At 46.7% G+C, this 143,172-nt stretch overlaps 1 protein-coding gene across 1 annotated transcript; it reads left to right on the top strand.

Annotated features, from left to right (window-relative positions):
* Nucleotides 1-35,682: 35,682 nt before the first annotated feature.
* B4GALT5 (beta-1,4-galactosyltransferase 5) lies at nucleotides 35,683-110,408 on the top strand. The gene is made up of 9 exons (XM_045980695.1): nucleotides 35,683-36,018; nucleotides 92,728-92,862; nucleotides 102,989-103,102; nucleotides 104,037-104,161; nucleotides 105,149-105,265; nucleotides 105,887-106,074; nucleotides 106,784-106,906; nucleotides 109,094-109,195; nucleotides 110,133-110,408. The coding sequence occupies exons 1-9, from the start codon at nucleotides 35,904-35,906 to the stop codon at nucleotides 110,278-110,280; spliced, it is 1,167 nt and encodes a 388-aa protein (XP_045836651.1). The 5' UTR covers nucleotides 35,683-35,903; the 3' UTR covers nucleotides 110,281-110,408.
* The last annotated feature ends 32,764 nt before the right edge of the window (nucleotides 110,409-143,172 follow it).

Below are 143,172 nucleotides of genomic sequence, written 5' to 3'. Positions count from 1 at the left end.
GAGCCTGCTTCCCTCTCTCTCTCTGCCTGCCTCTCTGTCTACTTGCGATCTCTCTCTGTCAAATTAAAAAAAAAAAAAAAATTAAAAAAAAAAGATTTGTTTATTAATATATTATTTTATTTATTTTTTAAAAATATTTTATTTATTTATTTGACAGACAGAGATCACAAGTAGGCAGAGAGGCAGGCAGAGAGAGAGGGGAAAGCAAGCTCCCTGCTGAGCAGAGAGCCCGATGCGTGGCTCGATCCTAGGACCCTGGGATCATGACCTGAGCCAAAGGCAGAGGCCTTAACCCACTGAGCCACCCAGGTGCCCCTAATATATTATTTTAGAGGTGGGAGAGGGGCAGAGGGAGAGGGATACAGAGAATCTCAAGCAGACTCCCAGTTGAGCACAGAGCCCGCCCAACATGGGGCTTAATCTCATGATCCTGAACTCATGACCTGAGCTGAAATCCAGAGCCGGACTCTTAACCGACTAAGCCATCCAAACACTCTGTGAATCATTCGGTATGGACATTAACACTAATCCCTGCCTTTGCCTTTTACCATTTAAACAAGTCCTCCTGTTTCCATACCCTGGTTTCCTCATCTGTAAGACAATGGCGATATTATCAGCCTTGGTGGCTTGTAGGACAGATTAACAATGGTTCTCAACTGGGGTGATTTTGGACCCCAAGGACGTGCTGCGATGTCTGGAAACACTGTTGGTTGTCACAGTGGGGGGAGGGTGCTACTGACACCTGGTGGGTAACAGGCCAGGGACGTTGCCAGGCATCCTTCAGTGTGCAGGATGGCCCCCCATGACAGAGAATTATCCAGCCCTAAGTATTAATAGGACCAAGGTCAAGAAACTCAGGGGAAATGTTTTTTTTTTTTTTTAAAGATTTTATTTATCCATTTGACAGAGATCACAAGTAGGCAGAGAGGCAGGCAGAGAGAGAGAGGAGGAAGCAGGCTCCCTGCTGAGCAGAGAGCCTGATGCGGGGCTCGATCCCAGGACCCTGAGATCATGACCTGAGCTGAAGACAGAGGCTTTAACCCACTGAGCACCCAGGCGCCCCAGGGGAAATGTATTAATGTGCCATGAGGTTGGAGGCCAAGGAAATCATATTCTATTGCTTTAGCATAAACACAGTTGCCCACACATCAAGGCCTTTTCCAGTGCAGGGAGACAGAGTTAAGTGGGTGTGTGGAGAAGGTTGGAGAGCCAAAGAGAGCGCCATTGTTCTGTGTTGCGGGGTGAGGGGGGTGGGTTAGTGGCAGCGGTGCCAGAGTCCGGGTGTGACTCACTGGGAGAAGCCAGCGGGCTGGCAGGGGCTGCGGTATGTGTGTGATGAGCTTGAGTCCCTGTGTAAACAGTATCCACAGCTCCGTGCCAACGACTACATTTTCTAAGTTGCTTATTGCTATGCTTTATATAATATTAAGGAAACATCAGTGGTCTACCTCAGTGGTCCCGAACCAGGGGTCGTTTTGTCTCCTAGGGGACATCCGGCAATGTCAAAAACATTTGTGATTGTCCCAACGGTGGGGGCCGCTGCTGGCATCGAGTGGGTGAGGGCCAAAGGATGCTCCTGAACATTCTACAGTACAAAGGACAGGACCTACCCAGTATGATTTGGCCTCAAATGTCAGTAGTGTAGATGTTGAGAAACCCCAGTTTATACTAGGATACTATTGCCGTTGGGGTCTAAAACCACCCCCCAAGCTGTCAGGGGATGATGGGGGACAGGTTTGGGGGATGGAAGTGATAACTTACGTTCGGACAGGTTGAGCAGTCCCTGAGATCATCTGGGAGCTAGAAGGCGGCCCTAGAGGTATTTCACAGTGTTTCTTGAGACCACACGACATGACATGCCTTCCGCCCTCTGCTGACCACAAGGGCATATTAGAGGGAGTTCATCTCAGCTCTGAAGAAATGTCCAGTTAGCCAAATGACAGACACTAAGGATTCTGGGGGTTACAGAGTCCTGATTGTGGTTCTGTGAGAGCAGCAAGTGCCTTTTCTGCTCTGGCCTTTCATTTCTAGCTCCACAAGTCCTGGAATCCCAGGGCTGAGATGATCCAGAAACAAGGTGGTAGGGCATGTGGGATTCTGGAAGCTGGACAGAGGTTCTGGCATCGCTGGGGTTCCCAGTGGAGGACTGAGGAGGTCCAACAATGAGGACAGAGAGCAGGCAGAAGGCTTGGCTACCTTTTAGTCAAACAGGAACTGATGAAGGGAAAAAGAAGCTTGTTCGGAGGAGGAGAGAGCACAGAGGTCACACTTCTCCAACTGGAGTTAGGGTCTCAAGTGACATGGGGACGACGGCATTGACCAGAAAGAACCCTCTTGTCCCAAATGGGGATGGTCGGTCCCCCTGCTCCAACTGCCCATTTCCAATCTCTTGGCCTGGCCATTGTCAGAACCTTCTATGAGCGCTGGCCTAGACTTCATCTCTTTGAGGACTTTCTTAGGTCTCCAGGGATCGGTTTGTACTCGCACGCTTAAAATTACGGGCAATTAACGCTCCCAGGAGTAGCTCTCAGACAAGGATTAACAGGAGTTGGTAGTTAAGCTCCTCAGTGCCCTCGATCCTACAATGGGAAAGCTCCGAGATGCATGTTCTACACTGGCTCCCAGAGTTCCCCGATGGGATTAAGCTCCAATTACCCACAGTGGTAACTTGTTCAAAAACATCTTGACCGCCTCCCTTTCCCTGTCTCATTCCCTCAAGCCCCTAAGGGTGCTACCTGGGATCATCTCCCAAAGAATGTAGTTGCACTTGAAATCCTTGTCTTGGGGTCTCCTTGTAGGGAAGCCCAAGCTAAGGGATGCAACGATCTTCCCTGTTCCCAGGTCTCCGTCCCTATATGCTGGAAGTGAAACTGACCCCACCCTGCAACTTCACAGTTGCATCTGCCCATTCACATCCCATATGTCTTTGGCTACCACGATTGGTTCAGGGATCACTATGTGACCCCCACCCCAGGCCAACGGCAGCTTCTTCTTCCTGGACTTCTGGTGAAACAATTGAGAACAAGAACATCTTTCAACTGTTCGGTTACTGACTTGGGGGTTGGCGTTCTCTGCCAATGAAGCCACCTCAGAGGACAGTGGTGCTGAGATGAGGAAGAGAGGTCAGATCCCGGTGGCCATCTGTGCATCCCTGGTTCCAGCACGGTGTAGACATAATTTTACATATCATTTATTAGCGTGGGATGTCCTGAGCGCTCCTGTTCCCCCACAGACAGACCAATTTCCCGTTGCTTCAGAAGCGTGCTCTTCCCCCTATCTGGCCCCTCAAGTGACAAGGTTTGCAGTCCCTGGGTTTGTCTGGGAAATAGTTCTTGCCTGACTGTTCCGAGTTGCTTTAGCAACACTGTGGAGCAAGGGGCGTTACCAAAGCCTACGATGGTGGAATAACCTGATTGAGAAACTAACTACTTTTCATTTCCTCCACTTTGGAGTCACTGGGAAAGAATGAAAGGTATTTCCCCTCCTCTTTGCCAAGAAGGTAGCTGGACTTTGTGATCAAAAGGTCTGGATTTCTTTTACCCCCAGTTAGGATAACAGACCATCCTTCCCCAAGGTCCTAGAGGCTCCGATCGGGGTGGGCAGGACCACCTAGATGTTAGGGGACTTGGAGGAGCTGGTTCCAAAGTAGAGTTTCAGGCCCCAGCCCTAGGGGGGACTCAGTCTTTGGGGACCAGACCAGGGATTTGACCTTTCAAACACGCTTCTCTGAAGGTTGAGAAACTCAGGATTCTTTTATTTGTAAGTGACAGAAAACCCATTTGAAACCCTCTTTCTGCAAAAGAGGCAATGTATTAGCTTAAGGACCTGAAAAAGGACTGGCTGAAGCAGCCCCAGAGTTCTGGCTTTAGGGCTGGCTGGATCCACGAAATCAAATGGGTTCGCCAGACAGTCTCTTGCCATCTCTTGCCTTGCTGTCTTGCCATCTTGACATCTCTTGCCGTCTCCAGTGTCTTGGCTCCATCCTCAGACTCTACCTGACAAGATGGCAACCAGGAGCTCCAGGCCTGCATTCTGCCAGGTACAAGTCTGGTAGGAAAAAGGGAGTCATTTCCTGAAAACTCTGCTGTAGTTCCAGGACCCGCTTTGATTGGACTAACTTAGGTCATGGCCCGTCTCTGAACCCATCACTGTCACACCAGGAAGGCAATGTTCTGATTGTCTAGGCTTGGTCACATGCCTGCTGAGGTACAGATAGCCTCTCCCGAACTACAGGGACTGAACCTGTGGAGGGGACGTTCCCCAGAGAAAGACTGAGTGCTGTGGGCATACATGGGAGAATGAACGCTGGACAGGCAAGACAAGGGTGTCCAATGTAGAGTCCCCGGTAGAGGCTGTGTATCTCAAGGGCTCTGGGCTTCTTGGCACTCTTGTGGGTCTAAGTTATTCTTTGGTTCAGATCATGAGAGGAGAACCAAGACACCCACTCAGGAAATAACCAAAACCATGAAGTAGACTCTGTTGATGGCTTCATTCCCCTTCTTCCTTGCTATCAGAGCCTAATTTTGTTGGGGTGAGGAGCAACATGTAAGGCCCAGAGAATGAAAAATTTTAAAAGATTTTATTTATTTATTTGAGAGAAAGTGAGGTCATGAGCAGGGCAGAAGGGTAAAGGGAGAAGCAGACTCCCACTGAGCAGGAAACCCAATGTGGGACTCGACTCCAGGATCCCCTGATCATGACCTGAGCCAAAGGCAGATGCTTAACCAACTGAGCCACCCAAGCGCCCCCAGAGAATGAATTTTGACTGGTCTAAGCCAACCATGGCAATCCTGTCTCCATTTGTCCTAGTCTCAGGGTAAGCATGGGACCCAATTCTGGCCAATGAAGCAGCAGGGGTAGTTTGTGGAGGGCTTCCGGGCAGGATTCTCCTCCCTATTAAAGGAGAGATGTTTTCTCCCCCAACCCCCTTTCTTTCTTATTTACATTTTTCTATCCTTTGGACATTGTTGTGCTAGGATGTGCCCTTTGGAGCTACAGCACTTACTCTGAGACTAAAACGGAAAGGCAAAAGGGATCCTCAAGAAGGGGACCCATTGCCCTAACACTGAGAGGTTGAAATAGCCAAACCTGAAATATCTTACTCATTGATTTATTGTTACCTGAGATAACAAAGATCGACCTTTAAGGCTGTCTTGATGGAGTGTCCAGTTACCTGCTGTCCAAAGTACCCTAACTTGTCCCCCTCTAGACTATAAAAATGGAAGGCCAGGAAGGCAGAACAAAAAAGGCTACCATTTCTCTGAGATTATTCTGGTTCTAAAGCCGATCACACTTCTCTCATTTGGCTCTTTATTCCATTATGAAGCTCTTATTGCTGATAAGCATTAATAATTCATCAGGACCCGACTATTCTGGACTGAAATTTGTCAACTCCCTCGTAAGTCTAAAAGTTGCCCGAAGCCCTGTGCGAGCATTCATCCCAGAGAGGGGAAGACTGGGCTGACCTAGGAGCTTGGCCTCTAACATTTTAATTTTTGTTGAATCTTTTAACTTGTGATACTATCAAAGCTACAGAAGAGTTAGATGAATAAAAACGGGACAAAGAGCACCTCTATACCCTTCACCTCAATGTATCTATTGTTAACGTTTTACTTTCTGTTTTTTATCATTTGTGCTCAATCTCGCTGTCTCTCGTGCTCTCTGTTGACACACGTTTTTGAACCGTTTGAGTAAGTTACATATATCATGGTCCCTTACCATTAAGTACTTTTAGTGTATATTTGCTAAGAGCAGGAAAATTCCTTACAGGACCCCAGTAGTTATCAATCTTGGTACTTTTTTAAAAAAGACTATATATCTATATAGATATAGATCTTTTTTTTTTAAAGATTTTATTTATTTACTTGACAGAGAGAGAGCAATCACAAGCAGGCAGAGAGGCAGGCAGAGACAGAGAGAAGCAGACTCCCCACTAAGCAGAAAGCCTGACATGGGGCTCGATCCCAGGACTCTGGGATCATGACCTGAGCCGAAGGCAGAGGCTTTAACCCACTGAGCCACCCAGGAGCCCCAAAGATGATATTTTTTTTAAAATATTTTATTTATTTATTTGATAGACAGAGATTACAAGTTGTCAGAGAGGCAGGCAGAGAAAGAGTTCTGAAGAAGCAGGCTCCTTGCTGAGCAGAGAGCCCGACGCGGGGCTCGATCCCAGGACCCTGGGATCATGACCTGAGCCGAAGGCAGAGGCTGTAACCCACTGAGCCACCCAGGCACCCCCAAAGATGATATTTTTTAAAAAGATTTACTTATTTGTCTGAGAGAGAGTGAGAGTAGAGGGAGGGGTAGTAGAAGAGGGAGACAAGCAAACTCCCCGCTGAGTGGAGAGCCCAACATGGGCTTCCATCCTAGGACCCTAGGATCATGACTTGAGCCAAAATCAAGGGTCAGATGGTCCACCAACTGAGCCAGCTAGATGCCCCGCCCCACCTCTCCACCCCACCCCGGGCAACTTGGTACTTTAACATTGATACAATTCTTTAATCTACTATTTGTATTAGGATAAAATCAAATTTTATCAGCTGCATACCAATTTTACTAATTGATCCACTAATGTCTTGAAGTGTTTTTTTCCCTCCAGCTCAAGATCCAGTCAGTTTAGGGCTAAATACTGCATTTCGTTGTCACGCCTCTTTAGTTTCCTTTAATCTGGAATGTACACAGTCTTTCTTTGTCTTTTATTATATTGACATTTTTCAATAATATTCTCCCCCACCCCTTGTCCTTTTTTTTAAATAATATTTCTATTTTGGAATTGTCTGATATTTCCTCATGATCGGATTCAGACTGTGCATCAGTCTGGCCTTTGATTTCGGTCCTAACAGAACCTGGCCATAAGACCCCAAGCAAACTGTATTGCCTCTTTGAGCATCAGTTTGCCTATCTGTAATAAAAAAGGATTGGATTAAATGATGATTAGAACCCTTTCCTAAGGAGTCTACTATCATTTTTATATGACACCAGCCCTCTAAATTCTTTTCTTGCTTCTCAGGGCATATGGGCGGCTCTGTCGGTTAAGCATCTGGCTCTTGGGGCGCCTGGGTGGCCCAGTGGGTTAAAGCCTCTGCCTTCGGCTCAGGTCATGATCTCAGGGTCCTGGGATCGAGCCCTACATCGGGCTCTCTGCTCAGCAGCGAGCCTGCTTCCTCCTCTCTCTCTCTGCCTGCCTCTCTGCCTACTTGTAATCTCTGTCTGCCAAATAAATAAATAAAATCTTAAAAAAAAAAAAAGCATCTGGCTCTTGATCTCAGATCAGTCTTGATCTCAGGGTCCTGAGTCCAAGCCCCAGGCTGGGCTCCATGGGCTGGGCATGGAGCCTACTGAAAAACCAACAACAACAACAACAAAATAAAACTTTTCTTGCTTCTAAAAAGAAAAAAAAAAATGAATAAGAAGAATTAATAATAGAAGTAAATAGTCATTGTAGGAACACCTGGGTGGCTCAGGCAGTTGGGTGTCTGGTTTCAGCTCAGGTCATGATCCCAGGGTCCCGAGATCCAGTCCCACATGGGGCTCCTTGCTCAGAAGGGAGTCTGCTTCTCCCTCTCCCTCTGCCCCTCCCGACCATTTGTTCTCTCTCTCTCTCAAATAAACAAAAATCTTTAAAAAAAGAAAAAAAGAGAGATGTATTATAGGAAGTGGACCACCCACAATTATGAGAGGAGTGGGGAAGTGAAGGTTTGGAGGAGGACTTGAAGGATCAGAAAAGAGTCACCAGTCAAACCGAGAAACCAAGTGTGCCCAACAGCGGAAGTAAGACTGAGTTGGACGGATCACGTGACCATTCTGGACCAATCATTGCTGAAGGGGAATGGGATCTCTGCTTCTGCTTAAGATGGGTCATGATTTATCTGCTGGAGCTGGAGAGCAGTCCACCCTCCAAAGATTAAGCGATTTCAACCCCTTAGCTGAGCCCCAAATCAAGGGAGTTACTGGAGAGATCTATGGGAAGCAGTTGCCTCTATGAGTCAACAGCCAAGCATCTGGCCATGGGCCCAAGGTAGCTTTCGGTCAGCAGGACTAACAGGAGAAAGAGCTGGAAATGGCATAGTGGAGAGCAAAGACAACTTCACCAGTCATAAGAACAGACAATTACAATCTAGTTTGATAAGGTTTTTTTTCTTTTCTTTTTTTAAAAATATTTTATTTATTTGACAGAGAGAAATCACAACTAGGCAGAGAGGCAGGCAGAGAGAGAGGAGGAAGCAAGCTCCCCGCGGAGCAGAGAACCCAATGGGGGGCTCGATCCCAGGACCCTGAGACCATGACCTGAGCCGAAGACAGAGGCCCCAACCCACTGAGCCACCCAGGTTTTTTCTTTTTTATGTTTATTTCTTCTAGTGTTCTCTATACCCAATGTGGGCCTTGAACTTATGACCTGGAGATCAACAGTCACAGGCTCTTCTGACTGAGCCAGCCAGGTGCCCCTTAATAAGTGTTTTAAAGAGGCTAGCATAAGGTACAGTAAGAAATGTAGGGATTTACTGAGTCCAGTCTAGAAATCAAAGAAGTCTTCTTGGAGGAGACAACATTTGAGCTGAGGCCTGAAGAGTAAAGAGAGAGCCAGACGAAATGGGGGAAGAGTAGAGGAATTAACACATGCAAACACCTAGAGGTGAGGTAGGATATCAGAGGACTAAAAGTAGCTCAGTCTGGCTGGGGCCCAAGTATGAGGTAAAGAGGGGCAGAGTGATGGCCCGGTGCTTGCAGGTCATTATAATGAGAAGTTTGAACTCTGTCCTGAGAGCAGTGGAAAGTCATGGAAGGACTTCCTGAAGCAGGAGAGAGGCAAGTGTCGAAAGCAGGTGTTAGCAGTTTGAAAATGGGAGGATTTTCTGAATGTCTTCCTTCCAGGGAAAGTCCAAACACCTCTACAGGAACTCAGAGCTCTGCACCTTCGAGGGTTTGCCAGCTATGGTTTCCTTCCTCCTCCTCCTCTCCTTCCTTCTAGTCCACCCCAGGGAATCTACTGATACTCTATTACCCAAAGTGACCACAGTGAGTGGGATATTTTCACCTGTAAGTGACAGCATGTCCGACTAATAGTGGCTTAAGCGAAGAGGAAATGTAATTATCTTTTATAACCAAAACTCTGGAGGTCGGCAGCTCCGAAGTTATTGCAGCGGCTCGATGGTGTTGTCAAGGACCCAGGCAGGCTCTTCTCAACTTCCTGCCCTTCCTTCATTTCTCCGGTGGTTGGCTTTTGGCCTCAGACCCATTAACCATCAGAGCTACGGTGGCCTCACATGCCATTTGATCATGGGACACTGATCAAAGCAGGAAGGAAGGGACAGGGACAAAAGGCCTTCACCCTCTGAAGCTCTATCATATCAATGAAATGAGAACTGCCACATTTCCCCTGACTGGCCAAGAGCAGGATCACATGCCCATTCTCGACCAATCACTGCTGAAGGGGAATGGGATCAAGTCTTTGCTAAAGACGGGTCATGATTTTTATCTGCTGGGACTGGAGAGCCACCCAGTTTCCGAAGATCAAGGGATTTCTACCTCTTCGCTGAGCCCCAAATCGAGGTTCTTTGGGCAGAGAAGATGTGGATGTGGGGTGGGAAAGCCTGTGGGGCAGCAAGGGGCAGTGTGTCAGTTCACACCCTCTGGGAAGCAGACGCTAGGATGAAGTAAGGTTTACAGGGGTAGGAGAGGTGTTATGATTGTGAAAAATAAATATGAGAGAAAACAGAATTGATTGAGGGAACTTCAGACGGCCATGCAGATCTGCCAAGCCCTTGTCAACTGCATGGGGGCCCCAGGGCAGAGACAGGAGGAGCCCCATGTTGGGCAGAGACGGGCAGCCCTGGAACCCTCCCCTGCTCAGTCATTGATCTGGGGCTACTCAAGAAGAGCATGGTGTTAGCTTGAAAGCTGAGACAGACCCCAAAGATGCTGCAGCTGGGGGCTGCCAGCTAACCACATTCTTCACAGGGGAACAGTGGGTTCCTCCTGAAGCTGTGTCCCTCCAGGACTGTCCTAGGGTGTCCAGTGTCTGGCCTGGCCATGCCCAAGGAAGTCAAATGTGAGATGACGAATCCATTTCTGCCAGGCCTAGCACCAAATTTGACAAAAAGGTTAGAAGAACAATTGAGAGAGGAGGCTCAATTCAGAAATTAAGTTTCATTTAAAAAAAAAAAATTTTCCCAGAGAATACTTTTATTACAGTAAAATTAGAAATTGCACCTTTGCACAAAGAAGAAGACAAAATCAATCATAATTCTTCCACCATCGATGAAAGACAGTAATAACTACCATTTATAGAATGATAATCATGTACCAGGCACTGTGATACACCATTCATATTCATAATCTCCTTTAAATCCCAGCTCTGCTGCGTGAATGAGTTATTTTAGTCCCTCTATGCCTCAGTTTTCTCATCTGCCTTGCGGGGAGATGCAATAGCATTGATCATGTGGGGTTGATCTGTGGATTCAACGAAGTTAATCCATGGGAAGTGCCTGCAACTTGCCTCGCTCAAATAAATGCTCAATAAATAAATATCAGTTATTATTTTCCTTACAAGCCCCCATTCCTTTATCTAGAATTCTGAAAATTTTTTGCAAAAGCTGCGGAAACCAACAGTTTTCCCAAACAGTTTCTGGCACCAAAACTCATTTGGGAGCAAACCCTGACCTGCTCTAAGGTTATTTATAATCTTGTCAAGCCTTCTTCACGTGAATCTGCAGTCATGGGTTACAAATCAATGTGTTTGATTACGGGATGTTATAAAATATATGGCCTATAAACCACATTACTTTTCTAAAATCCAGAAATTTCTATATTTTGAAACACTGGTCATCCTCGTGACAACCCTGTGAGATGGGTGCTATTAATATCTTCATTTTATCGATGAGGAAATTGAGGGTCCAAGGCATTATTTGCCCAGAGCCCCCAGTGAGGAAGAGTGAGGTTTTGGACCCAGGAAGACTGATTCCAGAGCTTCTGTTTGAGGGGGATTTTTTTTTTTTTTTTTTGGCAGTTTCCTTTACGGTAGGATTTTCCAGAGGCTTTTATCTGCTAACGTGCTCTGTAAATCTCCAGTAAGGGACAATAGAATGCAGCATTCTCCAACTCATGGACTTTGAATGTCAAGGTCGTTTTTTCAAGGCAATCCTCCCAGCACTAACACTGAGTATCTGGGAGGCCTCCAGGAGGAGATAAGAAACCCCGGGCAAATCAGGAGCATGAAGAGGCCAAACTAGATACACCCAGGCAGGCAGGGGAGTCCTTGTTACTACTCCCTTCCGGTCTTCAGTTAGACTTTGTGTGACCTTGAAAAAAAGAAATCCCACCTCCTGACTTCTAAAACAGATGGCAAAACCATCTCTGAGGTCCCTTTGCTTGTCAGCAACATTTTCTCTACTGTCTTCAAAGAGGAAGCAGGCTGATGCATTTGAAACAGTCCTTCAGAAGAATGTCCAGGGGCTGGGGCTGGTGTTAGTTTCCTGAAATCCTTTGGAACATCAGGCTGGGCCCACTGAGCTGCTCAGTGGCGGGAAGTTCAGGCCGGAAAAATTCTGAATATTTCTGGAGCTTTGCGTGCTGGGTCCCAGATCACCTTCCGACCCCTGAATAACTGAACTTGTCAACATTTCTTCTTTTGCCATCCTAACGGTTTCCCGGAGACTATTTCAGCAAGGGCCAGGCTTGTCAGATTAATTTTATTTATTTCATGCACATACAAGAGATGTAAAACTCAATTGTTCCACTGACCTTTGAAGTTTTACTCTCTAGTTTTTGAAACGGGAAAAGCTGACTCAAGGTCAACAAAATTCGAGCAGAATAAGAATATCCAGAAAAAGTGAGTTTCCCTCTCATGGGCTCCTCACTGCCTCGCTGCCTCCCTGTCCCGGGTGGCATCCACCCATCCCACATCCCCTGCTGGGTAAACCTCAGATGTACACAAGCATACGTGTTGTATCTTTTGAGATCCTTCTGGCTCTAAGTACAAAACAACAGCCAACCTACATATGAATGTCTTACTTGTAAGATGTCTGGGTGTCAACAGTTTCAGAGTTGGTTCATTTAGGAGAGCTATGATATCATCGAAGACCCAGATTCCTTCCCTCCCTCTTCCAGCCCCCTTAGCAGTATGACCTTTGTCTCTGCACGTTTGTGTCTATGTCAGGTGAGTCAGTATGGGGGCCATAGGAGGGCTCTGGAAGCCACTGCTATGCCAGGACAGCAGGCTGTACCTTCGCTGTGCTTGGAAGAGAAGGACAGCTTCGCGATCACACCCACGAAGCCCCAACTGAACGGAATCCCCCATTTAGCTTATCTTTAGCTGATCCCCCACGTGCCCATGGCTCCCCGATGCCACCCGATGCCAAAGGCAGGGATGAGGGGGAGTTGTTGAGACAGTTGATTGCAGTTACAATCAACTTGGAGTTGTTGATTGCAGTTACAATACTTGACTCTCACAGGTATAACGGAATCATGTGGTCCTGTGGCCACATTGCAACACCGTCCAAATGAGGCACCCCGAACTCTTGTCTCTTTCACTTCATGGTACGTACACCTCTGGGTTTACAGGAAAGCCAGGCAGGACTGGATGTAACAAGTGAGTCAAAGAAAAATCAAGAGTGATTTTAATGAGCTTTTAGTTTGAGCAAACACGGGTTTAGTAAGGGAGAAATAGATTTGGGGGGTTCAGGAATCAAGTTCGATTTTGACCACGTTAAATTTGAGATTTCTGTTAGACATCAACAGGTAACAGGTGGACACATGAAACAGGTGTTTATTATATAATAAGTATATTATAATTATATATATTATATATTATATATAGTCTGGATTATAATAATATAATTATTATTCAGACTTTTTGATAAGTAAATAGTACATATTTTGTTTTGCTTTGTTTTTGGTGCTTATAGCCAAAAACATTCTTAACAGAGATAATATATGCATATACATGTATGTGCATGTGTGTGTGTATATATATTCTATATAGGTATCTATCTATCTATCTTATCAAAAACATACCCAGAAGGTGGGGTGCCTGGGTGGCTCAGTCCGTTAACCAAGTCCAGCTCTTGATTTCGGCTCAGGTTGTGAACTCAGGGTCAGGAGATCGAGCCCTGTGTCAGGTAGTGGGGAGTCTGCTTGGGCGTCTCTCCTCCTCTCCCCCTGCTCCTCTCCCGACTCGCTCTCTAAAAAGAAATAAATAAATCTTTTAAAAAGATAAATAAAATTTACCTGGAAGGTGATATATGAACCTAGTAACAGTGAGTGCATTCTGGGGGTGGGGATACTGGCAGCAGTGGGATGGGGAGGGAGAGAGAATAATAATTCTTTAGATACTATTATTCTGCTTGTAGGAGGAAATGGAGACTCAAATGTAACTTGCCTAAAGCTACACAGCCTGTGAGTGACAGAGCTGCCATTTGAAACAGAGGTTGGGGGGTGCCTGGGTGGTTCAGTCGTTAAGCGTCTGCCTTCGGCTTGGATCATGGTCCCAGGATCCTGGGATCGAGCCCTGCATGGGGCTCCCTGCTCAGCAGAAAACCTATTTCTCCCTATCCCTCTGTTCTCTCTCTCTCTCTCTCTCAAATAAATAAAATCTTGGAAGGAAGGGAGGGAGGGAGGGAGAGAGGCAGGCAGGCAGGCAGGCAGGCAGGCAGGTTGGCCTGGCCCGGGAGTTCAAGCTTCTTCTATTCCAACAGACTCACTCCTAATGAGCCCTCCAGGATAAAGCCTGGTCTTCTCACCGTCCTCTCCCTGGGCTGGCTCCTCTGTCTCCCTGTGGCATCTCCTATAGCTGAACATCAATAACTGCCTGAAAGGATTCCTGTCTGTGGCTGGGAAAGGCTGTGAGCACTCTTCTCCCCTCTGTTATGGAAACCACAAATCCTGTGGCTACAGCTGCATGTAAAAATAGTCCTGGAAGGGGGCGCCTGGGTGGCTCAGTGGGTTGGAACCTCTGCCTTCGGCTCAGCTCACGATCCCGGGGTCCTGGGATCCAGCCCCGCATCGGGCTCTCTGCTTAGCTGCGAGACTGCTTCCTCCTCTCTCTCTCTCTGCCTGCCTCTCTGCCTACTTGTGATCTCTGTCTGTCAAATAAATAAACGGAATCTTAAAAAAAAAAAATAGTGGGCACCTGGGTGGCTCAGTGGGTTAAGCCACTGCCTTCGGCTCAGGTCATGATCTCAGGGTCCTGGGATCGAGTCCCGCATCGGGCTCTCTGCTCAGCAGGGAGCCTGCTTCCCTCTCTCTCTCTCTCTCTCTCTCTCTCTCTGCCTGCTTCTCCGTCTACTTGTGATCTCTCTCTGTCAAATAACTAAATAAAATCTTAAAAAAAAAAAAATAGTCCTGGAAGGCCCCCGCCCTACACACCTGCCCCCAGTGGGTGACTGTCTCTTTCCTTTCTTTACCTAAGAATTAGAGCTGCTTGGGATTCTGGTTGAAGAGGCCTGGTTTCTAACCTCTGTTCTACCACTGCTGATGGAGCTGTGTGTCCTTGGGCAAGTTACTTACTTTCTCTGTGCCTCAGTAGCCTCATCTGCAAAAGTGATATTAAAGATCTCACAGGATTATTGTAAGGGTTCAATGAGTCAGCATTGTACAGGTGTACATCACCTGTTTCTCTGTCTGTCTAGCTCACCATTAGTCTACCTGCATTGGTCTTGCTTCACATACCCCCTCCCCCTACGGGCCTTAGCACATGCTCTTCCCTCTATCTAGAATGCTGTTCCCTTCTCTGTCTAATTAATGACTGTTGGTTCTTCAGACCCTCCGACCTTTGACTATAACCTTTGAGAATGCAAGATCATTTTTGCTCTCCAGGTGGGCCCAACACCCAGCACCCACGCGTCGGCATCTCCGGCACGTGGTGGGTGTTCAGTAAATATTTGTTCAGGGAGTGAGTGAACATGGACAAATGAGTTAAGTAATCAGTTAAAGTTAAGTCATTCAACAAGTGTTCTGCAATGAGGATCCTAAGTACCTACTTCATTGTATCATCGTGAGGATTAAAAATGTTATGCACTTAAGATATCTAAAGGGAAGCCTGGTAGTACCCGGCTCTTTTGTATTATAATGATGATTGATATTTCCTGCAGGTGTTCTCGCGGCTTCCTGGTGAGATACTGCTCTGCTGGTCTGCTCTGGCTGGATGTTTCTCCAGGCCCTGCAGAGCCCCGCCCGACAGCTGGGTCCACTTGCTCCTGAAAGCCGCCTCAGCCTTCCCCGGGAGGCAAGGCTCGGTCCTGTCCTGAGGAAACAAATTCCTGGCTTCTGGCACAGTTTCTGCGATTTGGCTTCAGTCTCTTTGTAACTTACCTCATTCAGGTACAGGGCATGGGGACACATTGTGTGGGGTCTGGCCAGCCCAACGCAACCCCTGGTTCTGCAATGGGTGTGGACACCCTAGGAAGCCATGCTTACAACTACACAACCCTGCCCTCCAGCCAGAGTTGACTGGATGAAGATGGGACCGGATTAAATGAGTCACCCGCATCCTCTCTCCTGAGACTGTGGGATTATGATCTAGAGATTTTTGTCAGCTGTTGTTAAGGAAGAGATTGTGCGCTTAGGTGCTGTGAGGCAGCCATTTTTGGTCATGGGCTTGGGGAAGGAGAGCGAGAGAGAAGAGCAGCAGAGAACCGGTGGGCTGAGTGGCAAAGGGACACGGAATATGGATGCCGTAATTCCAGGTGACTCCTCAGGTGCTAGTTCCGGAAATGTCTGGAGCCAGTGCACTTCCTGCCCTTGTGTTTGGCATGATAACAGCAGTTCTCACAGGAAGACAGCTGGGTGGACTAACAGACACCTACTGTCTTTGCTTTTCGGACATCCTGGCTTCTGCATTCAGGGCCTGACCACTGGGCTGGAGCCCTCCCGTGAGCTGTCTCCGTGCCTGAGACTCGCCCTGGGAATTCCCAAGCCTGTGGCCCGTCTGCCCGGTTACAGCAAAGGCCGGTCCCGCGTGAGAGACTGCAGTGTCTCCTCAGATGGCCTCACAGGGCACCTTGCCAGGCCCTTTTTTCCTCTGGAGCCTGGCCTAGCTCACACAGGCCGCTCTGTGAGGCTGTGGGCAGGAGGCCTCTCTTGCCAGAAGTGTTCAGTTACCCCAGTGACATTCAATTGTTCCAAAGAGAAGAGGCCTGTATTTGGCAGCTCCTAGACCTGGATTCCAGGAAGCTCTGCCTGACTCCTTTCCTGTTTGTTTCCAATCAACCGGTCGGCCAGTATCACTTTCTACCAGGTTGCGTAAGTTCGCATGCTGCTCTCACTGTCTCTCTTGCTGCTGTCGTACCACTCTGAGCTCACACCAGCCTGGGAGGAAGACACAGGGCAGATCAGCAGGAGTTTGGTGCTGCCCAGATAGACCCAAAGAGCAGCCTGGCACCGCCAAGTTTCCAGTTTCCAGGGATGTGTGACATGCCCTACAACAAGGACCCCAAGGTCTCAGCCCAGAAATGAGAGCCCTAGGCTGGCATTTCAGCCTTATAGGAGGGACCCAGGGCCATGCCTATCGCCATCCTCTGCAGAGTAGTTTGGCAGGAGCTAGGAAACCTGAAATTGGACATGCAACTCTGGAGGAAACTGCTTGAGAACTCAAATCCTGGCTCTGTTACTTACCAGCTATGTGACTTTGTGCAAATGACTCAACCTCTCTGTGCTCAGTTTCTGCATCTGCACTCTAGAGGTGATAACAAAACCTCCCTTATTAGACTGTAATAAGATGTAAGTCATTCAACACATGCAAAGGGCTCAGTACAATATCTGGCACATAATAAAGTCTGAACAAGCCCAAGAGATTATTATTATAATTATAACAATAACTATTAATATTAATATTCATGAGAGAAAGGTCATATTTATGCCCAAGGAGATACGGATAGTAATATTCATTGCAGCACGATTTTTAATAGTGACAGATTGAAAACCACCTGAGTATCTCCCAGTAGGGAATGGCTAAACCAATTATGGTACATCCTCACATCCCCTCTATGGGTTTCTGTGCGGCAGTTGAAAAGAATGGGGCAGAGCTGTATGGCCTGATATGAAAGGACTTCCAAAATAGAGTGTTCAGCCAAAAAAAGCAAGAAGCAGAAGGATACAAAGAGCATGAAAACTCATGTAAAACATAAACATGCAAAACAGTCTATCAGTAACATACATATGTAAATGCCCAGGAAAAAAAAAAAAAAAAACCATCCAGAACAGTACTGTCTGCTACAGTAGTCACGAGCCATATGTAGCTATTTACATTTAAATGTAAATTCATTGAAATTAAATAAAACTTAAAATTCAGCTCCTCGGTGGTGTTAGCCACACTTCAAGTGCTCAGTGGCCACATGTGGCCAGTGCTGGCAGCTAGCACATTGGACTATCTCCGGATACATCGATGTAGACTGTCTCCATCATTGTAGTACAGGCTGTTGGATGGTGCTGGTCTGGATGGTTTAAAAAAAAAAAAAAGCCAAATTGAGGGAAAACTCCTGCATAAAATAAGTAACTTGGAAAAAACAACAACAACAAAAGCCAAATTGATAATAATAATTCCTTTGACATGGATGGAGGAAGGATGGCAGAATATGATTTATTCCTTTTTTTTTTTTCTTAAGATTTTATTTATTGGGGCGCCTGGGTGGCTCAGTGGGTTGAACCTCTGCCTTCGGCTCAGGTCATGATCTCAGGGTCCTGGGATCAAGCCCCACGCAGGGAGCCTGCTTCTCCCTCTCTCTCTGCGCCTACCTCTCTGCCTGCTTGTAATCTCTCTCTTTCTCTGTCAAATAAATAAATAAAATCTTTTTTAAAAAATCATAAAATTAAAAAAAAAGATTTTATTTATTTATTTGACAGAGAGACACATCAAGAGAAGGAACACAAGTAGGGGGAGTGGGAGAGGAAGAAGCAGGCTCCCCCCTGAGCAGGGAACCCGATGCGGGGCTTGATCCCAGGACCCCAGGATCATAACCTGAGCCAAATGAAGGCAGACGCTTAATGACTGAGCCACCCAGGTGCCCCTCATTTATTCTTTTCACAGGTGTTTATGGGGTGCTTGCTCTGTGCCAGGCACTCTCCTCACACTGGGACCTCGGCTGTGACTACCCCAGACCCAACTCCCTGCAGTTTTGGAGTTGTTGTTCCAGTGGGTAGTACGTTTAGGGGAAATGGGTGCTTTGGTGGAAAACAGAGCAGAGGGTATGGATGAAGAATGCTGGCAGATGGCCCAGGGTGATCATTAAAGACATTTTTGACACCTACCTGCATTTTTTTTAAAACATGAGGAGACTGCCTTAATTTGTGTACTTAAACATTTATAAAAGGAAACAAAAGTATCTCAGCCCTACAGAGAGGAAACCTGGATTCCCAACCCGGTTGTGTTCCTAACTCCCGCACTCCGTGCCTGGTGGCTTGACCATTCCAGTCCTCCATTTCTTTCCCTTGATGCACATTCGGCAAGGGCTCTGAGGGCCCACCAGCCCTCCATCCTGTAACCGAATGCCTCCGCCTGTTTGTGCACCTGTCCCGGAAGCCCGTGGCCCACTGGATGGAGCTATTTGGAAGTGTTAACAGGTAAAGACTCTGCAAGAAACTGTTGTGAGAATCACAACACACTGGGGCCCCTGAGTGACTCAGCCGGGTAAGCATCCAACACTTGACTTTGGCTCACGTGATGATCTCAGGGTCTAGAGATCAAGCCCCACCTAGGGCTCCAAGCTCAGCGGGGAGTCTGCTTAAGATTCTCTCCCTCTCCCTCTGCCACTCCCTCCTGCTTGCCTGCTCTTTCTGAATAAAGAAATAAGTAAAATCTTAAAAAAAAAGAAAAGAATCATAACAAACTATGGACAGGGGAGGGGAGACTGGGAAGGGAAGCGGGGAAGATAGTACGGTCAGCTTGAACCGCCACCAATCTCCCCTGAGGGCTGCCTCTGGGCACCCAGGTTAAATCAACACAGAGTTTCTGAGAAGTTCTTATCAGAGTTGTGCAGACAGACACTTTGTAATAATAGCTAATATTTACTGAGCACTGACCATGCTCTTGGCATCCTTCATATGGATTAACGCATTTAATCCTCACAACTTTGTGGAGGTCAGTATAATTTATCAACCCCATTTGATAGGGGAAAAAAAAAACCTGAGGTTCCAATAAACTAAACAACACTGGGTGATTAGGTGGGGAGGCGGGGCTTCAACCCAGGGGGCCAGCCTCTACAGCCCTTGGTCTTAACCACTGTGCTTCTCACCTGCTTAAAGATAACTAGAATATAAAACTGAAGAAACAAAGGCTTTTGATTGTTTAAAGCAGTTCGTGCATGGGTTCTGGGTGCATAGACCGAGGGGGCATTAATTCTGATTGAGGCTGTTGGGTCTTCTTGCTTCTGCTCTCATCAGTCCCTCTCTAGAACACAAAGGAATCCTAAGTCAGACTCCGTCCCTCAGCTTTAAATGCTCATGGCTCCTACCTCATTTGGAGTAAAAGCCTTACTATGATTGATAAGGGCTTCTGTGATGGCATCCCCCCTCCCTGCATTACCTCTGATCTCCTTCCTCCAGCTGCCCCCCAACTGCACTCCTCCCTGCTGCCCCAACTCACCACCTTGGTCCCTCCCCGGGGCTCTGAAGCTTGCTGGTGGAGGTCAAGTCGGAGCTGAGCCTGGCAGGTGTGTAGGTGTGTGTGCGCCTAAGAGACTGAGAAGGGCAGGGGAGGGTTTCGGGGAAACTGTGTGTGTGTGAGGGGGGTGGGGAGATAGAGAGAAAGGCATAGAGGGGGAAGAGAGAGAGAGAGTCAGTGAGAGAGAGAGAGAAAGGAAATGGTTCATTCAAGCAACATAAAAGCAAACCACCAGTGAGATCCATGTTCCTGAAAAGAAACTGAGAGGAAGGTAGAATCCAGCTCCTGCAGAGCCTGGCAAACACAGGGCATTTGAGTTTTCTCTTGAGGGCGATGGGGAGCTGTGGAAGTTTTGAGCAAAGGAAGGACATTTTTGGATTTGCTTTTCTCTAGCCCATTCAGCATTTCCGGGGGCACCTTGCTAGCCTTGACTTGCCACGTTTGGCGACAGGTGATCTTTAGTCTCATTTCCATCACTAACTCACTCAATGATTTTTTTTTTAATTTAATTTTATTTTTTTGACAGATAGAGATCACAAGTAGGGAGAGAGGTAGGCAGAGAGAGAGAGAGGAGGAAGCAGGCTCCCCGCCGAGCAGAGAGCCCGATGCGGGGCTCGATCCCAGGACCCTGGGATCCTGACCTGAGCGAAAGGCCCACTGAGCCACCCAGGCGCCCCACACTCAATGATTTTTTAAAATTTTGTCTTTTTCTGGGGCGCCTGGGTGGCTCAGTGGGTTAAGCCTCTGCCTTCGGCTCAGGTCATGATCTCAGGGTCCTGGGACCCTGCTCTCTGAGCACTGCGAGTCCTCTCTCTCTCTGCCTGTACTTGTGATCTCTGTCAAATAAATAAATAAAAATCTTTTTAAAAAATTATGTCTTTTTCTGGGGGCGCCTGGGTGGCTCAGTGGGGTAAAGCCTTCGGCTCCGGTCATGGTCTCAGGGTCCTGGGATCGAGCCCCGCATCGGGCTCTCTGCTCAGCAGGGAGCCTGCTTCCTCCTCTCTCTCTGCCTGCCTCTCTGCCTACTTGTGACCTCTCTCTGTGTGTGAAATAAATTTAAAAATCTTTAAAAAAAAATTATGTCTTTTTCTGTCTTGGGGTATGTATGTGTAGTGTGCTCTTAAGATCTTTTTTTTTTTTTTTAAGATTTTATATTTATGTAATCTCTACACCTAATATGGGGCTCGAACTCACAACCCTGAGATTAAGATTCGCATGCTCCACTGACTGAGCCAGCCAGGTGCCCCAAGGTCTTGTTTTTTAAGAGCAGTTTTAGGTTTACAACGAAACTGAATGAGAGGTACAGAGACTTCCCATATGCGCCCTGTCCCCTCATACATAGCCCCTGCCATCATCAACATCACTCACCAGAACAGCACATTTTTTTAGCAAGGAGCAGTCTATGCTGACACACCATAGTCACCCAGTGTCCCCAGTTTACCTTAGAGTTGTACCTTCCCTCTTGGTGTTGTATAGTCTAGGGGTCTGGACAAAAGTCTAATGGCATATATTCATCCTTAACATACAGAGTCATTCCTCCGCCCTAAAAATCCTCTGTGCTCTACCTCTTCCCCTCCCCCACTCCTCATCCCTGGCAAACATTAATCTGTATATTGTCTCCATAGTTATGCCTTTTCTAGAATGTCATATAAGTGGAATCATACAGCATACGGGCCTTTTCAGATTGGCTCTGTTCACTGTAATCTGCACTTGAGGTTTCCACTCTGGGGCCATTAGGACTCATGTTGCTGTGAACATCTGTGTACAGGTTTTCATGTGGACAGATACTCCCAGTCCTTTGGGGTATATACGTGCAAGTGAAATTTCTGGGTCATTTGGTAACTCCATGTTTAACCAGCAGACGAACTGGGGTGCTTGGGTGGCTCAGCCGGTTAAGTGTCTGCCTTTGGTTCAGGTCATGATCTCAGGATCCTGTAATGGAGTCCTGCATTGGGCTCTCTGCTCAGCGGGGAGCCTGCTTCTCTTTCTCCTGATGCCTCTGCTTGTGCTCTCTCTAACAAATAAATAAAAATCTTTTAGGGGCACCTGGGTGGCTCAGTTGGTTGTGCGACTGCCTTCGGCTCAGGTCATGATCCTGGAGTCCCGGGATGGAGTCCCATATCGGGCTCCCAGCTCCACAGGGAGTCTGCTTCTCCTTCTGACCTTCTCCTCATTCATACTCTCTCTCACTGTCTCTCTCTCAAATAAATAAAAAATAAAAATGTTTAAAAAAAAATCTTTTAAAAAATTAAAAAAAAATAAACACACACGCACAGATACACACACAAAGCCATCAGAGGAACTGCCACACTCCTTCCCAAAGTAGCTACGCCGTTTTATGTCTCCACCGTCCACCTGTGAGGGTTCCAATTTCTGGATACCTTTTTATACCTTTTGGGGTTTTGTGACACGCAACTGTGCGAGCATTTAGGTAGAAGGAGATGGAGAAAGGTGAGCACGGTGTGACAAGATGGGGTTGGAGGGGAAGGCTGGAGCCAGCACAGCTTCTAGGCCTCAGTCAAGCGTTGGGTTTTATTGTGATTTCAGGGGGCAGCTCTGGGAGGCTTTAAAAAAATAATTTTTTAAAGATTTTATTTATTTATTTATTTGACACACACACACAGAGCACGTACAAGCAGGGAGAACTGCAGAGGGAGAGGGAGAAGCAGACTTTCTGCTGAGAGGGGAGCCCAATGCAGGGCTCGATCCTGCGACCCAGTGATCATGACCTGAGCTGAAGGCAGGCAATTAACCGACTGAGCCTCCCAGGTGCCCCTAGGGGAGCCTTTTAAGCAGAGAAGAAACATGAACTAATCTACGTGTGTGTGTGTGTGTGTGTGTGTGTGTTTAAGTACGTAATGTGTGTTTTCATTGTTTTTTTGCATTTAATCCCTAAATGGGTAATGATTCATATGTTTCCTTCCCCCTGCAAGAGGTAGCTACTGTTTTAATTCCTTATGTGTTCATTTGAAGTTTCTTCTGGCGTACATACGCAAATACAAACATACGTTTTTTTCTATCCGTTTTTTATACAAGGTGGATACTATCAGGCTCGTTTTTTCACACAGCACTCAGTGTATCCTAAAGACTTCTCCATTCCAATCTGTAAAGAACACGTCATTTTTTTTAAAAGATTTTATTTATTTATTAGTCAGAGAGAGAGAGAGAGCACAGGCAGACAGAGCGGCAGGCAGAGGCAGACGGCGAAGCAGGCTCCCTGCCGAGCAAGAAGCCTGATGTGGGACTGGATCCCAGGACGCTAGGATCATGACCTGAGCCGAAGGCAGATGCTCAACCAACTGAGCCACCCAGGCATCCCACATCATTTTTTTTTTTTAAGATTTTTATTTATTTATTTGACCGAGATCACAAGTAGGCAGAGAGGTAGGTGGGGTGGGGGGGGGAACAAGCTCCCCGCTGAGCAGAGAGCTTGATGAGGGGCTCGATCCCAGGACCCTGAGGTCATGACCTGAGCCAAAGGCAGAGGCTTTAACCCACTGAGCCGCCCTGGCGCCCAACACTGTCAATTCTTTTTCCCACTCTGCATAGTATTCTGTGATTTGATGGGTGATGTTTTATGCGACCCGTCTCCTCGTAATGGACAATGGCGTTGTTTTCCTTTGTCGTTATTGTTTGTTTGTTTTGTTTTGTCATTACAACCCATGCTTTCCAGAAATAATTGCATATAAATGTCATCTCACACTCATGCGGGACAGACTCGTGGAAATGGAGTTGCTTTGTCAAAAAGGTCTAAGCAAGTATTATTTTGATAGATTCTGCCAATTGCCCTTCAGAGCGGTTGGGCTAATTTATACTGCACTGGTACCAGGAACCCTGAAGGTGCCTGATGGCCTCAAACTCTTTTTTTTTTTTTTAAATATTTTATTTATTTATTTGAGAGAGAGAGACAGTGAGAGAGAGCATGAGCGAGGAGAAGGTCAGAGGGAGAAGCAGACTCCCAGTGAGCTGGGAGCCTGATGCGGGACTCGATCCCGGGACTCCAGGATCATGACCTGAGCTGAAGGCAGTCGTTCAACCAACTTAGCCACCCAGGCACCCCTGGCCTCAAACTCTTATCAGGCTTCCGGAACTTTGCGTGAGAGATGGACCATGGTGGTTTACATTTGCATTTCTTAGAATGAGAGCAGAGGAGCGGTCTTCCCGTCTGTTTAACAGCCATTTGAGTTTCCTTCTTTATGAACTGTCTGTTTGTTTCCTTTGTCCTGTTTTTTCTATTGGGCTGTTGTCCATTTTTCTTATCTAAGAGCTCTTCTTATACGAGAGAGAATAGCTCTTTGTGGTATGAGCTGCAAGGATTTCTCCGTGGTTTGTCATGTGTGTTTTGACTTTGCATACAGTGGCTTTTTTTCTATTACCCTGTTTTCGCCATAAAGGTTGTTTTTTTTTTTAACATAGTCAAATTTGCTAATGTTTTCTTTTATGGCTTCTGGATTTTTTTTTTTTTAAAGATTTTATTTATTTCATTTGAGAGAGAGTGTGAGAGATAGAGAGCACAGGGAAGGGCAAAGGGAGAGAGGGAGGGAATAACTCAGTAGACTTCCCACTGAGCACAGAACCGAGGCGGGGCTCCATCCCGCCACTCTGAGACCCTGACCTGAAAAGAACTCGAGACTCAGATGCCTAACCGACCCAGCCACCCAGGCACCCTTATGGCTTCTGGACTTCTAATCATAGTTAGAAAGCCCTCTTTCCTATTTTCTGGTCATATTTTATAGTTCCATTGTTTATATGTTTTACAGTTCAGCCAAATGTTGTCCTACTTCCTGTCTCCTTCTGTAGCTTGCTGTTTTCTTGCCTTGATACATAGAGAAGCTTTAGTTCATTCCTTGTCACGGCTGCATAGCATGTCACCATGTGACCAGTAAAACCGTATTTCTTTCTTTCTTTCTTTCTTTTTTTTGCTGTTCTGATTCTTTTTTTTTTTTAACTGTATTTCATTAGCCTGTCCCTCTAATAACAGAATTTAATTTGCCTACAAATGTTCACAGTTAGACTCACTGCTGCAGTGAACACCCTGTATATATCTCCTTATTCTCACTTGCCGGAGTTTCTCTGGAGCACATACGTACAAGCAGAATTTCTGTCAATCTTTGGATGTAAAGCAGTATCTGATTCTGGTTTTAATTTGCATTTCCCTGATTAATCTGGAGATGGAACATCTTTTCATATGTTTCTCATGCTCACAGAAATGCCTTGCAAATCCTTCCATCCTTTTTCATCGGGATGATTATCTTTTCTTTCTTATTAATCTATATGAGTTCTATATAAATTCTGGATTTAATTCCTTTGTTATAGTGGTTGCGAGTATCTTCTCCCAGCTTGTCACTCGTTTTTCCCCTTTGTGAGGTCTCTTGCCATAGAGGAAATATTTCAATTTTGATGTACTCCTATATATTAATCTTTTCCTTTACAGTCTGTGCTTTTTGGGCCTGGTTTAGGAAATCCCTTTCTCTCCAAAGTCTATGTGTTCCTTTCATTGTTCTTAGAGTTTTTGTTTTTTTTTTTTAAGATTTTATTTATTTATTTGACAGAGAGAGAGATCACAAGTAGGCAGAGAGGCAGGCAGAGAGAGAGGAGGAAGCAGGCTGGATCCCAGGACCCTGAGATCATGACCTGAGCCGAAGGCAGTGGCTTAATCCACTGAGCCACCCAGGCGCCCCGTTCTTAGAGTTTTTGAAGAGAAAACATTTTTTTTTAAAATAATCTAAAATGATGCCACAGGAGACTGAGACGCTTTTATGTTTGTTGAAATGGGGTATGGGTTAAGAAAACCGAGAAACAGAGCTATAACCTCTGCCCATCCTGTGGCCTCTAGCTCGGGGCAATATTACATTTGCTGTCCTGTGAGTTGATTGATGAGGGCCTGGCTCTGGGGTGTTAAGACCCTAGACTCAGATTTTCCCTCACTGTCTTTGATCAACACTTCTCTTTCCTGTCTCTGACCCTGGGGCTTAGCTGTGGCCATAGATCCTTAGGGGGAGGAAGGTGGAGAAACAGAAACAGCTGTTTTTCCTTCCTGGGACCATGACAATATCTGATTCTTCAGACACCTGCCACAGTGTAATGTCCTTGGCTAATTGGCTTTCTCTGTTGCTGTCATGGCCCTTCCTTTCCCCTAATCAGTGGTGACATTTGGAGCTCTGTCCATCTCTTGGGAGATTCCCAGCTTTGGAATGTCAGTGTTCTGGTCAGGAGCTAGGCTGGACAGGGGCAGCAGGTGGCTTGGAGATAGTAGTCCTCTGACCTTCCTGCAGGAACTTTCCAGCACCTTCCCCATCTGGGGCCAGCCATCTTGCTGGGCTTCTGGCGTGACTTTTTAAGGCCCACCCATATCCTATTAAGCATAACAAAATGCACTCTCATGACCCATTAGATACAATTAGATGTAATCATGTGAATTCAGAAGCAGTTGACTAGTTGGCCTAATATTATATTTTGTAGACATTTTAATTAAGCTGATTAATTTCAATTTTTGCAGCTTCCTTTTTTTTTTTTTAAAAAAAGGTTTTATTTATTTATTTGACACACAGAGAGAGAGAGAGAGAGAGAGAGATCACAAGTAGAGAGGCAGGCAGAAAGAGAGGGGGATGCAGGCTCCCTGCTGAGTAGAGAACCCAATGTGGGGCTCGATCCCAGGACCCTGAGATCATGACTTGAGCCGAAGGCAGCGGCTTAACCCACTGAGCCACCCAGGTGCCCCTGCAGCTTCCTTTTTATATTCTGGAGTCAATATTGTTTTTAGGTCTAAAGCATTTTATGTTCACTTGAAATATTTGGAGCCTCTGGCCTCGGGTGTCCATTGGTAAAACTGCCCAGTGCCCAGCTTTCCTTCATAAGGCCAGGTTTGCCAAGCTTACTACAGCCCACAAAATCCCCAAGCTTTTGCCAAGCACCCTCCTGTGTATTAAATCATGAACTGCTTCCAAATCATTTTATATGTAACACTGAAGGATATTCACAGAGATTCTGTGTCCTCTTCATCGAATCAAGGAGTATTTCCTGGACCCCCTTCATCTGCGTAAGATCTTGGAATGCGTTCTGAACCCTCTCCTACATATCAAATCGTGAGTTATCTGCAGAATACCATCTTGTATACAGTCATGGCCTTTATGCACTTCCTGTCCCCTCCTCGTGTGGAATTGAGAAATATTTACAGAATTCCCTCCTATCTGTAGCAACACTAACTTCGTACAGATTCCTATGTTTAGGAGCATGGAATCTTTATAGAGTACCCTTGTTCTAGGTAGAGTCTGGGGAGTAGACACTCTCCTCCATGTAGAATCATTCATTGTTTGCAGAGCCCTCTCCAGGATCACCAACAGTTTGCAAAGCACATCAGGAAATCAAGGAAGATCACCTAGCCTTATTCTATCTATAGAATTACATAAGATTTGTAGTCTCCTCCTAGGTGTAAAATCCTAAAAAGTTTACAGAGCATTCCCTGTATCTGGAACTTTAGGGTGTTTGGGTAACTTTTCTTTCCTGTATATAGAACTATGAACTGTCTTTGAGGAACACCCTCATGTATACAGAGTCACGGAATGTTGGCAGAGCTTCTTCTTGGCTTGAATCTGATATGATTTATAGAACACCTGCCTCTACAAAATCACTGAGTGTTTGCAGAGCCTCTTTGCTTATCATTATGGAATGTCTATAGAGCTTCTTTGTCTGTATAGACATAAGGAATGTTAGCTGAACCCCCTTCTTCTGTGTCAAATCATGGAATGTTGACTGAGCACACTACGGTGTAGAATCATAGAATGTTACTAAGCACACTCCTCGCTATACAGTTTGAGATGTTTACATCCCCACTTACACATTGGAAAGAAGGAAGAGATACAAAGGATCACGATCACATCATGGAGTGTCTTAAAGGTCAAATGAAGATTAGGCTTTGTTCTATAAGCTATAGGGAGCCACTACAGTTTTTGATTAGTAAAGTGACATGATGAAAATTATGTTCTCGGGGCACCTGGGTGGCTCAGTCGGTTAAGCATCTGCCTTCAACTCAGGTCATGATCTTGGAATCCTGGGATCGAGCCCCACATCAGCAGGGAGCCTGCTTCTCCTTCTCTCACTGCCTGCCTTCCCCTCTGCTTGTATTCCCTCTCTCTGTGTCAAATAGAGAAAGAAAAAAAGAAAAGAAAAGAAAATTATGTTCTCTAACCTTAACATAGTGAAGGAAGCACATGAAATCAACTAAAGAGTAGTGGCCTAAGAATAATTTTTTAGGGGTGTCTGGATGGCTCAGTCGTTAGGCATCTGCCTTGGGTTCAGGTCGTGATCCCAAGGTCCTGGGATGGAGCCCCTCAGTGGGCTCCCTGTTCAGCGGGAAGCCTGCTTCCCTCTCTCCCACTTCCCCTACATGTGTGCTGTGTTTGTCAGATAAATAGATAAAATCTTAAAAAAAAAAAAAAAAAGGAATAATTTCTTAAACCAGGGGTGCCTGGGTGGCTGCCTTTGGCTTGGGTCATGATCTCAGGGTCTGGGATGGAGCCCCATGTCCGGATGCGGGCTCAGCAGGGTGTCACTCACCCTCTGCCCCTCCCCCACCTTATGCGCACGGCTCTTTCTCTTCTCTTCCTCTCTCAAATAATTAAATAATAGTCTTTAAAACAAAGCAAAAATTAAGGTACTGATTGATTTTACTAACTGCAATTATCTGTAGTAAATACTCTGATAAAAATAAAGACTCATTCTAGGGGCACCTGGGTGGCTCAGTGGGTTAAGCCTCTGCCTTCGGCTCAGGTCATGAACTCAGGGTCCTGGGATTGAGCCCCGCATCCGGCTCTCTGCTCGGCGGGGAGCCTGCTTCCTCCTCTCTCTCTCTCCACCTGCCTCTCTGCCTACTTGTGATCTCTCTGTCTGTCAAATAAATAAATAAAATCTTTAAAAAATAAAATAAAATAAAGACTCATTCTCTACTGCAGGAATTTGCAAACTACAACCCAGAGGCCAAATCTGGCCAGTTACCTGTCTTTGAAAATGAACTTTAATTGGAATACAGCCACATGAGCTGTTGTACAATCGCAGAGTTAAGTGATTGTGACAGAGCCTGCAAAACCAAAAACATCTGGCCCTTTTACAAAAGAAGTTTGTTTTTCTGTGCTTCAGTGGGAGGAGAAACACCCTGACATTTTTTTTTTTTTTAATATTTGGATTTTTGAGTTTTTTAAAAATTTTCTCACAGCCGACTTAGTTGAATTCATAAAGTTTCATTTACTCATTCTTTCAAAGATTTACATTGTGCCGGGCCTTAATTTAGGCACTGGGCGGCAGGGGTGGGGGTGGGGGCCAAAGGTAGAAGGGAGACAACCCTTCCTTGCCCTCAAAGAAATGTATAATCTAGCCAGAGCTGTCACATAATTTATAAGATGCCAGCTGTGTGACCTTGGACCTTTTTAGATTTCAGTTGAGATCTGCAGATCTGCAGTTGAGGACGATGATAGTACCTTCCTGGAGATGAGTGAGTTACTGTGCATTAAGTGCTTAGAACAGTGCCTGACACTGAGTACTATTTAAATACTATTTAAGTACTATTTAAGTTCTTCCTCAAATACGTGCACGCCCTTGAACAGACATCCTTGTGTATACATACATGTAAAACAGTGTGACTGGAGCTGTGGTAGAGCTGTGTAGAGTCACTCTACACAGGAGAGCTGTTCACTTGTGATATGTGTATGTCTGTATTTATGTTATACTTCAGTTCTAAACAAAACACAACAGAGGTGCCAGGTGCTCAGTGAGTTAAACATCCGACTCTTGATTTTGGCTCAGGTCATGATCTCAGGGTCATGCACTTGTGTGGAGCCTGTTTAAGAGTCTCTCCCTCTCCCGCTACCTCTCTCCCCTGCACATGCATTCTCTCTCTAAAACAAAACAAAACAAAACAAAACAGGAAAACCTTAGCAAGTACAAAATCTGGGGGGTAAAATGATGGCCACCAGGGCTAACTGGATTCAGGATTCAAATTATGTCATCAGGATTCAATTTCTTGTTGTTTGCATCAGTCTCTTTCCATATGCCAGCTTCATTGCCAGGCTCCACATGTTGATAAAATGGCCGCCATTGCTCCAGCCTCACAACCTTTCATATTTAAGTCTAGCATGAAAGAGAAAGTTGGTTTCTCCAAATGTACACATTTAAATATCTGGGAGTTGAATCTCATTGGCTCTGACCAGTCTGTCCAACCCCCAGCTGATCACTATTACCGGAGGAATACAATGTTCTGACTGACCTAGCTGGCTCATTATCATAACAAGTCTGAAGGTGGAAATGGAGTCGGCAACCCCAGAGAACCACAAGCAAAAGAAGGTTGTTCTTTTGTGGATAACAAAAGCTGTTGTGGAAGGTGAATGAACATTAAGTAGCTAAAAACTTTTAACAAATGCCTGGTACCTAGCCCTCGTCCTCATCATTTCTGGTAGCATTTATTAAAAATGCCTGGCACATAGTTTGGTACTTGATAAACATTTGCTGAATGAGAAAATTACTTTTTGGCACACCTGGGTGGCTCAGTATGTTGAACATTTGAGTCTTCATCTCAGCTCAGGTCTTGATCTCAGGGTTGTAAGTTCAAGCCCCTCATTGGGCTCCACACTGGGCAGGGAGCCTACTTCAAAATAAAACAAAGCAAAACAAAACAAAAAAAGAAAATTAGTTCCATCAGCTAATACTTCCCAGGAGCAACCCTTATGCCTTAGGCCTTCCTGGCCAGGACAGAAAAGACAGTGGCAGAATTTTTAAAAGGGGTATAAATCAGTCTTCGATGGCAAAGACATCGCTCTCTCTAGAATCAATGTTCTTGGAAGACTTTTGCTGACTCTTTTATACCAGTTCCTCATGTCTTTCTCTCTACACAGGAGCTTCACGGCAAAAGAACAGAGCCTTGGAAAAGTCGGATCATAGCAACTGTGGGTGAGACAGGAAGTCACAGGAACCCTCATTCACTGCTGCGGGGAGTGTAAATTGGTACGTCCGTTTCGAAAACGAATTTGGAAATAGTTCAGCAGAAGATGTACAAACCCTATTGCTTAGCAAATCCACGCCGTACGCATGTGCTCCGGAGAGACTCTTGTCCGCACGCACAGGATATGTATAGAAGGGTAATATCGCTGTAGAACAAACCACTCCAAGCCTAGTGTGTAAACAAGAACTATTTTATTATGCTCATGGATGTGGAAAGGGCACAGTGGGGACAGCATGTCTGAGGCTTCAGCTGGGAAGACTGGAAAGTCTAGGGTGACTTCACAGCTAGGGCCTGGACTATCTAAAGAGTCGTTCTCGGGGCGCCTGGGTGGCTCAGTGGATTAAGCTGCTGCCTTCGGCTTGGGTCATGATCCCAGGGTCCTGGGATCGAGCCCCGCATCGGGCTCTCTGCTCCGCGGGGAGCCTGCTTCCTTCTCTCTCTCTGCCTGCCTCTCTGCCTACTTGTGATCTCTCTCTCTGTCAAATAAATAAATAAAATCTTAAAAAAAAAAAAAGAGAGAGTCGTTCTCTCTCATGTCTGGGGACTGATGCTGACTGTTGGCTGGGGTCTTCACTGGGATTGTTGACCAGAGCACCCACCTATGGCCACTCCATGTGGCTTCCTCATAGCATGGTGGCTAAAGGTTCCAAAGGTGTGTGTCCCAACCAGCAAGTCAGAAGCTGTGTAGTGCCATTTCCATGTCTTTCTATTGGCTTGTAAGTGATTCATAATCCCACCCAGATTCAAAGAAAGGGGAATTAAATACAGTTCTAGAAGCACATGGAGGTAGGAAATATTGCTGAGACCATCTTTGGAAAACACACTCCGCCACAGAGGCTCGTTGCAGCAGTGTTTGCATTAGGCCACAGGCCTTTATCCAAATCCCAGGGGGCCAGGTGTGCTTTGAAATTGTGAAGGTCACAGAATTTTGAAAGGTTATACGGTACATACACTGAATATTTATATAACACACCTTGAGAGGGGTGGGTCAGTCTGTAAACGAAAAACCTACGTATTTCCTCAGTGGAACATATGAATATTCACAGTGAGACAAAGATTATAGACAGCTTTCTGTCTGTTGAGGTCAAGTTTTGCCACTGAAGTTGTTTAGGCTGGGTCAGCTCTGGCTGCCGAATAAATTATGAAAAAGCTTTTAGGTTTTAGGTTTTTTGGATTTTAAATTTTAGCAAAGGACTGATGCGCCCGTAATAGCAAAAAAGGAAACAACCTGAACAGATATCATCATGGAAGAAGACTTGAAAAGTGTGGCCTCGTTATGCAGTGAAACGCCACACACTAGTGCAAATGAGTCAAGTCAAGCTGCCTGCTTCACTGTGGGGCGTAGCTCATAAAACTAATGTCGAGAGAATGCATGTTGCAGAGAAGTATATTCATGATCAGTTAGGATAAGTCACAATAAGCCGCAGTAGTAAACAGCCCCTGTATCTCAGAGGCTTAAAACAAAGCTTTATGTCTTGATCATGGTGGGGTTGGGGGTGTTTCCTCCTCACTCTGGAACTCAGCTGGTGGGGCATCCGCTCTGCAGAACATTGGTGGCAGAGGGAAAAGAGTGGCAAAGAAAGTACTGCCTGGCTGAAGGTCACCAGGGTGAGCCCCCCAGTCAGCGCTCGGTCAAGGGGCATTCCTGGTGCCCGAAGCGTTCAGTGCCAGGGTTCCTCAGAACCACGTCCCACAGATGGTATCGAGGTGTGCTTTTCCTTTGCATTTTCAGAAGACTGAAGCAGCTTTTCATTGGTTTATTGGCCATTTAGATACCTTTAATGAAATGCCTGGTCAAGTCTTTTTTTTTTTTTTTTTTTTTAACTTATTTGGTTGTCAGTCTTGTTGTCTCTGTAAGTCGGTAGGTTTTTTAAAAAGTTCTGTATGAGTCCTTATAAGCTATGTATATCTATTTCTTTTTACTGTGCTGCCTGTCATTTTCCTTACTGGTGCTTTTTGATGACGAGAAATTCTTTTTTTTTTTTTTTTAAAGATTTTATTTATTTATTTGTCAGAGAGAGAGGAGCGAGAACGAGCACAGGCAGAAAGAGTGGCAGGCAGAGGCAGAGGGAGAAGCAGGCTCCCCACCAAGCAAGGAGACCGATGTGGGACTCGATCCCAGGACGCCTGGATCATGCCCCGAACCCAAGGCAGCTGCTTAACCAACAGAGCCACCCAGGCGTCCCTTTTTTTTTTTTTTTTTAAGATTTTATTTATTTATTTGACAGACAGAGATCACAAGTAGGCAGAGGCAGGCAGAGAGAGAGTAAGAGAAGCAGGCTCCCCACCAAGCAGAGAGCCCGATGCGGGGCTCGATCCCAGGAACCTGGGATCATGACCTGAGCCGAAGGCAGAGGCTTTAACCCACTGAGCCACCCAGGCGCCCCGAGAAATTCTTATTTTAATGCAGCCCTTTTTATCAAAATTTCCCCTCTGTTTGGTGTTTGTTCCTCTGACAAATCTCTGCCTACCCCAAGGACATGAAGATATTCTTCATCTAAAAGCTTTTTTGTGATCTTTCACATTCAAATTTACAATCCATCTTGAATTGATTTTGTGGATAGTGTAAGGTAGGAGTGGACAGTCTCTTTTTTTTCCCCCCACGTGGAAATCTAATTGATCCAGCGCTGGTTCAGTTAAACAAAACATTGCATGGTGGTGTACAGCTGTTCATTGTATCATTCGTTCAACTTTGCCATAGGTTAAAAAAATGTTTTAAATAAAATGTTGGGAGAAATTATGAAAAAAAGGTACGGACACTGTTGTAGGTAAATAAATACTATGGAAATAAGTCCAAATGCAATGGATAAGTCTTAATTTGATATTGTTGAGAAAAACAGCTATAAAAGACATTCTTTAGGCAATTGGGGAAATTTGGGAATGCACTGGCTATTATGGAATATTACAGTGTAATCGTTCATTCTCTTAGGTGTGATATCATTATTGTGGTTATGTAGGAGAACGTAATTTTTTTTAGGATTTTTGATGAGGGATTTCTGCGTGAAATACCACCAGTAAGGCAGCAACTTACTTTTAAATAATTTGGGGGTGGGGTCGGATCTGGACTTATGAATATAGAGAGATCAATCTGGAAAAATGATGACAGTTGTTGAATCCAGGTGGAGAGTGTACAGGTGCTCCTTGTACTGTTCTTTCAACTTTTCTGTATGTTTGAAAATGATTACTACAGACATGGCGGGGTAGGGGGGGTGCCATGTTGTGGGTCCAACAAGAAGTAGTTACTGGTCAGATTATTCGACACTTCTGGTCGAGGGCCTCAGCTCAGCTATCTCACTTACTCTAAGTCATATGCCTGCGGCTGTGGGCAGCACTGGGTCCATTTTACAAACAATGAATAGAATCTGAGGGATAAGTGACTTGGCCTAAGGTCACACAGCCAGCTGAGACCAAGCCAAGACTTGAACCCCCATTTGAGTAAAAATTCTCTGCTATTCTTTTTTGTTGTTTATGCTTCTTCTGGCCCATCCCACTTCCGAAGGGTGTTGGTCAGGTGAGAGCCCTGTGCATTTACCATGAGCTCAACTCTGTGTGTATTATGCAAATCCTCACAACAACCCCATGCAGTTATTACTACTAATAACCCCCACCTTACTGAGAGGCACAGAGAGGTTAAGTAACTTGCCTAAAGTCACTCAGCTAAGAATGGAACAGCTAGGAGTCGGGGAACCTAGACAGCTTGGTTCTAGAGCCCTTGCTTGAAGGGTCAAACACCGTAAAATGTAGAAATCACTTTAGGAATAGAAAGCAGGATTATTGTTGGTTCTCAAAGAATCCTGCAAAGTCCTCTCTCCTCCTGACAGCTTCTGCCATTTCAACACAGCCTCTCCAGGTTTGGGATGTGCCTACACAGGGAATACTTTCCTCCCCAATTCAGCTAGGAGCTTCCTGAAGCTGGGGCTAGTTTTTCTGGCCCTCACTGTGAGTCTGTAATGACTGCTTACTGTCTCTGGGGGTCTTCTGGTCTGGGGCTGATCTTAAAGCATTGTTTCGGTTGTGCTCGCACACTATTCTATGGAGTAGGATGCCAATTTACCTCCAGGATGAGAATTAGGAGCCCCAGGGAATGCTGAACTAAGTTACCACCTAGTGGTCGCAGGTCGACTGGCCTTGGGAGACAGCTCAGTTTGGATGTGAGCCCTTACTGCTTCTCCTCTAGAACAGGAATAAGAAGAGCACATATTTTAGGGCTGCGGGGGCAGTTTAACGAGATAAGTGAAGATGCGCGTCTTTTGACCCAAGCTTTCACGTTGATAACTGTTATCATTACACTCCTTATGGTTCTGCGGGATGTGGACCTTGCCTTGCCTAGAGATCTAATCTCATTCCCGCCGCTCTGCTTGCATCACTAGATTTTATCTGTGCTGGCCTTGGATAAACTGGGGACAGAGGAAGTTCTTTAACCTCAGGGCCTTTGTGCCGGCTGTTTGCCCTTGAATGTCTCATCTCCCTGTCACCTGCTCAACGATGCCTTCCTTGACCACGCTAGCCTGCCTCCAAGACATTCTCCTGTTTTTTTGTGTGTTCATATCATTTATCAGTTCCCGATACTATGAATTCATTTGTCTCCTTTTCTCCTCCCATTTGAGTGTAAGTTCACAAGGACAGATTTTGTCTGTTTTGTTCTTTGTACCATCCCCAGCACCAAGAACAATGTCTGGTCTGTATGTCTGGCCTTCAATAAATGGTGAAATGAATGAATGAATGAATGAATGAATGAATGAGTGAAGGCGTATGCCGAGCCCCTATGACTACGATCTCCGCTCCACGGTCGCAGCGGGCGACCAGCCGCGTCCGACATTGCAGACGGCCCCTTGGCTCTGGGGCTGGGGGCGCCCACGAGCGGAGCCGGCCCGCACTTGAGCGACGCTCCCCGAAAGCCTGGGCGGTGGCTGCGCCAGAAGAGGGGCTGTCGCCATTTAGCGACGTTCCCTGAGGGCCGCCGCTCCGCCGCGGGAGCCGGACCGGGGGGGTCGGGCCGGCAGCGCGCGCGCGCCGGTCTTTTGCGACGGTGCCCGGAGGCGCTGGTCCCGCCCTCGCCCCGCCTCCCGCGCCGTCCGCCCCGCCCCGTCTCTGCCGCTGCGCTCGCTCCGGGCCGCTCAGGCCCCCCGCCCGCTTCATGTGGCCCGGCCCGCGGCGGCCGGAGGCAGGGAGCGGTGAGGCGGCGGCAGGGAGCGGCGGCCGGAGAGGCCCGGGAGGTGGTGGCCGAGGCCCAGGCAGCGGCGTCGGCCCAGGAGGCGGCGGACGGGGAGCGGCGGGAGCAGGCCCGGCCCGGCTCGCCAGCGGCCGCCCGGCTGCAGCATGCGCGTCCGCCGGGGGCTGCTGCGGCTGCCGCGCCGCTCGCTGCTCGCCGCGCTCTTCTTCTTTTCGCTCTCGTCCTCGCTGCTCTACTTCGTCTATGTGGCGCCCGGCATAGGTAGGAAGGGGGCCTGGAGTCCTGGGCGGGGGGTGCCACTCCGGCCTTGGCGGGGGATCCCGGGAACCCCCCCGCCCCACCCTGACGGAACTCCGGCCCTCAGAGCAACCCGGCCCGAGCCTGGCCCTCAGAATACTGCGGGGACCCCGGCCCGACCCTCGGGAGACCCCACGCCCGACCCTTGGGGGACGCCAGGATATTCCCGCTCTCTGCACCTCGACCGGCCCGGGAACCCACACCCCCCACCCCCGCCAGCCTCCCACGCACCCCCCGGTCCTCCTAACCCCATCCCCTGGCGAACCCGACGGTACCTCCTCCCCCGCCCCCCGGGCCGGGACGCCCCCTTTCCCGCCCTTGTCTTGCTCGAGCCCCCCTTCCCGCTGCTAGGCTCGAGAACTCCGGTTCCTCCTCCCCCGGGGTCTTCCGCCGCCCCGGTTCCCGGCATTCCGCGGACCCCTGAACCCCCTCGGCCCGCCTGCTAATCCTCGCCGAGCCAAGGGGCTCGGGTCTCGAGGCGCCCCACCTCCCCGGTTTCCATCCATCCTTCCCTTCTCTCCTCCCGGTTGAGTTCACCGTTTCCTGCTCCCCCTCCCAATCCTTTCTTCCCTCCACTTTCCTGTTACATCCACCTCCAGGTCCTCCTCCCCAGCATACACATTCCCCTCTTCTTGGCGGCAGCTTTCCTCACCGGGTGACACCCCCCCCCCCTTATGGAGGTCCACCCCCATTCAATCTAACCCTTGAGCGACCCACGCCCTCTCCCCAGCTCTGTCTTCTCCTCCCTACCCCAAGGGCACACCCTTGTTGTTACCTCCGCCCCTGTACCTCTTCTCCTTCCCCAAATTCTCTGCGCCCCCGCCCCCCCCCCCCCCCCCCCCCCCCCGCTCGGGTCCTCGGCCACAGTTTCCTCCTTGAACGAAGACTTGGGGAAAGGTTTGTCTGGACGTTTCCACGATTTCGCTGCTGCCCTCCCCTAGTCTCAAGGTAGAAGGTGGCCCTTTAGTATCCTAGGCTCCTGCTCAGGGACCGAGAGGACATGTAAATTGGCCCTAGAGGAGAATTTGTGATAAGAGCCTTGGGGAAATGGTGCCAGGTGGGAGGGAGGAGCGTGGAGAAAAAATGGAATGGGAACTCATTTTTCTCAAAGGCATGTCCTTTAAAGGCAAGGCAGTCTCTGGGGAAACTGAACACTGCCCACAGATTTTGTAAGACCACCGAGCGGACATTTAGGACATGAAGAAAGAGATTGGAAGGAAATACTGCTGCGGGTTAAGGTCAGAGGACACTGAGGTCAGACGTGGATTCAAATCCGTGTCCTTTATGACCTTGGGCAAGTTAACAGGCCTCAGCTTTTCTCCTCTGTAAAATGGGAGTATTAATCTTACCCTCATGGGGTTTTAAGGAAGTAAATAAATTCCCTTTTAAAGCACTTACAGTGCATAGGGACTGTTTGTGTGTGTGTGTTTTAAAGCAGTTACATGAAACTTTTCAGAAAGACAGGAATAGATGGAAGGTGTAAAGAAGGTATATTGACATGGCGTCACTATGGGGTCTAGAGAAAACTTCAGTTCAGGGTGAGGAATGACCAGAAGATGCTATTGGAGCTGGGGCAAAGAGAGTGAATTCTGCTCTGAAAGGTCTGGGTCCTTTGGATGTTAGGAAAGGGTTGATGGTTTAACTATAGGGGAATGCCCTTTAGGATTGTAGTAATGCCTAGTGCCATTCTCTGTTGACCTGTCAACACTGAACTAGCTGAATAGGGAAATTTCCAGATAGAGCAGGAGATTCTCTCCTGATTTTTTTTTTTTTTTTAGAGCATATTCCATGTAATGGTGAATATTGATGATCTGTACTGTAAACTAGATCTGGGAAGGTAGAAAAGGCAACATCAGATTGCCCTAACAGTTCATGAAGTATCTAAGGAAAAAGCATCCCTCTGGGAGAGTACAGTGTGTGGTCTGACGGATCAGATGAGGAGATAGGAATTTTGGCAGAACAAGAACAGGTGCATAATTAGTGGAACTAATTGAGAAAAGAGGTCATTAACATATTGGATCTCAGACTCAATAACAATGGGTGTGAAATGATAAAATGATAGATTTGGACCTCGATGCAGTCAGTCTTGGAGCCATAACCACTTCCAGTGATGGGGGTTATTTCTGTTGTTTGTACGTTAATCAGCCATGTCTACATGCAGAATAATCCCACTGGGATGGTGGTCACCGTTTAGATTAGAGAGGTTAGAAGCCAGATTCTCCAGCAGAAACGGAATTTACCAACTTACTTAAAATTCCTCAAGGATAGATTTTTAGGTCAGTGGAACCCCAGTGTAAAGTGATGGGCACCTACTGTGCTTAGATTCTTGTATCACTGATAAGTGAAAAAGTTGCAAAGTACTTAAATTTTCACTAGTTTCTACTTAAATGGAAGTCTTCCAAAGGGCAGGTCTACTTAAGATTTAAATTTTGTTAGTGGGAAAGGCGAGCCATAAAAAAGATGTGGAATGGCTTTAGGGTTCCTGCAAGCACAGTTACATTCAGTGGTTTGGTGGTTTTGGTTTTTTTTTTTTGTTTGTTTGTTTGTTTTTTTAAATAAATCTTGGCTTTCTTGCTAATAGACTTAAGTTTTCAAATGACCAGCTTTGGACAGTGGGGTGGCAATTCTTTCCAAAGGTTAAGGCAATCTAGAGAAATACAAGGTTTTATGTGCCTTGGGTTGTGAAGACCTAAATTTGAGATAATTATTAAAATAAGCTTAGAAAATAGTATTAGGTTAAACCATATGAAATTTCTGATTTTGCAGGTCAAAAATGGTTTGTATACTGGCAGTGTGATAGCAGTTCAACCTAATTCATTTCCAGAGAATGACAATTCTGACTTCTGGCATAATGGGAAGTGTTAGGCTTACATTTCCTTCTGGGTTTAATTTTTTCCAGTCCTGCTTCTGATTTACTTTGTATACCTTTTGACCGTGTTTTTTGCTCAAGGGTCTAAAGAGAAATCGTCCAAAGAGTGTGCTGCAGTTGTATTCAGAAATAGGTAGACTTGAATTGAATTTGAGATAAGAGAAAAATCATGTCAGTTGTAAATGTTTTGAAGTTATTCATATATGATTCAATCCAGCCCCAATGTCAGCCTACCCATTAACTTAGTATTTTTCGGATCTAATGCCAGCTTTTAATATTGGTGACCTATAGTCTGAGAGCAAAGGGAAATTTTCCTGGATTTGAGGATCGTCTGAAATGGGGCTGATGGTCCCATTTGACTTACGAAATTGGATGTGAGGAGTGTTAACCAAATACGGCTGTAGTGTGTTTGTAACAAACAGAGTGCTCTCAATAATTAACTTTAATATCCTTATCCAAATCCAGTTAGGGATTTCAAAGTACGGCTTCACTGGACATTACATTTTTGTTATGAATTCAGAAGTAGTGTCTTACATCAGTAGTTTGAAAGTAGGAATGAAAAGGATGGGACAGAAATGTGGTGTGGGGATGCTTGGGTGGCTCCATCAGTTAAGCATCTGACTCTCGATTTCAGTTCAGGGCTTGATCTCAGGGTGGTGAGTGCAAGCCCCGGATTGGGCTCCATGCCCACTTTAAAGAAGAAAAAGAAAAGGAAAGAAAGAGAGATGGAGATGGTGGATTTGAAATGGAAGAGGAAGCCGAGGTGGTGATGATGATGCGTTCACACCTCCTCTCGTTCTCTCCCAGCCACAGCCTGATTCTCATTTACTGAGTCACTGTTTCACCTGTCCTAGTGAAATATCCCTATGCATTTCAGAGTTCTGAAGAAAACTTTGAACTTACTTACATGATGCTTTAACTTTAAAAAAAAAGAGAGAGAGAGAGACCTAACAGCTCAGAGTATATCCATATTCCCATCTGACCAGGTCTTTTTAGAAGATAAGTGAGCTCTTTATAGATATACATATGAAGTGCTGATTGGAAAACATCTTAATAAGTTTATGGTGCCCTCAGATGGGAAGACTGTAGAGAGGTTATTGACCTTCGCGAGTTGGTGAAATAGTTAACCAGTTTTGGGAGAGGTGCCTGTCCCTGGTTAGAGGTACTAGTCTATTGATGAAATTTCATTAATTGAAGTTCTGCTACTTAAACTGATTTTCCTTTGCCCTTTGATTATTGAGGAAAGGAAATAGGGAATGATTTTTCCCTTTTGGTCTGCTTAGTTCCCAGAAAAGTTTGATTGGTGGCTGGTTTCTGTAGGGCAGGAACCAGTAATTCTAATTCTACCTGATTTGGCCAAATGACCTTGAGCAGGTCATTTGATTCTCTGATCTATACTTGGGAAAAGCCCAAAGCTGTTTGAAAAACTAGAAGTGCGTCTTAACCAAACTTTTTTTTTAAAGACTTATTTGAGATGGCGGGAGACGGAGGGAGATAGCATGTGAGCCACAAGGTGGGGGGAAGGGGGAAGAGGGAGAGGGAGAAGCCAGCACTCTGCTGAGCAGGGAGCCTGACATGGGGCTCAGTCCCAGAGCAGATGCTTAACTGACTGAGCCACCTAGGCGCCCCTTAACCAGACTTTTAATGAGATGTTTTTATATACAGAAAGTTGATAATTCATTCACATTCTGTATAAATATTAGACCTAAGATTTTAGATAAGGTACACGTTTTATGCGGCACCTCGGTGACTCAGTGCTTTAAGCCACTGCCTTGGGCTTAAGTCTTGATCTCAGGGTTCTGGGATCGAGCCCCTCATCGGGCTCTCTGCTCATCAGAGAGCCTGCTTCCCCCTCTCTCTCTGCCTGCCTCTCTGCCTACTTGTGATCTCTCTCTCAGTCAAATAAATAAAATCTTTTTTTTTTTTTTAAGATTTTATTTATTTACTTGAGAAAGACAGAGACTGCTAGAAAGCAGGGAGGAGAAGAAGCAGGCTCCCCACTGAGTAGGGAGCCCCATGCAAAGCTCAATCCTAGAACCCGGGGACCATGACCCCGGGGACCATGACCCTGGCTGAAGGAACCAGCTGAGCTACCTAGGTGCCCTCGAATGCAACTTTCTCTAATAACCACAGGAAAATTTCAGATTCTCCACAGTTTAGTATGAGAACGTCCTTTTTTTTTTTTTTCCTTCTCACATGAAAATGCCCTCTAAATGCTAGTGCACATAGTTCTTGAGCTTTTGTGGAAGGATATACATGTGGTGGAATGGGTGTTATTTTGTTGTAAAAAAGTGAAAAACCTTGTCCTGTTAAAGAACCCCACCTCCCACATGCCCATGAGCACTCACTCACTCAAATATTTTCTGAGTTGTGTCATTCTAGAAGGAAACCATATTTAGGGAACAGGTTGAAGTTTTAAAACCCAATAGCACACTTTTTTTTTTTTTTAAAGATTTTATTTATTCATTTGACACAGAGAGATCACAAGTAGGCAGAGAGGCAGGCAGAGAGAGAGAGGAGGAAGCAGGGTCCCTGCAGAGCAGAGAGCCGGATGCGGGGCTCAACCCCAGGACCCGGGGCTCAACCCCAGGACCCTGGGATCACGACCTGAGCCGAAGGCAGCGGCTTAATCCACTGAGCCACCTAGGCGCCCCCCCAATAGCACACTTTTGACCAGGACTTTGGTGATGTTTTACAGCTTCCTTGCAGAATTTTGCTACATTGGAAACATTGGAGTCGAAATGTCTTTACCAGTGAAAGTATGCTAATCTTGGACAATCTTTAGAAGCGGTATCAGTTACAGTCCCAGCCGGTCAGTGGTGTAGCCAGTAGATGATTCTGCTCTAATTCTGACATTTCTCCCCGCCCCCAACAGCTTGACAGGCCAGTGGGAGCAGCATATCTTAAATTACCAGGAAGAAGGGTCTCTGTGTTGCTATGACTCTTTAGAACTCCTCAGGAGAGTAGAAACTCCAAAGCTGTAGAAGCCAAAATGCTCTTGACTTACCCAGTTTTGCAGCTTTTTTGATCGTGGAAGATCTGTCGGACACATCTAACCATGTAAAGCAAACAGAGCTTGCAGAAGCAAGAAATAAGGAATGTGATGCTGCTGAGACCTGTCAAAGAAATGGAGAAGACTGGGGGTTAACACTGGCCAAGATAAAGGATAATCAGAAGCAAACAGATTGGGTGTGGCTTGGAAGAGGTTAATGGAGAGGTTTCGAGAGGAGAGGCAGGCCAGCATACAACTAGCATAAGGCCCTTATTCTTTAGGTTTCTAATAACACTAGCTAAGGAAGTGTGTGCCTGCCTTTGCACAATAGGTGCATTTTGGTAGAAAGTTGTGAGAAAATGAATTTGAGATCTATGGGTCAATAATTAGTATTCGAATGTCTGCCTATTATGTTACCAGCCACGGGAGGGAAATGCATGAATTCTAGACTTCTGACTGCTTCTTCCGTTGTATAGATGATCACATAAGCCCACATGGAGTCATTAACTCACCCAGAGTTGAAATGATAAGATATCCCTGAGGCATACAAAAAAATATGGTTGAAAAGACAAGATTAATCACAAGAAACAGCTAGGGGAAAACAGGAGATAGTTTGTAGTTAGTTGCTAAATCATAGGACACTCGTTCTTAATGAGGTGGGAGTTCAGGCAGGCATTCATTCCTTTATTCAACCCATAGTTCTTTTGAGTGTCTCCTCTCGTCTGATACTCTTTTGAGTGTGGAGCAGTCTAGAAATGAATAAAGCAGAATGTTTCTGCAGTCATGGTGGCTTTTACATCAGCGAGAGGGTTTTGCCCTTATAGTGGCTTTTATTCTAATGGGAGGCACAGCCAGTGCAGAGTACAGTTTCGGGTAGTGGTAGGAGTGACCGAGTGTGTTTTAGATTGAGTGCTTAGGGAAAGCCTTTTGAAGAGCTGATACCTGTCTTGACTGTTGCTAACACGTCTTGGGGTGGTGGGCAAGGTAGGGATGGTGGGTACCCAGTACATGTAAAAGACCAGAGGCAAGGATGAGTTTGAGTGAAGGTTGGCGGGATTTTTTCAGCTCAGGTCATGTAGGACCCTGGAGCCATGGGAAGGACTTGTAGCAGAGGGGTGCACATTAGCTTTGAAGTCAGCCACACCTAGGTTTAAATCAACCCACTGAATGGGCAGATTTTTAAAAAAATATTTTACTTATTTTTAAATAGGCTCTACACCCAGAGTGGGGCTAGAACCCACCACGCTGAGATTAAGACTTACCTGCCCTACTGCCTACCGCCAGGTCCCTCAGGCAAATTATTTTCAGTTTTCTTACCTGCAGGGTAGAAGATACTATCTTCCACAGGGGCTGTTGGGAGAATTGAGTAGAGTATACATGTAAAGGGGTTTACGCAGAGCTTGAAGCCCCACGTTCCGGTGATTACTTGTAAATGGGAGAAGTCCTCTCTGGCCTCATGCTAGTGCGACACAGAGCTGGGAGGACCCAGGCTCCAGTCCGGCTTTACCGGTAACTAGATGGGAAGTGTTACCTCAGTTTTTTCTCTGTAAACAGAGGACACGGGTGACGGTACAGATTCTAGGGTCCCTTTCAGATCGGAGGTCACAGGAGTCTAGGCAAGTGTGGGTTGAACCTTGAAGTAGAAGAAGGTGTGACAACTTAGGTCAGGTTAGAGCACCCCGTTTTTCAAAATGCAGGTTCCCCCTCACTTGGTTTCCCGTCTTTGCTGGAGTGCTGAGCCGTGGCTTCTGTGGTACTGCTGGACGATGAGGTGTGTGTGGGAGTCTGCACACGGCCCGGCTTCACCCTTTGGGGGGACGGAAGAGTTTACACCCTGCGGTCTCTTGTTTTCGGACACTTGTCCTAAAAAGAATTTTTGCCCTGAAGTCTGTATGTTTGAAATAATCACTATGACAAAAATTTGTGTTGTCTTGGTCAAGGGAAAAACTAAAAAGAGTTTAATGGCAATATCTTCAGGAGATTAAGACCATTTCCCCCCCTTTTTTTCTTTTCTTTTCTTTCCTTTCTTTCTTTCTTTTTTTTTTTTTTTTTTTTTTTGGTCCTTGGGGAAATCCTTTTAAGTTTTAATCTGTTAAATCCGTCCTTTCCCTAGTTTCACACTTTTGCTTTTAAAAGCATGAGAGAGAGCCCTGGACTCATTAGCTCCTGGCCCATCCTCCCTCTCCTAGGTAATTGATGTTAAGTGAAAATGAATATTACATTTTGACCCAGTAAATTCTTTTTTATATTGTGGCTTCATCCAAAGAAGACTCATGCCTCCTGCTGATCCCCTGAATGCAGTGTTTTCCCAGGCACAGGAGTCCCATGGAATCATTTAGAGTCCTGTCCCCCCCTCCTTTCGTTAGTTTGAGTAAGCAGTTATTAGACTCAGGTGTTGTTCCTCCTCCTTCCCAGGTTACAGATAACCAGCTACTCTGCAGCGACTAGAAGGGAAGCTGGTCATTGTTTTTGAGTTGCCTTAGTTACTGTCATCAATTATGAACAGTTCTCGGAGGCGATTCCTGGCCCAATTATGCTGATGAAAATCCTGTGGGGTGTCAGGTACAGGCGGGCGTGGATTGTAGGGAAGCTCAGTGTTGTGTTTTAAAACTTAAATTAATCTAGGCTGTGCTAGTGGGCACGACTGTTTATTATTTTTATAAAAGAGCTGTAAAACACATAGATATAAAGAGGGAACTGTTTTCTTCACCCTCCAGATGGTCCTAAAAGTATGATTAATAGACATTTAAAAACCTTTAGCTCAGTTCTCATTGTTGAACAACCGTGCGCTCGGAAAGATGGGAAAATAGGAATTTTTTGTTTCCCCTCGTAAACCTGCTCATTATCCCATTTTGAGGAGTTCTCCTTCCAGGCACCGTGTCTAAATTGTACTCAGGCTTGTGATGTTTATATTTTCTTTTCTCTCTTTTTAATATTTTATGTATTTATTTATCTGGGAGTGAGAGCATGCACTGGGGGAAGGGCAGAAGGGGAGGGAGAGAGAGACTCCGAAGCTGAGTCCCCGCAGAGCATCAAGCCTTATGCAGGGGCTCGATCCCACGACCCCGAGATCATGACCTGAGCCTAAACCAAAAGTCGGATGCCCAACCAGCTGAGCCACCCAGGCACCACTGTGTTTTCTGATTGGTAGACCATTGTCCTCTGAAGCCAGAAAATAGTATTTTCCTAATTGCTGTGATGTGGTCACGTTTGTGTATTAAAAAAAAAAAAAATCCTTTATTCCAGTTTAGAAAATGACAAATTGGCAACTTAAGTAAGTTAAACCATGTGAACCAAAGATGGTAGTAGACTGGCTTTAGAATTTTTCATGTACTTGTTATGAAACTGTGTACTTCAGATAAAAGCATTTAATCTTTTAACTTAAGAAAAACTCACTTTATCTGTATCCTCATAACCTATAGAGAGAGTAGTGATAGGAAAGTTTTCTGGGTTGTGATTTTTTTTTTTAAAGATTTTATTTATTTGACAGAGAGATCACAAGTAGACAGAGAGGCAGGCAGAGAGAGAGAGAGAGTTAAGCAGGCTCCCCGCTGAGCAGAGAGCCCGATGTGGGACTCGATCCCAGGACCCCAGGATCATGACCTGAGCTGAAGGCAGCGGCTTAACCCACTGAGCCACCCAGGCGCCCCTGGGTTGTGATTTTGATTGTGATTTTTTGTGCCAGGATAGTGCCCAGCACATTGTAGGCACTTAAAATATTTAATGAAATGAATGAGGATAACTGTTGTCTGGGTCAGCCAGCCTCTTCATTGTTGGGATTATATTTACTCTAGGGGAAGGATTATTGCTTCTGTTAATCCTGATTTTGAAGTGACTTTGAATTCATTTTACCCCATGCTACTTTGGACTTGTTTTCCTTGCTTTGTCTTTGGGGTGAATACATATAATATGATGTTTGTTATGTATTTTGGTAATTTAAATGTGTAATTATGTGGCTTTAATTATATTCACAGTGTTATGCAAACATCACTGACGTTCCCCAAAATTTCATCACCCCAAGCAGAAACTTTGTTCCCACTAAGCGATAATTCCTCATTCCCCTTTCCTCAGCCCCTGTTACCATCTGATCTAGTTTCTGTCAATATGAATTTGCCTTTTCTCGGTGCTTCACAAAAAAGTGGAATCATCATACAGTCCTTATGTATCTAGCTTATTTCACTTTGCATCATGTTTTCAAGTCTCATCCATGTGAAAGCAGGTATCAGAACTTCGTTCTTTTTATGGCTGTGTAGTACTCCCTTGTATGTGTCTGCCACCACACTTTGTTTATTATGTGTTGATCACGTGAATGGTTTCCACCTTTTGGGTGTGTGAGTAAGTTCTGCTCTGAACTTTGGTGTTCAAACGTCTATTTGAGTCTCTGTTTTTAATTCTTTGGGGTATATATTTAGGATTGCAATTGCTAGGTAACGTAATTGTAGTTAATTTTTTGAGGAACTGCCAGACTTTTCTACAGGGAATGTGCACCATTTTAGATTCCCACCAGCAGAGGATGAGCGTTCCAGTTTCCCACATCCTGGGCACACTTGTTATTTTCCTTTTGTTTTGTTTTGTTTTGAGTCTTCGTTTTGTTTTTGTTTTTAAAGCATAGGCATCTTAGTAGGTGTGAAGTGATAGCTCATTGTGGTTTTGCTTTGCATTTTCTTAATGACAGAATGATCAGCATCTTTTCACGTGTTTATTGGCCATTTGTGTATCTTATTTGGAGAAATGTCTGTTCTGGTCCTTTGCCCATTTTTTAAATTGGATTGTCTGTTGTTGAATTGTGAGAAGCTCTCTGTATTTTCTGAATATTAAACCACTAGCACATGTATGGTTTGCAGATATCTCCTCCCATTCTGTGGGTTGTCTTTTCAGTCTCTTGACAGTGTCCTTTGACGTGCAGAAATTTTTAATTTTGATGAGGTTCAATTTATCTCTCTTTTTCTTTTGTTTGTACTTGTAAAAATGTACTAGTCTCTAAGAATCACTTAACTTTTGCTCCCTACAGCTTGCCTATTACTACTTCTGCCTGTGAAGGTCTTCTAGGCACTTCTAAATGCTTTAAGTTACCAAAAGGCATTTCCTGCACAAGCTACTACTGATCTGATTATTGAGGAAGCAGGAGTCAAGGGTTTTGGGTTTATCTTGCTCTTAACCTCTTTAAGTTTGATGCTGGTTGCTTGATTTCTCTTTGTCTTTAAAAGGGTCATTCTTCAGGGCGGCTGGGGTGGCTCAGTCAGTTAAGTTGGGTTTCAGCTCCGCTCATGATCTCAGGGCTGTGAAATCGAGCCTTGAGTTGGGCTCTGCATGGAGTCTGCCTGAGATAGTCACCCTCTGCTCCGCCCCCTGCTTGGTCGGTCTCTCAAAAATAAATAAAATCTTGAAAATGCTTACTCTTTGTCACACTTGACATGCTCTGTGGATTGTGTTAACTATTTCAAGTCTTAGAAGGGTCCTAGGACTTTTTCTGATAGAAGGGGGGCTGTCCATATCTTATTTGATGTTTTTTGTTAATTATTTTGTTTAATAGGACTGAAATACACATTTCTGCTTCTTGTTGCAGTTCTCTGAAAGCCCATGTAAGGCAAGGCCAGATGTTGAGACACCAGATTTTTGGTGTTGGGAACGATGCAGTTTACTGATTAAACATACTCTGTAGAGGGGCGCCTGGGTGATTCAGTGAGTTAAAGCCTCTGCCTTCAGCTCAGGTCATGATCCCAGGGTCCTGGGATCGAGCCCCGCATCAGGCTCTCTGCTGAGCAGGGAGCCTTCTTCCTCCTCTCTCTGCCTGCCTCTCTGCCTACTTGTGATCTCTGCCTGTCAAATAAATAAATAAAATCTAAAATAAATAAATAAATAAATAAAAATAAAAAAAATAAACATAGTAGAAGAAAAATTTGGAAAATATTATAGATTGGTGAACATAGTTAGTGAAACACTGGGCTCATTATTTTCCATACAGAAATGAAAGGGGCTGCTGACTTTTAAGATAGGGAAGAGTAAGTTTTTCTTGACTTTTTTTAAAACCCAAATCTCCATTAACCAGCACCTTTGTATTTCGTTATTTAGGAATGATGACATGGAGGTATGACTTTCTGTTTGGTATCAAGCATGGGGTTTTTGTTTGTTTGTTTTCTGTCTTCTGATTCGGTGAAAATCGGTAATTCCTTATTCACCAGAATAAGGATGGGCATTCTGTTTCCCCATGCCTCCCAGTCATCAGCACAGGCACAGGGTGGCAGGTGGAGGTGAGGAATAGGCTGCCAGGACAGAACCTGCATGACTGGGAGGTGTGTGATGCAAACCGCAGGATCCTCCCCCCACGACCCCGTTTCCTTCATAAACAGCATTATCAGAAAATGAACAGAGCGCTAAAGAATGAGGACTATGGAAGAATCTAATTTGTAAAACCTGCTGAACTCCTGTAACTCAAGGTAAAATAACAGCAGTTTTATTTTTTTGTCCTGGGTACCAGTTGAATTGCAAGTGCATTTACCTAAATGTGAATGATAATGGTAGTGATTAAAGACAGGTGGGTACTCAGAAAGGTTTATGTTGTGAGGCCTGTAATGAAAGAAAAAATATATAAACTTGGCTTTTCATTTGCCTGATTTGGCTATTAGAGCTAACTTCATTAGTTTAATCTTTATGATGTACTACATCGCTACAGTGTGCTGGGGCTGGGGGTTCAGTGAGGAATGAAGCAGACACCATAGCTGTGTTACATTTTAAGTATTCAGCTAGGGAGTACAGCTTCTTCATAGTAAGAAATACTCCGTTTTGAGTGGTTTTATGCTCCTAGATGGGTGTGTTTAATTGAAGGTCAGTTCAGTCCAGTTCAGTTACTGTTCAGTTGGTGTTAACATTCTTTGATTGCTAGACATACTAGTCAGTATGATTTAACTATAGGTATTTAAGACAGCAAAAAAGCTTTTAAGAAATTCTTTTTTTTTTCTTTTTTTTTAAAGATTTTATTTATTTGACAGTTCACAAGTAGGCGGAGAGGCAGGCAGAGAGAGCAGGGGAAGCAGGCTCCCCACTGAGCAGAGAGCCCGGTGCAGGGCTCGATCCCAGGACCCTGGGATCATGACCTGAGCCGAAGGCAGAGGCTTTAACCCACTGAGCCACCCAGGCACCCCGCTTTTAAGAAATTCTTGAAAACACATTTCATTTCCTACCCCATTGGCTTGTTGATTGTGCCAGTTTTTGGTGGTCGTATTTACAAGGAATGTGTCTGCTGTTTATCTCCTGAGTGACATCATGGTGATGATGACAAGCAGTGACCTGAAGTTTCTTTATAACACCAGTGCGCTCTGGACCAGTGGAGGACGCATGAATTTACATGCCAAGGCCTCTTCCCTTCTACCTTGAAGCGTGTCAGTTTTAGAATACAAGTCTGGCACTGAGTAGGTGCTCAGGAGGGATTTGTCAGACATCATGAATTTGTCTCCTACCCTTCAGCAACTTTCATTACTCTTGGGGTAGAGTTCAGACTCCCTGTTGTAACTTACAAGGCCTTTCATGATCTAGCTTCAGCTTCTCTTCCAGCTTCATTTACACCACTCCTCTCCTACACCTCCAGCACGGATGAGGTAGCTCTTTCCTTTATCTTTTCAGTGGCCAACTCCTGTACTGCCCGTCCTCAGACCTCTAAATCAGTGTTCAATGAGCGGGACTTACCTTTCTCGATCATTGTTGTATTCCTGTCTAGAACACTGTTGTATTCCTGTCTAGAACACTGTTCTGGCACACAGGTGTTTGTTAAGTCAGGGAAGTGAAGTAGAGGTGGACAGATCTGAGGTGCTGAAAAGTACAGTTAGCCAGTTCTCTGATTGTTTGGGTATGTTAACCAGGGTTGTGCTAACCGCTGAGATTTCAGGGTGAGGAACTAAAAGGATCAAATAAAAACACAGTGATTTGTAGATATGTCCATTATAATTGAAAATGAGATTCATAGCATACTTTTAGATTCTTTATGCCCCAGTGCAGTTCGATGTTTGGTGATGTGGAGGCCTGGTTTGTGGGCAGATGACAAGTAGAAGTTTCACGTTTTGCCAGTTTTGTATTCAGCAAGGATTTGAACCCTTCCAAGTGCTTTGTGTCCTACATACTGTGTGTATGATAATACTTTGCAATTGGAAGCCACAGATAAATTTATTAATGGTTTATCTTTGACCTAAACTTGACATTTAAATGGAAGAAAGGATAAACATAGGAAAACAATCAGTCCAAATTTAAGATGGGGCAGCTAAAGTAATTCTCTTATATTGCTGGGGACATTGTTTCTAATTTTTAATGAGAAAGATATTTAGGTTAATGGCTTTGGTATTTTCAAATTTATAAAAATTATAGCTTATGTTGTGAATATGCTTGCCAGTCTTTGAGAGGTAGTTTTTGCCTAGGACATGAGAAATTGTTTTATATTTTACTTCATCCATGGAGAGATGAAGATACACTTTCTGAAATTGGAAGTCCATGTGGATGGCTTGGAAAGTAAGACTTATTCATAAGTAGTCTCTTGTGCTTCATGCTACTGGATGGAAGATGGAAATGACCTTGCCTCTGTCACCAAGATGATATTTTCAATAAAAGCTTGAGCTGATCAGTGCTAGGCCAACCCATCAGTTTCTCTGCCTGGAAGGCAGAACTAGAACCCTCCGTTGTGCTTTGTGTGTGCGCCCACGAGAGAGAGAGAGAGAGAGAGAGAGAAAGCGAATGTATGTGAGAGGGGAAGTGAAATGTTTTGCTTTTGGTTTGTCTGTTTCATCATCGACTTGGTTTGTCTGACTTTTTCATTCTGGTTTTAAGTATTGAGAAATATTAAGATTTGTGTGAGTTAGAAAATTTGGATTTATTTGAACTCTACTGGGAATTAACCTTAGGTAAGAGAGCTACTTTTTTGGTTGGCTTTATGTTTGAGATAACTTTTTTCCTTGATTATTTTACTACAGAAAATTTCAAAGCTGTGCAAAAGCAGAGTGAATAGTATAGTGGATCCCCACGAACAAAGGTAATTTTTTGATGTGGCCTTTGTATTTATGAAAGATACAAAGGTAAAAGGGCCCAAAGATTCCCCCTTCTAAAAGAAAACAAAACATAACAAAACAAACAAACAAACAAACAAAAAAACATAAGGATAGGCTTACACTAATTAGTAACCGGATTTTTAAAGTTTTTAGGTAATTTGATAGTTTGATTTCATTTTTGTTCAGAAAATGAGCAGTACATAAATGCAAGATTATTGCAACCTTAAAGGAGAGAAATTATCACGTTTGCAAGTCTTGATACTAGTTAGGTATTCACTAGTCCCGGTCCCCTCTCCCTTCCCCAGCCCCTTGATTACAGTGCTCAGTTGGAGGAGGGACAGGAAGGAAAAGTGGGAAATTTCTGCTGGGATTATCACCTCCCCTGAACGGGTGCATAGTAAGTAGACCAGAGCTGAAGCAGTTGATCACAGCGAAGTTTCTGGAGGATTTTTTTCTGTTACCCTGTTCTTCATTTGAAATCTCAGAATTCAGTGCAAGAAGAGCCAAGATCGGCATGTTTGCAAAGGATAAGTCATTTCCATGCTGTGGTGTTACCTGGAAGGTTCTGCTGAGCTTGAGGAGCAGGTGCTGGGACTAAGAATGCTGAAGCCTCGGGGGCCCTTTGGAGCAGACCATTACTGCTAATGTGTCTACACAGGCTGTGTTCTTTTGGTTTCCATGACCTTTTTTTCTGAGACTATATTGCTAATTTCTGTAGCTATTTATGTCAGCCTTGACCAAAGCCAAGTACAAAGTTTGCAAAGGAAAGTGGAAAAAATACCTCTTTTAGGACTCGTTTTGGCATAGATTTTATGGTGTGTGTTTAGTAACATCCCCCAAGATCCACAAATTAAACATTACCACCACTGATTTGATTGTAGTTAAACAGTCTGCATAGATTGAGGCTGTAGTTTGTTTTTTTTTTTAAGATTTTATTTATTTGATATATATAGAGAGATCACAAGTAGATAGAGAGGCAAGCAGAGAGAGAGGGGGAAGCAGGCTCCCTGCTGAGCAGAGAGACCGATGCGGGGCTCCATCCCAGGACCCTGAGACCATGACCCGAGCCGAAGGCAGAGGCTTAACCCACTGAGCCACCCAGGCGCCCCAGAGGTTGTAGTTTTAAATTGTATTGTATGTGTGAAAAACTGACTCTCTTGATTGTGCTATCCGAACAAACTTACCAGTAGATTATTTATGTAAGTTGGTGTCACCAGAAACATTCCGGAATGAATCATGTTTAATTATAATCTCACAAATGTTACCACCCTTGTTCTGTTGAACAATATTGTTAAACTATTAAATCAGCTTCAACAATGATAAAATTACAATAATTTATTCATAATCATGTTTTCCTCACAAGTGTTTTCATTTTTTGGTTTCCTTCTGATCTTTGTACACACTCAGATACTTGAAAATTTTGCACCTTAGGAATTGTTAGTCTGAGAGAGTTGATTTTGGAAGAGTGGTAGCAAGTTTTGTGCTGGAATAACCTTTCGCAGTTTCTCTGCTTAACATCTTTTCCTGGTTGGTTCTGTGTTTACTTTATTATAACTAACCATAATGTCTTGCTAGAAGATTATTTCTGGCAAGGGAATTCTTGAAAGCTATAAAGAAAACATACTTGTTCTGTTTACTGATATGCGAAAAACCTGATAGGAAATTGTAGTCCTTTTGGTGTCAAGTTGGTTTAATCTCATTTCTAAAGATTATTAGTAAAAATAAGGGGAAGAATTTAAAATTTCATGAGATTGTATACCAGTGTGACTAATTTAATGGGAAAGTATAATATTTGATCTGGTTCCTCCTTTGATTGGATTCAGCAAAGTAGAAATAAACATTTTCTCAGAAATCTTGTACTTCAGGATTATTTTTCTCCAGTCTGGTATTTTTTCTCTAGTTTGTCGGAAGTAACTAAACTTTGACAGAGAAGTTTCTCAAAGGTAAGTCAGAGCAGATAAAACAAAGAGGGTCAGGTCAGTTGGGCTGCTCTGGCCAATGCTGTTGTTATTTCCCTGGTGTTTTCAAATGTAGCTGTGTGACACAGTGTGCCTTCTAAATCTGTAATTAAAGGAATTAAATATGTAGTTAATTTGTGCGGCCTGCTCTAGACTTTCTGGGCTTTTCTAGACCTTTGGAAGATCCCATCTGGAGCTATGAGACAGACTGAAAATTCAGGATATTCCTTTGCTTCTGAGTTGCTGGAAAATATAGGTTGCAACTAAATGTTGTATTTTCTTTTTCCACCTCTTTCTCTAGCTAATACATACAGAATAGGGACATCACTGATAGCACACAGGTTATTCTTTGTAAAGGTGGTTATATTAAATACAGTTAGTTCTGCTATAACATGACTTGAGCATTCCTGAAAATCAGCATGCTCCACACAATTGTTGAATAAAAGCCATAGAGCTTATGGGAAAAATGACTTTAGGTACACGACACTTAAGAACTTTATTAGTGACTCATTTTTTAAAGAGAGACCTAATGAAAAAGGAAACTAATTAAAGCAGAGCACAGGTTTACACCTATTAAAATGGTTGAAAAATACCATAAAATAGAACACCTGACTTTGAAAAGACCAGAAGTTAGCTCACGGATGTGGGCATCAGGCCCGCCAGTTAGTGAGTTATTACCTGGTGGTGGAAGGATTATCTGATACAGAACCAAATGTCACATCAGACATGTATAGGACACCCACTTGGTGAAGTCAGGTAGCTGGTAGATATTTGAGGTATGTGCGTGCGTGTATGTCTGTGCAGCTGGGGGTAGTTATCTGGGTGTTCCTTATGGGTGAAATTACACATAAGCAAATGTGAAGTTTTTCTTTTGCTCATTGTTGTCAAATACATCAGTTACCTTGGAACAAATGTGCACTCAAAATAAGCATCATAGGGGAACTGTCTATAAGACAAAATATGATGTAATTTGGATAAATGTGTGAGACTATTTAAAAATGATTTTTTAAAAAAAGATTTTATTTATTTACTTGACAGAGATCACAAGTAGGCAGAGAAGGAGGCAGGCAGGGGTGGGGGGAAGCAGGCTCCCAGCTGAGCAGAGAGCCAGATGCAGTGCTCAATCCCAAGACCCTGAGATCATGACCTGAATCGAAGGCAGAGGCTTAACCCACTGAGCCACCCAGGTGCCCCTAAAAATGATTTTTTAAAAAAGTTTGAAATCAGGATTCCTGGGTGGCTCAGTTGTTAAGCATCTGCCTTTGGCTCACCTCATGGATCCCAGGTTCCTGGGATCAAGCCCAGCATCCGGCTCCATGCTCTGCAGGGAGCCTGCTTCTCCCTCTCCCACTACCCCTGCTGTATTCCCTCTCTCCCTGTGTCTCTCTCTGTCAAATAAATGAAATCTTAAAAAAAAAAAAAGTTTGAAATCACACACCGAACAGAAAAGGTACAATTATAGCACATCAACTTTTTCTTGAACCATTTGGTGACGTGATTTCCTGTCACCCCCAAATACTAGACTGTTTTTAGTTGTTTTTTTTTTTTCCCAACAAAACAAGGATATTCCAGCAAAGGACCATCCAACCATTGAAGTTATGAAATTGACATTGATACGTTATGGTCATTTAATCCTTCAACCGCCATCAGAGTGCTGCCAGTTGCCCCAGTAATGTCTTCTATATCAAAAATAATTCAGGTCAGCGTCACTGTTTTACTTTCTGCTATAACACCATGTTCTAGGCACTTTGTGCCTTCCTTATCCCAAACCTGGAATCAGTTATTTCTCCAAAGAACTCTTGAGTCTTTCTAGTGGAGAATGGATATCTAGAAGCCAAGATCCAGGTGTTGGGTGCACTCATTGCTATTGGAGTGTTAAGGCTTCTTGCCCCTCTCTCTCTCTCTCTCTCTCTTTCTATATATATATATATATATATATATATATATATATATATATATATAAAGCTGTGGGATATATATATGTATTTTTACATATATATGCACATTGATATCTATATTTCTACACGTGTATTAATGGAAAATTGTGGAGTTCACATTAGTACCAGCAATTTAAATCCAACGCTTCAGGGTTCATGCTAGTTTTCTCCCTTTCCATATTTATGACTCCGTTCTCTGATGGTGGAATCCTAGCTCCCGTTTTTCTTAATATATTTACTTAGTTGATCATCCTTTGTATGTACCATGCTGCTTCATCCCCAATCCCTGTTTCTATATCCTTTTCACCTGGAACAGTTCAGTTCCCTTTCCTGGGCTCTGACACCCTGGACCAGGCTGCCCCATCTCCCACGGTAGACACTCCTCTCACCCCTGCAGCACCCCACCCTGGCATCCCCCTTTTCCTGGAGGGTGCCCTCCTCACCCTTCCAGGCTCTGACACTGCAGGGAGGACAGCCGGCTCCTGCTGTGCTCAGGCCTCCCTCTGTGGCCCTTTGTGTGTTCTCTGGACCCCTCAGCACAGACACCTCCCTAGGTGCGGCCCCACCTAATGGCTTTAGGACTGAATTGTTTTAGAAAAGGGGAAAGAGCCCATATAAAACTTTTTGATAAGTAAAATCACATTTTGAGGGGGGAAGAATTGCCTGGCCCACGTCACCTAGTTTTGCATTCTGAAAATACAGTCACCATACCTTTCTGAAATTCTTTTTAGGTTATTTTGTCTGTCTCTCAATACACAGGATATTCTTGATTACTTCCTGTAAGGCTGCACATTTTTAGCTAACCAGAGTGGGTGACAAAGTGAAACATTTAACCCACGTAATCCTTATGAGTCTTTTTCCCCCTTCTTTGATCTTCCCTGTGGCATAGATAGGGGCTGTAATGTCTGAGAAAGCCTCCTTCCCAGAAGTGACTGTCTTGGTCAGCAGATGGCATTTCTTTCTCTCCCCTTCTAGCTCAGTGCCATCTTCCTATGACCCAGCATGACAGTGGCAGCAGGCGCTGTTTCCATTAGCTGAGCCTTTTCTGTAGGTGTTTTGCATGTATTCTATTAAAACACCCTACCTCTGTGAGATGTCAGTGTTTTACGGATGAGGAAACCAAGACTGGGAGGGGTTAAATAATTTGTTCAAGGTCACATAACTCGTAAGGGGTTTAGAGATGTAATTTGAATCCAAGCCTACTTTTTTTTTTTCCCCCCAGAGAGCCTATCCTCTTGACTATGTCTATGCTGCCTTTGTATGATTAGGATAAATTTGATGATACTGAGTTTTTTAGTTACAGTTTTTGTTTCCTTTTGATTTAGGAAAAGGAAACACAAGCTCTAGCTTTGGAAGAAGAATAGATGCTATTAGCTGTCTGGAAACAGGGCCACTTAGGCATTCCTGGAATGGGCCCACAGGAGTGGTCGGCGGAGAGGCTGAATAAGCCCGTTTCTCCTGTGATCTGAGCACAATTCCACTCTACATACAGAAAGGGTACTTTGAAGTACAAGGATCAAAACTTCTGCTTGGAAGCTAATGTGAATCCGGAGGTCTCCCGTGAACTACATTTAAGCTGTCTGATGTTCCGCAAGGAAGAGCAGTTTTGAGTTGACTCAGTTTATCAGCCCATCTCAGTCTTTTTTCTCAGTATGGAATGATGTGGCTAATTGCTATGTTGAAAGTGGGTACCCGTCTTGTGGTTTTGAGTTATTTTCGAGGTGCAGAGATGAATTGTTTTGTGCCTCTGCCCCCCTTCACAACAGCTCTCCCTCGTGATTGGTGTCCAGCTTCTTTCTGCAAGGTGGTGGCGGGGCACTGGGGAGCTTCCCCCCAGGCGACTCCTGATGCCAAGAGTGTCTTTATGCAGAGCTGCAGGCCTGCCCTGGAGTGGAACTGGCACCGTGACCTCATTTGCGCGGCTCTCTGACCATGGAGCTGAGCTAATCGTATCTGAGAAGAAACGTACTGTCAGCCAGGCTTTTGGAAAGTGGCTGAGGAAAGTAAGCTTGTTTCTTAATGATGTATAACAGTGAGAATAGTAAGGATATTTGTACTCAGGCCCTAGACTCCTCAAAACAGGTGTAGCAAGCTAGCTAGCTTGCTTTCTCTCTCTCTCCACTCTTCCAGTCTGTCTGTCACTCATCTGCCTTACAGACCTTTAGAAACACCCAAGTTACACATGTACTGCGTTTGCTCTTTTGTTCAGGACAGAGGAAGTGTGCCTGCCCGTAGGAGGGAAAATACCGCATTGGGTTGTGGAGCCGCACCTTCTGAGCTCCTGTCCCAGCTCTCCAATTTGCTGGTGTTGTGAGTTGGGGCAAATTACTGAACCATTCTGTTCCTGCTTCAGCTTTCTCCTGGGGTGATAAAGTTCCTACTTCCTAGTGAAGTGCTTAGCGACCCTCCTGGCAACGGTAAGCATGCTCAGTGAATGCTAGCTGCCCCTATGACTGATACTCTGCCCTCGGGGAGATTATAATCTTGGATGTGTTTTCAGGACCTGGTTACATATACAGAATAGAACAGGCTCAAAGAATTACAGCGTAAAAGAGTGGGAGAGGATATTCAAGAGTACTGGAACAACCTCTGTATTTTACAGGTGGGGAAATGGAATGTTAGAGATGGTGAAGGATTTACTCAGTCTTCGGGGCGGTGCCAAGACCAGAGCTTACGCTCAGTCTAGTTGTTAAACCAAGAGTTTTCATAAACTTACCTTTGGATGATGATGATGATATGATGATACCAGGATTTTTTGTGGGTGGTGGTGAGGCAGAGAGAGGCTTGTGTATAAATAGAAAAAGCACACTCAACATATCTATTGTTTTTATAATGCAGACTACAGTGAATAAGTTAAAAAAAACAACTTGGCAGATGGGAATATACTGAAGGTAGTGAGAAAGCATGATTGTGGTGGGGGCACAGGTTTAAAACAGTTCAAGTACTGTCTGCTGTCCTTACAGACGTGGGCTAAGTGGGAAAACCAGGTTATATGCATCTTTGGGGTGAGCAGCAAGGATAAAACAGGTACAAAGGGAATTGTAGCTCCATAATCATAGGGGATAAGGATCATGACAAGTCAGTCACTGCTGGGGTTTTGGTTTTTTCCTCCAGTAGTTAATATTTATTTTGGATTATAAAAGTAATAATTGAAAGTATAAAATTTGGAAAATAACCAATAATAACCAATAAGCCAAGCATAAAGAAAATAAAGGCAGCATATAATCTCATAACCCAAAGATAATTTACTGTTAACATTTTGGGTTTTTTTTGTTTGTATTTTAGTATGTGTGTAATTTTTCAGAAACATAATTGAGCCCATACTGTTTGTGTGGTTTTATATATTAACTTAAAATGTTATAGTACAGTCTAGAGCCAGTTCAGGTTTTCAGTCCTCTGTGAAAGTGTGGACTTCATCATAGGCCATAGAAGCACATTCTTTGGAATGTGTTTGTTTTTTTTTTTTAAAGATTTTATTTATTTATTTGACAGATAGAAATCACAAGTAGGGAGAGAGGCAGGCAGAGACAGAGAGAGGAGGAAGCAGGCTCCCTGCCAAGCAGAGAGCCCGATGCGGGGCTCGATCCCAGGACCCTGGGATCATGACCTGAGCGAAAGGCAGAGAGGCTTTAACCCACTGAGCCACCCAGGCGCCCCTTTGGAATGTGTTTTATATAGTACTAATGTCTAAGTCAGGCTGATAGTGCTGCCCCTTTGTTTATCAGGGTGACTCATATTTCCCCATCTGTAGGCCATCTCAGAAATGAAAATAATAAATTAATCCTCAAGGAAGTTTTGCCTGACTCAACAAGCGCTGTTTTGATCACTTACAGCTCTTACCTGTTGTTAAATAATATTCTAGGAGCAGAGCTCAGGCAGTCTGCTAATCTAACGTTAAATTAACCAGTTGCCAGATAATGTGAGGTAACTATAGTTCACAGCAGACAGAACAATCCATTCTTGCCAAGAAAGATTCAGTTTGGTCATAGCCAAGAAAGATTCAGTTTGGTCCTATGCAGAAAGGAAATGCAGGTATTCAAGGAATTTAAATTATGGATAAAATGGAAATCCGTGGCTGAGGATTCGTCCTTCCCTAGAGTATTTTATGCTTCCATGAATTAATAAAAATAGAGTTTCCGCAAACAAGAATAGTTGTTAAATAAAGGATTCATACGTTGGACATACCAGTCATTGTGCCTTCTGTGGGGCTGAATATTATTACATTAAAAGGTACTGGCAGCAAATTAACTGTTAGATTAATATCACTTAAAGGGGAATTTAAAGGAATTGTAGGAATTTAAAGATGTCACTTTTTCCCAACTTCACATATATAAGTATATAAATTCACCTTTAGGAATGTGCTTTCATTTGATATATTACAATTAGAATGATCTCTTTAAACATTGCTTTTCTAAGATTGATTCCTCACACCATAGACTTGAATATTGTTCAAAATGCGTTTCTGAAAAAGAGTGGGTTGGAAATGACACTTGTTCTGGGAGGGAGAAATGAGTGTTGGGATTGACCAGAAAGAGGCTGAGGAAACGTTAATATGGTAATGTTTCATGTCTTGATAGGGATTTGGGTTATGCAGGTGTGCAATTATCAAAACTCAGCAAACGCACACTTTCATTTTATGAAACTTTATATCCGAAGGGGGAAAATTATGCAAATACTGAACTCTTACTAATGATACACCAAAGTATTTAGAGAGCAGTTTACTGATCTCTACAATTTACTTGGAAATGCATGAAAAAAATGAGATGAATGGATGGATGGCTAGATGTATTATTTGTGATAAGAAAGTTAAGAATAGAATCAAGATTGTGAGTATATGGGTTTTCACTGCAAATTTCCTTTTTTTAAAGATTTTATTTATTTGACAGAGATCACAAGTAGAGAGGCGGGGGTGGGGGGGAGATGGGGGGGATAGGCAGACTCCCTGCTGAGCAGAGAGCCCGATGTGGGGTTCAATCCCAGGACCCTAAGACCCTGACCTGAGTCGAAGGCAGAGGCTTAACCCACTGAGCCACTCAGGCCCCGCTTCACTGCAAAATTCTTCCAGCTTTGCTGTATGTTTGCAATTTTTCATAATAATTTTAACTTTAGATCGATAGAGAACTAAGAATTGTTGGATACTTGATCTTTACTATGTTAAGACTCTCGGGGGACGTGGGTGGTGCAGTCATTTAAGCATCCAACTCTTGGTTTCAGCTCGGATCTGATCTCAGGGTTGTGAGTTCGAGCCCCATGTTGGGCTTCCTGCTCAGCAGCTCAGAGCAGAGTTCCTCTCTCCCTTTGTCTCTGCCCCCGCCCCAAACTCTGTGCATATGCGTCCTCTCTCTCTCTCAAATAAATATATCTTTTTTAAAAAGAGAAGAATCTCTCAGTGTCTTTCTCACTGAGTCCTAGGATTATTGTTCTGATTATTTTACTGTTCCAGAAATGACCAAGTAACATAAACCCTGTATAATTGTCAAAGCGGTAGCCCCTGTGTTCATTTCCACATATAGTATCCAGTGGACACATAAACACTCTTTGCCAAGACACTTTCTAAGGCTGATGGCTCAGTACAAATCTGTATTTTTCTGTTCTTCTCTCCGGACTTCAATGTGGGTATTTTTATTGCCCTGACATCAAGTTTGTTTTTTTTTTTAAATCAGTAAACAGATTTTAAAAGGCACACTTTCATGGAGTTTCTTCACAGTGCATCTTAGGAATGAAGCAAATTTTGACTCAGTAGTACACAGTGACATTAATGTATTAATTGTATTAAATGTGTTAATACATTAATGTATCACTGTGGGTCTTTTCCTGTTGTCTGGTTCTTCTTTTGATATTCAGTCGTTTGGACCAGTCTCTTGGCATGCTTGGCAATTTTGACTGAAAACTGAATGTTGTGTAAAAAAAAAATTACAGCGGTCCTGTAGGATTTCATGCTCATCCGGAGTGGGCTTACTCCCTTTGCCCGGCAAATAGGGTGGGGACCTGTGTATTCATCCTATCAGGGAGTGAGCCTCCGAAGGTAGGGTGTGGCTGTGGTGAGCTCGGTTGACCTCTGGTGGCCTGTACTCTTAGGGAGTAGCCCTGTGGGAGTTCTGAGAACCTGGGGTGTTCAGCAGGATGTGTCCTGGACTTCAGTCCTTGTCTCCTTAGCACAGGGAATGGATGAACTCTTCTCTGTTCTTCAGAGGCTTTCTGTTCGGTGTCTTGGCCTCCTAACCTATGCAGCTGTGGGGTTCTACAGATCTCCTGGGGGGGAAACTGGCTCAATTCTTTTCACTAGGATTCTGGTCTATTAAATCTCTATTTTTGTTTCTCCAGACAAGGAGGTGTTGCCAAAGTTCTGCTGGTTTCTCTGCCTCTTAGTCGTGGCTCCAGTCCTGTGCCCAGACTGCCTGCTCCCTCAGCCTTATTCTTGGTACCCGTAATTGGCAAGTGCCCTGAATGATAAAACCCATTGCAGTAAGCTGGCTCACTTCTGAGGTCTTTGCCTTACTCCAGGATCTGGTGCCCTGAAGTCCTGGTTGCCTCAGCAGCTCTCCAGAGTCTTCATACCTTTTTTTTTTTTTTTTTTTTTAATTTTTTTAAAATCTGGCTTTTGTAGTTGTTCTCTGAGGGATCCCTGGTTCATAGCAAGCTACTCAGTCATAGTCAGAAGCAGAAGCTACTTTATATAATTCTTGTTCATGTGTTTTGTTTCTTATGTTGCAGAAAAGATTAGTCTGTGTTCCATTTATTAAAGAAGGCACATTTAGTTCAAAGGGAATTGAAAGAAATATGCTTATTAATTTAAAATGAACCACCATTATAAACTTATTTGTATATTACGACTATGGTTTTTGTTTAACAGCTAACTTAAAAGTAGGTTTTAACACAGAGTAAATGCAGAGTTTCTCAGTAACAGCACTAGTGACTTTTTGGGCTGGATGATGCTTTGCTCTTGGAGGCACACTGCAGAATTCTAGCAGCGTCCCTGGCCTTTTAGCCACTAGATCCAGTAGCACTCTTCCCTGAGCTACAACAACCCACAACGCCTCCAGGTGTGGCAGCATGTCTCCTGGGGAGCAAAATCACCTCTGGTTGAGAACCACTGGTCTAGGAGTAGGCTTAGTTTTCGTAATCTGGCATGGTGCCAGAGACATGCAATGGCGTCTGTTATACAGGTCATTGTCTTCATCATCAGCTGGCTCTCCAGCTTCATTCTTGCCTGGTCATTTGATGGTAGATACCATTAAGAGTACTTGGATTTGTTCACCATTCGATTGCCTGCTGTGAATGGGCAGTTGAAGTCACCTGTTCACTTGCCCTAGAGTTGAGAGGACAGATTTGATTTCTAGGTGACGGGGACTGTTGCCCCCCGGGGGCTATCTCCTTGGGCTTCTGCAGAGCAGGGTTGTGCCAGTCTGTGCTCGCTGTGATCTGACTCGTGGACAGCTCTTAAGCTGACCAAAGCAAATGAACACAGAGAAATCCTCTCGGAGAATTGTAAATCACCATTTGGAATTTCAGGTAGGAAGAACATAAAGAGACTCAAATTAGGCCCAAAACTAAGGGCTAAAAGAGAAAAAGACTGCTTAAGAAGAGAATTGACTTCAAGTGGACGTTTCTGAATGGTATGGCACTGCCAGAAGTGATGTAAGCTGCTCGCTCCTCTTTTTCTTGCTCTGCAGACCTTTTCCTGTTTTCCAAATCATTCTGCTTTGATGCCAAGGCTCTTATTACTAATGCATGGCTTTTTTATGGTCCTCCCTTCCCATCGTGCCTTTTGGGTGCTGAGTCAGAGAAGATTGCAGAACAGTATCCCAGCACTGGCGAAGAGGAGAGATCCTCCGTGGTGCCCAGATGCTGCCGGTTTTCTTGCACAGGCATCGTGTAGCAAGCGTTCCGCATGAGTTACTCTGATGCCTCAATTCAGATGATGCTTTCTTCCTACTCTTGGTGTTGAGCTTCCGACTCTTGATTTCAGCTTAGGTCATGATCTCAGGGTTGTGAGATCAAGCCCCACATTGGGCTCTGTGCTCAGCTGGGAGTTTGCTTAAGATTCTCTCTCACCCTCTGCCCCTCCCCTTGCTTGCCCTCTCGTCCTCTCTGTCTCTCAGATAAATTAATTAAAAAAAAAAAGTACCTTAAAAAGAATGAGGCTTTAAAAACTTCGCAGAAATGTCTGTGACAGGAGGTTTTTAGAGTTCTTCAAAATGAGCCTGAAATAAGAAAAAAGTTGGTCCAAATGTTAATGTGAATCATACTTAATTTCTGGAACAATAACTTATTTTCCCACTTTTCTAGCTATTGTCTGGACATGTGTCTTCTGAGTCTCTAATTTCTATTTTGTAAAATGTAAAATGATATTTTTACGTTGTCTTTATGATAGGCAGCTGCTAGGAGTAAAGCATACTAAGGAATGGGACTACTTGTTCAGTGTGTGCTCAGATCCCGGCTCACATTCCCCATTTTCCTCCCCCACCTTTGCCATCCCACAGCGTTCTGGGGGGCCACTCAGAGCCTGACCTTTGAGAGCCCAGCAGCTGCTATCCCTGTTCCTTTCAAATGCAGGCCTGTCTGGGCCACAGACTGTTTCATTTTCTGGTAGGTTGGGAAATACTGTGTTGTGATGGGCCCTGCAGGGCGTGCGTGGTGTTTTTGAAGCCTCAAGGAGTTGCCTGCTGAAGCTGGTGTCAGAAACAGTAACGTGGAGAAGGTGTTGGTACGTCTGTGATGAGCATTGTAGCCTCCTACTCACATCTGTACTGTACGACTCATCTTAACAGACCCGTTAAATTGCTTCTGCTGATGTGGTCTGGTGTGTTTCAGTGCTTCAAGTACGATTTTCCCAGAGTGACTGTCTTTACCGTTGTCATGGGTTTTAAAAGTAGCTTAGAAAAAAAGAAAGAAAAAAAAATAGCTTAGAAATCATTTCTCGGGGCGCCTGGGTGGCTCAGTGGGTTGAGCCTCTGCCTTCAGCTCGGGTCATGGTCTCAGGGTCCTGGGATCAAGCCCCGCATCGGGCTCTCTGATCAGCGGGGAGCCTGTTTCCCCCTCTCCCTCTGCCTGCCTCTTTGCCTACTTGTGGTCTCTCTGTCAAGTAAATAAAATCTACAAAAAAAAAAAAAGAAATCATTTCTCTGTCTTCACAACCTGAATAACAATGTGGCTAAAAGTCATAATGGTATGGGAACTCTTTGTAATATAGCCACTGTTTTTCTGTAAATCTACAATTACTCTAAAATCAAAGGCACATACAAAGAGTATAACTGTGACTTGCTGGAGGCCCACTCTATTCTAATCACTAACTCAGGGGTTTGACATTTGTTATTTCTAAGCCGCACAGGACTGAGAAGTTTAGTCATGAGCTCAGGACCACAAGATCCTGACTCAGACCTTCATCTGAGCGGAAGGAAAGACAAATCGCACCCCATTCGGCTCCCTCTGTGTCTGCTGGGGAGTGGGGGTAGAAGTCTTGGCTCTTCAGCGTGTGATTTAAGCTCGCACGTATGCCTCGGTTTCTTTCTATTACAGCACCAGTAACAGCACGTGGCACTTAAGGGTGTGTACACTCCCATCCCTGCCTTGTGGCCTCCGTCTGCTCAGGGACCAACTTTCTCTCTCTCTCTCTCTCTCTCTTTTTTTTTTTTTCATTAATTTTTAAAAGAGTGTTTATGTAAATTCCAGTTAGTTAACATACAATGTAATGCTAGTTTCAGGTGTACGATTTAGTGGTTTCTTTCCGTAAATTTTGATCTAACACATGAGTGTCAGCCATATACAAGGCCCTGGTCTTTGAACTTGGCACGTGTTGCTTATCTTCCGAGTCCGCTGAGATAGGTGTTGTTATTTGCTTCATGTTCTAGGTGAGGAAAGTGGGGTTCGGAGAGGCTAAGCAACATGGCCAAGTCTACCCAGTCAGTGTATGGCAAAGCTTATGTTCGGGTCCAGGGCCTGCTCTTAACCACTAAGCTGTAGTCCCGTTTTATTGTCTCTGGGTCGTCATTGTTTCATAGTAGACACTCCCATGTTGAAGGATGGTTAGTGGGGTGCCTCTCTGATTGGATAGGGGCCTGCAAATGTAGGGGGACTCGATCGAGGATCCCAGTGGCACAAAGGGTGAAAGGATTCGACTGAGTTAGGTGGAAGTTTATCGAATACATAGCAAGGAAACCGCTGTCTGGCCGTATTTAAAGGGGGCAGGTGAGGAAGTATGGGGACATAGGGACTTTTCCCTTTTTTGGGAACTTGTGCCTGATTGTAAGTAGCCCATTGGTCTGTTAGAGCCTGTGGCTCTTTGGAGGTGGGTCACCTAACAAACTGGTTTGTACTCAGCTCAGTGTTCAGCATGGGGCCCTTCTGGTTTGATGATATTTCCATTGCTCAAGCACGTTGCCTAAAAGAGGCCTCTCTAGTTAGATTGATAATATAAAAGTAACTCCTTAGAGTGTAGAAACAATGAAATTCTGATTTTATAAAATATTTTCCTTTTTCAGTTTAGATCAGAGGGCATAAATGAGGATTTAGGGTCAACTAAAAAGATTGCATTCTGTTAAAAGGAGATGGCCGCTGGGCTTCTCAACACCTGATGATTCCATCAAGGTGGCAAGGTGGAAATCTTACACTCGTTTTTGCTAGATCTTCCAATACATCGAGAGACTCTAGAACCTGAGTTTTTATAAGAATGATAATAACAAGCATTTAAATAAATGTCCTTATTATGTTCTAGGCTTTCTTCTTGGTGTTTTACAAATATTAGCTCATTTAATCCTAAAGGAAGTACAAATATTGTTGTCCCTGTTTTCTGGATGAAGAAACTGAGGCACAGAATGGTTAAGTAATTTGCCTAAGATCATTCAGCCAACTATGATAACCCCAGGTAGTTTACCTCCGAAGTTGATAATTTAAAAATTTTTTTTTTTTTTTTTTTTTTTACTTTATTTGAGAGAGAGAGAGAGCATGGAGCATGAGTGAGGGGAGAGGGAGATAGAGAAGCAGACTCCCCCCAACCCCCACCCCTGCCCCAAGCAGGGAGCCTGACGTGGCTCCATTCCAGAACTATGTGGCTCCATTCCAGAACTATGGGATCAGGACCTGAGACAAAGGCAGATGCTTAACCACTTAACTGACCAAGCCACCTAGATGCCCCCAAAATTGATGCTTTTAACTACCAAACTATTTACCTGGTAGTTAAGTCACAGTTTAAAGATAGAAGGAGGGGCACCTGGGTGGCTCAGATGGTTAAGCATCTGCCTTCAGCTCAGGTCATGATCTGGAGATGCTGGGATCGAGTCCCACATTCAGGCTTTTGGCTCAGCGAGGAGTCTGCTTCTCCCCCTCCCTCTGCTTCTCCCCCTGCTATTCTCTGTTTCAAATGAATAAATAAAATATTAAAAAAATAAATAAAGATAAAAGGAAACCAGAAGACACCTAATAGGCCAAACAAAACAACCTTTGTGTGTAGATACTTTGCAAATTCTCATCTGAACATTAACTATTTGTGAGATCAAAACAGTTTATTTCTAACATAACTGCTTCATTAATCATTAGTTGGGAATTTTTATCTGCTGTTTCTAAGCTTGTTTCACTCTTCTGTATCAATTCTATATTTTTCTTTTACAAAGGAGTATGGAGTTATAGCAGATGAAAACGTTATGGAAATGTATAATCCTAGAAGGTTAAAAGCTCTGCATAACCCCACCATTCCTCCAAGTAACTGCTGTTTAAGCAACCTGGTACATATGTCTCTTAAGTTTTTTTTCTAAACATTAGTAATAGTTTTTAGTTCATTTCAGGTATATTATTCTTGTTAAATGTCAAAGTTGTATTTATTAAGCTATCCCCCTAAGGCCAGTTTGTTACAAATTTCCTTGATGTTCTTGATTGTGGGGCAAAGAATTTACTACCATTTGTCCATCTTTGACTTTCTTGCATAAGACATTTTTCTTCTTTTAAGTATTGCTTATAGAAACTAGAGTTACTGGGTGCCTGGGTGGCTCAGAGTCAGTTAAGTATTTGCATTTGGCTCACGTCATGATCTTGGGGTCCTGGGATTGAGCCCAGAGCCGGCTCCTTGCTTAGTGGGATCTACTTCTCCCTCTGCCCCTCCCCCTTCTCGTGCTTGCACTCGCTGGCTTGCTTGCTCTCTCTCTCTTTCTCAAAGATAAATAAAATCTTGAAAACAAACAAACTAGAGTTACCCATTTTCTCAGCTCCGGGTTGGTGTGTTTTTTTGCTAACAAACCTTTTCTTTAGTCTTCATCGAAGCAAGAGGGGTTTTTTTCCCCCTTTCTGGTCATTTTTGCTAAGAAGGTGGAATGAAAAGCAGTATTAATGGAAAACTGGAATAGAATGATAGGTTATATATAAATTAAGATGTTGACTTTGAAGATTAAAAATAAATTCAGTAGAATATGAATAAATTGGAAAGCTAGAGCTTGAAACAGGTTTTGGATTATGAGCGCAGATGGTATTTATTACTTAATTGCAACTCTTAGACCCGTGTTTGATTTTTTAATTGAAAAATTTATCTTTAATTTTAGAGGTATTTGTCTATACTTGGAATGTGCCATAAGCCAAGATTGTATTTTCAGATCTTTTTAAGTATGGATCCTAATTTTTTCCATCTCTTCTGTTAATCATTTAACCCTTCCCCCCATTGGAATAGAAATCGTGAATTTTTGCCTTAGGCTCGCTAGCCATACCACAAACACTCTCAGCTCTAGGTAACATTTATTTATTGGACTGTTACTGTATGCTAGCTACTGTACACTGGGCACTGGGATCAACGAATAGAAATCACAAAAGTCTGTTCTCTGGAGCTAATTTTCTATTAAGTGATCAGCGCTTTGGAGAAGGATAAACGGGAGAATGGAAGGTACGGGTATGTGTTTCTTTTGCTGGGCTAGGCTTGTAATGTTAAATACAGTGTGGTTAGGGAAGGTCTCACTGAAGGGACAACTGAATACTTTCAGGAGTTGAGCTGCCTTGCAGGTTCGAGGAGGAGGGCCAGCCCCTTGGGCGGTGGATGTGAGGTGGGATCCTGCTTAGGGTATCCCGGAACAGCAGGAAGGCCATTGTGGCTGCAGGAGTGAGTGAGATTGAAAGTTGTTGCTGCCCTTAGAGGAAGCGAGGACAAAGCACAGATCTTTTGGAGCTGCTGTGGGCAGACTGTGTTCAAAGGGCCAGCTGCACCTGTTGCCAGCCAGCAGCCGGTAGCCCCGAGCTGGAAGCAGCCATAGACAACACATGGGGCTGTGGCAGGGTCCAGTAATATTTTGTTTACAAAAACGGGGTGGGCGGGGCGCCTGGGTGGCTCAGTGGATTAAGCCTCTGCCTTCCGCTCAAGTCATGATCTCAGGGTCCTGGGATCGAGCCCCGCATCGGGCTCTCTGCTCCGCAGGGAGCCTGCTTCCTCCTCTCTCTCTGCCTGCCTCTCTGCCTACTTGTGATCTCTCTCTCTGTCAAATAAATAAATAAAATCTTAAAAAACAAAACATAACAAAACGGGGTGGGCAGGATCTCCCCCCCCCCGCCCCGTCAGGTTTGCTGACTCCTGATTTAGGAGACAGCCATGGTCCAGAGTTTGACTTTACTCCGAGAAAAATGAGAATTCGTTGGAAGTTTCTGAAAAGAGTGGGCTGAGATCATCTGACTTCTGTTTTAAAAGAATGCCTCGCAGTTCCTGGTCGAGAATGGCTGTTACGGGGTGAGGTGACAGGGTAGGGTTGCACTTAAACCAAGACAGGAAGGCTGTAGGCGGGGCAGGTGGTGGGTGAGGACAGTGTTTTGGTTTAGACAAGGTGGGTGTGAAGAGACTGTTAGACATCCAAGTGGGGATGTCAGGGATGCAGTTGGCCTGCAGACCAGTGCGTAGAAGTTAGGGCAGGACTCAGTTGGGAGCCTTCAGCGTGCACGTGATATTCAGGGTCATGAGACGGGATGGAGAAGAGTGGGAGCGACTGTAGCTTTGTCTAGACTGATTCTATACTTTGGGAGTGTTGATTCTTTTCTTTCTTTCTTTCTTTTTTTTTTTTTTTTAAAGTGGGGGAGAAGCAGAGGAAGAGAGAGTCTTAGGCAGACTCCATGCCCAGCATAGAGCAGGACTTGGGCTCGATCTCATGACCCTGATATCATGACCTAAGCTGAAATCAAGAGTCAGACACTTAACTGACTTAGCCACCCAGGTGCCCTGATTCTTCTCACTCTCAAATGGATTTTGAAGTACAAATCCATGCCAAATTCAAATTCATGCCCCTTGGGTTAAGCTTATTATTTACCACCTCTAATTTTACTGATTCTAGCTCTTACATACAGCTTTTTTAAAAATTGTGGGAAAACAGTGTGGAGGTTCCTTAAGAAATTAAAAATAGAGCTTCCCTATGACCCTGCAATTGCACTGCTGGGTATTTACCCCAAAGATACAGATGTAGTGAAAAGAAGGGCCATCTGTACCCCAGTGCTCATAGCAATAATGGCCACAGTTGCCAAACTGGAAAGAGCCAAGATGCCCTTCAACAGAGGAATGGATAAAGATATGGTCCAGATACACAATGGAATATTACTCCTCCATGAGAAAGGACGAATACCCAACTTCTGTACCAACATGAATGGGACTGAAGGAGATTATGCTGAGTGAAACAGGCAGAGAGAGTCAGTTATATGATTTCACTTACTTGGTGGAGCATAAGGAGAAGGAAAGGAAAAGTGAATTGGGGGAAATCAAAGGGGGATTCAAAGCATGAGAGACTGTGGATTCTGAGAAACAAACAGGGTTTTGGATTGGAGGGGGTGGGGGATGGGTGAGCCTGGTGATGGGTATTAAGGAGGGCACGGTTGCGTGGAGTACTGGGTGTGGTGCATAAACAGTGAATCTTGGAACACTGAAAAAATAAAGTTTAAAAAAATTGTGGTAAAATACACAGCATGAAAATGATCATTGTACGCATTGTAAGTGTGCAGTGAAGCGGCATTAAGTTCACTGAGAACACTGTACCGCCATCACACCACTCCTGCGCATTCCTGGAACTTCTGCTCATGCCAGACACAAACTCTGCACCTGTTAAACCACAACTCCCCAGTCCTGCTTTTTCCTGCTCCTTGGTAATCACACTTCTACTTTCTGTCTGTATGAATGTGCCTGTTACAGGTCGCTCCCGTAAGTGGGATCATGTGGTATTTGTACGTCTGTGTCTGGCTTATTTCATTTAGCATAACATCCTCAAGGTTCATCCATGTTGTAGCCTGTCAGTGCTTTCATTATTTTTTTTTAATTTATTTATTTCTTTTTTTTTTATAAACACGTAATGTATTTTTATCCCCAGGGGTACAGGTCTGTGAATCGCCAGGTTTACACACTTCACAGCACTCACCATAGCACATACCCTCCCCAATGTCCATAACCCCTTTCCCCCTCTCCCATCCCCCCTCCCCCAGCAACCCTCAGTTTCATTATTTTTTTTAACCTCTTTGAATAATTAATACAAACCGCTTATATTGAGGTCTGTTTCAAAGAGGAGGTCCTTGCTTCTGAGAGGTCTCAATGATTCAGTCTTGTGTTCCAGAACATTCCTGGTCTGTGGATCTGAGAAGCTGTAAGAGCTTGAGGAGCCGCTCCTTCGGCCCTTCTTGTTTGTGTGACTAGTAAAATAGTGACAGTGATAATAAGTAGCTGGACAATTGCTTCTCTGATGTGATCTGATGGATTTTCTGCTATTATATGGCATTTTAAAATCAGGACAAGTTGGTCTCATTTGAAATCAATAGAAAACCTGAAACAGGGACAGCTTATAGGTAGCAGGTGTGTCAGAATAGATCCTTCTGGAAATGGGATGAGAGGTATTTCTGGAGAGCATCATGTTACAGCTTGCTCATTTGACAAATGGCTAAGATTGGGAACAAGTCCTGCAACGTTTGCCTGTTGCTTCAAGGCATTCGTGGTGTTATTCGTCCTACCTCCTTGACTCTGTGCTAGATAACAGCAGTATTTATGGCAGGCAGGGCATTGAGGGAGAACCTGGCCCTCCTTTCGGGTTCAGGAGTTAAGTTCACTGAAAGCTCAGTTGACATGTGAACAAAGTGTTGTTTGTTTAACCAACATTCAGTCTCCTAGGCAAGGCTCAGTAATGTTTTTTACTGTGGTGGCCGAGAATGGTGGAGAGTAGAACGAAAATGAATTTTTAGTTTCACTTGAAGACTGGCAGTTGCAAGAAAAAAAAAATTTTTTTTTTAATTTCATTATTTTTTGAGAAGAAAATTAGAGGCAAGAACTTGTTTTCAGGACGCGGCCCTGGGGTGGTGGCTTCCGGTGCAGCTTTCAGGTCACTTCCCAGAGCTCATTGAGTCGTCCCAGCAGTGCTAAAAACCATCCACCGCAGAGAGTAGACAAGAAAGATCAAAGTATCCATTGTTCTCTCCTTTTCAGCTGTGGTTAGTTTGGGGTCTGGCCCTAGGTTTTTAAATTTTTCTTTTTTTTTTTCTCTTTTTACGTAACCACCTAGTGGGCAAGGGATGGAACGTAGGTATGTGGGAGATTGGAGGGGACTTTGCTTCGGGCTCCATGAATGCTGAGAACTTTGCACTTTTGCCCCGTTAGCTGTAGGAGCCGCGGCAGCCTGTACTGAGAGAGCTACTTCCACAGGCCAAGGCTTGCCAAGGTCTTAGTAGCAAGCTTGGTGAGAGCTTGTAGACCACGTCAGAGCAAGTGTTTGACTCTCCGCCTGTTTTTCTATAAAATGGAAATAATGATACTTCATTGAAATTAAATGAAACCCCTTACTTTTCTTCTTGATGAAGGTTTGTGCAAGGAGGAAGTTTGAAAAGAATGTGGCCTTGTTATCTGTCAGCCTCACTTTGTCCCACTGAAGGCCCTGTGAGCCCCTGGATGGCTTCCAGGGCTCAGTGATCTTTATCTCATGCATGCATTGCTAGGCTTTCTTCAAGACGCCCTGGCCAGCTGATAGAAGTCTTGCCCTGCAGAGGGGGCATCCACACCATTGGGTGTATCGGCTTAAGGACTCGTGGCTGGTGCCTAGCCCGCGGCTAAATAGGAAGGCACCTACATTCTGTGAACAGTAGGCAGATCAGCTCAGGAAAGGGCCTAAACTCTTGTCCAGCCAAATTAATATCTACTTGTTCAGGACTATAAATAATGCTGTGACATGCATTTAATCCTATTTGAGTTCCAGGGTTGGTTCTGCTTTTCTATCTCGATTCCCTTGGGCTGTCTCTGGGAAATTAGTAACCAAGTTGACCTTCATCTTTTAATTTGGCTCAGGAGCCCTAGGCTGTATCTGATTGGTGTGTCAGGAGGGGTTGAGATCTAGGCTCCCTTCCAGCGTCATCTGATTCTCTACCTTGCCATTTTCCTGTGCTCTGAAGAAATAAAATTTATTTACTCTGTGTCTTAAGGTGGAAGACAGCTCTTTTTAAAAAATTGCTATTTTTTAAAATTTTGGGTTTTTTTAAAGTACTCTGCGTCCAGTGTGTGGCTTGAACTCACAACCCCAATAGTAAGAATCGCATGCTCTTCCAACTGAGCCGACCAGGTGCCCCAAGATGGAAAATATCTTCTAGAACATGTGCTAACATATGACTTAAAAGATATTCCACCTATCACATTAGTCAAATCTTTGTGTAATTTTGCAGGACATTACTCTTACATTGTATTGCATTCTGGTTATATTTAAGTTTTGTCTTATCCATTCAGCTGGATAATAAAAAAGCAGTCTCATTTTCCTACAGAGACCATTCCACTTCAGAAATCAGAAATGGATCGAGTGAGAATCAAGGAAGCCTTCCTTTAACATCATTGCCAAGAAGTGTTAGGGGTCACATTAGGGGTCAGAGATCAGTGTTCACAGTCTAAGTGGTATGAAGGCGGATTAAAAAAGAGGAATACTGGGGGTACCTGGGTGGCCCAGTTGGTTAAAGCCTCTGCCTTCGGCTTAGGTCATGATCCCGGGGTCCTGGGGTCGAGCCCTCCATCGGGCTCCCTGCTCAGCAGGGAGACCACTTCTCTCCCATTCCCTCTGCTTGTGCTTTCTCTCTGTGAAATAAATAAATAAAATACTTTTTTTAATTTTTAAAAAATAGGAACACTAGTACAGATTAGCCCGAGTTGTCATAGATTAAAGAGCAGTGCGGTCCCGGGAGTGCTGCCTTGGGAAACTGCTTTTGGGTGCCGTGATGGGGTGGGGGGTGGTGGTGCATGTTTTACCAGACTCAGTGTCTGTGGTGTTATCTTAGGGCCTGGCTCTGGGGATGGAGATTTGGACTCTTCTCCTCAGGAGGAACTTGTATTTTAGTTGAGCGTGGGTCATCTCTGCACAACGGCTCATGTAGTTATGACCACCTTTGAAGTCCTGTGGTTCCTTTCTAGCCCATGCTCACCACATGACATCAGAAAGTTGTAGTGCTCTCTGGCTAGCACTCTAAGCTTCTGAAAAGGCTGCATGCAGACAAGGAAGTCAGCAAAACTATAGCGCTTCTCAGAAGGTGGGCACACACACCTCCTGGGGTGGTATTTGAATGCCCCGTCTCGTAATTTGGGGATGATTATGCCTTTATGTAGGTAGAGGAATACAGAAGTTGCTCTCCGCTTCTCAGAATGACTCCCCTTCATTATTACTCACCAGAAAGCAGCAGGCACTAGTCCTCTAAACATAGAGGATGAAGGCCATTTAACCTTGTTCTTCTCAAGAGTGAGAACACTCACTGTGTAGGGCTTCCTTTTCCTCCCCCAGTATGGACAGCTGCTCACTGTCTTGTATCCGGTTGTGCCTCTCCTTCCCTTTACCCAGCTTCTTAGTACTTCTGCTGTGTGCTGCTGTAGTCCTGGCACTGCGCAGCCTTGACACACTTTGCAGTCAGTGAGCATCTGCCAAGTGCAAACTGTGGTGCCCGTAAGAGCAAGGGAACTTCTTCCAGAAGGAGGAGATTGGCAGGTACATCTCTACTGGGTCTGGAAGGTACCCATTCATCCTTCTCTCTCTCTGTTTGACAAGGTTAGTCTCTTCAGTCAATAGTTTAACTTCATCTCTCCTTTTATTACCACCCCTAGCATAAATTATTTAGCACAAATGCAGACATAATCTCATAAAATTACTCGGTGTTAGTGACCTGCTGTGAGCATCATTTTCTTGAGTGTGTTGTGCTGTAACCGCAAATTAGCAGAGACACTTAAAATCTTACTGTGGATCCATTTAGAGGGGTTATTGTAGTTGGTGTTACCTGATTTTTTATTTTATTTTATTTTTTTTAAGTAGGCTGCATGCCCAGTGTGGAGCCCAACACAATGTTGGAACTTAAAACCTTGAGATCAAGAGTCAGATGCCTAACCAACTGTGCCATCCAGGCGCTCCTACTTTTATTCTTATACAGTTCATAGCTTTCCTAGAACAATTTTTTTTAAAGATTTTTGTTTATTTATTTGACAGAGACATAACAAGAGAGGGAACACAAGCAGGGGGGAGTGGGAGGGAGAAGCAGGCTCCCCATGGAGCAGGGAGCCCCACGCGGGGCTAAATCCCAGGACCCCAGGTCATGACCTGAGCCGAAGGCAGACACTTAACAACTGAGCCACCCAGTTGCCCCTCTTTTTTTGTTGTTGCTGTTTCACTTTTTACCCCTCAAAAATTTCTCAGTTACCCCATCCATGGTCTGGTCATTTTATGAGCAGGGATCCAGAAAGTGCCAAGCTTCATTTGAGGGGCTCGATTTGGAGGAGAGGGGAGTCTTTAACCAGAAAACTCTGGGCCTGTAGTCGTTTAAGAATTGGGGTTTTTTTAGGGTGGCCTTAGAGATAAAATCACTCATCCCCTTCATGATTTGCCAGATTGTTGAAGTAAAGTCTAGAGCTAAAAATTTTGCTCCCTTTAACAGTGATCTAATTGTGAAAATCACAGATGGCTACTGACAGTTTATGAACGTGAGGCATTTGCTGATTTTCAAAATAACTGAAAAAGGAAAAGCCAAGGTGAGAAGAGAAACTGAAAATCATATAGCCACATATTGGGCATCGGGGTCTTCAGACAGCAGAAGAAGCGAAACAGAATACAGGCATAGGAAATTGGCTCGTGATTGTACTAGTTCAAGTCCGGCCTCCCTGTGCACGGAACCCTTAGAGCATTGCTTATAGCAGCTTATTGGTCAGGGGCCTCTGCGCAACAAACCCACAGGGTCCTCCCGCAGCTTGGAAGCCTGGTGACTCTAGGTGTTGGGCGTGGTGGGAAATGTTAATTGGCCTCTGAGCGAACTAGCTAAACTGCTAGCATTCTTATCCCTTGATAAACTTACTCCCTCCGGCGGTCTTGTTAATATTTAAAAATAAAATGCTAAATCTATTACAAAGCACCGTAATTTAATTTTTGTGGCATTTCTCTGTTCAGTGGTTGTCAGCAGAGGCTTAGTTTCATAAAGTTTTTAGGCATACTGAGTTTTAACTTTTAACCTACCCAAGGTTGTTTTTGTTCTTGTTTTTTTGATTGTCGGGTATGCAGTCCTAGGAATTTTTGTGTAAGAGTAAGGAATTTTTAGTCACTTTTCTTTTGGTGAACCTGCAAAGGTAATTTTGAAAGGGAGTAACAAACAAGCCAAGCTAGGAATGTACTTTTAAAGAGAGAGGGAAGCACAGCTGGGTTTGGTCACTCGCGTCGTCTCCATTCCCCCCTCCCTTCTCATCCTGAGCACGTGCTTTTCCTTGTGATCATTGATTTTTCCTGGAACTTTTTCCTTGACTTTATCTCAGGTTTTTTCTCTTTAAGTTCCCAGCAGGGAGAAGCAGTGTTGTCTGAGATCTTGGCTGGTGGTGTAGAGTTGGTGGTGTAGAGTTGCTGCTGTTCAGTGAGGGTGGAATTGGGGAGTGGCAAGATAAGAAATTGCAGAGACAGACCAGGTTTTATGGATGCTGGTGAGTCATGCTACACAAGAGGAGTTTGATCTTGACCTTGAGGGCAGTGGAAAGCCATTCAAATATAAATTGAGGGAGCAACAGGAAAGTTTATTTGTAATTTCTCTACAGTTCACCTATAAAGTTATATGAAAAGAGTATATGCAGTTCTTGGTTTCAAAAACAAAAAAAAATTTTGTTGGCATGAGATAGCCACCAAATGCTTTAGCTTCTTATGCGAACATTACTTATGTACTTACTCCCCGTATTATAATTTTTGATCCATTTACAGGATTCCTAATATGGTATTAATATACTTTAATTTAGATTTAGTTAGTAATTTAGATAGCATTATGAAAAAATTTAAGCCTGCAGAAAAAGTTAGAAGAGTAAACACAGTGTACATACTACCCTTCATCTGGGGTCAACAATTACTACCATTGGTTTATTTTAAAATAAACTGGAGAGGGCGCCTGGGTGGCTCAGTGGGTTAAGCCGCTGCCTTCGGCTCAGGTCATGATCTCAGGGTCCTGGGATCAAGTCCCGCATCGGGCTCTCTGCTCAGCAGGGAGCCTGCTTCCCTCTCTCTCTCTGCCTGCCTCTCTATCTACTTGTGATCTCTCTCTGTCAAATAAATAAATAAAATCTTTTAAAAAAATAAAAATAAAATAAAATAAACTGGAGAGAGTACCCCCCAGTCATGTGAAATTAAACTGTAGATATAGCAAGACATTTAACGTCAAAAATGCGTCAGCACACATCTCTTAAAAATGATAAGGATTGGGGTGCCTGGTTGGCTCAGTTGGTGGAATATGCAACTCGATCTGGAGGTTGTGAGTTCAAGCCCCACCTTGGGTGCAGAGATTGCTAAAAAATAAAATCTTCTGGGGCGCCTGGGTGGCTCAGTGGGTTAAGCCTCTGCCTGGAGGGTCCTGGGATCGAGCCCCGCATCCGGCACTCTGCTCGGTGCGAGCCTGCTTCCCCTACCCCCTCTCTGCTTGCCTCTCTGCGTACTTGTGGTCTCTGTCTGTCAAATAAATAAAATCTAAAAATAAAATAAAATCTTTTTAAAAAATGACAAAGATGTTTTCCTGCATAACCACAATACTGTTGGTAAAATTAAGAAAATTAACAGTACTTTGAAAATACCTTCTGATATCCAGACCATATCCATATTTCCCAAGTGGTGCCCAAAGGGTTATTTATAGCCACTCTCCCCTCAAATCACATACTACTATATTTGATTGTCTCTCTTCAGTCTCAGTCTGTAGCCGCCTTCCTGCCCCTCCCCATACCCCTCATTATAGTAACTTTTCTAAGAGAATGTTCTACATTCTGGAATTGCTTGCTGTCATTTTGATGTGTTTTTTAAAAATTCTCTTGAATTTTTGTAAATTGGGAGACAGTTCTGAAAGCTTGATTAGATTGAGGTTACAAGTTACTGGCAGAGATATTCCAAAGGTAATAACAGCTTGTTCCAGCGTTAGCGTGATCCCTTGGTCAAGGGGTGCCCTTCTGAACTCTCCATTGTAAATGTACGTTTTCCCCTTTGCAATTAAGTAATCTGTGGGAAGAATTTTTTTTTTTTTTTAATGTTTCAGGATAGTCAACCAGTTTTGACCATGCATTACGCTTTCCAGCATTCTCTTGCTTGGCCCCTCTGTTTCTGTGGACTGGGTAGATCTTGCATTGCTTAAACAGGTGAACATCACTTAACTAAAACAAGAAATGCTAGTGTCTGATCATTCTGGACCAAGTGAAAGACAAAGCAATACAGTAGATGAGAGAAAATGAGTCCAGCGTTTTGCATGGCTCAGAGACCCTTTTCTAAGACTGCAGTTTCATGTCTGCTAAGCACAAACCATCTGTTCTAGAGGAAAGGTTCATACCTCTAGGGTGTCAAGGGAAGATCTTTCTTTGCTAAGTGTGTATGCTGAGAGTCAGTGTTTTCAAGTGCTTTCTCTGGTAATTGTTGCCTTTCTCTGGAAATGATGGCTCTGATTTCATGTGTCTAACAATGTAAGTGTTAATGTCAGTTAGAATGATGCCTTTTGGAAACGCTTGAATTCCTAAAGAGTAGATAACCCTATTAGTCTGTTACAGTCTTCTAGGCTAATAGTAATATGATTATAATATATTATCCCCATAGGACATGGAGAATAATCTCCTTTCCAAAAGAGGATCAGGAGGGCAGCCAAAGAACTGTTGGTGGACAGATACTTTGGGATGGTGGGCTAGGTGGAGGAAGCGTGCTTGGTGAGGTTTTAACTAGGAGGATGGGAAGTGCTAAGGTAATTATGAATCATTAGGGGGTAGGTGAAGGTGAAATAATGGTTTAGGATTGGGGAAGTTATTTCCGTCTGGAGCAGTAAAGAGTGAAGAGCTACTAAGGCAGAAGCTTGGTTGTGTTTGTGTACTTTCCGCTCCCCCCCCCCGCCATTAATATCATTAAAATGATTGTTTAAAAAATGAAGAGAAGGAGGGGTGCCTGTGTGGTTCAGTCGGTTAAGCATCTGACTCTTGGTTTTGGCTCAGGTCATGAGCTCAGGGTGGGAGATGGAGCCCTGCTTCAGCTTGCATTCAGCACAGAGCTTGCTTGATAGTCCCTCCCCCTTTCTGCCTCTCACCCCCCCCAGCACGTGTTCCCTCGCTCACTCCTTCTCTATCTCATAAAAATAATCTAAAAAAATGAAAAGAAAGAAAAAGACCACGTTTGAAGGCAGCATTCTTAGAGTGTGTTCATAGATACTCAGTGGGTGGTCTGTGAAAAAGGCTGTCTCAGGAAGTCTGGAAACTTCAAAATTTGGGGTCAATTCAAACAGATTTGGTTATTCGCTGTTGGGACAGAGAACTTCTTCATTATACAAGGATTTTCTGATGGCCATGGAAATGCTGCATTGTAAGAAAGAAAAGAAAGTGCAAAAATACCATAATTCTAAGCAGAGATGCCACTGAACATTTGATGTACAAATTTTTAAACTTCTATGTGTATATTTTCCTCTGTGTCTTTTTCTTTAATTCAGATGTGCTATACTATATACATTCTTCTACAGGATGATTTTTTAGATGAAGTAATGATTACGTAGATTTCCACAGTGTGACTTTGCCTAAATTTTTGTCCCTAGTCCCTTTTTTTGCACATGGAGGTGGGTTTGTGGTTTTGCCTTTATAAATAGTGCTGCTATAAACATCCTTGAACATACAAATTTATCCAGTTATTTCTTTAGGATGAATACCTGATGTGGTAGCTCTTGGGTTAGAGTGTGAGGGTTTCATTTTGACATGCATTGCCAGGTTGCCCTCTAAGGGTTGGTTATCCCTATTTATATTCCTTCCATCAGGCATGAGATACCTATGTCCCCACATCCTCGCCAGCATTTATTATTACAGCCCCTTTCTATTTTTTTTTTTTTTTTTTTTTTTTTTTTTTACTAAGTAGGCTCCATGCCCAGTCTGGAGCCCAACTCGGCACCTGTCCTCTCCACCCTGAGATCAAGACCTGAGCTGAAATGGAGAGTCGGAAGCCTAACTGACTGAACCACCCAGACACCCCCCATTATTATCAGTCTTTTGAAAATGGAAGCAACTTCTCTAGCTTCATCCTAAAATCTTATGTTTTATTTGCAAAAGGATAGAAGAAACTTAGCTGTAGGCAGATAGCATTTCACAGGTAAAGAGATTCAGCTCTTTGCTATAGAATTGCATTCTTTTAAATCATCACTAAATCATAGTTTTTCACTATGATAAGAGGAAGGAAATACAGAGAATTGAAGCCCTATTATGACTTATGACTGTTATGACTTGGCTTGTTTGGAGAAGGAGGTGGCTCTGAGAATGTGCTTTCCCATCCATTCGGACGCCCTCCAGTTTTATCATGAAGGGGGTGAAGCACCATTGTTAACAGAAGTGAAGGCCAACAGTGTAGGACAGTTAAACCCTAACCAGCTATGGAAAGGAAGAGGAGAGAAGGCAGATGAATGTTCCAAAGTGAAGAAAGGAGAAAACACACTTAGAATTGTGAGATTTTGAATGCAAGAAGATTTGGCAGTTCAGTAATCCTCAACATCCAGAGGGAAGGGAGAAGAATCAGAATGTTTCAGTATTCTATGCTCTTATATTTTGAATGCATGTAGTGTAGTTCTGTCTGCAGATCTCCCACATCTCAGTGACGGAGGTTGAGGCTTGGTTGGAAAGATTGAGAAAGCCGCACGCAGTTCAACATGAACGTTGTATAGGTGCGGTGGCCGAGGCCCCAAAACCACAGAGCCAGCCAGGGATGGAACTCAACACTGGTTTTGTTGACTTCCCCAGTCGATGAATTTCTTCTCCAGCATCTTCCTTAGAAGAAAGATATTTATGAGGGGTTTCTTACTCTTCCCATCATACCTGTCATTTGGGCGGTGTACATATCATCTACTCCCGGAAAGACAGAAAACTAGAACTCCTTGTAAGTACGTAAATTCCTGGATCTTGTTGACATTTCTGGTTCTAAGAAGCTCTCCTGGGCTTCTAGGCAGGGAGGACTTGAGGATTGGCTGTTTATCGACAGCCTTTCTAGAACAGAGTGTTGATGTGGAGACATTCAAGTATGACAGCTGCACAAACCTTACCTACTTGCTGCTCCCCACACCCCCAGCCTAACAGCTAAAGAATGACATCACGAATGTTCTGTTTATTAATGTCTATTGTCAGATAAATTCAGTCTGGCTGGAGGAATCCTTTATATATGTGTATATACGTATATATGTGTACATATACGTGTGTGTACATATATGTGTATGTGTATACATATACATATATTTAATTTTTTTTTTTAACTGTTGTAAAGTTGTAGAAACAGGAGAAGGTCAACTCACATACTGTTAACACATAAGCCCATGGGTAACCTTGCTTCTAGCCTTCTTTTGCCTCATGCCTATGCTTATTCTTTAGCACTAGTTACCATAATCGAACAGAACTTTGTTCATGTTAAGTATGGTAGTCTGTGCTAGGTAGTCTACATTTGTCAGGTCTATGAGGTTTCATAGCTTCTTAAAGCTGTATAAGATTCCGCGAATTGTGTGTATCACAGTTAACTTATCTGTTACCTTGTTGTTGCTTTTGAGTTGTTTTCCAAGTTTTTGCTTTTAGAAATCATTTAATAAAGACTTTGTGCAAAGAATGTCTGCGTATTTGGAATAGTTTCCTTGAAATTGCTTGATCAGAGGATATGAGCATTTTTATGGCTCTTTGTTGAATTTGCAAACAGTTTTTCCAAAGGGTTATACCAATTTACACTTAACACCAGCAGAGTTAGTCAAGTGTAAGTTTCCCTCTGTCTGCCCTTTTCTGGCTGAATCCTTGTGGTGTGGTTGCGGAAAAGCCAGTACTTCTAGCTTTCGAAAACAGGTCACCTCCACCAAACGGCCATAACAGCATGCTGTGTGCTGAGCCGTAGTTCATTAATTTAATAAATAGCTAAGTGTCTACTATTAGACATTATAGATGAAAAAAATAAAGAAGACAGTCCGTATTCTTACAACCTGCTGGAAGACTTTATGTGTCAGTGGGAAAAGAGCCAAAATCATCATAATCCTCGGGGGTGGGGTGATACCAGGAAAAGCTATGAAAGGGACCAGGACGGTTTAGTATGAACCCGGTTTCAGCAGAGCGCATTCACACGGAGGAGTGGTGGCCTGGCAATGGGGAGGTGAGGCCCAAGGGCTGGGCGGAGCCTTTGTCTGGAGCCCGCAGCGACGTGTTATCACGGCCCTCCCTGAGACTTCACTCCCCAGGGCAGGGCCAGGGGGGCTGTAGGCGGTTAGTGTGAGCAGCACCAGGAAGGTAATTTCTAGTTTTTCTGACCCAGGGTTCCATGCAGGTTGCATGGTACAGGATTGGGGCATCCATGTTGGCTGAACCCCTCTTGTGGGTATGTACTTGAGGAGGTTGGGAATCATGCTGTTAAGAATTTAGGGGGAAACAAAGCGAAAGCCGAAGTGACTGCCTTAGGCTGCTTGGCTAGTTAATACTTGTTCAGGCAGAATTTTCATTTTGAATCTCATGTACAGTTTAATAATTTAACAGATAATAGACTAACAGGTCGGTGGAAATGTTTACAGAGTATTTCATAGTTGTTAATTTTTACCACTTGGGTTTTTGGTTGTTTGTTTTTTTTTTAATAGCTGGGAATAACAACTAGGGAGGGTGGAAACAGAACCTGCGATTGACTTGGCGGTTTTTCTGCTTCAGATGGGAAGAACCAAGAAAGAAAAAGACTTGGCGAGTGAAATTTTTTTCCCCCAAAATAGTTTTGGGGGTTCCTTACTCTCTTACTGTCTCCCCTGCCAACACCCAGTTTTCTTTAAATACTTTTTGTGTGAAAATTGCCACACAGTTGCTCCTGAACATTAAAATAGATGTGCCAAAGGCTGTAAATTTGTTGTCAAAAAATTCCTTGCATCTTTTTTTTTTGTTTTAAGAGAGCATGCACAAGTGGGGAGGGGGGGGGGGGAGCAGAGGGAGAGAGAGAGAATCTTAATTAAGCAGGCTCCACACCCACTGTAGAGGCCCACACCAGGCTCCCATCTCACAATCCTGAGATCATGACCTGAGCCGAAATTAGGAGTTGGAGGCTTATTACCAGGTGCCCCGAAAAAAACTCGCATCTTAAAAACAAAGACAGAACAGGTGTATTTTCTTTTTTAGATGTGTGTCACTGTGCACCCACAACCTTGGATCTGAATATCTCTCAGCGTGTAGTATAAGCCTCCAACATTTAAGTAGATCTGAAATGCAAAAATTCAGGATTCACATTAGAGCTTCAAACTTACATTTTTGTAAAACTTAATAAAGTTTTAGGGACTCGCCATAGTATATATCATGAGCACTGGCATGGACTGCTGAAATATGATATTGGGAGCCAATGGGGATACGATTGACAGTGAAGACCCCGATAAAAGGAATCCGTAAGCAAAGTGGGGCAGCACGAGCTGTGTGTTTAAGGGATTTCTAGGCATTTGAGAACCTGAGAAGATGATGGAACATAGTATTCATTAAAAACTTGGACTCTATAAATAAAAATTTTAAATAAATAAATAAATACCTGGACTCTGGAGACAAATCTTGGCTACACACAGTCAAGTTCCTTTTCTAGTCCGGAGGCCCCTCATCTATAAAATGAGGGTGGAAACCTCCCCTGATTTAATGTAAAGAGGGAATGAGGTGACACGTATTGGTATTGGGTATTTGGGAAAGTGCTGGCACACAGGGGCTCAGGAAATGTGTTCCTTCTCCCAGGAATCCTCTTCATAAGCAAAATACTAGTGAATGCATTCTTTATAGAACACCTCTGTACAGAGAGCAGTGAACATCGGCGATCTCTGTTTTCGGTGGTGAGATTAGTTATTTTTTCTGGTTCTTACTTTTCTCAGAAAATATTGATCAAAAAAGGTAGTGAAGGTTTTGTAGTACTCTCCCAGGGCAAAACTCCTAGGACACATCTCTGTTCTTTGTTTCCCCTACATTTGCATCTTATCTTGTTTGTGTCTCTTATGTGTGGGGGAAGGGGGAGAAAGTGAGCAGCCTTCTTGTCTTCCTCTAATCCTTCCTTTTCTGCTTTTTGTTCTCTTTACATTCTCTGTCTTTCCCGGTTCTTTATTTTATTTTGAGATCATGGACATCTGAATGGGGTATAACCCTGGTTCGTAAGATTTGTTGCAGGCACGTTTTCCTGCATTGTATTTGACAGTTATAAATCACACATTGCATGGTCTGTAGGGGTGGACAGAACAGAGATGCCTGGTGTGAGTGAACCCAGTGAAAGAACACTGAGTCTGGCAGCCCACTCAAATGCGAAGCGGCCCCTTGCCCACTCCAGAAGCCCGCCCCTCACCCTAGCCCTCCCCGACTGTAGTTAGACTGAGTTGTCTCCGGGTGTCTATTTTTCACTCCATCTGCTGGCTCCAAGATTTGGCAGACAGAATGTTCCTCCTGCTGCTTCACGTCGAGTGAAAATATGGCCTTTGGTATGACTTGGACACCCAACTTTTAATAACCAAGTGGGATTCTGCACACACGAGCTCAGTCAGCTCATCCAAACTTTCTTCCTTTGATTAAGGAACTTGGGTCTAGATACTAAAAATAGCAAGTCCCTTATCTGGAGCGGTGAATCTGAGTAGCTGTGGATTCACTTGTTTCTTTTTTTTTTTTTTTTAAAGATTTTATTTATTTATTTGACAGACAGAGATCACAAGTAGGCAGAGAGGCCGGCAGAGAGAAAAAGAGAGGAGGAAGCAGGCTCCCCGCAGAGCAGAGAGCCCGATGTGGGGCTCGATCCCAGGACCCTGGGATCATGACCTGAGCCGAAGGCAGAAGCTTTAACCCACTGAGCCACCCAGGCGCCCCCGAATTCACTTGTTTTGATTAATACCTCCTGCTAGTTGGCCCACTGGAAATCTGATCCTGGACTATTTCTTCAATGTCAGGCCCCTAAATATAGTGCATAAAACCCTTTGTGATCTCACTGCCTCTGTCTTTCTAGCCTCGCATCTCGTTTTTGCCGTATAGACCCTTCAGTCCAGCCCTACTGAACTGCTTTTTGATCCTCAAACACATTTTCTCCCTTGATGCCCGTTCGTCCTCCTGGGTGCGCTTCCCCAGCCTGTGCTGCACTCTTCTTTCCAGACCCGGCCCCAGACTCAACCTCTTCTTCTTTTTCTTTCAAGATTTTATTTATTTATTTGACAGAGAGAGAGCACAAGGGGGAGAACAACAGGCAGAGGGAGAAGCCTCTCTGCTGAGCAGGGATTCCCCATGCGGGGCTCGATCCCAGGGCCCTGGGATTATGACCTGAGCCAAAGGCAGACGCTTAACTGACTGAGCCCCTCAGGTGCCCCTAGACTCCGCCTCCTTGAGAGTATTTTCCCGACCCCGCCTCACAGTATGATTAAGAGCTACTCTCCTGTCCCTTGGAAACATGACCAGTTACAGGTTTCCTAGTCTGGGTGATGTACTACAAATAATCGCAAGGACTGCTCTATCTTATTTATAGTTAACTTTTTATCCACAGAGCAGAGGGCAGTTCTTGGCACATAATAGGTGTATAAGGAGTGTTTTGCCCGGTTTGCCTTTTGTATGTTTCTTTTTATAAAAATGTATGAGTGGGGGCGCCTGGGTGGCTCAGTGGGTTGGGCCACTGCCTTCGGCTCAGGTCATGATCTCGGGGTCCCGGGATCGAGCCCCGCATCGGGCTCTCTGCTCCGCGGGGAGCCTGCTTCCTCCTCTCTCTCTGCCTGCCTCTCTGCCTGCTTGTGATCTCTCTCTGTGTCAAGTAGATAAATAAAATCTTTAAAAAAAAAAAAAATGTATGAGTGTATAAATTTCACCTCACTGCTGAAACAGCACACATGCGTGTTTGTGCACGCAGTTAAGGCTTTTTGCTTTTTTTTTCATTTCACAGGATATCCTGGAATTCAGTTTACAGGTTTTCTTTACTCTCTTTTGGGGGGGGCATAAATTTTATGGAAATATACTTATTCAAAAATAAGAGCTTGATGATTTTTTTACAAAATGAACACCTTTGTGTGCCCAAGAAATAAAAAAATTACCAGAGGCCCCCTTCAACCCCATCACCCATCCCAAGGATATGTATTCTCCTGACTTCCTAGGCTGTACACTGGTTGTGCCTCTTACCGGCTTTATTTACACAGAGTGACACCATGTGCTCCTTGGTGTCTTGTTCCACGTGATGTGTGAGAGATCAGTCAGTATGGTTGCGCATAGTTACGGTTGTTCATTCTGGTCACTGTATAGTATTCCAAGATGCAGATAAGCTACAAATGTTTAATTTGTTCTCCTGTAGAAGGACTTATGGGTTCTTTCCAGTTTGGGGCTATTTTTAATGGTTCCTCTCTTTTCTTTATGGCCTTGTAGTACTCCCTCCATCCATGTGAATATACAAGAATTTATTCAGCCAGTCTTGTTTGGATAGACAGACATTCAGGGTCTTCTGTGTGTTTCTTTTAGAGATAATGTTGTACAAGGTTTTTTGTTTGTTCTTTTGTTTGTTTTTTATGATGATTCATTATTTAAGAGAGAGTATGCATGAGAGTGGGGAAAGGGACAGAGGGAGAGGGAGAATCTTCAACCAGGATCTTCCCCGCTGAGTGGGGAGCCCAATGTGGGGCTCAACCTCATGACCCATGAGATCATGACCTGAGCTGAAACCAAGAGTTGGATGATTAACTGACTGTGCCACCCAGGTGCCCCTTTTGTATAAGGTTTTGACTAAACTTGTGCATTATATTAAGGAACATGAAAGAAAAAAAAAGAAAAAAACAGACAACTTTGGGAGGAGGGGAAATACCCGAGAACATTTTTGGGGGGAAAACCTAATCTATTTGGCAGTTTTGCTCAAATGATAAAAAGTAATTGCTGAACTTTTTTTAGGAACAGGTTAGTTCATGGAACAATGTTTGGGGTTTCTCTTAAAGGAGAGGTAGCTAATATAAGAGAAGGGCTTGGAATCCCATATCTCTGCCTCCTTGGGCACAGCCAAGTTCAGAAGACTCCATTGTCGAGTGTCCTGACTTACTTATTCACGTATTGGTTGTGCATCTTCTGGGTTCCAGACACACTGTTCTCGCCACCAGGGGTATAGCTCCTTGCCCTCATGGAGCTCACATTCCAGTGAGGGAGGTAGCAGTAGACAAGACAAATAAGAAAATGTGTATCAAAGGGGAAGATAAAGCAGGGAAGGCAGATTGGGCTGTGTGTGTATGTGCATGTGTGCGTGTTGGGGTATTTGCTTATTGGGGATAAGACACAGATCTTTGGGGCGCCTGGGTGGCTCAGTGGTTTAAGCCTCTGCCTTCGGCTCAGGTCATAATCTCAGGGTCCTGGGATCGAGCCCCATATCGGGCTCTCTGCTCAGTGGGGAGCCTGTTTCTCCCTCTCTCTCTGCCTGCCTCTCTGCCTACTTGTGACCTCTCTCTGTCAAATAAATAAATAAAATATTAAAAAAAAAAAAAAAAAGACACAGATCTTTAAGAGTAGTCAGGAAAAGAATGGTTTTCTTTTTCTCCTTGTAGTTTACCAAGCCAGACTGAACAAACATGAAGAATTACACATGTTTAGGATAAAAAATTACGAGCTCTTTAAGTATATAGGATTTTGTAATATTGTCTTTTCCTTGGATTATTTTGCTCCTCATCTGTAATGTCAGATCTCATTATCTTGTGAGGAATTTTTATGAGTCAGAGTCATTTATTAATGTGTATGTTCAAGTGAAAATCATTTACCTGATTCATATGGAGGCTGACCAGAATTCTAATGGAGAGGAGAGAGTATATCTTCCCATTAGGAGACCCAGTGCTTTGCTCCCCGAAACGCTCCAGTTAAAGCCATGGCCCAAGGCTACTTAACATTGGCACCTAGATGGAAATTTCCAATTATGCAAACCTGAATGGGACTTACTTTTCTCCACTGCATTATGGTCATAAGAGATCCTTCAGCCTAGGTACTGGGCCTCGATAATAATAATGGTTTCTCGTGAAAGCGTAAAAAGTTACTAAAAGCCTGAATTTGTAGTAAATGTTATTTAGCATTTATCACCCTGCATGATAATTTCTTGTATGTGTCTGTACCTTACCCTGTGCTGTCCTACTCATCCTTGCCCCCTGTGGCCTAGTACTGCTTGTAAGAAGTACCCGGGAAAGCAGGTGCTCCGTAGATAACTTGGGGACACAATGGAGGCTATAACCACTGTGTGCCGGTTTAAATTAGGTTTTTTTAGCTGTGATTCAGTCACTATTGATCAAGACCATATTATTGGAAACTACTGTTTTCCCAAAAGCTCATCAAAATCTTAGGGAACACCTGATTTCACCTCTCTTGGGTGTTTGACTTTGCTGACCATATGACCTTGGATAAATGACTTCTGGAGGACTTGACTTCCTTACCTAAAATTTAAAAATCGTGATGATATCTACCTCACAAAGATGTGAATTCTATTTTATTTTTTATTTTTATTTTTATTTTTTTTATTAAGATTTTTTATTTATTTATTTGACAGAGAGAGATCACAAGTAGGCAGAGAGGCAGGCAGAGAGAGAGGAGGAAGCAGGCTCCCTGTGGAGCAGAGAGCCCGATGCGAGGCTCGATCCCAGGACCCTGAGATCATGACCCGAGCCGAAGGCAGCGGCTTAATCCACTGAGCCACCCAGGCGCCCTCTATTTTATTTTTTATTTTTTAAAGATTTTACTTACTTATTTGACAGAGAGAGACAGAGATCACAAGTAGCAGAGAGGCAGAGAGCCTGATGCGGGGCTCAATCCCAGAACCCTGGGACCATGACCAGAGCCGAGGGCAGACATTTAACGGACTGAGCCACCCAGGCGCCCCAAGATGTGAATTTTAAATGAGATAATTTAGATTGAAAGCAATGTGCGTGTGCGTGTGCCTGTGTACTTCCTAGCTCAGGCCAGAGCCACACACACAAATTTAGTAACAGGACTTTAATGGGGACATTTGTAAGGTCCCCTAGTTTGATCTGTATAATCACCTACGTGAGCACAGAAGAGGAAAGGGGCAGCGATAGCAGCCCATATCTAGAAGGATTGAGGATTTTTGGCTCCAGCAAGCTTCATATGAATCAGGAATGTGGTGTGACTGCTATTATCAGTGACAGTCAGCAATTATCAGTTGATTACCTGCAGGTAATGGGAAATTCTAAATTCTGTTAATAAAACAGAATTTCCCAAAGTTCTGCAGAGAATCACTTGATGTTGTTAGTTATCATGCGGAGGAAATGGGGCTGATTTGGGAAGTGGCTAGTTTTAAATAATTGAACATCTCTCTGTTGTAGAATTTCTTTGGCTTTGTGTTATCCTGCATTGTGAATCTCCAAGAGGGGCTCGAGTAGACCACTTTGTAACAGATGGAACAGGGTTGCTGGTGGTCCTGCTTGTTTCTGGGCCCATCAGACTGCTCCCGGACTGCTCCATCAGCATGGCACCACCCTTTGTCAAGTGTAGACTGCTGGGCCTCTGTCCAGAGGCCAGCAGCCAGGATGCGGAGGGGCGCACAAAGGAGGGGCTGCCTAGCCTTGCGGGGCAGGAGAGGTTAGGTGGGTTGAGGTGAGGGTGGTGGGAAATAGAAAGTGCTGCCCTTGGCTATCCCCAGGTGGGGGAAAGGGATTTGGCTGTGGAATGAGAACCAGTGGGTAAAGTGATGGGGAAACGTTTTGGACTAAATCCAAAGTAGGATTTTCTTCGAAGATAGCTGTGGCTTACATACTGACTCAGTCTTCTTGGAAGGCGCAGTGTTGGGTTTGGTGTGGAAGCATTAAATAGTGATGACAAGTGTTCTTCAAAATCCCATCCGGCCCTGAGACTGTGAATGTGTGATTATTTTCTTTTGTTTGGCAGAATTTATTTCCTCGGCCTTTTATTTGATCAGTGTTGTGCTAATTCCTGTAGATAATCAGAAAAAGCATTAATAGGTGGTCTGTGTACATTTGTTAGTGGAATGGCAAGACCAACATGTGAGACAGTTGTTAGCCAACTAGGACAAAATATAAACGGGGGGCCCAATTTTGATCATCTGTTAACAGTAGCACAGAAATTCCAGAAGACTGAAGAAGTATGTAAACTGGGGGTTGAAGGATTAATGAGATTTGCGTGGCAGACAAGCAAGCAGAAGCCCCCGGGTGGAAGGCTTTTGAGCGGGAGCAGTGTGGATAAATCTGTAATTACAGAAAATCCATCTGGCAGCTTTGTGGAGGGGATAAAGGTTGGAGAGGCTGGCTCCTTAGTAATCGTGTAAGCCATGTGGGTTCCTGAAATCTTTGAGGGAGAGGCTATGGCTAGAGCATGGATGCGCAGGGTCTTAAAGCTCAGTCCTTTGAGCATAGATAGGTACACCTGGTGTAGGTCCGTTGGTGAAGCTGCGTGGAGAAGCTGGAGCCTAGACGTGGACTCTAAATTGAATAGTATTACTTGCCTCTTAGGATAATTATGAGAATTAAATGAGATAAAGAATTATGTAATTAAGTGCTCAGCGAATGTTACTCATGGTTTCTTACGTAGCTGAAGTTCTCTAGAGCCATGGTTCTGGAAATGTCCTCAGACCCCCCCCCCCCCACTTTGGTATCACTTGTGAGCTTGCTACAAGTGCAAGTTCATGGGCCCCACGTGGGATCCCAGATCAAAGAAAGGGAGAGGGGCTCCTGGGTGGCTCAGTTGTTTTGAGCATCTGGCTCTTGGGGTCCTGGGTTTGCGCCCACCATTGCTGTCTGTGCTCAGTGGGGCATCTGCTTGTCTCCCTCTCTGTCTGCCCCTCCCCCCTGCTCTCAAAAATAAACAAATAAATCTTTTTCAAAAGGAGGGGAGAATTTAAAAGAGGGGCCAACAACAGTGTCCTTTGCAGTACAGAAGATAAAAGCCCGGAAGACTGAAATTTAGGGGAAGGGAAGTAGTATGTTTCTCTAGTGCCCAGCTAGCAGCCTTATATGCAATGTTTGTTTGTTTGTTTGTTTGTTTGTTTTTGTTTTTTGTTTTTTTTTTGACAGAGAGAGATCACAAGTAGGCAGAGAGGCAGGCAGAGAGAGACGGAGAAGCAGGCTCTGTGCTGAGCAGAGAGCCTGATGCGGGGCTCGATCCCAGGACCCTGAGATCATGACCTGAGCTGAAGGCAGAGGCTTAACCCACTGAGCCACCCAGGCACCCCCTTATATGCCATGTTTAATAAATATCTGTTTTCATATTTTTTTTTTAAGACTTTATTTATTTATTTGAAAGAATGAGTACATGAGTAGAGGGAGAAGCCGGCACCCCTGCTGATCAAGGAACCCGATGTGGTGACTTGATCCCAGGACTCTGGGATCATGATGTGAGCTGAAGGCAGCCCCTTAACCAACTGAGCCACCCAGATTCCCCACTGTTTTCATATTGAAGACAGCTTGCTTAGTATTATGTTGGTGGAAGGAAGGTTTCAGGGCAGTTACATATAATATGTGTAATGTACATATTCTGTAGCCCAAATGATTAAAAAAAATACCTTGAAACCACATTAGAAATTTGATATTATATGGAGTTTAAATCTTCTGTTTAGGGGTATTTCTAGAATCCTGTCTCCTGTGACCTGTGCTGTCTGCTGTAGATTAAAACTGGGATGTGACTCTTGCTTTCAGAGGCTTCGCAGAATTACACTTTTTTAAGGATTTGAAGCCGGTCCTTTCTGATAACTTCTCCGGCTGTAGAGAATACTCTATCTGATCTCTCCTCTGCCACCGTCAGAAGTGAACGTGTGGTTGTCTTCTAGTTGGTGCAAGGCCGACTTTGAAACCACCTCATTTCTGAAAGCATTATAGACATTGACTGTTTTTTATTATTTTATGGCTCAGGATATACCTTGGAGATCATTTAAATCCCTTGCAAGATTTTATGTCCCTGTTTAATGTGGGCCACCTTGGGTTTTCATGGACAGTTGTGCCAGTTGGTCTGTCCCCATCCCCACCCCTTTCCCCAGTCCAAGCACCAAACAGAGCAGCTTGAAATAAAGTAAATTGACATCTACAGTTCATTCACTTAGTCATTATTTACTGCCCATTGTGTGCAGGACACTGTGGATAATAATGAAGTGGTGTCCATAAAACATGCCTAATGGAAGAGCCAGGACAGCCGGAGGCCTCATGGATGAGTCTGGCGGAGTGGCCCAGGCGCTTGGTACCATCCCTGCCTGGGGCCTGGTTGGAGGGCAGTTAGGTGCTCAGATGATCTCTCTAGCACACACCGGAGTTTGGATTTGTAAATGTCCCACCCGTGTTAAGACACCCCCCTTGTGCTGTGGCGAAGAGAAAAGTGGGTAGGTTGGAATGGCTGGTTAAGAAGTTGTGTTTTGAGGGGTGCCTGGGTGGTTCAGTGGTTAAGCAACTGCCTCTGGCTCAGGTCATGATCCCAGCATCCTGGGATCAAGCCCCGCATCAGGTTCCCTGCTGGCTGGAAAGCCTGCTTCTCCCTCTCCCTCTCCCCTCGCTCGTGTTCCTGCTCTCACGCGCATTCTCTCTGTGTCAAGTAAATAAATAAAATCTTCAAAAAAAAGGTTGTGTTTTGAAACCTTGTATTTCTTGAAAATGGATGGCATGGTGTTTGAGATTGCAAGGGGGCAAACAGGAACCATACTCGCTCGTCTTTGTGACTCCCTAGTTTCACATCTCAGAGACACTTCGGAAAAACACCAGTGGAGATCATTCCCAGGAATGACAGTGGGATAGTTAATCTGAATAACTGTTAAGAATAACTTTCTTGTTTTGTTTTGCTTTTATTGACGTATAATTGACAGATGGGTCACAGGTGTGCAGTGTGATAGTTCAGTATTTATATATAGTACGAAGGGAATATGTTTCACTAGACACTTAGATCAAGTTGCGGGTTCTTTTCCCATTGCTTTGGGCTTTCAGGCTGGGGCGGGCGGGTGGTCAGACTGATGGCGGTCTTTCATTATCTTCTTGTCTCTCCAGATCCCCTAAAGAAAAGTAGCTGGAGCCTTAGTCCACCACTTTCGGACCAGATCTGGACCTAAATGTTTCTACCAGGCATAGTGGTTTCCTTTCTCAGAGTATAGCCATTGAGTGTTAAGAAGGTCAAGTTAAAGGGAGATGAGATCTTTTTTAAATGTTTTAATCCAATCCATAAAGGTTTTGGGATCATCACAGTGCCAGAATACAGATTGGATATTTGAAGAATAAATTCGGTAGAATATACTTTTTAAATTTATGGGTTTGTGGTTTTTTTTTCCCCTGAAACTGCTGAATATTGACAGAAATTCCCTTTAGTCCTACTGAGCTACCCTAGAAATGTTGGTATCCTGGAAACGTAGACCCCAGTATGGAAAATAGAGGCATTTGGGGAGTTTTAGAGCTGAAAGAAGTTTAAAAAAAGAAAGGAAGAAACCCCAAGTATTTGTGTTTGTTTTGTTTTGTTTTAATGATTATTTTTGAATTCACCTCTTTTCCCCTTCCCTTCTGTTCTCTGCAGTGAACACCTACCTCTTCATGATGCAAGCTCAAGGCATTCTGATCCGGGACAACATGAGAACAATTGGCGCTCAGGTCTATGAGCAGGTGGTTCGGAGTGCTTACGCCAAGAGGAACAGCAGCGTGAATGACTCAGGTATATTTTTAGTAAAGCGGTGGTCTGATTAGAATGTCTTCTCCCCACAGAGGTAAATTTGGTTCGAATAATTATTTTTGATGGGGAAAAGTGCATTGTAAAAGAAGGTTTGGCTGAGTCTTCCCTTATTACAAAAAAAAAGAGACTCTTGCAAAATGAATCCTTGTTCGCTTTGCTAACAGTATATTAAGGGTGGCCGAAAGGAAGCATGTGTTTAGGACGCAAGCAAAACAGGAGGACCAAAAGCTGTACAATTACAAAAAATGTTCCACACGACCAGACTTCCTTCACTTAATGATTGTATCGTTTAACACTTCGGGGTTGGTGGGCGTGTTTTGTTCTGTTTAGCTGCGTGTGGACGTGGTAGTGGTGGTCCACAGTGTATTCAAAGCAGCTCTGGCCGGGGCGGCCGCACCGGAAGACTGGCTCCAGCTCTCTTCTTCCTGTCGGACTCGACTCGAATTTGGTCAGTCCAGCAGGACTAGTTCACCTCGTTGTTTACCAACGCTTTGAGACTCCACAGATTTCCATTTTACAGTGCTCATGTAATCTGGGACAGTCGCCACGAATCAAAAAAGCGATGTCTGGAAGAAAAGTTTAATTGTTTACCTGGTTTACCTTTGTGGTCAGCCGTGGTTTTCATCTGTGGTTTAGTTCCGGCTACGTGACGGAGTTTCTCTGTGGTAATCTCAGCATCATTCAGTTCTGCAGAAAGCTTTGCAGACTATTTAGCTAAAGATAGCAATGACAGACACAAGAGCGAACATTTCTGCCTTCTCAGTCTTTTACCTGTGGCCTTTATTATCTTATAAGCACTAATTATATAAAGAGGGAAAAAAGAACACAGAGGTTAGATGGCTTGCCTAACATTATATTAAAAGAACTTGTTTCTGAATCATGATTTTGACTCTAACTATTTTTATAGAGGCTAAACATGGTAAGTTCCTCACCTTTGAAAGCTGTCTTTTTTGTCTCTCTTTTTAACTCTTCCAAAAATTGAACATAGAAAGTATTTCCAGACGGTTAAATGGGACGGTCGTGCAGCTTCTCCTGTCTGGCCAGGGATAATTTTTATTTAAAAAATAGATTCTGAGATATTATTTTGCTAAGCATTGATGATTTGCCTTTTATGTCTTTCACTGAGAACTAGCGTGCTTTCCTGTGGCTCCTTACGATTTCACTTAAACCTAGTGCAGTATTATAAAATGAGTGCAGTTTAAGAAATACTCTTTCCTTCAAATCAGCCCTCTGTTCTTCGTAGTAAGTTCTTCAGTTGTCCAGAGCTCACTGTGGAATGTGAAATTGCTTTGCAAACATTGCAGATGAGAATTCTGTGGTGCTTGGGGTCTCAGGAGAAAGCATTGCCTCTCAGAGGGAAATGAAATCCTTAAAAGAATTGACCACATCCTCGTTTATCTTCAGTCTGCCCTGCTGGCCAGCTTAGCAACAAAGGAGTATAGTTAGCAAACTGAAGCTTTAACACTTCCTTTCTTGTTGTTTGCAAAGAGCAAGTGATTGACTTCCCAGGGCTTTTCTGCCAAATTGTGGTTTCAGGGGACAAGTTACCTGAGCTCTGACCCAGACCTGGAAGAGGAACCAGTAGAGCGCCTCAGCCCATGGGAGAAGGCGGAGCAGCGCACTTTTGTTTCCTAATTCATTGTGTGTGGTATTAGGTTTTGCAAATAATCCCCTCACACATTGTCTCCCTCCACTCCAGCATGGCCCTGTGGGTAGGCAGGATTTTAGGTGACTTCCATTTCTTCCCATAGTTTAAATAGTCTTGGTTTTGGAGTGGCTGGGTCATGTGACTTTCCCTGAACCCTGCCCCAGACCTGCTTGTCATTGTGTGATGAAAGTAGGGAGTCCTAAAAAAAATCCAAACAGAGGGGCACCTGGGTGGCTCAGTGGGTTAAGCCTCTGCCTTTGGCTCAGGTCGCGATCTCAGGGTCCTGGGATCGAGCTCCGCATCAGGCTTTCTGCTCAGCAGGGAGTCTGCTTCCTCCTCTCTCTCTCTCTGCCTCTCTGCCTACTTGTGATCTCTCTCTGTCAAATAAATAAATAAAAAATCTTAAAAAGAAAGTAGGGAGTCCTTTGACTGCTTCTCTAGAGCTCTTTCCCCCGATGAAGCAGGAAAAAGGAACGTTTATGCCACTGGGACATTATCCTATCTGAGTGTTCATGCCTCTCCGAGGTCACATGACCGCTAGGCCTTCCATCTGGGCCTTTGGCGAAGTAGTCTGCTCTCTCTCAGAAGTTAGAGGGGTGCAGGCAGGGCACAGGATCTCACCAACTCCTCCAGGGGTGGCTGTCCTTGAAAACTAAGCACCGACCGAGTTGTGCCTTAAAAGGCTTATCCAGGGACCTGGTATGAATTGACTTGGTATTAATTGACTTGGCACGTGTTTATTCTCAAATTATCATACACTGAAATAATTTTGCTCAGCATCCCTCTGGTTGGAATAATCATTCATTTTGTGTTCATGGTGTCTGTTTCCCTTATAGATTGGAAGTCTTTGCTCTCAGGGGCCGTCTTAACTGTCTGCTAGACACTTGACTTGCATTGCCTCATGGACTTGGGAGGAAGTCAGTAGGGTATCTGCCGTGTCCCCACTTTAGGGATGAGAGGCTGGAAGCAGCCAGGAGTTACAGGACTTCATGTGGCTGCGGGGTTGGGCCTGCTGACCTCTGGGTCCACGTCGTGCCTTCATATCCTCTCACATCCGTGTAGCCCCAGCACGTTATACACTGCCTAGCACGTAGGCCCTCAGGAAGTGGTTTTTGAGTGCGTGAGTGAATGAATCCAAGAAACAAGAAAACATTTAAGTGTTGTAACCTAATTTCAAGATTATCATCCTAATTGGCATCTGTTATTGGCACATCCAGGAAAGGGAGTGGGTATTAAAGAGGAAATACTACTTCATGGGAAGTGTATCGAGTGAAAACGCACCATTTTTACTCATTTCAAAGCAGTTCTCCGCCTGGCACCATCGGAGAGAGCACCCTGGACTTGAAGCTTCCAAGACAGTTGGGGGGACTGTCATTTCTGACCCGACCACTCCGGCCAGGAGCCACCATGGGCTTGACAAGGGTAGCAGCAGGACTGAGGTGGTCCCTGACCTCTGCTGCCCAGCCCTGGACACGGTGCTGGGGACTCACACCCACATTCTGTAGCCTTCGTGAGGTCGAGGGTAGCTGAAAAGTTTCATGCGAAATTTAGGTAATACCAGCTTTCCTTTCCCTTGAAAGCTAAAGTGGTGATCGTCTAATAAGAATGCACTTTAAGGAATGAGGACTGTGAGCCAGGAAATACACCTGATGTGATAACCTGGAGAGGTTTCTTGCTGTCGCTGAAAGCCGTGTGTGTATGGGATCAGGAATCCTACAGAACTCCTGTGAGCAGAGGGGGAGATACTCAAAAGAACTTGGGCGTCAGAAGAAAATTCCCACTTAGGGCTTTTTTTGTTTGTTTGTTTAAAGTTTATTTATGTTTTTTAGTAATCTCTACCCCTGCCCTGGGACTCAAACCCACCACCCTGACATCAAGAGTCACACACTTCTCTGACTGAGCCAGCCACCGCCACCTCTGCCGCTTAGTTTCATAGATGAGGCGAGTGGGTGACCTGTCCTTTCTTGTCCTTAAATAGGAGTTTGCAGGGGCCCTTCTACCTGTGACTTTCACCCAGAGGGAGATTTCTTACCTCTCTACACACATGCGTACACACATGCACGCAAACCTTCCCACGCCTTGGCCCCAAGCCCCTTGTAGTCACATACTCAGAAAAATGGTCTCTTGCCCACATTCTTGGAAACAGGACTGTTGCCAGAGGCGAATGAAGTAAATCAAGTCATTGCTGGGGCGCTTTGTAATCTGTTCAGTGAGCTAGACATTCTTCCCCTCTTTCTCCGTGGTTTTTAGGCATTTAGTGCATAGTCTTCCTTATGTCTACTCACCCAGCAGGTGCAGGGGTCACCCTTAGGCATGCTGACGCGTGAAAAATGCTAATTCTTTCATTTTACAGATATTTGTTCTGATGGATGATTCTAGTATATATAAATGTCCTCATTTTTCAAGCAGAGAGGCAAGTGTTTGGTCTTTTCTCAAGTGGAAGGGGGAAGTTGGTGGTGGTTCTGAAATCTGTTGGTCAGCATTACCCAGTCCCTGCTCAACTGGATGTGGTAAGATAAGGGGAAAAGCAGATTTTAGCCACCCCTGTATTGGGGTAGCCCTTCCGACCCCAGTGCACATGGAAACACCCACCCCCCAGAGGTTCTTATTTCATTAGTCTGGGAAATAGCCTGGGCATTATTAGGATTTTTAAAAGCCTCGTAGATGATCTCACGTGCAGGCGTGGCTGCCGAACCACCAGTGCGAAGCAGAATTGAATCCTGATGCCGTCTGAATTTGTAGGTAGGAAGGATGTCTGTTGTTTCTCCGTTTTATAAATGTAGAAGCAGTGCCTTCTTTGCCCTCCTACCTCCCTTGCTGGGAGAACATGTCCTGATTTAAAATAGATTACAGTTAAATTAAAAAATAAAGCCGTTGGCCGGCGAGGTTCAGCAGGCTTGCTCTATCCTCGCAGCCGCTCCCTCACACGGTAGGGACGCGCAGAGGAAGAGGAAGCGGCACCTGGCTGGCTCAGTAGCAGGAGCCTGCAACTCTTGATCTCCTGGTTGTGAGTTTGAGCCCCACGCTGGGTGTCGGGATTACTTTAAAAATAAAATCTAGGGGCGCCTGGGTGGCTCAGTGGTTTGGGCCTCTGCCTTCGGCTCGGGTCATGATCCCGGGGTCCTGGGATCGAGTCCCGCATCGGGCTCTCTGCTTGGCGGGGAGCCTGCTTCCTCCTCTCTCTCTGCCTGCCTCTCTGCCTGCTTGTGATCTCTCTCTGTCAAATAAATAATTAAAGGGACGCCTGGGTGGCTCAGTGGGTTAAGCCGCTGCCTTCGGCTCGGGTCATGATCCCAGGGTCCTGGGATCGAGTCCCGCATGGTCTCCTTGCTCGGCAGGGAGCCTGCTTCTCTCTCCACCTCTGCCTGCCTGTGTACTCTCTCTCTCTCTCCTTCTCTCTGACAAATAAATTTAAAAAATAAATAAATAAATAAATAAATAAATAAATAATTTAAAAAAATAAAATCTAAAAAAAAAAAAGAGGAAGGAGCTGTCATTTGGACATACCCATTTCTGGGCAAGCTGGCACCCCACAGTAACCAAGCAGCTTTATCAGGTCACAGTTAATTTCCTCTACCTCTTCCACTTCTTTAGAAGGTTTCTACTGGTGAGGGGCGCCTGGGTGGCTCAGTTGATGAAGCAGCTGCCTTCAGCCCAGGCCATGATCCTATGGTCCTGGGATCCAGCCCTACCTCAGGCTCCCTGCTCAACCGGGAGCCTGCTTCTCCCTCTCCCACTCCCCCTGCTTGTGTTCCCTCTCTTGCTATCTTTCTCTGTCAAATAAATAAAATCTTTAAAAAAAAAAAAAATTCTACTGGTGAGAAAGATTTCAATTACATTTTTATGTAAAAAATTTTAAATTAGAAATGAGGAAATGGAGGTTTTTGTGGGGGGTTTTCCCCCCTCAGGGTATAGGGCAAGGCCGCTGCCACTTAGAAGTTGTGTATTTGTGGGGTCTTTAAAAAAATGACTTCATTGGGGCGCCTGGGTGGCTCAGTGGGTTAAGCCGCTGCCTTCGGCTCAGGTCATGATCTCAGGGTCCTGGGATCGAGCCCCGCATCGGGCTCTCTGCTCAGCAGGAGGCCTGCTTCCTCCTCTCTCTCTCTGCCTGCCTCTCTGCCTACTTGTGATCTCTCTCTGTCAAATAAATAAATAAAATCTTTTTTAAAAAATGACTTCATTAATTTGGCAATCAGAAGAAAAAAAATAAGTGGTGCTGATTTTGTCTTTTTTTTTTTAATTATTTATTTATTTATTTGACAGACAGAGATCACAGGTAGGCAGAGAGGCAGCCAGAGAGAGAGGAAGGGAAGCAGGCTCCCTGCTGAGCAGAGAGCCCCATGCGGGGCTCGATCCCAGGACCCTGAGATCATGACCTGAGCTGAAGGCAGAGGCTTTAACCCACTGAGCCACCTAGGCGCCCTGATTTTGTCTTGTTTTGTTTCGTGCTGGTTGCTACTAGGCTTATTAGTGTTTGATGGGAGTAGAAGGGCTTTATCTGTGTCTTCACGCAAACCCCCAAAGGTAGGATCATTAAGGCTAGAAAGTGTCTTACCCTTCTGCACGCTAGTTTTTTGTTTTTGTTTTTACATCTTATTTCCTGTTTAGGTTGTAGTTCTAAGGCTTGGTTCTGTCATTGCCCAGAATTACTGTTCTCTACTTCTGTGTTTTGTATTTTTAATTTGCTTATGAAAATGCTGTTATAATGCCTCTGGGCGTTTCTTCTCCTTCAGAGGCAAATATAATTACTGTGGTGCTGTTGGGCAGCAGCTGCTCCCTCTGCGTGCGTGCAAGTCACAGGATGCCCCTTCCCTAGCACCCGCGAAAACTTCTTAAAGAGAATCATTTACATATTTAAACACACACACACATACATGTAATTGAGAAGCAGTATCAGAATTATCCAGAGTAATGATTCGTACTGGAGATTCTTGACGTAGGTCTTTGAAATGTCAGTACTTTCAGAAAGGATCGATTTAGGACACGTTTGCATGTACAAACTGAGGACTTTAGGGCTGATTTCTGTAATTTCTGTAAAAAACAAAAATGTAATTTTGCTGTTAGGGTTCATGCCGGCGCTGCTCATGTCTGTGTAATGCAGGCTTGGTGTTTTTTTTTTTCAGGAAAGCTACTACTGAAAAGGACAGAAAGCATTGTGTTCCTCTCCTCCCCTCTTAAGAGATTTCATTCCCTTGCAGTGGACTCGCAGAGTTGTGGGTGGACACTTGCACAGTGGACAGCGTGTGCCTCTGGGAAAGGATTCCTGTATTTATTAGCCGTGGATTCTTGGAAACCCTCTCCGTGTTGCTTGAAAAATATCTGAGTTGAAGGTTGTAGAATTCTCCAGTGCAAAAGCGAGTTTGAATAGGAAGTTTTAATTTTCATAGGATCTGCATGAATCCCAAAGGGGATTGGTGAGAGGGATTTTCGTGCTCTGAAAGAACAGTGCAGTACATTGGAAGATCCCTGACCCAGATCTTAGCCTGGCCTCTGTTTAGTTGTACCAGTCGTGTACGTGATGCCTTGGTTTCCTTATCTGGAAAAAAAGGTTGGAGGGCCCCTTCATACAGACTCCCTAGGAAAAAGGCACCCACTTCACACCGTCAAGGCCCCACTAACATGACAGTAAAGAGGGGGTGTGCGTGTGCACGTGTGTGTGTTCAGTGGCACAAACCCCAAAGCATGAAGAGAACAAGGAGTTGGAAGTCGGAAAGCAGGCAGACCAGTGATACAGGGCTCAGCAGACCCAAGAAAACGGACTGCTGATGTGGCCGCGGGGATAGCTGCTACCCCCGAGAACCCTCCAGAAGCTCGGGAAGTAGCATATCAGATACTTCCGCAGATGAGAATGAAAGTGACAGCTAAGATAAAAATTGGTTGAAAGGTACTTAAAAAGCAGTTGGATACCCAGGTTCTTTCCCCATCCTGGCAGAGGACCAGAGACCTGATCGCCCCTCAGGGTTGGTGAAACAGGGAGCCCTCAGCTTGGGGGCTCCTGGCTGGGCCTGAGGGCCTCCAACCCCTTTCTCTTTTTCTGTCACAGTGTGCTTGCTTGTAGCAAGAACTGCATCCTTCTGGCAGGAGGTTAAGACTAGAGTGCTCTGGGGGCGCCTGGGTGGCTCAGTGGTTTAGGCCACTGCCTTCGGCTCAGGTCATGATCTCAGGGTCCTGGGATTGAGTCCCGCATCGGGCTCTCTGCTTGGCAGGGAGCCTGCTTCCCTCTCACTCTCTCTGCCTGCCTCTCTGCCTACTTGTGATCTCTCTCTGTCAAATAAATAAATAAAATCTTTAAAAAAAAAAAAAAAAAAAAAAGACTAGAGTGCTCTGGGGACACCTGGCTGGCTCAAAGAGTGTGTGATTTGATCTAAGGGTTGTGAGTTCAAGCCCCACACTGGGGATAGAGATTACTTTAAAAAAAAAAAAAAAAAAAAAAGGCGTTCTCTGGGGAATCTGATTGGACCAAGAAGAAGGACCCTAAGATACTGGTGCTCGAGGCTCCCAAACCAGACTTCTGGCCAGAGCACTCTGCAGTGGAAAACCTCAGCCCAAGCCCTTGCAGTTAGTGCCCCATTCTTAAATGTGAGCAGTGAACGGAGCGCTGTGCAGGGATCAGACCAAACAAGGAGCAGCAGATGGGGAGACACAGGCCATGCTGGGAGGAGAAGAATGCAAAACAGCTGTCACACGTTCTCAAGGGTGAGGGGGAAAGGATTGCAAACATGAAAAAGGAGTATATTGTAAGAAATGAACACTCAGGAAATAAAAATGACTTTTTAAAATAAAAAAATAGCAAAAATGAAAATTAAAAAAAGGGCTGGGGGCCTGGGTGGCTCTGTTGGTTAAGCGCCTGCCTTCCGCTCAGGTCGTGATCCTGGGGTCCTGGAATAGAGCCCGCGTTCGGCTCCCTGCTCAGTGAAGAGTCCGCGTCTCCTTCTCCCTCTGCCCCTCTCTCCACTCATGCGCGCTCGCTCGCTCTCAAATAAAATTAAATCTTTAAAAAAAAAAGAGAGATTGAGGAAGCAGGCTCCCCCCTGAGCAGAGAGCCCGATGCGGGGCTCGATCGCAGGATCCTGGGATCACAACCTGAGCCGAAGGCAGAGGCCTTAAGCCACTGAGCCACCCAGGTGCCCCCCAAAAATGATTGAGAAGATGAGAAAATCAGACCACCAGGAGGTCCAACATCTAACTCGTGTTTTCTGTTCTCCAGAAAGAGAGTGCGGAATACAGAAGGGAGGGAATCATCACCACAGTGATAACCTCTAGGCCTGCCCCCAAATTCTAGAACAGGAGCATACAAGTTTCTAGACAGTAAAGGTCAAATGGTCAACAGAGTGGGCAAGCATAGAACTCGGAATAGAAATGTGACATTTCCTGAACCAAGACAAAGTTCCTCACGCTTCCAGAAAGAAATTCCCAGTCACCTTCACAAAGAGCCAGATTGGAATGGCTTCCGATTTAACAGGTGTAGGTCGATTCTAGAAGGCAGTGGGTAGCACTCCCACAATGCTCAGGGAGAATTGTTTCCAGCCGAGCATTCTGTAAACCCCGGCACCCTGTGAATCAAGTGAGAACAATTACAGTCAGATGTGCAAGGGTTCAAACACTTCCCATCCCCCCCCTGCTTCGGAAGCTGCTTGCAAGAAGTTTTCCAGCGAGAAAAAGGGAGAAATTGAAGCCAGGCAGAGTGAGGTCTCACGCTGGTGAGAAGTGAAGGGAGTCTGTAGGACGCCAAGGAGGGGAGACCACAGGACGACATCTGTGCAGCGGGCACGGGGAGAGCCAGTCGTGATCGGAAGGCGCAGAATCGTCTTTGGGGAAGGGTGGAGAGAATGCCTCATGCTGGTGGACATCCTAAGAGGGGCCGTGGGTGGCAGAGGGCGTGGCGTTAGTTGTGATGCCATGTAAAACTAAGCAAACAGAAACAAAACAGTCACTCTAGGAAAAAAAAACAAACCAAATTATGCAGGAAAAGAAATCATAACTTTGCACATTTCTCAGCTATGAATAGTATCTACAGAGTAAATACATCAGGGTAAATACTAAAGATGGGCCCCACAGTGGAAGTCTGTGGGTAAGGTGACAGAAGCATCTGGAACAGCTGTAGAGGAAGTACGTTACTAAAGTAATTGGCTGGAAGGAATGAAACGTTCTCATAGAGAGTAAGACATGGGGGGAGGCGGGTGCTGGTTGTTTTTGTTTGTTTTTAATTACGTTGTTGACTTCTGCGGCTGGACAGTGAGTACATACAAAGCTGTAAGACCAGTAAGAACAGAGACACTGGTTTAAACAGGATCCTCTGGTTAACCTTTTTATCGATGGGTTCAAATTTTTAGCTGCAGCAAAGAGCTAGTCCAGAATCCTGATTCTGCAGGAGATGATAGCTAAGAAAAATGCTTTGATAGGCCTCTGAGAATTGATGACCTGTGCTGGTCTGAGCTGCCTTTTCTCTTCCCTGTCTAGATTATCCTCTTGACTTGAACCACAGTGAAACCTTCCTACAAACCACAACGTTTCTTCCTGAAGACTTCACCTACTTTGCAAACCATACCTGCCCCGAGAGGCTCCCTTCCATGAGTGAGTACAGTGCCCCCTGCTTTTCAAACTGACGGGTCTGGTGTTGGTTTTGTTTTTGTTTTTTTTTTTGTTTGTTTGTTTTGTTTTGTTTTTATTAAAATGAAAGAGCGTTCTCGATCTCTCAGGATGCCTCCCCTGTGTGGAGAATAGAATGCCTCCCTGCCATTGGAAACAGGGATTACAAAAGCTACTTGTGTCCTAACCCTTCTTCAGCCCTTCTGCAAGGTTGCCTGTGTTCCTGGTGTCATTTTCTACCAGATTTCTCAGTCTTTCCTCTTCATGTACCCCCTCCTTGATGACTTGGGGCCTGTTAGGATGTCCTAGAGAAAGTACAGGTACCCAGCTTTATCTTTTAGTGTAAATCCCATGCTGATTATACCTTGTTTGGTAATATGGATGAACGTGACTTTCTCCAAGCGTTGGTTCAGAATTCTGTGGTCTTGTCCTTTCGTTCTTGCTGACTCCTGTATATTCTCAAGCAACGGCAGTAAGCCCTTCTATGTTTTCCGTGCCTTTGGGCTTTTCAGACAGGCCCCCTTCGCTTAAGTCAGTGATGACGAGTGTTTGGGGGTCTGGGCCGCATCACTTGGGATCATTGATGAGTGAATCGGGGCCCTGCGTCTGTGCTTGCCTCTGGAGCACGCAGAGAGGCTCCAGGTTCAGCCTCACTCTTTCCTCCTTCCTCTTTGAGAAGTTCAGCTGCCGTTCCACAGAGTTTTAATTTCTCGACTTGCTGCTTTATGCAGTACTAGTGATGAGCCAAAATGCAGGGAGTTGCAAAGCAGGGGAAGGGCCTCCCATCTCTGTGAAGAACGCAGTCAGCTGAAAAAAAGCACTGACCCTCCCTCAAGAGGGAAACGCTGGTCGTACGGGGAAAACGTGCAGTCACTTTCTGGCCTCTTAATTCTTTTTCTTCCCCCCACCCTCTGTTTAGAGGGCCCAATAGACATAAACATGAGCGAAATCGCAATGGATGACATCCATGAAATCTTCTCTAAAGACCCAACCATCAAGCTTGGAGGTCACTGGAAGCCTTCAGATTGCATGCCTCGATGGAAGGTAGGGTGTGGGGCCATGCCCAAGGTGCTAGGAGGCCCACCTGGCCTTGCCATCCTTCCAAGCCACCATGGGATTCACAGACTGTGATATTCGTAATTTGCACCCTATTAACTGTTGCCAAGTATCTGCATTTGATGGCAGCACTTCCGAGGCGTGGGTTTCCCTAAGGACACTGTAGCCCCAGAAATGTGCATCGTTCCTGGGACTGTGCAGGACCCTTTTGTCTTTATAGGAATACTGGCTAAGCGAGGGGGAGGGTTGGTAGGTCTCTTGGGCCACATTGGTAAAAGTCGTCTTCACAAATCCACTGCTTCGCGCCTCGTCTGGCTTTGTTACTGTGAGTTTAGTGCAACAAAGAGCAGAGCTCCCCAGCCCAACATTGACAATTGCTTAGTGGTTTTCTGCATGACGGTGGTCAGGAGGCCTCAGTGTGGACCTGGCCCCTGACACGGGCCTGCGTCGGTCCATTCTTGTAACAAGTATTTGTTCAAGTGCGGCTTCTGTGCCCGTCCTGCAGTGAGCAAGGCAGAGCTGGACTAGATGGGCTTTTCCAGCCCATCACTGGGATGTAATATCAGCTTAATGACCAGCGTTTTTAAAAAACATATATATATAAAAGACAGATACATGTCAAAGTGTCCTGCCTGTTGTAAGGGGGAATACTGTCTTGTGGAGTCTGTTTTAGTTGTGTGCTCACATCTGTGGGCATGTGTGTGCGGGTCATGGTGTAGAATGAGCGTGTGCCTCTGGGTTGTGGTCTAGAGTGACTAATTCAGCGGGCCAACTGTGTACACAGTGTGGTGCGTGTGCTTACGTCCAAGGGTCTGCCTGCCAGCATAGCTCTCCATGTAGTGGAGGTCGCGGATGAGGCAGCCTTCCAGAAAGCCCCCGGAGCTCGCTGGTCACCGATTCTGTGGCAGAGTCCTGCCACAAAGCCAAAGTTGAGGGCATTAACGGGACGGCCTGTTGTGCGGTGACCCTCTCCAGGTGGCGATCCTCATCCCTTTCCGCAACCGCCATGAGCACCTCCCGGTCCTGCTCAGACACCTGATCCCCATGCTTCAGCGGCAGCGCCTGCAGTTCGCGTTTTACGTGGTGGAGCAGGTGAGTGGCCCGTTCTGCTCTTTCTAAGACAGCGGTTCAGGGTGGTTTTGGCCAATCCGCCTTGGCGGACAGAGCCAGTGAAACTGAACTCTTAGGACTGAGCCCCCCAGAGGTGAAAGGAGGCAGAGAGCAGCTCTGGGCTTCTGGCTGGGGTGTTACTCGGCACCCGCAGACTTGAGTGAGTCTGGGATGGAACTTTGTTTACCCTCGAACAAAGGCTCCTTGTAAGGTGGTTTAGCCAGAGGTGCTTGGGTGGTGTCTTGGGTCTCCAGACCCAGGAAATTCCCCTTAAGATAAGGAGCGGTGGGGAGAAATGACTGTATTATTCTTTCTTCCCTTTCTGGGGCTGGATACTCCTCCAAAGGCTGGGAGAGGTTGAATGCCTGCTTTTAACAGTTGTGGGAGAGAGGAGCCCGGGCCCGCTACCCTTCTCATTTCTAAGGAAATTGAGGCCAGATGTCAAGTGGCTTATAAGAGGCAGTGATGAGCCTGCAGGCCAGGCCCTGCTCTGGCTGGGTGATCTGTCCCAGTGGGGTTCATGAAGCTCTCTTTAGGCAGCACTGAGGCAGTGAAGATGTTGCCCCACGAGTCCTTCTAAAAAGACAGTTCTGCTTGTTTTAGGTGGGCACCCAGCCCTTTAATCGAGCCATGCTTTTCAACGTCGGTTTTCAAGAAGCAATGAAGGATCTGGACTGGGACTGTCTTATTTTTCATGACGTGGATCATATACCAGAAAGTGATCGGAACTACTATGGATGCGGGCAGATGCCCAGGCACTTTGCAACGAAGTTGGACAAGTATATGTATCTGTGAGTGTCATTGCCTCCGGAAGAGGTGGACTCTAAAGGTGCTGCGAGATGCAAAATGGCAAAATCCTGTTAGCTCCGCCCCAGCATGCGGCTGGCGGGTGGACGGACGGGATGGAACACAGCCCTGGCGCCGGGCGCTGTCAGGCAGGTCAAAGGAATGGAGCCCTGCTCCGTGTGGCCAGAGAGATGAACCTTGAAAACGCCGCTGTGTGAAAGAAGCTAGTTACCAGAAGCCACATGTTGCATGATTGTGCTCCCGTGACTTGTCCAGAACAGGCAAATCCATAGAGACAGACAGAACAGTGGTTGCGTCGGGTTGTGGGGAGGAGGGGGAGTGAGGAGTGACCGCTAATGGGTACAAGGCTTCTTTTGGAGGTGATGAAAGGTACTAAAATGGATTGGTGTTCGTGGTTGCACAACTCCACAAATACCCTAAAAACAATGGAATTGCTTGCTTTTTAAATGGGTGAATTGTTTGGATTGTATAGTTATGTTTCAGTAAAGCTGTTACGAAACAAATCAGTTAGAGAAAGATGCAGTTAGCCACAAAGGTCGATGTGTTTCAGCGCGAGGGAGCAGTGGCGGGTGGTTGAGGGCGGTAGGCGCTGTGTCATACAGGAAGCAGTTCTCCAGTGCGATGGTGGCCCTTCCCAGGGAAAGAAACCATCCTTCGATTCCCAGATGATTCAGGCTGTATGTCTCCTTCTAGGCTTCCTTACACCGAGTTCTTTGGTGGAGTGAGCGGCCTAACAGTGGAACAGTTTCGGAAGATCAATGGCTTTCCGAACGCTTTCTGGGGTTGGGGTGGAGAAGATGACGACTTATGGAACAGGTACTCCCCTCTTCTGGTTTCCAGGGCCTTCTGGAAATGCTGCCTTAGGCTCCCCAGACAACACCACACAGATAGGATAGGGTGCAAACCATGTAGGTAATGTGAAATGTTCCAGTAGCCACATTTAAAAAGGTTAAAAAAAGAACTTTGAGATGAAATTCATTTTAACGTATTAATAAAACATATATTAATAAAACATAGTATATTTATCACACTATATCCAAAAAAACCCACCCAACATATAATCAATATGAAATATTAATGAGATATACTTCACATTTATTTTCTCTCTTACTGTACCTTTGAAATCTGGTATATATTTTACAGTCAAAGCACATTTCGGTGAAACCTCCCCAAACCAGAGATCACATATTAGTGACAGGAGTATACAGATTTATCTATTCTATTGGATAAGGCTTATCTTATACAAGTTTGTGAGAATGATGCTATATTTGAGTAGTATAAACTAATCTTTTTACAGAATGAGTGAGTAAATAGTAATGTAATAAGGAATAAGTAAGCAAAACAGTCTCCATCTTGTATCTGTTGACTTTCTCAGTGGGCTTTAAAAACAGAAGTTACTTGTTGCTTTAATCACAAAGTAATACTTGCTGGTAAAAATTCAGATAATAAAGGTGCATAAACCAAAGGGTATAATTCTTAATCCCTATCACTGTGCTGTCTTCGTTCCCAGGAAGCAGCCGTTTTAACAGGGCTGTTCTTTCTCTACTTTGTATTCAAACACAAACAACCCAGACCCATCCCTTCTCCTCTTCCAACCCTGTTAGCACGGAGAGAACTGCTTCGTTATTTTTAACAATTGCACAGCATTCCTTTAGGGAGATGCACGATATTTTGTTTTAATCCTTTCCTGTTGATGAACATTGTTTATAGTTTCGAACGTCCTTGTTCATGTGTGCAAATACTTCTTCAGAATTAATTCCTAGCTGTGGAACTACAAAGTCAAGTAAATGCTCTTTTACATTTGGATAGTTACCAGAATTTCCCTCCAAAAGTGATCACGAAAGATTCCAAGCAGCCGTGCGTCAACATTTCCGCTTTCTCACATCACCGCCCACATTGGTTATAGACAAGCTTTTATGTTTTGCCACATTTCAGCCCTTGGCTGCTGTACTGGACAAAAGAGCTCCAGATAATTCTTTCTCACTCTGAGAGGTAAAAATGGCATCTCATCCTCTTAATTTGGGTTTCTTAGGAACCTAGTAAAGATGAACAGCTTTTCCATAAACGTAACTGGTTTGACCGGTCCTTGAATCCAGTTGAACTCCCCCAGGACAGCTGTCATAATTCTGCACCCGTGCTCTCCCCAGCTCGGCAGGAGCCCCCCCAGGCGCAGGAACGGGAGAGCTGGTTCTCCCCAGTGCCCTGCACCCTTCCCAGGCAACAGGAGACCTCTCTCGATTTACCAAACCGGAGAGAGAACACATTTCCCAAAACAAAGGGAGAGTATAATTTGGAGTCAAGAGGAGGATGTTAAAATAATACTCTCCCAAGTTTTAAAATAATGAAGACGACCATAGATCACACGTCGATATCCAGAGTCTGCCTGCATGCACTACTTCGTACAGCCCTGTCAAGTGTCCAGCAAATCCAGCTTGTGAAATCCTGTCTTTGTCACATGAAGGATAAGTAACTGGACACCTCCCTAAGTTCTGCTTTCTTTCCTCCTAGTGTTGTGAAGTTTTACATCAAGATCAGAGGATGTCATACAAATTAGTTCGTCTCCCTGATGAGGGAGGAGTAGACAGTCATTAAAGTTCATAAGCAGGGACAACACAGTGCAACTCGGACTTCACTGACTTGCTTTATGGTAGGCTGTGGACAGGAAAAGCACTTTTGATAGGACCCAGACAAGCCGGCAGAGGGAGCGTTCGTGTGTACTCACCTGCGGGGGGGAATGAATGCTCACTATCGCCCCTGTCCCTGAGAGCCTGTGTCTCACCTTACTCCCAAGAATTTTGAATTCCTTTTCCCTTTCAAAACATTTTGGTATCATAGACCTCTTTTCTAAAGCCATGAACTTACCCAAGGGGATGGGCGCTTGAACATTTAGATGGAGAAGTTGTTCTGCTGTTCAGCCTGGGATTTCTCAACCTTGGCGTGGATGTGGTGGTCTGGGGTACTTGAACATGTAATCTGAAGGCCCAATGTCTTTGTCTGGGACAGAGTACAGAATGCAGGCTACTCTGTGAGCCGGCCAGAAGGTGACACCGGGAAATACAAGTCTATTCCTCATCATCACCGAGGGGAAGTCCAGTTTCTTGGAAGGTTAGTGCAACTTGTTTGTTGTTCTTACACATAATCCTCTTTCCCTCGCATTTCCAGATGTCCCAGAGCATATCATACTCAACCCTCGTCTTACTCCCCACCTTCTCTCCACGGTCCTGGTCTGGCTGCTTTGCAGCTCCTAGATAGGTTTTCATGTACCTGTGAGGCGGGTATTTGTGTGAAAGCAGATTATCGGTGAGCAGTTTGATCACTGATCTTTGAAGGAAATCACTCATTTGGCCTCTTAAGCTTCATGGTCTCCTCTGTGGTCTTCAGGGAGTTGGAGAAAGATCACTCGGTTAAAGGTCCTGTGTAGCTTACACTGACAGGGCAAAGCGGAGTTGGCTCCCCTTTCAGTGAGCCTCGGTTCTGGAAGGTACCCCTGAGCTTCTGTTCATGTGGGCGCGCTTGATCAGGAAGTTCCATACTGGACTCATTGGGGCATGTGGATGGAGTGACAGCTCTGTGTTGAGTGCCGTTGTGTCTTGCTCACGGGGAGGAGGGCTGCTCTCCGGACCACTAGTTCTGATTGCATGAACTCTGTTGTCCAGGGAGTGAGAGGGCACCGAATGCAGACCTGACCTTGCTCACCTGGTGTATTTTTAATATCTTACCTCCTGCTTCCCCGTTCCATGACCTGACCTTGGGCCAGCCATTGAACAGTGGAAGCCTTGGTTTCCTTGTTTGCTTAAGGAGCGGTGCATTAAATGAAATGAGGTCATAAATAAAGCCCCTGGCATGAAATAGGAGGGGTCTCTAATAATAACCTTCAGCAGGGAGCAGCGGAGCGGGGTGGGCTTGTCCCCCAGGGCGTGTGATGCCGGAGAGCTGCTGCCCTGGGTTGTGGCCGGTGTGTGGGCTGCCCTGCTCTGTCCTCCTCCATGAGGGCGTTGGGCCCTCACTCAGAGCCGCCGGCCTCTGTTCTCTGCTCAAACAGGTACGCTCTGCTGCGCAAGTCCAAAGAACGGCAAGGGCTGGATGGCCTCAACAACTTGAACTACTTTGCAAACATCACATACGACGCCTTGTATAAAAACATTACTGTCAACTTGACACCCGAGCTGGCTCAGGTGACCGAGTACTGAGATGAGGCGAGAACCTATGTTTGTTTTACCCACCGCCACCAAGAAGGCAGCCTGGGGAGAGGTCTTGGGGCTCCACACAGGAAGAGAATAGAAATACGGCGTCTGGTGAAGGGTCACAGGGTTCGAGGAGAAAATGTGAACAGAGTATACGCACAAAACGCCTTCACCATGGCTGGGAACATCCTTCATCAGGACTGGCTTTCTGTTTTCACAAGACGGACGTCGGTCCCGCTGCTCTTCTCCCCCGGTCTAGAACCCCAGCGTCCCGTCCCCGCCAGGATCTCCAGGATAGGAACCGACGTCCGCCGTGGTTCTGGCGCCGAGCCTGTTCCTACGAATGGCCTTTGGAGCTTCTCGGCCTTCAGAGCAAAGAGGCAACCCCACCACAGGGCAGCTGTGTTTCAGGAAGAGCAAGTGAAACTCCACACACCATTCTTCTCCATCTCTGGTGTTCTCTTTGGTTTCAACTTTTTTTTTTTTTTTAAATTACCTGCTTTGGGTGGGGATTGAGGGTGGGTGGAGGGAGTGGGGAAGATAAATAGACCTATAACAATCACTTCTTGAAGAAGTATAATTGTAAATAAGCCATGTAAAATGCCTTTTTTAAATTTAATTTTATAGCTGGCTCCAGTTCAAACCGGATTTATATATTAGATCACTCACTCAGTTGGCAAATGCAGGGACTTGGTTAAAATGCGGTGGAAGGCTATCACCTCTCAGATTTCTGTCACTTTGGAGGGGAGTGGGTATAGGGCATGTCACAAAGAGATGGGGACAGTCCAGTCTGTCACTGGTCGCTGACTCCTGTCCCCTCCCTCCCTCCCTCTTCCAGAAGTCTTGCTCTTGACTTTTGCTGTGGACTCTGTCTTCCCTGTTGGGCACATACACTCTCATCCCAGTCTGCTAAACAGGACCTCTCCCTGCTCAAAGCAGACTCCTTCGGGGGGCCTCCTGTGCACACGCCCCTGGATCTCTGGACTTAAGTTTTTGTCCTTTCATCACCGAGAATGGTGGGGTCAGGTGGGTGGGTTTTCTGCCTCTTCTTCCCCCCCCCTTTTTTTTTTGCTCTTGTGGAACTTGGCCACAATTCCTGAAATCTGTGCCTAAATTACCAACTAGCTTCAGTGATTCCTCTGAATTTTTCCCTTTTTGGTTTCTGGGAAGATTCTTTGTCAGGATTGTGAACCAGTTCATAGAACTAATGAGCGATGGACTGAAGAAGTCAGCCAGGGAGCAGCGGACACGTGCGTGCTGTGGCTCCGCTGGGGGCCAGGTGGGCCCAGTCAGAGCTGTGTGGGTAGACAGACAGACAGACAGAGCTCCCGGATGCCAGGACCCCAGCCTGAGTGCTGGGTTCACACCCCATGCTCTTCTTGAAGTTAGATTCTAAATTGCCCTTGAAGTTGTGCCTCTCTGTTTTCCCCTGAGCCAAATCCCTCAATCCGTAGTCCCTCTTGGCTTCCGTAGGATTCTGAAAATGCCAGTCTTTTCCTCTCCTTTTCCATAAAGCATATTTATATATTGTGATTAGGGAGTACTTTCTGAAAAGTACTTCATATTTTTTTTAATTGCCTTGTTTGCCTTCAACTTCCTTAATTTTCATGGTTTACATGGATGTGTGTGTAGGGATATATTTGTGTATATACGTGTGGGTTGGGGTTTTCTCCGTTGCATGTGTTGGTTCCGTGGACATATGATCCCCACAAGCTGTGGGAGTGATTGGCCAGGCCTTGTTTTTTGTTCATGCTTTTGTTCTTTTGAAGAATAGAGCGGTGTTGTAGAAAACCAACTGCATTACAAAGCTCTTATCGGCTCATATGAGAGAGCAGGCCGCTGCCCTTGAAAATGCTGGTAAGTTGTATCATATCTTTTAAAAGAATGTTGAGCATCTCATGCTTTAAAAGACCTTCATGAGGGAACATTACACACAGGAGCTCACTTGGTTTTCCTTTGAAGTCTGGTGCACAGAGCAATAAAGATTTCTTTCCCCTTTTCTCCCACCTCCCCGAAGGCCGTGAGCGGCTTTCAGTGGGACACAGCCACGATGTCATTTGGAAGAATTTGCCAGAACAGAGCGATCCTTGGTTAAGGATGCCGTGTGTGTACACGGCCGTGTTGTAAAATGGTCTTGTTTGAAGCTTTCCACGAACACACCTGCCACCAAGAACAAAACGTTGGCAAAAGGCTACACAGCTGATTTTAGAAAGAAAACGCCGATTTGAGGCCAAAAGGAAGGTGTCTTTTCACTCCTTGAGGTAGGGTCACTGAAATGACTTTGCGATCACGTGTGAGTTTGTCTTATTAGCGGAGACACCCTACTGCGCACCACCCCGTTGTTCACCCGCCAAGCTATCATGTGGGAACGTGGAAGTTACAGACAGCCAGCCAGCCAGGCCCGTGAGCTGTTAGTGGGGTGAGATTCTCGTGTTTAACCAAAAAAAAAAAGAAAGAAAGAAAAAAATGGATAATAACCAAATGTGACCTTGTGCGTATTTTGGCAGCTGAAATTCTTTCAAGGCTACTGATGGGTGACCTGTTCAGTCAGTCCCGGCTCAGCTGCGTGCAGGGAAACGTTTGTCCTTTCACGCTGTTTTTCTGAGCAAGGAGTTAACTGCAAAAATACCCTTTTGACGTGACAGGGGCTCCTGTTGGAGCTCCTCTGTCTGCCACAGTCACGAGTAGCTGAGCGACAGCCGCCTGTCCTGATTGTGCCCGCTCTCTGTGGACGATGGCATTGAACGTAGCTAGCTTCCCTCCATCAGACGTTCTTTTTGAGCTTGCTCTTATGTTTTAAGAGGTGCCAGGGGTACATTTTTGCACTGAAATCTAAAGATGTTTTAAAAACACTTTTCACAAAAATAGTCCTTTGTCATTACATTATTTACTCATGTGTTTGTACATTTTTGTATGTTAATTTATGAATGATTTTTTCAGTAAAAAATACATATTCAAGAACCAAACCTCTGTGGTCGTCTTTCTTTGCCTAGAACTGTCTGGCTTCTAGGAGGCCTTTCCCCTCTTTTTCTCACGGAGTTCAGCGTCCGTGTGATCCTTCAGGCGGCTTGCGGCTTCCACATGGCTCGGCGGGCCCCGGGGTGCTCCCGAGAAAGACTGCCCGCCCAAGCCCGGCGACCAGACCAGCTGAGGGACAGCCTCAGCCCGTGGAGCAAAAGCACTAAACCCCACCGTGTGATCCAGGCGTCCTCCCACACTTGGGTTTTCTTTCCAGAATGGGCCCAGGTGATGCCCATCGAGTCACACAAGACACCTGGGCAGGGAGAGGATGAGAGTAGTTGGGAGTTTGGATCCAGAAGTTCCTCTGGGGTCCGTCCAGGGTTTGCTGTCGCCTGGTTCCACCCGGAGAGTGTGATCAAAGCTTCTGTTGAATGTTTACCACTCACTGGTATTTATTGAACGTAAAGTTTTGTGTCCAGGTGCTAGGAATATAATGATTAGCAAAAAGGACAGGGTCAGTGGCCTCATAGAACTTACTGTCCTCTTTCCCCACAACCCAGAGGAGGATATGATTAAACTTACAGCTGCGACGCCTGGTTGGCACAGTTGGTTAAGCATCCGACACTTCATTTGGCTTGCGTCACGGTCTCAGGGTTCTGGGATCAAGCCCTCCGTCTTGGACTCCCCACTGTCCCTCCCCACCCCCCAGAAAAGAAAAATAGAATCTTTAAAATTTACAACCACAACGAGTGCTGCAAAGGACATGGCTGCTGACCACAGGCATATGGTGTGGAAGGGGTCCCTGGCGGGAGGTCAGTGAAGAGTGGGGTTAGGGGGACCAGCAGGTTACCGGGCGAGCTGCAGGACAGAACACTGCTGGGCCGGTGCAAGGGACAAAGGGCTGCCCCGGCCACAAGGTGGATGAGGCCCAATGCCTGGTGGGGCCTTGTGTGCCAAGGTAAGGAGGTTTTGGGTTTTATCCTTAGGACAGTGACCTCGAGAGTTGCCAGCAGGAGGGACTGTGTGATGTCATTGAACGTAATCTTACTGGATGGCTCTGGCTGCAGGGAGGAGGGGGGCTGCAGAGAAGCAAAGGAGAAGGAGGGGGACCAGGTTAAGGGCACACAGTCACGTGGGCACAGTATGGAGTTGGGGCTGGGGGGATGCTGAGGGAACAGGTTGCTGTTGGGATGGAGCAACCCACCTAGCTTCTGGCTTCCCCATTTGGGTTCATGGCAAGGCCATTCTGGGATGAGGGCCCTGGAATCAGACCAGGTTCATGCGGAAGACCACAAGATCGGTTGTGAGCGTGTTGAGTTCGGGGGTTCTGAGGCCACCAAGCAGAGAGGGCAAACAGACAGTTGGGACGTACTCCAGTTGGGGACTCCAAACAGTGGGGACCAGGGTGATGGTGTCTCTGATGGCCTGGGAGATGATCCCAGATTCAGGAGTGGATGCTGACGCCCTGGAGCGGAGTAGAGCAGAAGCCTCCAGAGAGAAGGTGGCCTTGGCCCCAGGCTGGAAGTGCTCCACTTGTAACAGCTGAGAAGCAGAGGGGCAGGAACAGGGCATACAGAGGGGTAGGAGGAAGCAGCAGTGGGCAGGACAGGAAAGGGAAGGGAAGGGTTGGAGGGGAGGGAGGACCACAGTGCTGAGTGCAGGGAAACATGAGGAAGGTGAGGCTCAAAACTATGGGGCATGGGGAGGAGGGCATGGGAGAGGGCTCCATGCGGTGGGGCAGGGCACAGGGGAGGGGGCTGAGCAGGGAGGCGGTGAAGCCGTGGTGAGGGCAGCCGCCTTTCCAATCCCACGTGAAGGGGCAAGAAGAGGAGGCTGGGAGCTCAGGGAGGGTTTGGATCCTGATTTTCGTACAAGAGAAACCTGAGTGGCGTGAGCCATAGGGAGATGGGGACCGGAGAGAGAGCTGAATATCCAAGAGACGGGGGCTAATTTAGCTGGAATGTTCCTGAACCACTGGCAGTGGATGAAACGAAACAAACCCGGGAGGATTTAGGAGCCCTTCCTGCATCAGTTCTGATCGGCAGACACAATCGGCCCGTGAAGAGCCGTGTGCTGTTTAAAGAATCAAGGATCCCTTTCAGTAAGAAGTCACCAGAATTGATTCCTGGCATTAACACTTCCTCCCCACTCCAAAAAAAAAAAATCATTTGGGGGAAGTACAGTCCTAAAAATAGTAGTTCCCAGTTGTTGGGGTTTGTGCCCCAAGCTGTGCCAGTTAGTCTCCAGCCTGTGAGGAAGACATTGCCCCGCTTTCTAGAACAAGGGTGCTCAACCCTCGGCTCTTAACATCTGGGGCCGGATCATTCTCTGTACAGGGAATGGGGGGTGGATAGCTGGACCCTTGGCGTCCACCTTCTACAGACCAGTAGCAGCGCCCCTCCCTCCCCAGTCGTGACAGCCCAAATTGTCACCAGACAATTGCCAAATGACCGTGGGGAGAGCAAAATCCCCTGGTGACAGCCGCGGCTCAGAGCGCTGGGGAGCGAAAGCCACCAAAGCCGCTGTCTGCTGGAGGTCCCAAGACCAGGGCACAGAGACAGCCGGGGTCCGCCCCAACGTGAATGCGCGGAACCCCCAAGCTCCTTTTTTCTTTCTTTTTTTTTTTTTTTTTGGTATATGTGCTCTTAAATGCCTTCTGTTTACAGACAGTTCATAAGTATTTTTATGGATAAAGATAACACATGAGAACAGCCTCACTGAGAAAGTTCGAGATCCCTCACCCTCGAATGCTGGGATTCGGCTCGTCTTGGTGCCCGTCTACCCGCACGTGCGTATGGGGAGACGAAGACGCGTTTACGTTAAAGAACAACAGAAATCGTCTTGTAATTACTTGTGGTTTTTTATCCTAATATTCCGCGGAGATGGCTTCCCTGTGACGGAAAGGCTTCTCAAAGCAAGCTCGGGGGCCCCTCCTCGGAGAGGCATCGCGGGAGCGGCTCGCTACCATGCTACATCCCCCGGCCTCCTTTATTTTGTTCCACAAGATTTCCGACTCTGAATCCTGTATTTTTATGGGTTCTTTGTTCGTCGGCTGTCGACCCCACTTAAATGTCGTCTCCATGAAGGCAGAGACCGCTTTGTCCTTGCTCTCTCCCCAGTGCCAAGAACCGGCCCCGGCACGTAGTAAGTCCTCAGGAATCTCTGTTGAACGAAAGCTGCCTTCTTCCTCCGAACGGCCGCGTTTATTTAACACCTGACGGACGTGGAAGTTTTTTCGGTTTTCCCCTTTTTCCACGGTCCCAGCACATGCCCCGCAGTGAACACAGCTGTGTGTAAATCCGCGGGCCCGGGTGTCACTAGGTCAACTTGAGTCTCAGAAGGGACAGGGAGTGGAGTGGTGCTGGCCAACGATAGTGCAGTTCCATTTTTGCAGGATGAAGAAGGTTTGGGGATGGGTTGCAACACTCTGTGACTGTACCCGGCGATCCAGAGCTGGGCAAGTAAGAATGGTTAAGATCCCACTTTGACGTGATGCGTGTTTTTACCACAATCTTAAAAATAATAAAATTCTGCTTATGAAGGGCATGTGGGTGGCTTGGTCAGCCGAGCATCTGGCTCTTGATTTCAGCTCAGGTCATGATCTCAGGGTCATGAGATCGAGCCCCATGTGGGGCCTTGCGCTCAGCGGGGAGCCTGCTTTGAGATTCTCTACCCCTCCCGCCCATGTGCCCATGCGCACTCTCTAAGACAAAAAATCTTTTAAAAAAATAAGAATTCTACTTATTAACCTCATCCAGTAGGAACGTCCATGCTCGCCACTTGAAGTCTTGGTACCTCCTAACATAGTAGGCCCTTATCAAATATCTGTTGAATTAATTTGTAAATTTTTTAAGAATCTGTTTTGCCTGTATGCTGTCTTTGGTCACCCATTCAGGCAGAATGACAGACGCGAAAACCCAGGTCCCACGTTGCCCTCCATCGCCAGGAGCTCGCTCTCTGCAGCCTTGACAAGGATCCAAGAAAACACGGTTCAGTGTCGTGTCCTTCCTCCACTTGTGAGCCCGGCTCATCTGTGTTTCCGTGTGATCTGTCACTCCTCACTAATCTGTCACCTTTGCACCGACAGAGCCTCAGTTGTCTTTTCTTTCCTCGTTGGCCTGTTCAGTTTCCTTCCACGTCACTGCTAGTCCGTGTTCTGTGGGGATGAACGAGCCGGTACACCTTGTTGGTTTCATTTTCCGGGACTCCTTCCTTGTTCTGTGGCCCCTCCTTCTCCATTCATACTTCTCTTGTGTTTTAGCCTAACGCCAGGCTTAGCAAGCCGTGGCCAGCCAGCTGCCACTGAAACTCGGCTATGTCATCTGTTTACGTGTGGCCCACGGCAGAGCTGAGTAGTGGTGAGAGACTCCGTGGGGCTCCCCAGATCGAAACTGTTTACTCTCCGGCCCTTGACGGGAAATGTTTGCCAGCCTCTGGCTCCCTAATTCATTTCATGTACCAAAGGTTACATTTTGTCTTTGGGCCTTGGCACTTCGCAGAGTAAGTGAGTAATGGGAATGCATTTAAAGCTGACCTTGGGGACATTAGCCTCGGGCGGGGGGGGGGGTTCCCTTGCTTCTCCCCGTGCTGGGGACACTTCGGTTTCCGAGGGTACGTGTCTTCCCTGAACACCCCGTCGGAAGCAGCCGACTGTCCCTGTCCCGTGTGATTTTTCTTCATAGCAGATCACTAGGTGATCTCTGTTCATTTAGTTGTTCCCTGGTGTGTGAGCTGTCTGCCCCTCCCCCCCAGCACTGGAAACTTCCCAAGGCAAAGAATCTCAACTCTCCACCGTCCACAGTGGCCCGTGGCAGGAGACGGTGTTAAGATAATTTGTTGAAAGTAAGAGAGACAGACAGAGACAGGAGGTGTGTGTGGGTGTGTGGAGGAGGAAGGTGTATCTACCCAGACTCCTAGGCTTCTCGATTTGTCCTTCTATGGGCCACCCCTGGTTTCATCTAATTTCTCTTTATCTGACAGCGAAGGAAGTGGAGTCCGGAGAAGGGAACTGACTTCCCCAGGCCCCCGAGCCCTGGTTGTAGAAGTGGGATCCGGCCATCGGGCATCTTCCCACATCCCCGCTCTTTCTAGAATTAAGAGTAGATTTACTCCCTGACTTCCTCTCCTCCTTACCTCTAGGTTCCCCACAAAGCAGGGACCTCTTTCCTATTTGGCTCCTTCACTAAGCCCCCACTATCGTTCTGGAAATAAATCGCACAGCTTCTGTGGTGCGCGCCCTGGTGAGCAGTCGTGAGGCGCGGAGGGACCTGGGCGGGTGGCAGAGAGGACAGAGAGGAAAGGTCTGCCTTTGGGGGTGACAGAGAAGGCTGGAGAGCCGTGCTCGTAAGGGAGCTGCTTGGCTCATACCCTCCCCGGCAAGTTTTCTGCCAGGGACAAGCAGAAATCATTGCGTAAGTGGTAGCTGTTTGTCCTCACAGCGAATTCGCATGTGATGTTGAGTATGAATCATTACTCAGCGATCATGGTTATTAGGGGGACAGGGCAGCCCCACTCTACTGTAGCATTGTGGGTGCCAGGTTTGGAGCGAGCAATTGTGTCTGCTACATGGCGGGAGCCTCATGGCAGGCCTGGGGGTGCTCCTTCTCCTGATGATCGGTGGGAGCATCAAGGGTGGCTCAGGGCTGTAGGGAGGGGACATTTCAGATGAGACATAAAGGACAGAGAATCAGCCATGGGCGATCTGAAGGAAGGAGTGTTAGGCAGAGGGAACAGCAAGTGAACAGCTTCCTTCAGACAAAGAGAAGGCTGTGGGTTGGCACAACATGGAGGACGGAGACAGGGGTCACAGGTAGAGGTGGGGCTCAAGAGGCAGGGTCTTGTGGACCGTGGCGAAGAATTGGGATTTTAGTCTGAGTATCCCCGGAGGCCGCTGGAGGGCTTTAAGCACCAGAGTGAGGAGGTCTGATGTATGCACTGGGAGAGCTCCTCTGGCTTCAGGTCACTGGTGATGGAGTTGGTGTTGGAGGAGAGAAAAGAGTGGGAGCTGGGTCACCAGTGGGGAGCCTATGACAGCCGTCCAGCAGGTGGTAGTTGGCTCCAGGTGGTGAAGGTGCAGAGAAGCGGACCACAGTCCACATCCACACTGGAATGCCACCCAGCTCCCCGTGGAGGACCAAGTCAGCCCTCTTTGGGACTCGCTCAGCCTGCAGCCACGTCCCCTCCACAGGGGCACCTGTAACCAATGTCTGGTTGACGCAGAGATCCAGAGACCCCGTCCTCTTGCCCTGATGGGGGCAGAAGAGCCGTCCCAGCTTCAGAGCTCGGCTGCGGCCTCTGTTGCGGCCACATCACAGCCCAGTGTCTCCCTGGGCCCCTTGTCGCTGCCTTCACTCCCTCAGTGGTGAGGCCCCATGCTTTCCAGTGACCCCAGTCAGGGGTAGGGATTGATCTGAAGAGCCGTAGAAACAGGCTGTACTGCTCTGTGGGGCAGGTCCCTTCTTCAGAGCGGGTGACTCAGAAGAGGGCCCCACCCATGGTCACACGGCCACCTCACCTCCATCACCGAGCGGCTCCCATCCCACCTGCGGAACAAGAGAGTCCAGTTTGAAAGGCTCAGACTGGAAGTGGGCCGGCAAGACCTTCTAGAAGCCCCAAGAACCTTCGCTCCGGATGCTGTGGGTCTTTGTGGCTTTCGCTGAGATTACACAGGAGCGTGTTTTTACTAACTTGCCGCCGCAGGGCTCTTCTAAGCAGAGAACCGAGTTGTTATTCAAATCATCCCCTCCTCAGAGACACTGCCGGCCTCATTTCTGGCGGACTTCAAAGTTTCCCTGTCACCACACTTTCCAGCTTGATACACTTTGAAACTCTGACCAGGAGCAGTCACCTGAAACAGCAGAACGACTCCCATCTTCAAAATTTGAAAAGGTCAGCGGTCTGGGTGTGAAGCGTCTGCTGCCGAGCCTCCCTGCTTACTGGTTGCTCGGGTCACAGCGGGCTGCTTTCCCTCGCTCACTCAGCCACTCACGAATCCCTGTACTTATTCGACCAGCCTCTCTGCTGCCGCTGATCAGTCGGACAGCTAACTGGCCGGCCCACTTCCCAAGGGTTTAGCGCGAATGATGTGTGTGTCTGCCGGGAGTGCCGTCACCCCCCTATCTGGAACCAGTGCAGAACGTTTTGAAGGCCCAAAGAGCTTGCTGTCTATTCTACAGGCAGTGGGGAGCCAAGGAAGGTTCTGGAGTGGGAGGGTGGCATGATGGAAGTCATAGTTGGAGTTTGTTTATCTGGTTGCCCAGCCATCCATCCATGCAGCCGTCCTGTCAACCCACAGATATTTACTGAGCATCTACTATGTGCCAGACACTGCATTCCCGGTTTCCATCTCTGGCGGTGAACAAGACAGACCTAAATCCCTGCCGTCACGGAACCAACATCCCGGGGAGGCTAGCAGGATGGAGAGAGGAATAGAGAGGTAGAGACATAATACAAAATAAATAAGGGGGTTCCAGGCGTGCTAAGAGCGATAAAGGAAATGAACAGGGTAACGGCACTGAGAGAGTGACCAGGGACAGGGTCAGGCTCTTTTGGTTGTCGGATGGCCAGGGAGGAGACCTCTAGGGAGGTCGTGATGTAGCTGATGGTTAAAAGAAACAAGGCAGCTATGAAGAGAACAGGGATAAGAGTTACAGAACGAGGAAGGGCAAAATGCAAAGGCCTGGAGGCAGGAAAGAGTTTCGCTCGCTGGAGCAAGTGAAAGGAAGCCAGTCTGGCTGAAAGGGAGGGGAGGAGGCGAGAGTAGGGTCCCGGAGGCCCTGGGGAGAGCTTTGGAACTTGGGGGAGAGCAGCCAGAGGCCAGTGCAAAGTTTCAGCAGGGGAGTGACCTGTTTTGGCTGCCTTGGGAGCAAATGTGGCAGCAGAGAAACCAGCAAGAAGGCCACAGGCGAGCACGGAGGTGGCTCGGACGAGGATGGTGGCAGTGAGCTGGACAGAAGTAAAAGAAAAGCCAAGACTGGGGGTTCTGGGTGGCCTTGGAGGGGGCACGTGTTTGGGGAAATCAAGATGTCTTTTTTGGGTTTCAAGTCCAGAGCCCAGGAAAGAGATCAGGTGCTGATGGGAATCCGAGGTTATTCATAATGCACACACACACACGCACACGCGTGCACACACACACACGTTTATTTAAAGCCGCAGGATGGGGAGGTCACCGAGGACAGGGACCTGCCGGGGCGGAGGGCCAGTGGTAGCGGCGTCCAAAGACAGATCTCCACAAGAACGTTGCTGAGAGGCGACCATGGTGGCGGGAGGGGTGCCACCATTGGACTTGGCAGCAAGAATTGTGACGTCAAGAGCCATTTGGCGGCCCAGAGGGTGGAAACCTGCTTACGGGGCACTGAGGAGGGGGTAGAGTGAGAAGTGGGTCAGGCAGTGCGGACACTGCTCCCCGGAAACCTGATGCGAGAAGGACGGGAGGGATGGGGCGGCCAGATTCTGGCGCAGAAGTCTCCGTCCTCTGGGGTCCTGTTATCTGGGGGGCTGAGCCTCTGCTGCACCCACAGGCATCTGGGCGGCCTTTATCTGCCCGCCCTTCTGCCCTGAACCAGTAGCTGCAGTGGGCCAGCACTCATAGGACAAAGGGACAGGCCCTGTGCTCTGGGGTTGGACCAGGCAACTGGCACCGGGTAGCAGGCCCAGAGGAGGCGCCCAGTGGGGCGCTTTCTCAAGGCCACAGAGCAAAAGCAGGAGGCCACATCAGGTGGCAGTTTGTACTCTGTCTCCCACAAAGCAGCCAGCCCAGGTCCCCGTGACCGGAACTGCCCAGAGAGTAAAAGGGTGTGGATGCGCCCTGGGGCAGCCCCTGGAGACATGGTGAGGGGCACCTCGCCAGGGCACTTGCTGGCTGCTAGAGGTGACCTCCAGGCCCAGCCTGCTGGCTCAGGAGACCCGCGTTGGGTCCAGCAGACAGCCTCAATCCTTGCCAGCCCGGCAGACCCCAGATATGGACAGGCTGGGGCTGGACCCCAGCTTTGCTTCTTAGTAGCTGTGGCGCCTAAGGTAAATCAACAAAACTCTGGAGCCTCGACTTTCTCATCTGTAAAATGGGGATAACAGTGATTAAGCCCTTTGAAAGGAGGACTTAAGATGCAAATAAGACCAAGCCATTCTCAGAACCTTCCAGAAGTGCCCTCCTATCTTCCCACCCCACAGGCCTTGCAGGGCTTGGGCGGCTCTCCCCTGGTTTTCTCCGTCCCCGCCTCCCTGGCCTCCTGGCCGCTCCTGCTTCTCACTGAGCCCATTCCCACCTCAGGACCTTGGCCTGTGCCAGTTCCTCTGCCTGGTATGCCCTTCCCACAGCTATTTCTCCAGCTATTCCTTCCACGGTCTCCTCAGTCCCCTCCTTGCTCCCTCACACTCCCATCCTGCTTCCTCCCTAGCACCACAGCCTAAAGAATCCGGTTTGTTGGTTTCCCTGGCCCTCGCCTGTCACTGACGTGTGAGCTGGGACTAGATCTGCTTGATTCCTGGCTCGAGCCCCTGCCTAGGACATCGCAGATGCACAGTGAACAAGGTTCACAAATCGTGGCTATTTCTAAGTCCCCAGCGCTGTGTGGGTGGAGAAGGGCCAGAGAAGGCTCAGCTTTCTTGCTTTCTTTCTTTTTTTTAAGATTTTATTTATTTATTTGACAGACAGAGATCACAAGTAGGCAGGGAGGCAGGCAGAGATGGGGCGAAGCAGGCTCCCTGCTGAGCAGAGAGCCCGATGCGGGGCTCGATCCCAGGACCCTGGGATCATGACCTGAGCCGGAGGCAGAGGCTTTAACCCACTGAGCTACCCAGGCGTGTGTCACTCCCCCATTCATTCACAGATTTCATTCAAAACCGACTCTCCCAGCTGTGTGGCCGCCCTGAGCTGGGAGCTGGGGGCAAAGCCACAGAGCGTGGTGTCCTCGCTGTGCCAATGCTCGAGGGCACGACGGCGTGGCCCTCAATTCCCAAGCCTTACGAACCTCCCTTTCACCCCAGGCCTAAGTGCACCACCCAGGTCTGCCGTCCCCAGTCTGGGGCCAGCCAGATTTCTAGCAGGATCTCTCAAGACGCCTGTGGCCACGCTCGCTGCTGTGTGGCTTTCCATTCCCAGGGTCTCTTCTCTAGCGGCTCCCCCGAGTCTGCGATGTGCCCAACCACCCTGACGTGTGGTCGAGCTTGTAAATGTGTTCGCACGAATGTACGGGGGTCACCCACCTGCCTCGAGGCCTTACTCACATCCTCCTTCCCCTCCTGGCTCCAGTGTGCCTTGACGCCTTCTCTGTTCTCAGTCATCAGACTGAACCCTCAGCCTGTCAGCCATGCTGGCTCCTTTCCAGTCCTCTCCCCCTGGAAGGCTCTTGTTAGCCCTGCCTTACAGTTGGGGAAACTGAGGCCTGGCCTGGGGAGATCCCACCTGCCTCCAGCCAGAAAGCAGGAAACCTGAGCCAAACCCAGGTTTGTCTGAACCAGAAACCCCAGCCGTGCTCCCCTGCTGGTCTTCATGCTTTGGACCAGCAGACACCACGGCCGGCCACCTGCTGTCTCCACCTGCTGGGTCACATCTGGTCCCCCTTGCTCTCATACATGGCCTCCACCATCCTTGTAGTGTTGGTCCTGTCTTTCACCCCGTTTAGGGGTGAGCTGAAACTCAGTGAGTTGGTGTGGCCAAGGACAATTCAGCTAGCCAGGGGCGGGGCTGAATTTAGAACGAAGCTGTGGGACCTCGGAGCCGTCACACCCCTGCCCTGCATCGCTCTCCCCTACCCTGGGAAACAGGAGTCTCTGAGAAGCTCCAGGCTTTCAATTGTTCCTGCCAGAGCTTCCTGGGAGCTGGCAAGAGGGAGTCACTGCTTGGGCCACCTCGGCCCTTCCTGTCTGGCTGTCAATGGGCCTTTGTGTGGCCAGGTCTGGCCCAGCCCCCGGCCACACTCTACAGTTTCCTGATGACTTCAGGGCACTCAGCCAGCAGCTGGGCATGGCCTGGGAAAACCACCACCCAAATGAGCAGGGCCTGCCTAGATAGGAAGGATGGAACAGCCCCTGGGCCTTTGCACTTTCTATTTCCATCTGTCAGAAAAAACCTTTGCTCAGTTTTTCCCATGACCAGTCCCTTCTCGTCCTTCAAGTCACAATTCAAATGTCACCATTTTAAAGAGGGTCCTCCTGACCTTGGGGCTCACTATGAGCTCCAAGAGGGAAAGGGGTTTGTCTTTTGTGTGTGGGGGGGGGGCGGCAGAGACTAATGATAAAAAAGTTATCAGTCCAATAAAATCCTTTCGGCTCGTAATCTGTTTGGTAAAAATAACCAGATGATGGATAGAAAGCATCTGGGCAGGGGGCAGTGACATTTGAGCAGAGACTTGGATGAAAGGAAGAAGCCACCCAAATATCTGGGGGAAAGAAAGTTCCAGACAGAAGGAACAGCAAGTACAAAGGTCCTGAGGCAGGCGCATGCTGATGTGTGTGAGGTGCAGCAAGGAGGCCAGTGTGTCTGGCGCAGAGTGACTGAGAGGAAGCTGAGATGAGGTCAGGGAGATGAGCTTGGTCGGAGGGGGGTAGATCCCGCGGGGCCGTACAAGTCACAGGGAGAAATTGCCTTTATCTCTGAGAAGAGTTCCAAGGGACATGACCTGAGATGGGTTTCCGCGGGCTCCCCTAAGCTGCCTTGTTGAGAATGGACTAGATGGCGCAAAAATGGAAGAAGGGAACTCATTCGTCCAACCAAATGGAGCCCCATACTGTGTGCAGCCAACCTCTGCCCTCAGGGAGCTCGCACGCTTGATCGGGAAGCCTGATGATAAACCAGAGAAGTGAGTATAATGGTTAGTACGTCAGGTGATGGAGTGGAGAAAGGGGAGGCAGGGAGGCGTCCCGGAGTGTCAGGGAGCTTGCTGGCACGTGCAGACGCCACACTGTGTCCAAGTCTGTGAGCTTCCGCAGGGGGACCGTGGTCTCCCCGTGGCTGGACCCCAAACTCCAGCAAGGGGCTTGGCTCTGAAATGGAGCCCCACTTCATTCTATCTGTTGGGAAATTCAGAGAGCTACTGGGACTTGCCCAAAATCACCGAGCTAATAGCGGGTGAAACCTGGATGGAACCCAGGGCTCCTCTAGCCCAGGGAGGGGGCCAGAGATGAACGTGACCCTTGGTGTTCCACGGTCTTGAATGCTTAACCGGCCCCTGGGGGCCAGCCGTGTCTGGGCGTCAGCTCTGCGAGCAGTAGGGCCTCCGGGCTCCGAACCCCAGCTGAGCCCAGCCTCCAGCACACAGAGGACACGCAGTAAATGAACCCAGGGGAGCAGGGACTAAGGCAGGGGCTCTGACTGTTTCCGAGCAATTTTTCCCGCAGGGGATACTTCTCAGTGTTTAGGTTGTCACCCTGGGGAAGAGGGCGCATGCAGCCGACCTCGAGAGAGTGGAGGCCAGAGATGCTGCTATAGGACCCACAGCGCACAGGACCGTTGCCACCACAGAGGGACCCTCCAAGCTGAGCTAGCTGGGAGGAACGGACCCACCCGCTGTGCGCTGGCGCCACCTGGTGGCCCCATGGGACAATGCAGCAGCCCGGGGAAGAGCCAAGACAGAGAAGCGATCCCTCCAGGGTTCCGGGTATAATAATACCCATGGCAGGGGTAGCCGCGATCCCGGCTCGCCCTTGGCTCACCGTGCGCCTGCCAGGTTCATGCGAAGTGTTTTCTTCGGATTAGCCCCAACCACATGCACACTAACAGGCCGAATGGACACGTCTGAAACGAAACCCTCCACCTTCGGCAGCTCAAAGGCAGCTCCATCCTCAGCAGATGCTCAGGGGGTCGTCCCAGTCCTCTCTGTCATCCCCGTGTCCCCCCCCCCACCCCGCTCAGAACCACACTCCCACTGTGGTTCCCACCTCATTCACAGGGAGGGCCAAAGTCCCAAGGAGCCCACAAGGCCCGGCTCCATTATTTAACATCGAAACACACCCCAGCTTGCCTCCTCCCTGCCCCTCTCTATTTGTTATGTACAGCAGGGATCGCCAATGACATGTTTTACTTATTTACCTCCCTTCCTGCCCATCTCTTCCGGGGAGAGCAACTCCCTGGGGGCTGTGTCCGCGGGGTCCCTGGGCTCTCCCCGGCATCCAGCACTGGCTTTGGGAGCAGCAGGTGCTCAACGAACATGTCCTGAATTGGACGGGCAGATGGATGCTGGGACCCGCTACCCCGGCCCGGCACGGAGCTTCGTGGGTTCTAGTCTTGCTTCCACCACCGGGGCTGTGCCACCTGGGACAAGCTAGTTGGCGCCTCTGGCCCTCCTCTCCCTAACAGGACTAAAAATAGTCCTCACCTCATTGTCTTCTCACAGTATCCGCAAGTGTTTAGGGCCCTGTGTGGCACCGAGTGCGTGCTCAACACCCACCATGCCTTACTTCAGTCACCGCTCCCGGACTTCTTCCTCCTTCTCTTCCACGTCCTAAGCCCCGGAAGGGGAAGGCGTATGTCCCAGTCGTGTTCTTCACTCCACCGCATACAGTAGGTGCTCATTAAATACTGGCGTTGTGGGAAGGGAAGGACATAAATATTTGAGGCGTGCCTTCTATCTGTCAAACACCTGAGGCAGGCTCTCCTAGTTTATGGGGGAAGAAACCGAGGCTCCCACTGGACAGAGGCAGGACCTGTCCCTCCAAGCTGGTGGGGTTGAGGGTCAGAGACCCACGGGAGCAGAAGGAAGGGCTGTCATTCTGCAGAGAGGCCAGCAGGGGGCGAGCGAGGACCTGGAACAACTGTGGCTCCCGCGACCAGCGCTGCCCCCGGATGGAGCGCCTCCCTTAACCTTTGCACCCTTGGCAGGTCAGTTGCCTCTCGCTAGCCCAGACCCTGGTCTCAGAGGCTCTGTCCTACTAGGAGATGCCTTTCTCCTGCTCTGCGCCGAGCACTTGTCCTCTCCAAGGGTCTCCTGCTTATATTAACCCATGCAGCCTTCAGAACAACCAGAATGAGGGGGGCACTGTTACTGCACCATTAGTCAGAGGGGCCAACTGAGGCTGGGCTCATGAGGTCACTAGCCGGAGGTAGTGCTCTTCGACACTGCACGTGGGGTGTACGGAGGCAGATCTCCCGTCTCTGGTTGGATAAACGCCATGACTGCCTTAGATATTTGCATGGTCTCCGAGAAGGGGCGGAGTGAGTCAGCTTGCTGAGGAAAGGGAGGGAGGCAGACAGCTGTGCGGGTGAGGGAGGAGAATAGCAGAGCCTAATCTTTTGTTTAAAACATTCTTGGACCCTCCCTATCAGGGAATCAGCAAAGTCAGAGATGGGGATGCTTCAGGGAAAGGGGAGGGAGCCCAGTGGGTTTTTCAGGGAGGAACAGTAGTTCCCCACGTGGAAGTGATAGAACATCCCAGGCGAAGGGGACAGTGCGTACAAAAGCCCTGGGGCGATTCAAGGAACCCTAATAACTGAGTCTGTAAAAATGTCATAAAAAGATGGAAAAAGACAAGATGAAGGCAGAGGGATGTGGGGCTCAGTTCTCTGACACTGAGAGGCAGGGGCACATCCCTGGTCAGACCCAGGACACACAGTGAGCCGGGGCGGGGGGGCAGAAAATCGCCCTCCCCCTCAAAGGGCTAGCAGCACCCTCCTTTTTACAGATGGGGACACGGGGGCTCAGCGAGGTGGGAGCAGCTTGCCCAGATGACCAGAATTTAAGCCCAGGCCCTCAGGCTCTGGAGTCTGCCCTCTTAACCACGGCACCAGAGCCTTCCAATCTCCAGTCCCCTGAGTTTTGTGCTGACTGTGCTCTGCCTTCCCAATGTAGATTTTATTATTATTTTTTAAGATTTTATTTATTTATTTGACAGAGATCACAAGTAGGCAGAGAGGCAGGCGGGGGTTGGGGGGCAGGGAGAAGGCTCTCCACCAAGGAGAGAGCCCGACGTGAGGCTCGATCCTAGGACCCCAGAACTACGACCCAAGCCGAAGGCAAAGGCTTTAAACCACTGAGCCACCCAGGCACCCCTTCCAATGTAGATTTTAAATGGACTCCCCACCCACTTTTTTTTTTTTAGCTGAATCTGTTTCTGTACAAAGGAAACTGGGTATCATTAGCAGAAATGGAAAACCCATGTCATTGATCACCAATCAAAGATGATGGTGCAAATAAATACAAAAAGAGTTAAACAATGTCATTCCATTCTTGCCAGATCCTCCTGCTGGCCAGTCCGGGAGGCAGAGCCCAGTGGGGGCTTCTTTAAAACGGACACAAGAGAGAGTTAGCCAGGTGCTGAGGGACATGCTGGCAGCAAGGGAGCCTTTTCCCTTGAGATGCTCAGAGCAGCTGCGAGAGAATCCCTGTGGGGAAAACTGCCTCTCCGGGACTTGATGCTGGAGCAATCCAGAACAATCTGGAACAATCCAGAGTCCTCCAGTCTCCCAGTGGGGCTGGAGCAAGCCACCCCACCCCAGGCCAGATGCTTCTTCTCCTCAGCTCCTTCTGGCGCTCCCAGGCCCTGCTCCCACAGACCCTGAATCCGTGCCCAGGTCAGGGTAGGGGGGATCCTGGCAGAGAGCCCTGACTGTCCCTCTCACCTTCTGCTTCTCCCTGGCAGAGCCCGGAGGGCAGGTTATACAGCTGGTGCTCAGCCAGACCCCTCCAGGGTCTGAGCTGCAGAGACCCAGTGTTTGGTCGTTGGGCTTATTTTTCTGTTTTTAATAGAAAAAATGTTCCCTGTACCACTAAGTCTTTCCTGGGAAGGGTTTGGAAACCATTTCCAGATGAGAAATAATTTTAGGGGAGAGGAACAGCCGAAATTACGGGCCATTCTGCCACCGGCTCCCCCTGGGATCGGCCAGCAGTGGGGGGTGGGCAGGACTGTGTGGGGGGCTTTTGAGACTGGATGCCTCCCCTGGCCGAGCTGCGGCCAGCCACGCGGGCACCCCAGATAGTTAGTCTCGGCAGCGTCTGTGTTTGGGGGCTGCCCTCCCAAGCCAGGCACGCCCCACACATCCTCATTCCTTGCCAATACCCGGCTCAGGCCTCTGGAGGCGGCTGCCATTTTTCAGGAAAGACCAAAGCTAGGCATGTAGAACAGACCCCCCAACCCGCTGCAGCCCCCCTCCCCCGCTCCCCGCCCCAGGGGAGTCTGCAGGTCAGAGCGCACAGTGTCTGTGGCAGACAGACTGCAAGGAAGAGCCACAGATAGAGCAGGAAACAGAAAGGGAAAGAGACTTAAATGAAATGGAGATTTAAAAACAATGGGCAGGGGGCACCTGGGTGGCTCAGTGGGTTAAAGCCGCTGCCTTCAGCTCAGGTCATGATCTCGGGGTCCCGGGATCGAGTCCCGCATCCGGCTCTCTGCTTGGCGGGGAGCCTGCTTCCCTCTCTCTCTCTCTCTGCCTGCTGCTCTGCCTACTTGTGATCTCTCTCTGTCAAATAAATAAATTTAAAAAAAATCTTTAAAAAAATAAATAAATAAAAACAATGGGCAAGTATCCAGTCTAGGGAACCCCGTGGAGGTGATAAAATGAGAAAAAAACAGCAGCGATAACCCATGACCCTGGCAATCAGGACAGCGGGGGAGCTCGCTGCCCTGGGCACCTGGAGGGGGGTCACAAGGCAGTGTGTGTGTGTGTGTTTACCATAGTTATTAAGGTATCTCTGTGCCACGTGGTTTTCTGTACCTGGGTTTTATTTTTAAAAAGAAAAAAGTTTTAAAAAAATAAAAAACCAGACGTGTCATCCGTGCCGCCGGAGAAGGGGAGGCTCGGCTGAGTAAAGAGGCTTTCCTATGGGTGAGCACAACTACAATTTGAGGGGCGCCTGGGTGGCTTAGTGGGTTAAAGCCTCTGCTTTCTGCTCAGGTCATGATCTCAGGGTCCTGGGATCGAGCCCCACATCAGGCTCTCTGCCTACTTGTGATCTCTGTCTGTCAAATAAATAAATGAAATCTAAAAAAACAAAACTACAATTTGAACCCAGCCTGTAACCCCTGTGGCTTGTTTATTCATTCATCAAATATTTCCAGAGCCCGGGGTCTGCCTCCCCACCCCCAGGGCTACAGCAGCGCAAGGGAGACCCATTCCTGCCCTCAGGGAGCCCGGAGGCTGGGCTTTGGGACAGGACAGAGAACTGGGAAACCCTCCCGCCAGGACACCGAGGGATTCTGGGTAAAAAAACATGGCAAGTAAGTAGCCTTGTAAATGCTCGACACAGACTTTAAGGGAAGTCTGCAGGGGTTCAAGCAAAGAAGAGCAGAAAATTGCAGCCTGGGCGAATGCCATGGGAGGGATCCTAGGGACTTTCGAAGAGACTTTTAATTCTGAAATGAGTAAAAGTTGCAAGAATTACGTAACTCTACCTGGGTTTACCAGTTGTCCACACTTTGTTGCGTTTGTCCAATCATTCCTTCTCTCTCTCCTTCTGGAAATATCGTTTCCCCCTGGGATCATTTAGACATACACTGCAGACGTGATGCTCCTTTACTCCTAAATATTTTTCATTTGCATTTCCTAAGAGTCATGACGTTCTCTTGCACAACCACATAGCTACCAAATTCAGCAGATACGATCTAAAATCCATAAACGTCTTGCCAACGGCCCCAGTAAAGTCCTTCGTAACAATTCTTTTTTTCTCAATCCGGGATCTAATGGGGCCATGATGTCTCTCTGAATCAGAGATTCCATTCTTGATCTTGATATTCTTTGAGGAGTACAGGTCAGTTTCTAGAATGTCCCTCCTTTTGGGGTCAGCCTGATGTTTTCTGATGACTCAGGTTGCATACTTTTGTTGGGAGCCACAGAAAGGATGTTGTAACCTTCTGGGTACAACTTATCAGGATACTAGTTATTAATAACCATTATTGATGATTATTACTATAATTTACTGGTGATGTTCATGTTGATCTCTCGGCTAAGCTAAGCAAAAATTTGCCTGTAATTTACTATTTCCCTTTGTAATTAATCATTACGTGGGGGTTCTATTTTTCATATCTCCTGCAGGGAGTGAAGACTGAGCTTTAGGGAATTAGAGCCAAGAATCGTAAACTGGGAACCTTGAGAGCCTCAGTCTCAGTTAAAGGGGAATTAGGAAAAAAAAAAGAATCTAACTTCTAAATAAGAAGTTGAGCTCTAGATTGGAAAAAGTATCCCTTGATACAATGTAGCCTCAGGCCTGCTTTCACTTGCTTTGAATTTTAATTTATAACTAGGTAAGGAAAAGGGGATCCAGGTTGATGGTGGTGCCCAGCCCTAGGTCCAGGCCTGGCCTGGTCTGGCCAATCAGAGCTCAGTATCCTGTAGCCCTAGCAATTGGCAACACCTGGAAAATGACCCAAGTCAAGCCAATGATCTCTTTCCTGGGACTTCTTTAGGTCAATAGGAAGAGCCTGCCTTAGTTTAGGAGCGCTGCCAGCCTCGTGCCTAGGTCAAGAGACAACAAGGACTCGCTGTGGGACACGGGGGCGTGTTCCTCACTGGTGAGTGCCCAGTGAATACAGGGGGAGTCCGGAGAGCCCCCCCTCAACCTTCTCTCTACCCCATCCCCCACCCAGCACAGCACAGGTTCTCAGGGAGCCTGGGGGAGGGGTGACAGCAGCAGAAGACATGCAGGTTTCCCCAGCACAACCTTGGAAGCCCGCTCTTTCCTTCCTGATGCTTCTGTCGGAAGGGGACAGAGAGAGCCCAGGGCTAAGTGATGGAGGGGAGAGGGCTGAGCGGGCAAGGTGGGTGGCGGTGGGGAGGACGGGCCTGACAACCACGACAGAGGCACAGAAGCCTCTCCTGACTTTGTCCTGACCTCCATCCCCCCCTGAATTGAAGACTCTGCCCCCAGAAACCCTTTCTGCTGGGAGAGAAAGTCACCTGTGGGTCTCCCCTGCCGTGGTGACGGAGCCTGCTCTGAGCAGACCCCGTGCAGGACCCAGGGAGGCAGAGGGAGTTCAGAGGGCTTTGGGACTCGTGCTCTGCAAGGTCCCCAGGGAACAGATCCCATGCACCTGAGAGGTGCATGAGATTAATGAGATTAATTAATTAATGAGAGGTGCATGAGATTAATCCTGAGATTAATTCTGGCTGGGGAAGACAGTGGGGCTTCAAGGGGGAGGTGTCCAGTGAGGAACACTTGGTCACTGAACGGCATTTTGTCAGGGGAAAGGTGGACTGGCGGGGGTGGGGGACAGCCTGAGCAAAGGCCCAGAGGTGGGAGGAATGTGAGAGATTCAGGGTACAGTGGCCAAAGGAGAGGAGGGCCAGGGGAGTGGAGATGGAAGGCCGGCAGATTTGAATCAGGAATTCCAAAACCTGCTTAGGACTTTGGATATTTCTAGAAGGCCATGGGAGCCACTGCAGGCCAAGACCCAGGCCCAGGGCCTGTGAGAGGCCTCAGGTGAGAACTATACTCGCCGTCAGGGCCAGGCAGGCTCAGGGTCTCACCCGGGAACAAGGGTCTCCCAACATTATGTGCCCTGAACTTTACCTCACCTGAATCCCTAGCCCTGCCAGATGCCAGGGACGATGTGATGTGAACTTTAGAACCATCTCTCTGGTTGTTCAGTTGAGAAGGGGCTGTTGTGGGGTGAGCACAGAAGCAGGGCAGCTGAGACCGAGGCCCGGGCTGTCGCAGTTGTCCATGTGTGGTGGCCAGGGGAGGGAGAGGGAATGAGGAAGTTTGGATTTGGACTCTGGGGTGAAGGGACCTCCTTTTCACTCGGCGGTGTGCCCTGAGTGGTGTCCATGTCACCCAAGCTGTGTGACCTTAGACAAGTTGCTTTACCTCTCTGTGCCTCTGTGTTCTCATCTGTGAAATGGGGATGACAGCACCTATCTAGGGAATGGTTGTGGGGGTTAAAGCACTTGGCTTCTAGTTGGCACTACAAAGTGTGGGCCACTGTTACTGTTATTGGTGATATTAACGTCAGCACTGTCTCCCTCCAGACTTCATGGCAGTCTGGAGTAACTGAGTACGTTACCCACGAATCTTGCTCTGAACTTGAGGGTCCCAGACCCTAGTATCCAGGACTCTAGTACTTCTTCCTGGTTCCCCCAGGACCCCCAACACAGCGTTTCTGGTCCAGACTCCAGTCTCCCCTGTCTGCGCCCCTATCAGGACTCCCTGCACTCATCCCTCTCCTGACCATGACAGAGACACGCCCCCAGGGCAGACTTGGACCCGGGAGCTGTGGTGCACCTTCCCTTCTGCCTCTGCCTGCCTGTCCCTGATGCTCGTCTCCCCAAACCCACCCTTTCTTGGTCCAGACCACCATCTCTGCTCACCTTTGCAGCTACAACAACCTTCTTGCTCGTTCTGACTTAACCAGAGAAAGGTTTTATGTGTAATTTTAGATCATGCATCCTGTCCAAGTTCCAACAGCGCAAATGCATGCCAACATTTCAGATCATTTGTGCAATCTGGAAAGCTGTTGATAGTAGTGGTTTCAGGGGAGGGGAGAGAGACTGTTGGTTTCCTGTTATTTGCATTTCATTAACTTTTGGGGAGAAACGAGATTGCTTTTCTATTTTTTAAAATTCTGCTCAAAATCTTGGCAAGATATGTAAGTGGCAAAAAAAAATTCAGATGGCACAAAAAGGTATGCAGTGAGGATGAAATCTTTCCCCTACCCCTGACCCGCAGCTTTGCTGGCCCCCCTTCCCACAGCAACCCCGTGCCTGGTGTCCCGTGGGCTCTCGCAGGGAAACACAGATGCTCTTGAATCACACAGATAGAGGCACGACATGCGCAGTGTCTTACATCTTGCTTGTTCTCACCTGACGTGACTTGCTGATCTTCATTTGGCTCGTGAGCGCTGCCGCCATCCCTTTTCATAGCTGTGTAATATTCTACCATGGGGCTGGCCCGCGTTCCCCTTAGTCATTCCATGGCTGTTGGACCATGAGGTTATTTCCAGCTTTTCGTCATTTCCAAGCAATGTTAGAATTATCGTCGTTCTTAATACCGTCTTGCGTGGGTGTGAGTAGATCTGTGCAAAAAATCCCTGCGATCAGATCTTACGAAGGACTTGAGCATTTTACCTTTGCAGCCATAGAATCGAACTGCCCTTTGGAGACATTGTAGCAATTTCTTCCCCCACCGACACAAACGCGTGAGGGTTCCTGTTTGCCCAGAAGCTTGGTGGCACTGTGTGCGATGAAGGTCTGGATTTTTGTTGCTCTATAGGTAGAAGCAGGGATCTTAGACTAAACTTTGTTTTTTGTTTTTTTTTTAAGATTTTATTTATTTATTTGACAGAGATCACAAGTAGGCAGAGAGGCAGGCAGACAGAGAGGAGGAAGCAGGCTCCCCTGCTGAGCAGAGAGCCGGATGCGGGGCTTGATCCCAGGACCCTGGGATCATGACCTGAGCTGAAGGCAGAGGCTTTAACCCACTGAGCCATCCAGGCGCCCCTAAACTTTGGTTCTTTAACTGAGAGCCAAGCAGAGCACCTTTGGGTTTTGTGTCAAATCAGCCATCATTGGTCTGTGTGTCCCTGTCTTGTTTGTTTTTTAAAGATTTTATTTATTTATTTCATAGGCAGAGATCACAAGCAGGTAGAGACAGAGGAGGAAGCAGGCTTCCTGCTGAGGGAGGGAGCCCGATGGGGGGCTCAATCCCAGGACCCTGGGATCATGACCTGAGCCAAACGCAGAGGCTTTAACTCACTGAGCCACCCAGGCACCCCTGCGCCACTGTTTTTAATTTAAGTTAATTTTATTTTATTTTTCCCTTCATCCTTGATGCCCAGGCCCACAACTTATGCCTTGGGTGTATATGTGTTTTTGTAAAACAAGTAGTAGTATTTTTTTTTTTTTAATTTATCTGAGCACAAGAGAGAGAGAAAGAGTGCACAAGCAGGAGGAGCCACAGAGGGAGACGGAAAATCTTGAGCAGACTCCGCGCTGAGCACAGAGCCGGACATGGGGCTTGATCTCGTGACCCTGAGATCATGACCTGAGCTGACACCAAGAGTCGGATCTTTAACCGGCTGAGCCAGCCAGGTGCCCCACAAGCAGTAGTATTTTATGCATGAGTGTTTTTAATTTACAGACAGGTTCTCCTTCTGTTTCTTACTTCTTTCACTCAACATTCTGTTTCCACAATGGCCGCGTGTGGCTGAATGTGGCTGAGCCGATCCCACCACGCTAAGAAGCCGAATGTTTCTGCTGCCTTTCCCGAGGGCCGTTGGTTCATGTCCTTTGGGGCAGAACATTTTTTTGGCATGAGCCAACCTGGGTCTGAGCCCGTCTCCTGCAAAGGCAGAAAGACACAGGGCCAGGAGGGGGAGATTTCCAACAGCTACATGACCAATGCTGGGTCCTGCTAGCCCCGACCTCCCCCAACCTGCCGCCTTGGTCCCCAAGTGGGCAGGCTAGGCCCCGGCAGCCACCTGCCTGCGCGTCCTGGCACAGCCTTGGGAGGAGAGTGCTTGAGGGTAGCAAGAGCCCTTGGAGGGTAGGCTCAAGGCCAGGTGCTCCCCTCTTCGGGCCGTCAAGCCTCGGGCTTCTCCCCGGGGCTCTCACACACTGCCCATGGCCTGTCAGAGGACAAGAAGCTCCATTCCTTCTGGAATGGGCAGAGCTAAGTGCTGAGGGAGTGAAACCACCCATGTCCACCCTCTATGGGCACAGCACGATGGCGTGGGCGTGCTCTGGCCGGAGTAGCGAGGTCAGGGGCTAAGCTGTAGCTCCCCAGCCTTCGGCCTGTTGGGTCTTTCTGAGTCAAGGTCCCCACGTGCATCAGATAGGCGTGATTTTGGGGGTGTCCGAATCACCTCTTGCCTCCCTTTCCTTCGGCCGCCTTCGGTGCATCCACCTACCCGTGGATATTTATTTATTTATTTATAATAAATATTTATTTATTTTTTTATATATATATATTTTTTAAAGATTTTATTTATTTATTTATTTGACAGAGCGAGACAGAGTGAGAGAGGGAACGGAAGCAAGGGGAGTGGGAGAGGGAGAAGCAGGCTTCCCGCGGAGCAGGAAGCCCTATCCGGGGCTCCATCCAAGGACCCTGGAACCATGACCTGAGCCGATGGCAGCTGCCCAACAACTGAGCCCCCCAGGGGCCCCCACACCAAACATTTATTGAGCACCCACGAAGCACCACGCACTGGGCTTCACAGTAGACCAAATGGACAACAATCTGTGCATTCCTGAGCTGGTTTGGTTGTGGGGGGGAGGCAGAATGTGAACCCCGACCCCACAACGTCCACATCCTAATCCCTAGGATCTGCAAATAGGTTACATGGCAAAGGGGGAATCAAAGATGCTCTTCAATGGACCTTGCGCTGGGGAGATGATCCCGGACTATCCAGTGGGCCCAGTGGAATCCCAAGGCTCCTACTAAGTGAGAGAGGGAGGCAGGAGGGGCGGAGCCAGAGGGACGCAGCACAAGAGAGACCAGACTTGGCCACTGCTGGTCTGGAGGCTGGAGGCTGGAGCCGAGGAAGGCAGGTGGCCTGTAGCTGCTGACAAGGAAGAGAAACAGATTCTGTCTTTGAATCTCCACAAGAAATCCAGCCCGGCCCCTGGAGTTTCCCCCAATGAGGCCCAGCTTGAACTTCTGATCTCCACAACTAGGAGATAAGCTTGCATTGCTGTAAGCCACCAAGTTGTAGGGATTTGTTACAGCGGCAACGGGAAACTAACATACAAGTCAACAAACGTAATGTATTAATAGGTGAGGTGGTGAGAGGTGTTGTGGGGAACATAAAGCCAGATGGGGGGGTGGGGAAATTAGTTTGGTTTGTTATTTCAAACAGGGTGAACAGGCTGGGAGGGCCTCACTGAGACAGTCACATTTAACAGAAGCCTGAAGATGGTGAGGACATGAGCCCTATGTATAATGGCGGGAAGTGTACCAGGTAGAGGGAACAGCAAGTGCAAAGGCCCTGAGGTGGGGGCCTGTGTGGACAGCCACTGTGACTAGGGCAGAGGTGGGAGAGATGAGAAAAGGAGGTCAGGGTTGTTATGGGGGTCAAATGGGCTCTGGTGAGAGGGGACTGGCACACAGACACCCAACAAGATCTGGAAAGGTGGTGCTGGGCCCAGGGTCCAGGTCTCAGAAGCAGAACATGCTTCTCCAAGCAGGCACTGAACCAAGATCCGTCCCTTTCCCAGCTCTGCCCAGGCCTGCGGAAGTGAGGAAGGAATGTGCCCACCTCTCACCTCACCCCACCTCTGGCTTCTTAGGCCAGCCTGTTGCTTAGCATTATTCTCTGGATCTCTGGTGCCTGATACTGCCTGGTCTAGGTGGAGTGGGCAGAGATTTATAACCTCCCTCTTGTCCTGGAACTGCCAGGCCTGGGTGCAGGGAGAAAGATGGCTATTTTCCTTCCAGTTCCTGCACTCCAGGACCTGGGCCGGGTGGCTCCCCTGTCCCTGGGCCTCAGTCTACAAATCTGTGCCGCAGTGGTTAGATTCTTTTTTTTAAGATTTTATTTGTTTATTTGACAGAGATCACAAGTAGGCAGAGAGGCAGCCATAGAGAGCCACTGAGCCACCCAGGCACCCCCGCAGTGGTTAGATTCTTGAGGGTCTCCGACCCACAGACTACATGCTGCTCACAGATGTGTTTAAATGTTTTACATCAGCGGCCGCCACTGAAAAGTTGGGAAACTTCTCGTAAAGCTATATTTATAAGGCTACTCTTGAGAATCGGAAGGTTGGGCAGTGGGTGATTGGAGCTGGGTAGTGGCGACCACAGTCCTCACCCAGTCCACTAGGCCATTTCTGACTCTTATCCTGCCGTGTCGGGGTGATTGAGTTCTCAGCCCTGGACTCACATGGCCCCTCCGGCTCTGAGTTCATTCATTCATCCAAAAGCTAGTCTGTGGGGCGCCTGGGGGGCTCAGGTCATGATCTCAGGGTCCTGGGATCGACCCCCATGTCGGACTCCCCACTTGGAAGGGAATCTGTTTCTCCTTCTCCCTCTGCCTGCCTCTCCCCTCCCCATCTTGTGCTCTCTCTCTCTCAAATCTTAAATCTTAAAAAAAAAAAGCCCCCAAAACAAAAAACAAAAACTAGTCTTTGAGTGTTCACACATGTAGGACCTAAGATCTAAACCTTGTAATGACCGTTTGCAGATGGGGAGAGGGGGGCTCTGCGAGGGGATGTGGTTTGCCAGGGTCCTGGAGTCCCCGGTGGGGGCTGCCTCCGAGCCACAGTGGACTGACCAATTGACAATTGGCCAAAATTTATTGAATACTGACCATAGACCCTATAGTTCCGAGGGGTGCCTGACCCTAAGGCACAGCAGAGGACGGGATGGTCACCGGGCCCGTCCTCTGGAGCACCTGGTCAGGTGAGGAGATGAACAGGGACACAGACAATTCGCACAGAGAAGCCAGGACTGGGATGGGGAAGGAAGTCCAGGGGCTGGGGGGGGGGGGGAACCGGACCTACCCCTGGAGAGGGATTAAAGGTGAGCTTCCTGGGGGAGGAAGAGGAGCGGGGGAGGGGACCGAGGGGGGTCCAGGCAGAGGGACAAAGCTCTGGAGGCCAGGGAGAGATGGGGGCCTGGTCAGTGAGCTGCCGTAGGAGAGGGAATTGGGGTGGGAGGTGGTCTGGGAGGGGCCAAGGCACAAGCTGGGGTGAGGGGAGGACGGACTTGTCCTGAGGGCCGTGGGGTCCTAAGAGGCCTGAGACCAGGAGGGACAGGAGCCAGTGTCCCTGCCTCACAATCCACAGAGGCTCACCTCTCCTCCCTCTCCCCTTCTCCGTCCCCCACCCCCACTTCTCTTTCTATGTCTGTCTGTTCTTTTGAGTCTGTCTTTCTCTGACCATCTTTCTCTCTGTGTGTCTATTACCCTCTATCTCCCCTTCCCCCAGTCTGGTGACGCAAGTGTCCCTGCCTGACTCCTGTCTCCCTACTCCCACTGGAAAGCTCTCCGGGGAAATGTGTTCACCACCAGCGTGGATGGGTCGGGAGTGCTCCAGGGGCCGGGCCCAGCCCCAGGTGGCCTGGCATCCCTCCCTGGAGGGAAACCACAGCTTTTCACTTTTTCCACATGGTGGGAGGGGTCTGGATCTCTGCAGAGAGACGCCCCTTGAGCTCCTCCTAGTCCCTGATGTCCTAGGCGGTGGATGTCGCAGAAGAAGGATTGTCCCCAGAAGGAGAGGGTGGAAGCAGGAATGAGGGGCGGTTGGGGCCAGGAGAGGCCTGTCTAGTCCCTCTTCAATTCCTCATCTACACCGTGCAGGCTTGCAGGAGGCCCTCGATGAGCGTCTGATCAACGGGCAGGAGAATGGGGCCAGGCGGGTGGCTGGTTGGCAGCCTGGGTGGGCGGTTAGAACTTAGGCCTGAGAGCACTGATCTTGAAGGAAAATTACTCACCATGATCCAGACCTCCAAGTCACCCAGGCCAGTTCCGCCTCCCTCCCTGCTGGCCTCCTCGAGTGGAAGCCCCTCCAGGGAGAGGCTGTGTATTTGTGCAGAGACATCGCGTATGTCTATGTTCAGAGATGGGCCATGGGATGCCTTGGCTTCCAGGAGGGTTATAATCCCCCTCCCCCAATGTCTCACACAACGCGTTTGTGCCTGTGACACGTGGAGGACATGAACACGTGTGAAGGCCCACGTGGCTTACTCAAGTGTCTGGCGTCCCGGGTGGTACACAGTCAGGGGGGCCTCAAACCGCAGCAAGCCTGTGGGAGATAAGCTCATTGCCTACAGGTGGAGGGTCTTGAGGCTCAGAGGAGGTCACTGCCAGGAAGGGACGGGGGAGGCGCTGAGCTGGAGCCCATGTCCTGTGACTCCCAGGTCAGTGTCTTTTCAGCTACGTCTGCTTATTTATCCTTTCTGAATCGGTCGAGGTTCTGCCAAAGAAGCAGGTCCAGCAGAGAGGCAGGAGGATGGGAGAGAAGGGTGGGGAGGAGAGAGAGGGAGAGAGATTGATCGTAAGGACTTGGGGCATATGTGATGGGAATCTGGTTAGGCAAGTCCACATCTGAGCAGGCCATTAGGAAGGGCAGGCTAGAGATTCAGCAGGAGCAGATACAGACACTCCGTCCACAGGGGGAGTTTCTTCTTCCTTAAGGAAACCTCGTTCTGCTCTGAAGGCCTTTCAACTGATTAGACCAGACCCACCCAGATGATCCAGGATAATCTCTTTTACATACAGTCCATGACTGTAGTTGTTCATCACATCTACAATACACCTTTGGGGCAGCCCCATCTGTGCCCATGTTTCACTGAGGAACTGGGCATGAGTCTAGAACTCACCATCCAACTCCCAAGAAGCCTAGAAAGCAGGTACTGATAATGCTTCCATGTAAGGTGGGAAAGCTGAGGCTTGTGGAGGGGAAGTGACCCGGCTCTTGGCCCCGCAGCTGGTAGGGAAAGAACCAGTTCACAGCAGGGCTGGGCACCCCCAGATCCTAAGTTTTTACCACCTCGCAGTTACTGTTGGCAGCCCTTCTTAGTCCTATACCAGGGGAGCGGGGGGCGGCCCGACTCAGAAATCAAATAGTCTGTTTTAGGTCAGAGGTCATGTTTTCCTTAGGATAGGGAAATAACTCGGGGTGCGAATCGAGCGGTTCGAACCCTGGCTCTACCACCTGCTAGCTGTGCAACGTGCCCACGTGAGCATTACAGGTGATAACACGGTGTGTCCTGGCGTTTGGATGGCACCACGGTGGTTCGCGGGCTGACTTTAGGACAACTATGGGTTTGACTGTACGTGATGGTGAGATCGTTAGTCTGATTTGGGTTCTCCTTCAACCCCACAGACTGTGGCTGGGACAACATCTCAGATTGGAGCCACTGTGTCTCCAATGGCTCTCTGATGTCTGCCAATCTCCTTTCTAACAAAACAGAGCCTCCCCAGGCTTAGCACCTATGGCCGCATCAGTGTCCGACATCAGATAGTGTCCGTGCATCTCCACGGAACTTACTTATGTAGTTTTCCTGCTATTTATAGAAAGCATCTGGTGAGTCTCCCTGTATGGTGTTATTGTCAAGATTCCCGTGTACAGGGGCGTTTGGGCGGTTCAATCAGTTAAGGGTCCGACTCTTGATCTCGGCTCAGGTCATGATCTCAGGGTATGAGATCGAGCCCCGCGTCAGGCTCTGTGCTTAGTGGAGGGTCTGCTTGAGATTCTCTCTCTCCGCCCCTCCTCCTGCTCACATACTCTTTCTCTCTCCCTCTCAAATAAATAAATCTTTTTAAAAAAGAAAAACAGGGCACCTGGGTGGCTCAGGAGGTTAAGCCACTGCCTTCGGCTCAGGTCATGGTCTCGGGGTCCTGAGATCAAGCCCCGCATCGGGCTCTCTGCTCAGCAGGGAGCCTGCTTCCTCCTCTCTCTCTCTCTCTCTCTGCCTGCCTTTCTGCCTTCTTGTGATCTCTCTCTGTCAAATAAATAAATAAAATCTTTAACAAAAAAGAAAAAAAAACACAACGAAAAAAGATTCCTTTATATAAGTTTCCTTAAATGAAGAAATTGATCTAAAGAAAAACGTTAAGCAATATAGTACAGAGAGTACACAGATACAGCAAAACAACCCAACAACAACAGAAAGAACCCAGAGTTAATGAAGAAAGGTTTACTCAGCTGCTGATAGTCGGTCGTCATACTCATGATGACTCTCATTTGTTCGTTCATTCATTCATCCCCTCACACGCTCAATGAGTATTTATTAAACACCTACTATGTGCCAGGTCCTTGTTCGTGTACCTTATCAAGAGATAAGATTCTTTTTTTTTTTAAAAGATTTTTATTATTTATTTATTTGACAGACAGAGATCACAAGTAGGCAGAGAGGCAGGCAGGGAGAGAGGAGGAAGCAGGCTCCCCACCAAGCAGAGAGCCCAACGTGGGACTCGATCCCAGGACCCTGAGACCATGACCTGAGCCGAAGCCAGAGACTCAACCCACTGAGCCACCCAGGTGCCCAAGATTCTTTTCTTTTCTTTTTTTTTTTTTTAAGATTTTATTTATTTATTTGACAGAGAGAGATCACAAGTAGGCAGAGAGGCAAGCAGAGAGAGTGAGAGGGAAGCAGGCTCCCTGCCGAGCAGAGAGCCCAATGCGGGACTCGATCCCAGGACCCTGAGATCATGACCCGAGCCGAAGGCAGTGGCTTAAACCACTGAGCCACCCAGGCGCCCCCCAAGATTCTTTTCTTACGGGGCAGACATTCTCATGGGAAACACCAACAATAACAATCCAGCAAATCATCAAACAGACTCGTGTCTTCAGGTAATGAGTCCAATGGAGGCAACAGGCCTGGGAAAAGGGACATGTGCCGAGATTTGGAGAAAGGGTCCCCTCTGGCTGGGGTGGTCAGAGAAGTCTTCTCTGGGGAGGTGATGGCGGAGTCAAGACCTGGTTAACAAGAACCAGCAGGTCATGGGGAGATCAGGGGGAAGGCATTCTAGGCAATAGGAACAGCCAGTGCCAAGGCCCAGAAGCAGGACCGAGCTTGAAGATTCAAGGAGCAGAAGGAAAGTTAGTATGACTGGAGCCTATTGAGTTGGGGGGAAAGTGGGAGATGAAATCAGAGGGGTAACGGGACCAGATATCCAGGGCTCCAAGAGCCCTTTATATTATTTTTATGGCTCCATGAGGGCTCCATACACATGGCCGGCCTGCCAGCTCCCATATGTATACATCTGAAGGTATCTGTCAGGCTTCTTGTCTGAGGATTTGGGGAAGGACAGAGGGCTGGGCCAGCTGCTTCCCAGATACCAGAGTTCAACCCCTTGAAGGCTGTCACAGCTGCGGGGAGCCAGGTCCACCCAGGCTTTAAAGAGTTTAAAACCACTCAAGACAAGGAAAGGCTTGCAAGAAATTCAAACATTATCCCGTGACTGTGATGTCCCCACCTTGGCCCGAGGCCTCCCCTGCCCCTTCCCTGGCTGATTTGTCTCCCAAGCAGTTGGCTTACTCATTTGTTTCTGGTCTGTCTCTCCTACAAGAATGGCAGACCCACAAAGGCAGGGATTTTCGTTTCCTTCCCTGCGGCATCCCTCATGCCT

This window comes from Meles meles, chromosome 16 (assembly GCF_922984935.1).
Source record: "Meles meles chromosome 16, mMelMel3.1 paternal haplotype, whole genome shotgun sequence".
NCBI lineage: Eukaryota > Metazoa > Chordata > Mammalia > Carnivora > Mustelidae > Meles > Meles meles.
Note: the sequence above shows the minus strand (reverse complement) of the source record. Positions and strands in the feature narration are given on the sequence as shown.

Excerpts from the sequence above, each read along its gene's own strand:
- B4GALT5 (XM_045980695.1), top strand. The coding sequence starts at position 35,904 with ATGCGCGTCCGCCGGGGGCTGCTGCGGCTGCCGCGCCGCTCGCTGCTC. Across the intron at positions 106,075-106,783 it reads TTGGACAAGTATATGTATCT|GCTTCCTTACACCGAGTTCT; the intron begins GTGAGTGTCATT and ends GTCTCCTTCTAG. Across the intron at positions 109,196-110,132 it reads GAAGTCCAGTTTCTTGGAAG|GTACGCTCTGCTGCGCAAGT; the intron begins GTTAGTGCAACT and ends CTGCTCAAACAG.